The sequence below is a fragment of the Aquila chrysaetos genome, chromosome 1 (genome assembly GCF_900496995.4).
Source record: "Aquila chrysaetos chrysaetos chromosome 1, bAquChr1.4, whole genome shotgun sequence".
NCBI classification, from domain to species: domain Eukaryota; kingdom Metazoa; phylum Chordata; class Aves; order Accipitriformes; family Accipitridae; genus Aquila; species Aquila chrysaetos.
The window spans coordinates 25,036,970-25,181,148 of NC_044004.1; the positions used below are offsets into that span (position 1 = coordinate 25,036,970).

At 37.3% G+C, this 144,179-nt stretch overlaps 1 long non-coding RNA gene across 1 annotated transcript; it reads right to left on the reverse strand.

Moving 5' to 3' along the window:
• Positions 1–1,372: 1,372 nt before the first annotated feature.
• LOC115342726 lies at positions 1,373–97,952 on the reverse strand. Its single transcript, XR_003923873.1, has 3 exons — positions 97,847–97,952; positions 86,718–86,764; positions 1,373–1,545 (listed from the first exon to the last, which is right to left on the reverse strand). It is a non-coding gene; the product is annotated as an uncharacterized LOC115342726 (long non-coding RNA).
• Positions 97,953–144,179: the final 46,227 nt, after the last annotated feature.

Genomic DNA, 144,179 nt, shown 5'->3' on the forward strand with positions numbered 1-144,179 from the left:
GTCTGGATTTTTATTTTGGAGGTCGTGCAACATTTCCAAATCACTACCATAACTGAGAAAATTGCATTGCAAAAGAAAAGATAAATAGCAATAGTATTCATTAGTTTGATTCATCTAGTCAGTAATGTCTCACCCTGTAGGATTATCAGTTTTTAATTGTAAAACAGAATATATGAGGAATTTAACCCCTTCACTGTGACATAACCATCTTTTCCTTTCTTAACTTCTTCTACAAAGATGTTTTTTAAATGTAAACTGGCTTCTTTATCACACTTTTCTCAGTGCCCTAACACATTTTGGCATCAGATCTTTTGCCATCAGTGCCTTCTCTTTAGGAATGAATAATCTGCTGCAAAATCAGCAGATATTGTCAGAATATACGTATATTATGATTATGCTTCAATGTCTGATGGTACTACAAATAATACTGGAAATATTGCAACAAATTGGACTTCATTTTTCCATCTATTAATAAAAGTATTTTAATACCACTACCAACATTCTGCCACAAGATGGCCTCTGTGTCTAACAAAACCATAACGCATGTACTTCACATGCTGAAAAATATGTGAATAAAACACTGCTAAAAACTAAAAGCCATCCATAAAGACCTGGATACTCCACTGTACAGTATCATTAACATTAGTGCAAAGCAGCGAGAATTGAGGGCATTTCAGTAGCAACTATACAACGGGAGCAACTGCATTCAGCCTCCTCTTTATAGGAATTTGAGATTATTTTTTAAGTTAATTGAATGGTAAAATTATATTAAAATTGCTCATGTTAAAAGCTCATTTTTATTAGTAGCAAACACTAATCAAGTGACTAAATAAACCATATCTTTTATTAAAGATTGCAAAAAGATTAATAAGGTAGATTAAAAAATTAACAACAATTTTTAATATAACAATTCATGTTCTCCTTTGAGGAGGTAACATTTAGGCCTGCTAGTTACTTTTCTCTTCTTATAGTAACTCTCACTTAGAGTGTGAAACTTGTAACCAGTCTTGCTGTGGCCCAGGAAAGCTGAGCTGGCTGGTGATATGCAGCGACTGAATTAAGCGCTCAAGCTCTCTGTGCAAGATTCCCTTCATTTCACAAAAGAATCCAACTCATATATGTTTCAACAAAGATCTAGAAAGAACTAACGGCATACAGCCAATACTACTAACACAGGAGCGCATATCTGGCCCAGCTGGGATGTTTGCCAGTCCTCAGAACAGTTAAAGATAAAAACATTCCATAGACATACTCGTGACTGTCTTCAGCCACATCTTCCCAGGCCTACACAAGGCCACCCTCCAACCTGACCTTGTAAAACTAGTTCTTCAAGGCTTGGCAAACATGCAGCACAACAAATTCTAACGGTCACTCTTGAAAACAAATGCCAGGTGTTCCGAGCTGCTCCCACAGTGATGTGCTTTTCCTCTGTTCCTCTTCCTCCTCATCTCTCCCACCAGTTCTGCCTTGTGCTGGGGCTTTCCCTGCTAGCTGCTCCAGGTAACCATCACAGCTTTTGTTCCCACTTTTTTGTTATTTCATCTCCTGGAAGAGCATGGGTAGCATTGAGCACACACTTTCTCAGCTCACAAAATTATTTTAACAGAAAAGCATATTTAAAATGCACACTTTAACAAAAAAATATATAAACAACACACGCAAAACAAACATGCTTATGCCTGCCCACTTTGTTTCTTTGCTTTACCAGAGCTTCTGTCCACAGAAGAACCCTCCTTGTCTAGATCTCCCTGAACCCAGGGACTCCTGGCAGGAGGAGGGAATATGGGGGGTTTCACTTCATGTTAGGTCTCAACCAATGGGTTTATATACAATTTTTATTCCAATTTTTTTGTCAGAGAAGAGATTCTCCCCCTCTAAAGTTTGTAGGCTGTAAACAAAACCTCCAAACAAAACAGGTTTCAGACCAAAATGTGGCCTTCTGTGCAACAGAACAATGACATCAGCAGCAATGAGACCCCAAAATGTAGCTCTTTATGGCTAAAGTAAATTAAAATCAAGCTGTAGCAGAATCCAAAGAGACCTTGTCAAAAAGGGAGGAGCAGTGGGACGTCAACTGAGGTGGCTGTAAGCCTTACGGAAGGAAGAATATCTGACTACTCTGCTTCTTTCCAAATAGCAAATGCCAGTCAGAGGCCGATATGACTGAACTATTGCTGTGGAAAATCCAATTTCTTATCTAGCATCAAACCTGTCATTTGCTTTCCATTCAATCAAATATTGTCTCCTAAGTTAAAGGGTTCCCTCAGTGAGATTTAGACTTATTGAACTGCAATCAGGATGTAGGAAAGAATGTGGTCTACATGGGACAAACCTGCTTCTGTGCTATGTGGTTTTATTGGCTGTAAAAAATACGCAAGACTGAGCAAAATCTGACCTTTTTTGCTTAGAATGGGTATGTTTTCTACCCGTAAATAAAAGGTGATGCTGCACACTTCTGCTAAACAGTGAAGGCAACTGAACAGAAAAGGAACTAAAATAGGAAGCTAGTTGCTCATAAAGAAATCACCTAGACAACTATAATTTGGCTGACTGAATACAGAAGCTAATTAGGTAAATACTGAACAGTTAAGCAGAAAAGAAAGCAAGAAACATGTGTATTCCTTTTGCAGCATTGTTACAGGATGGATTGCCAACTGTATCTGAGTGATGAAGTGCAAAGGTATAAAGCAGACTTTGCATATTCACATTTAAAATACAAATTCTCTTTACTTAGTGAAACAGGCTCAATAAGCAGGATCAGTAAGCTGTTGAATACAACAGATGGGTTTAATTTTAAAAAGTTAAGATGGCATATAATCAATATCCCATCCAAGCCCCTTGCAAAAATGACTTACTTTGTCCTTTCAATAATCCTGGGAGAAGTACAGTTTTCATAGAAATAACTACCTGTAGCAAAGTCATCTTCAAGCATGAGAGTCTTAGCTTAAAACCTGCTCCCAAGTGAAGTGGGAGGGAGCTCACATGCAGAGCTCTTTGGCAGGGGAGCCTCAGTAAAGGCTCCTTCCATCTCCCCTCAATAACTCATTTCAGTGAGCTGGTCTTAAGTGCAGTGAGCTAAAGCCCTGAAAGGGCAGGGGCACTCAGGAACCTGGCACAAAATAGCCCAGTTGAAACCACTCCTTTATTTCCATATAATCTTTACTCTAAGACACAACAAAAAGTCCTTGAGCATCTCTGATGCATCTCAGAAATATTGTCAACCAAAGAAACACAATATCTGATTCTAAGCAGTAGAGGAGCTTGAACATATGTCTGAATACTGAATACCAGGTACCAGCCTGTTCCGAGACTCCTTCAAAGTCTCCTTTTTCATGAATATTCTAGAATATTTTCTGTAATGACTCTGCCTATCCATTAATTATGCAATCATTATTAATATATCAGTAAAAACAAGGTCTTTGCATGAGGCTCTGAAAATATACTTAGGAGGTCTCCTAATAATTCTAGATAGCATAGACATTTGGAAAAGCACAAACACACCTATTTCAGCTGATCTGAAATTGAGTTGAATCATATTGTACACAATGAATGTTATGGAGCTGAAAGAATTTAATGGTAAATTTTCTTGTGAATAGACATACTTTTTTCTTCAGAAAAAAAGAATCATTAATATGATTGCTAGATAAATTCTAAACAGAAAGTGCAACTTTAAGGTTGATTCCTCATATTGTATTTCACAATCAACAGTCTTTCTCGGTCGTCACAACACATAATGCACAGAAAAAAAAAATTCCCAAACACCCCCCCCCCAAATACCCAACTCAGTTTTTGCAACAGCCTGCATCATTACAAGATTCTGATAAACTGAAAAACATTGCCTTAGTACTTCTATTACTTTATTAATGTCTTATTTTAATAAAATTCACTTATAATCTGGCAATTTGAAGAGCTCCCATTGTTAATACAGACTTATATGAAAACAATTTTCTCATATACTATTAGAGGTTAACAAAAGGCTTGTTATGAATTAGTAATCTACTATAATATTGTCATAAATCATAGTAAAGCTCTCAAGAATAGAAAAGCAGACTCCATGTTTCATCCTTTTGCCCTGAACAATGAAAGTAACATAAATATAAGAAAAAATATTCTATAATACAATATGCAAGAGTAAGACTTTGTCTTTATCTAAGTGAAAGACAACCCTTTGTCATTACTATTGTAACCCTATTCTTAGTCTATTAAAAAAAAAATCATATGCTTTTGAACTCACGATTACATATATAAATTCTTTATGTCACAGGGGGTAGGTATCCTCGACATAAGATTTTCCCGAGCCATATATGGGGTCTTACATGGCTAGATCTCACTGACCTTTTTTGTCCATTGAGCACCTACCTCATCAGTGTTCCCATTAAGACCTTTTGTGCTGTAGCTTCCCAAATGAAAAAAATAGTGGCTTCTCAACTTGTTATAATACTCTATACGTAATCTTTATCATCATTGCACTCTATTTAGGAGTCCAATTTTGATAGTATGACTTCCAGAAATGTTATCACCCGTTTTAATTTTGGCCTTTGGTCAGATTATGGCCAAAGCTGACTAATTACATATCAGAAACTGAAAGAGTTTAGTAGAACTGGAAGGATTCCAGCCGGGATTATGACGATTACAGGTCAGTTTAAAACTTCAATTGCCAATGTAACCAGCAGATGTCGGAGAAGAGCTTCTACAAAGTCACTATTACTACTATTTTCGAACCTGAGATCAACACGTAAAAAGTCACTTCAGTAAGATAATGGAAGAAAAATTCCTGAAAGACTGTGCATTATTCACTTGTCTCTCAATGAGTTACCCCCTTTTAGAGTCTTTTGAGATGAAGGGATGCAAATCATTTCAGATGCAGGTATTATGCAAATAGAAAGAGGAATGCTTTCTTTCTAAGTGTTAACAGTAATACTTTGTTAAGATCCATGTCCATGCCTGAGGCATTAAGGAAAGGAATAAGAAAAGATTTAAGTGGTATAGAATCAAATGTGTAAAAATATTTTGGAGTCTTTTATTCCTAAAAACAAGGAGGAAATTATTTTGTACTGAAGAAACTCAGTATCAGAAGAGTTTACTGTTTCATATACTTCCAAACATTTCAAAAACCTAGCAAACTTTTGGGGGTAAATCAGTAATTACCAAGGGAGATAGCCAATTTATGTCCTCTGGTTTTTTTTATTATGAAGTTTTGATGCAATGTCATTCCTTGGAGAAAACAAGATGCTACACAAATCTGGAAGTTTTTCTGAGAACATCTGTGAAGCATTAAATTAAGCTGATACAATAACAGATTTTACGGTACTTATAAAAGCAAATCCAAATGGTTTCAAGAATACTTTAGGTCATCTCTCTGTTTACGCACACAGAAACTCCTAAAAGTCTTAAGATTTTTGTTAGTCTGCAAGTAAAACAGTGACAGCCTTCCGCTATTTTTTTTAACTATTTGGACATTTTCTGAAATCTTCCAGAAACAAATGCTACCAAGAGCTGTGCATAGAGCTGAATGGTTTAGAACAAAACAAGGAGAGACACAAGGTAAAACTACATTGACTCAGCATGCAAAGTCAGCAAAGCTACTGTGGGTTTACTGAACCATTTCTGCTCAATTTATTCTGCCCTTAGGCTTTCGTTGGGAGTCTTTTTGATTCATTCATTACATACTGTATAAGTACTGTGAGTTTTACTCAAGAGCTTCACATTTTTCTCATCATTACCATGCCAAATGTAAATATAATCCCAGTATATACTGCGAAAATCTTTCTAAGAGGGGCAGCAATCTGTCAATGCCAGTTTAGAAGAGGTTGAGGAAACCTCCTCTGCAGCATGATGCACAGTTCTGCTCACGTATGTTCAAAAGGAATGAACTTAAAGTGCTGAATCTCTTTGCTGAGCCCTTCTGAAGAAAAGGAATAGTTAAAAGATGATGGAAAAGGAGAAGGTATCTTGAAAGGAAACTAAAAAAGGCTTGTCTAGCCAGAAAAAAGGAAAACTTGAAAAATTATTTTCAGTTAGGTAAACACAGTACTGGTTCCCGAATATAAACATAAATATAGATTGGGAATTAGAAGTACTTTCCTAACCATCACAACCTTCCAGCAGGATTAATAGGAGAAAATACCCGAAGTATTTTAAAATGCAGTTTATAAAGTTCATGAAAGGTTTTATAACAAGTCTTCAACAGTGGAGAACTGAAGTCACAAAGAGAGGAATTCTCTGTCTCTTTTTGTGTTCCTAGATTATACAGATAGATACAGACTGGGCAAGAATTATCAACATATCCTTTATAGCAGTTGCTCAATCCACCTTATCTTGCAAGTGGGCTCCTGCCACTCCTTGTCACATTACACACTGTGTACACACACAGATACACATATACACCTAAACCTGACAGGCAACTAATAGCCTCAGTTCATGTCTAAAAAGGTATAAAATTAATCTGATTTATGGTTTCCTGGCTAACAATAACCTGCTGTCAAGCCTTTGTCTCCTTTTTTTTTTTCAGTGACTGGTAACCATGGTTACAAAATGTAATAAAGTTAGGTGATCCACAGTGCACACCACAGATACAGGGTGTGTTTATTGTAACTGATTTTGTTATGAAATCCCAAGAAGATAAAACTAGTAATTCAGGGTGAAATGGAAATTAGCTGCTAGTTAAAATTTTGCTTTGTATTTTAATAAAAAATGCATGCTTTGTTGAATGGCATGATTTCTTTTCCTGAATAATTTATAACAGCAGGTCTGTCCTGTTGAAATATTCATATTAATTTTAATGAGCTTGTCAAAGCGATTCTAGCCATTTTATGTTTAATAGATTTAGCTGGGGTAATACTTTAACCCCTTGCTTCTTTTAACCGACATAGAAATTTGTTTTATACAAAATCGCTTCTTCATTTTTTAATTTATAGATTAGCATCTGTACTTCATTCAAATAGTAGTAACATCTACTAATATACTACAGTTTGTATTTCCATATAAATTTAAAGTTTACCTCTGCAGGAAAAATGAATAGAAAATGGGAAAAAATGTAGACTTGTAGTTAATTGCCTGGGGCGGGGCGGGAGGGGCGGCACTGAGAGGGGAAGTCAAGTTTTTGGAGAAAGCATTTGCATTTACATTAATGTTTTTTCCCATAGTTTAAATTCAAGGTAGATAAACATTTTCACTTTATTCTGAACAACCTGGGACACATGTGATGTGCATATTTTTGTTCTGTTTCCCATTGTGTAGCTGTTCATGCTTCCATCCAATAATTCTCTACTTTCAATTGCTTTTCATCACTAAAATTAATTTGATCAACAAGCAGTATAGAAACTGATGGTATAGATACCAATTTCACCTTTTGCTTGAATGCCTTCTTCACTGCATTCATGCTGGGCCTCTTGGAACATCAGTATTTACCTGCAAACCTTTTGTTATCTCTACTTACCTGGGTCAGGGCCAGGACCAAACTCTGGTGTAAAGATATGAAAACTCTGATTAAGAACTAATCATACCAGTTTTGTGTAGAAATGTAAGGAGCAGAAAAGAAAAATATTATCGCTGGTACATCCAAAGGGACAGGAACATGCATCCTCTGGCTGAAACATGATCCAGTTTGGATTAGATGAGTCAGGTTTTTTCCATGAGAATTGATCCATTTCTGTCAACTATTTCTGAACTCCAGAAATAGTCAGGGAGAATAGAGATTACATGTAACAGATGGAAATGCCTTAAGAACATGCTTTCATGAGATGCTTCAAATATGCATATGTTGTTATAATGATTTTAAAATAAAAAAAGAATGATAGCATGCAAGTGGATGGGAAGTATTTATTTTCTTCTTCTTTGCCATGATACTATTACACTGCAATAAGGAGTCTAAAAATCTTGTGCCTCCACAGGCGTCTAAATCCATCCCTGAGCTACAGGAGGGTTTCTTATTATAAAATGAAGCACAAGAGGAAAAAGCATAGATGTACAATAAGTTGCCATAAAAGTCTGTATTATATGAGAGAAGGTGAATTTATCTTCCACAAGAACTTTAAACTTTGAATCAAGAAAAAAATAAATCAATTAAAGCATGCAGTTCTCCCCTTTTCTCTGAAAAATTCAATTTACATCTAAGAATGTAACCTCTAAGACAAAAAAGTTCAAGTGAAGTCTTTCAAATGAGCTTGTAAATCAAAGCAGAAGGCTTATTCTGGCAATTTTTAGACTTCCAATATTTTTTGTAGTCTGCCAAATTATAATCCTGACTTATTTTTTGTGCTCATAATTGGTGCTGTTGGGACTTCAAAATCTATTGCAGTCTTCCTTCTTTTACTATACTCAAAACTATGATGGAATTGCAGCCAACTTTATTTTCTGCAGTGGGTTTCTCTGTCAGCTACATTTGCAATTTAACCACCAGCATTTGATGGATCTCAAATACTACAAAACCTCTGGGCCCCTCACTACAGGAAAGACATTGAGGTGCTGGAGCGTGTCCAGAGAAGGGCAACGGAGCTGGTGAGGGGCCTGGAGCACAAGTCTTATGAGGAGCAGCTGAGGGAGCTGGGGCTGTTTAGTCTGGAGAAGAGGAGGCTGAGGGGAGACCTTATCGCTCTCTACAACTACCTGAAGGGGGGTTGTAGCAAGGTGGGTGCTGGTCTCTTCTGTCAGGTGGCTGGAGGTAAGACAAGAGGAAATGGCCTCAAGTTGCGGCAAGGGAGATTTAGGTTGGGTATTAGGAAAAATTTTTTTTACTGAGAGGGTTGTCAGACATTGGAATAGGCTGCCCAGGGAAGTGGTGAGTCACCATCCCTGGAGGTATTCAAAAAGCAAGTGGACAGGTTACTTCAGGACATGGTTTAGTGGGCACGGTTGATGGTTGGACTCAATGATCTTGAAGGTCTTTTCCAACCTAAATGATTCTATGATTCTTTTTAAGTCTTACTAGAAAGCCAGAATTACAGCAACTCCAAAGCTGTAAAGCAAGAGAGCGGTTTTGTGACTTGCCTTAAAAACAAAACAAAACAAAACAAAACAACCCCAAATACACTATCATCTGAGAAAATTGAGATTTAGAGATTCTTGAATTTGATTTTCCAATGCACTGAAGACACTTGGTACTTGGAGACCAAGTGCTGATTTCTGGTCTCTGTCCATCCAAGCCTCATGTTCACAGAAGAGTGGTAATACTGTGGAGCATGTATACAGATCTCAATCTGTAACAGTAACTGGGAGCCTGGGCAAACTTCATGTGCCTGTGCAAGTTGGAATCATATTTGTTTGCACTCCCATGATGTTGCTTGAAAAATTTAGTGTCTGCAAGAAGTAAACCAGCATTTTTATTTCTTTTAAGTACTCATGACACTAGAGATAGTAAGAAGGGAGCATATTAGGACAGATATTTTTTGTTAAGGGGAAGATGGGAAAAAAACCCCAAACCAAACCCTAAACTATAATTGCCATACTAAGACTCTGCTAGAGACAACAGTGAAGGTCTACAGGCCTAAGATGTCCACATGAATAAGAACATCATCCAGAGTTACTTTAGGGTAAAATCAAATAGCCTAGAACATAGCTAGGCCATGCTTCAGAGCACAAACTGTACCACTAACAGCTTTGCATTAGGAAAATATGTCATCACAGCATGCCATAGCAATTCTTTCCCGGAGCAACAGATTATGGCCATTGTCAAATTAGACCAGAGGGACATTGGTCCTATGTTGCATGTCTGACATTCCTGAGTTCCAAAAAAATCTTAGTGAACGTGTAGGTTCAAACACTCTAAAAACAAAGCTGAACTACACTGTATTTTGTACATCCTCTTACACAGCCAGGCAAATACTATCATTCAATTCAATATTTCCCTCAGGAAAGTGGGATACTACTCATGGAATAAACTGATGTATAGTATCTGCCGTGCCATCAGATCTGTCCTTTAGCACTTGGTCCATAACATCTGCACTGAACTTTTTTTTTTCCTGAATATTTTGCCTGCATTGCACTTCAAAGAACCAGTATAAAAACAAGAGTATGGTTTTGCACATCAGGATTGCATAATACTGGATATGTTTTAAAACAACAGAGTAAAGGCTGACAGTAAAACCTTAGCTTTGTCATCTCCTGGCTTGAAAGCTTGTCACAAAATGCTAAATATACCATATAAAAAAATAACTGTAATTAAAGAAAGTGGAGCAAGAAGCATCCACTGTAAGGTGTTAATGTAAAGCTAGCCAGTCAGTAAATGTTTAGGAGGGCTTAGAAAAAGAGGAGAGTCCCCAGGAGAAAAGGAACTGTCTAAGGGGTAATAATCGACACGGAAAAAATCCCTAAGGCAAGAAGGAAACTAAAGAGGCATAAATACCAATGAAGATGACAAAACAAATGGATTGTGACAGGGAGCAAGAAGAGAAAACACTCAAGGATCAAATTCTACTAAACACTTTCATTGATGCTGTAAAATACATAATAAAGGATACACTCTAAAAATAGTACGACACCAAGACAGGAAAGGTTATAAGCACAGCAACAGAATGAAAAAAATTACCTTAGAAAAAGTATGATGGAATTCAATGCACAAGTGTTAGATTTGGGAAAAAGAAATAAAATGCAAAACTTTAAGAATGGGGTAATAGCTGATTAGGAGTAAGAATTTAATTTTTTTTTATTGCTATTTTAATTTTTGAATGTTGAAAGGAAGCCTTTCAAATTTCAAATCTTATCTAGGGCAAGCAATTCTATTGCATTTTCATCCTGAACAACTCAAAAAAGTCTTCTCTTTTGAGAGAAATGAACAAAGCACTTAGGGTAATAAGTTTCCTTGTTCATGCAGAAGAGAACCTGCTTTATGGAAAATTCCATGAACAAGGTTAATTCTGCCTCTTTCTGATGGTAACAATGACTTCAGTCTTATTTTACATATCTTCAAATTGTCTTGTTCAAGCCAGACCTGGGAACTAGCTGAAAGCTCCATTTAAACATACATGTTTATATGGTGGACAATTGTAAGCATGTCATCATATGACACTGCTGTAGATTACAAATGTTGTGCCTCTGAAACAAATTCCTTCTTCCTGGAATGTTCTCTTTGAAAACTCAGCATCTTTGCTGAAAACTGCAGTGAAAAAGGCTTCTCCAGATGGCAGTCCCATCCATGTACAATGTCTCTTCCTACAGTGTTGCTTTTAACTTCCTACTGCTGATATTTAAGGGTATAAACTAAACCTTGTGTCTAGAGAACTGATTACCCACTGTTCTGCAGTATAAACACAGAATATTTCCATTTTGAACACTCCTAATCTCCCCGCACTGTCCCAATTACCCTGGATGCCAAGATTCGCATTGGAAAATATCCACTGAGCAGCTCATCCTTCTGCTACTTCCTAAGAGTAAGTGATATGCCTTAGAAGCACCTACTTCTATACAGAGGAAAGTTTAACATCATCATTGACATACAGGTATTTTTCCTTGGCATGAGGCTGTCACTTGGCCAGTCCAACTCACTTTATGCTCTGGTTGAATTTAGTAAGATGCATGAACCACTATGACTCAGCAGCAGTTGCCTTGCATCTTTATACAGTGTTCAAACACTTGGTAAGGGAATGAATCCTCCCTGTACACCAAATTCTGCCACCCTACTAAAAGGATGTTCAAGGTACATACGAAAGATGATTCAAGATGCTTCACGGGTTATTCAATGACATACAGTTCAGCTTGAACTGAAGTATTGGATTTTAACAGCCATTTCAAAAGTTCAGTAAATATTTTCTTTCTTTCTACTAGTCATTTTCCCTTTAGAAGTTTTGCAGGGAAAAAAATAAGAAAAATAATGTGTTAACCACTACATAGCAATTTTTCCATACAAAACACTCTAGCAGGCATAGACTTTTTTATTTTCCCTTTTGGAAACATCCCAGATAGATGTGCTACTCTGGATTTGGAATTTAGAAAGATTAACACCCCTCCCCACCATCTTCTGAAAACAATTATATGAAAAATAAAAGCTTTCCAAATAATATTTAAGAGAATATAAAACCACTCAGTTATCAGATTTATAAATAGGGGTTTTTATCTAGGACCATGTCCCTACCTGTTATTAATCACTGTGCTCCACTAGTAGCTAAGGATCTAACCCACAGCTCTTTTTCTTTTTAATATGCTCTACATTTTGCTTCCTACATATAATTGTAGCTCTTTTGCATCTACAACCAGACAGGAGTTCTGCCTTTGCATGTGAGAAACTTAGCTATCAACTTAATTTCCTATGACACCAAACCACTAAAGATCAAGGAAGATTAACCATTAAAACATGAATACATGTCATTCTCAGTTCAAAATCATTAACCACCATTATCTTAGAGCACTCACATATTTGCCACGCCAAGCTCCTGTTCACATGTATCTCTCAAAGATTTCACTGAAATACAGAATGCTAAAAAAAGTTCTTTCTCAGTGAATACAAAGGTGATATAAAATATTACATTTATATCTTACAGATAAAAATCCAGCAAATCATGCCCCAGATAGCAGTACCAAAACCCCACTTATTTTCTTCATTTGAGAAAATCATTATCATTGAAAGAGTAGCAGCTTGGCCAGTGATAACCATAAGACAGAAGTATGGATGTCCTTCATTTCTTTAATCACATACTTAAGACCTACCTCAGAAAAAACATCAGTTTTCAAGAGAATCTTCCAAAGGAAAGAAACTACTTAGAAAAGGATATTAAATATTCACTGAACTTTAAACAAAAGACTTTAAACAAAGTTTTTGTTCAGAAAAAGAAACAAGTATTCCAGAAACAGCAGCAAAGTTCCTGATAAACTGATACACATTCAAGTAAATTCAGATACTCTTTTCAAAACTCAGGGGAGATCAATCTATAGGCTCAGTGTTAAGTGTTTTACATTTATTTTGGCCTTTCAGATCTTATAAATCATGTATAAAATCCAGTATCACTTCGGGAAAGAGATGTATTCTATTCAATCTTCTAATTAGAGCCTCTGAACTTTGCAAAGACTTTCATTTATCCTATAGATGCTGATTTTCCACTGTGTTCAAAGGCTTCTTACTATTAAATATGCTATGATTTCATTAATTAAAATTAATGAAGCAATGTGATAAACAAAGCAAAATTGATCATATTGTATTATTAAAATAAAATCATAGCAAAACCAAATCAGAAGGAGAAGTATAAATTCACTTGAATATCAGTTCTTCAGTTATCTGAGGACCTAGGCTATTGCAAACTGTTTTACTAATTGGAAACAAAACAATACAATTGTTGGACCAAATTAATCCCAGTAAGTACATGAAGGATAAAAATGTCCAGACTTTGTTCTTTAATTTATGAATTCGTTCTTCATTGTGTTATTTACACAGGTGTGCCTTTGGTCTTTTGAATGCCAGAAATGGATGTCTGCTTACAAAAAGATACAGAAAAATATTTTCGGTTTACTGTAGTTGTGAAAATATAGATAATTCTTGATTTTAAATGTATAGTTGATGCAGCTATGTTCACTGAACTGTATTTTGTAGGCAAAACATACCTGGGACCTGACACGTTTTAGACAAACAAAATGAAATTTTCAAAGTACGTTCTAGCTACTGAATGCATGAAGATATTAAACTATGTATGAAGTCCAATAGTGAAAGTATAATAAACCTTAAATTCTTAGGAAAAAAGATAGAAGGAGATGATAGGTAACTAAGATTCCCTCTATCCCCCATCCTTCCCTTACCACCCTGCTTTAAGGCCAATTGCTTTTTCTGGGAGGTGCATCTGAAAAACATTCATGACGGATCAGTTTGAATTGTAGTCCTTGCAGTAAGTGGGGCTCTTTTGTTTCTTATGTAACATATGCTTGCGTAAAAGCTACGTAAAATGTAGTCATCGACTCTTTCAAATTGTAACTTCCAATACAACAATGCAAGAATCCTCAGGAATAAAGAATAAGGCCTGGAATGTATTCCTTTGTTAGGAAAAAAATGTTAATGTACTGAAATCTTGTAAAAAGATTTTTGAATATGAAAAGCCCCAAGTTTCCAGGGAAGCGACAACTCAGACTGAAGCAATCCTGAACCTTCTGGTCAAATATTTCACCAAATAAAACATGAAACAGGGTATTATTCATTATTATGTTCGCACTATCGCACTATCATAACATTTTAGTGAACGGGATAAATAGATATTTAAGCATCTATCTGGCATATTTAGAGAAAAAAACCCACCTTGCATTATCATGGGGAAGATAACCTAAGTGTCATCAGTGAAAGGTCTCATGCTGGCAGTATTAAGAGATTGTTGTAATTATGTAAAGCCTGATACGGGATTCAAGTAATAAGCAACTAAAGGAGGATAATATAATTACTGCTAATCAACACGGGTACATGGAAAATAGATCTTGTCAAATTAAGTTGGTATCATTTTTATGAAATTATAAATTCAGTTGATAAAAATCTTCAAGGCATATACTAATGGGATTAACAGCTGAGTAACAAATAGATCTCAACATGCAATGTAAACAGGGAATATCACCAAGTGGCTATTTTTCTTTCATCATACTTTTCTGGTACTGATTTTATATTTCTTTATGTTTTTACAGAGCTGAGGACAAAAATAATTCAGTCAATGCTGATAAATTTAGTTGTTGACTCAATGAGTGATCAAGGAAGGCAGGTTCAATCAATGAAGGAAAAATTCAATATGGTAATATGTGCATTCAGGAGCAGAGGATGGGGGCCATTCTTACAGTATGAAAGACAGAGTTTGAGGTTCCCCAGGCAGGACTCAGGCAAAGGAGGCACAACTCAGTCTCTTCTCCTTTGCTATCAGCCTGAACATCTGAATAATTCCCCAGAGATCTCGACACATCGTGCACGAAAGCAGTTCACAGAAACACACCTGGACCCTAGTCCCAATGATCATAACAGAAGGGGGTGCAAAGGTGACTGCCATGGAAAAGAGGTGACCCACCAGTGCTGTGGGGCAGTTCCATGGGGCTGAGAGGCTGGAAACATGCAATTGTAATGCTCCCATATCCCGTGGGAGAAGCTGCTATAGTACTAAGCTGAGCTCAAAGCCCTGATTCTAAGGAAATTACAGTTATAAGGATGACGGATGAATGAAGCACTAAAAGAATTACTCATAGCAGTAGAAGACATAAAATTTGTTATAGAAAAAAAACCCTCAAGAATCTCTGTCAGTTTATCTTAAAGGATGGAGACAAGTTGAGCGGCTAGAAGAGTGCTTATACAGCTCTTCAGTTTAATTCACTACAGATGAACACAGAGAAATTCAGAGCGAAAAAACAAATGTCTTTGCAAGTGAGAATGGTTAACCACTGGAACAACTACTGGGAGAACACTGCAGGGGAGTATCATAGTGGGTTCTGAATGTTGCATATACACAGAAAACTCTGATTTAACTTCAAGTTAACTACTTTACCTGAAGGAATATGTTCTGGAATCCTAATTCCAACATTACATAGAAAGTCACGAAGCCACAGTCTCTTCTGACTAGAAGCCCTTTTGAGCCAAAAAAGCCTTTTCGTCAGCCGAAGAAATACCCTTGCTCTATATGCATTTTTAGGTATATTTGTCATATTCTAGATCAGAAAATATCTTATCCTCTCCATTCTATCCCAGATCATTTATGTGAGGTGATTCCATCCTAAATTGTCAGAACCTACTTTAACCTTCAGGCATGAGAATTAATAGAATAATACTTGTGTCCACAAAACCAACCATTTCATTGCAAGTCACTGCAACACAATCTGAATGTATTGTGTTAGACTACATAAAATGTGTTTGCTTCAGCGTATAATATAGCCTCAACATGATTCCAGACTTTCCAAGTTCTTGGGAATAGTCAGCTATAGAAAGATTTTTTGTCTTATTTTTCTATGTATATTGTAGAGCTACTTGTGACAGAAATAACAAACAACTCGGAGAAACTTACAGGTAGAGTATTTCCAGATTACAAAGTAATGCCAGATCCTAGGAGGCAAATGTCTCGCTATTAATTAAAAATGGAGTTTTAAAAGAACTTTTTCAATATTTCATTTTCAGTTTTATATAGTTATCTTCCCTTGACTTTAAAAGGGAGTAAAATTTCCTGAAGAAAATAGGACTGGAAGGGACCTTCTGAAAGTGTGACGTGCATCCTGTTGCTTGCAAGCACTCCTAAAGGGCTGAAACATCTCAGTAGAAAAGAGATAGTTTGCAGTTCTACACCCACATCCGTATTTTTGAGGAATTGGAGATGGAAACATATGGTAGAAATTCACTTCTTCAAGAAAGGTAGTATTAATTTTCTTTTGTAGAAGAGACAGTTTTAAAATTCTGTGTGCAACTACTGTTCCCTTTTTTAAAAGGAAACAATAGTTTCATAGATAATTTTCTCTGTATGACTGAATTTTACCTCCCCTTTCTGTTTCACCACAGCTCAGTCCCTAGAACAGAGCAGAGCTAACAGTTTATTTTTCTCTGTAATGGCACTTCCCAGATATTCCTCCTCCTGTGGGAGATGTCCTTGAGGATGTCCACAAGCTGTACCCACGAATACAATCTGGATCTATTTTTAAGGGGAAGTAGGCAAATACACTCTTTTATACAAACACTTTGGTTTTTCTTAAACCATTAGAATTATTATCTGTGAATTAGGAGACATAATCACAGTACAAGGCAACATGTGGAGTGGAAGACAACAACATTGAAAGATGAACGTACTAGCATAAGATCTGTGGAATTTTCCAGCCATATGAATACTACAGAAACAACTTTATCAAGAGCATGGAAATGTGCTAGGAAGTGAACCTATCACCAGGCTGAGGTTGAGCCATGAGCTGATAAAACTGAAGTTGTATAGCTTTGGGAGAGGTTCGGCAATATATCCCAACAATAATTTTGCAGCAGTGAGTTAATCTGTTATTATTATTGAAATTGATGTAATAGAAATACCTAAAGGAAATGGAGCAAAAACTTATTTTTCAAGGGTGCTTGGAAAGCACAGCTTGCTTAGTATGAAATACCATAATGTGATTTCAGAACTGTGAAGAAAAATAGGAACTGCAAAGGGTTTTATAATCACTGAGATTTTGGGTGTCCACAGTATTAAAGGCTTTTCTGGAAAACGACAAACACCCCTCTCACCCCACACTTTCCCCCGAAGATGCACGCACATACACGGAGCAGCACTGACAGGGCAGGGTCTTGCCAGCCAGGGCCTGTCCCACCGCCCCCCCGTGAGGGAGCAGGGCTGGGGCAGCCAGCCCACAGCCCCCGTCATCAGGGATGCTTGTGGTGACAGAGCAGGGCCAAGCTCCAGCTGGGACATCAAGTCAGTGGGTCAGGATCTGGATCAACAGGGCACAGGCGCAACATGGCTGGAGCATAGCTCAGGCAGGGATCAACCACAAGAACCTCAGCAGCCCCAAGCAAAGGAAAAGGGAGCCCCAGCTCAGTCTTCCTAGCAGAGCTGCTTGGAGCAAGCCTCCAAGGATGCATCTGCTTGCTCTTTCTTTCAAGGCCCTCAGCTGTACTGTTTCTAAGTTGGGCCTGAGCTCAGGCAGCGGAACCCCCAGGAAGGTCAGGTGAAAAATCACTCACGGCCCTGACACTGATCTCCTAAAGTGACTCATGACTCAGCACAAATGTTGTCTAAGGCTTTACAAGGGGTGAGCAGCTATACTGCCATTTTACAAGCTTTACCTTAGGCAGCTTGCCCGAGTAAGGATTCTGTGGGAATAGCAGCATGCAGGTGTACCTGTCTCCTGTGAAGGATTTTCATTAATTTTCTTAACTCCTACCTTTTTATCTTATTTTCTGGGCAATAGTATTTTTCTGAGGTCATGAGACTGATGACAGCCATAAGATAATGAAAGTTTAGGGCCACACACAGGAGGCTGAGTTCATTTATCAGCTGTCATTTGCTTGTCATCAAAGGGCTTAGTTTAGAAAGTGTTTCCATTAGCAGGTGGGATCTGAATATTAGAGGTAACATTGAATAGTTACAGTTTGGACTGATAATGCTGTTTGTCATTAAGATTCTCCTAGGTCTCTTCTTTGTAAGAGCTCATCTTCTCAGTTGCCAAGTTTCAAGTATCAGTGTGAGCTGGCATTTTGCTTGTTAGATTTCTGCTACTGACTAGTACTATTTGAACGTATTCTATTTTGTCTGGCCAAGTTACTCGAGAGGGTTTTTTGTTATTGCAAAAATAACTGTAATTCTGAAGAATTTAGAGAATAAAACAAATTGTGATGACCTTTTCTTTGAAGTCTGGAATTACTATGCTTTGGATAAGAGAACTCAAATGTTTGGAGTTCTGTCTTGGACACAAAAAAAGTAAATTTCTGTTCCAACAAAAACGGTAATGTGGTATGAAAATGCATCCGATATAAAATGTGTGAGAAATGAAATCACAAAGGGAAATGCATGTAGTTAACTGGCAACTGGAATCAATGTTTAAAGCTGTGGGGAGCCCAAGAGCAGGTCCAAATTACCCAGTTTAGCTGAGTGTGCTTCGCTGTGAGGAAGACACTGTCTACTGTTGCTTAGTGGTTCTTAGCTGATATAGTAATGTCACATTAAAACTTAGAGTGGAATTGTGAACATCAACCCAGTGAGAGAAGTTGTAGAAGTTGTTTGGGAGAAGGAATAGGCTGCAGCCTAGACTAGAGCTTTTCTGGCAATGAAGTAAATTTTTTTTTTTGCAGTATTAGGTATAGGGGAACCCCTATAAGGTGGGAGTTTGCTGGAAAAGAACAATAAACCCATTGGTTAAAATGTTTTACTGGCAGTTTTGGAATCTGTTTGCATCTGAGAGTGGTTCTCACATGATACTAGGCAGTTTATTTACACTAGACTGCTCTAGGTTGTGTTCATTCTATGTTGCCTGAGTAACACCCATAGTTCAGTTTGCAGGATTGCTCAAAAGCCAGAAATCCACCTGAAGCCAAAGAGATTTCCATTTCGGACTCACAGAATACACATACTCTGAAAAAAAAAATTACATCCTAGACATCTCAAGTTACATATTCCTTCACCAAGTAAATTTGACAATAATACCTTTGTGTCTTTGATCCAGAGCCATAAAATACCTTCTTCCTTTACCACGGTATGTGATCATTCAAGAAATACACATTTTCTAGTGAAGTCATTCATAGAAAAGGAAGCTAACAATAGCCATGTTAGAGGCAGATGTTGAATAATGTATGATAAATAACACAGGCTGTAGAATGAATAAGCTGAACTGTAGAATAGTTGCTTGTTAAGAGACAACTGAACTATGAACAAGGACACTGCAAAAATAGCAAGCATTATTTTAAAACAATATTGTAACGCACACTTTCAATGTTGGCTTGTGCTAAGGCCTTAATGCTGGAACTTGCCAATTTTGGCAGGGCTTTACTTTGCAACCTCCTCTTCTAACAGCTATTTGAACAAGATGCAGCACACTTACAGCTTTATTCTAGCTGTTTTGATTATTTTAATTAAGTTAATACACTTGGGGAGGAGGAAATGAAGCAATCAGTGGATTTTGATCACGTTTCTGTTTGTTTTGACAGACAGCTCAGCTGATGACAGCTCTGTTGACTCGGGCTCAATAGTCCAATGTTACTTAAGGCAGCAGGTCTCACTATTGAGCCAGGTGAATGCCAAACAGGGTATGCTCAAGTACAATAATTAGGAAATTACAAGGAACTAAAAGATTAAGATACAGAGAAGTTACTACCAAGCACAATACAAATTCCTTCTCTGTTTAGCTGGATATTACCAGTGATTTATAGCTGGATTTTGAGTTTCACAGTACTCTTTCCTCCTCCCTACCCCATTTTACAGGGATTAAAATTAAACTACCCACACATGCGCATTTACCAAGATTTTTTTTTTTTAAAGGCCTTTATGATACTCTTGTCTAAAAATCAGATTTGAAAAAGAATTGTTTATAAATGCTCTGAACAGCACCCTGGGGAAGAACTTTTACAGCAGTGTGCATGCTGTTTTATATAGCAGCCAAAACCTCCAAGAGCAAAAGCACAAAGAAGTAGAAAGTGGCTTGCAACAAAAGAAGTTAAATAAATACATTTAATCGAAACTTTCCGATGTTCTTTTCTCTCAAGCGACTAACCATGTTCTTTTGAATTTGCTGGAAATCATGCAGGAGATGAACCCCAGACTGATCTACTGGTATCTTGAGCTTCAAACCTACATGTATACCAGCTGCATGAACCACATACATAGATAGAGAATTTTTCCCAGGAGCAAGTACAAATGTGATATTTAAAGACTATTTCTAACTCTAATCTTGTAGCAGAACATATAACAGCACACCTCTAAGGGTCTAAACAAGCATCTGCTATGCTCTATGAACAAACAGTACACAAAATGCTGGAAATCACCTGGGAGGCATGATTCGTAGTTGATAAACTAAAATAGAAATCAGCCCATAGAGAAAAATAGAAAAGTGTGCTTTTTTCCAGAGAAACCTCTTAGAAACTACAGTGAAAACAGTTTTTCTTCTGAGCCCCAAAGAGCACTGATGCCTAACTCAAGATTATCAGTTTCTTTAAGATGGAATATCTAGTTACTTCTGTTCAAGAAGAGAAAATACAGTTTCTCTGACAAACTGTTAAAGGACTTCCAAAGCCACATTTGTTACCTGAACTAGAAAATAACCGAGAGATACTTGATTCAGTTGTCTAGTAAACCTGTTAGCCTAACACAAAAAGTAGCTAGATTGCCATAACTTGTACCTGAGAAGTAACATGGATCTGTTACCTATAGAATTCTTAAAGCTTATAAATTTTGGCTATTTTGTTGTTTTTGAACAGCTAGAATCCAAACACCATCCCTCTTTCTTCTATCCAACTACAACCACACTCACTTTAAAAAGAGGACATGACTTCTCCAGTCTTTGATACATTTTCCAAACTGCAAAGATTCTCATGGATATCCTCTAACTGCATTAAAAGCACTTCATCCATTCTCTAAGCATCCTGCAGTAAATTTTATCAGGCCTAGACTATTTAAAATTGTCTGACTTTAATTAGATTTTTCCTGGCACTGCTAAATACTTCACCTGTTTGAAATATCTAAGCTTTCTTTTTTGCAGCTGCATCTCAGCAGTAGTCACTCCATGACTAATTAGTGCACAGAGATGCTTCCGGCTGCTGTGCTTAGCTGGGAGGTTTTGATGGCAAGGCTGCTCCTCACTGATCTGCCAGTACACCACCTTGTACTTTGAAACTCTATACTAATTTCCACAATTGTATTATTTCTGTCCTCTCCAGTTCTTCTTGACAGTGTTGTTTTATTAGTGGTATTTGTCATTAGTCCACTTCTAATTTTTCTGTTCTATTCTGGAGCCATCAGTAGAAATGTTAAGATCATTATTCAGAAGAGATACTGGTGACTGCTCTTGTGATGGTGACAGAATAGTGTAAGAAGTGCCTGCATTCTCAGGAATTCACATTTGTTTGATTTGTGTCTGTGTGTGTATGTATGTGTCTCTGTGTTAGCCTTTGCTATTATCCACAGCACAACCTGTCTATTCAGTTTCCCACCTGCCAGGTGCACAGCTGGCCAGGCTTGATGTGAGATAGTCGTTGAATCAGTCAAATGCTTAAAGTCAATACAAAATATGCCCTAAGACCTACCTTATGACAGTGCTATATCACTATTTACTTAGTGACCTTCAAAGAGGTCCAGATTTGATGCTGCTTTGCTTCTTTGCTCCCATGGCAGCATCCGCTACAGGTTCTTGTAAATTATGCCATTTACTCGATTTCTTTGTTGTCCTGAAGATCAGAGAAGTCTTTCTGAAATGGACTGGGAGTTCAGATAAGCAAAGGTCAGTAGCAGGTGTGCAGACTATTTCTTTTGTGGATGTGCTGGCTCTCCTATAAATGTGTAGCTGGATTTTTTTCTTTGAAAAATTGATTTGAGGCACTAAGTCTCTTCACTGGAGAAAGAGAAGATGGTAACAGCCTTGAACCGTATCCTCTATGCCAGATTTTACAACTTCACAATGAGGTTGATGGTCTACTATCCCCAGCTGTTAGGAAGTTGACTTGACTTATTTGGTTTTGTCCTACACAACACCTGCCAGTTTTGACACTCCTTGGGTAGCAAGAATAGGACTCTTGGTACTGGCTGTGAACATCTTATATTTATTTTAATATAAAATAGAAAAGCCTTTTTTACTTTATGTTAGTATCTTGGCAGGATGTAATTCTCCTTGAATCTTGGAAATTTTCATATTACCCATACATATGACTTCTGAGAGTTAATATTTTTTCTCTGTTCACATGATTTTTCTGTTCCATGTAGGTTATCAGCTTGTTTGGCACTTCACAGAAGATAATTCATCAGGTTAGACCGCAATTGTATGTGTTCTCTCCACACCACTTTTGCTTGAGATGCTGACTATTCATAGTTTTATCAATTTTTATAATCTAGTACAGCTTCTTTAACTAGTTGATTCTACTAATTGGTTCCCTCTATGAATGAAAGGTTGCCTTTTGAAATTAAAACCTCATGGAATGGATATACAAATAAGTATAAATTATGCACTGAAATCTAGCATGTCAGCTGCTCCACAGTAACCACCTGTACTAACCTCATGACTGCCTAATCCCTCACTGAAAGAAGAGCTGATCTGACTTGAAAGTGTGACCATACATACAATTGACTACTTAGCAAGTTTTCCCTTCATTGCACCATAATTTGTATGTCACATTTAAAGATCTTCTTTCATTTACTGTTTCACTGTAATTTGTATCAACTCATAATCATATTCATATCATCCTGTGACATCTGCTTATTGAATTAAGTGATATTTAATGTTGAATTTTGCTAGAACAGTCATCAGTATGTATACCTCCTGTCATGGTTTAACCCCAGCCAGTAACTAAGCACCACGCAGCCGCTCACTCACTCCCCCCCCCCGCCAATGGCATGGGGGAGGGAATCGGGGAAAAAAAAGGTAAAACTCATGGGTTGAGATAAGAACAGTTTAATGGAACAGAAAGGAAGAAACTAATGATAATAATAACAAAAATAAAATTACAATACTAATAAAAGGATCGGAATACACAAAACAAGTGATGCACAATGCAATTGCTCACCACTTGCCGACTGATGCCCAGTTTGCTCCTGAGCAGCAATCCACTCCCCAGGCCAACTCCCCCCAGTTTATATACTGGGCATGAGGTCACATGGTTTTGGAATACCCCTTTGGCCAGTTTGGGTTAGCTGCCCTGGCTTTGTCCCCTCCCAACTTCTTGTGCCTCTCCAGCCTTCTTGCTGGCTGGGCATGAGAAGCTGAAAAATCCTTGACTTACTTAGTCTAAACACTACTTGGCAACAACTGAAAACATCAGTGTGTTATCAACATTATTCTCATACTGAACGTAAAACATAACACTACACCAGCTACTAGAAAGAAAATGAGAAACCAGGACACCTACTAAGGCGTTACTAATTCTACTATCTATGCAATGCTGCAACATAAAAATGCCTGATAATATTTCTCAAATAGAACTACAGAATCATTTATTATAACCAAATGTGGCACTGGAATACCACAAAAAATCCTCAGGTTTAAGTAAAATTTTTGTCTATCCTTTCCTAAAATTATATTAACCTTAAAAGATCTTTCTTTACCCCTTTCTGTCTTGTTTCTGCAGTAGGCTGTTACAGTGTTCTTAACTCAACATCACCTTTATTTTTCATCTTTCCTCCCAGTGGAACAAAGGCTTTAAAAGTAAGAATGACAATTATCATTCCATCACATTTTAGTTACTCCTTTCATAAATTTCTTGATGTCATGCAATATTTTAAATTCTTCCGTGTTGTTTCCCAGGTGAGCCATTTCATTAAGATGGAATCCATTTAACTAGTGCTGTCACTAATATTCATATGGTTTTGGCTGATATCTGGCCACCTACTCCAGGAAATTCATCCATTTGTTAAATTTTTTTTACCAACTTTTTTTCTCATACTAGCCCTCAACTTCTTTAATCTCTGAGCCTAATGAGGAGAAGGCAGTTGGAATATGCTGTTTCATTCATACCTCTTATAATTTATGCAGGACAGTGAATATACATCCAATGGTAAATATTATCTCAACATATCATTTAAGCACACTGCTAAGATTGAAGGGAATAAGAAAAACTTTACTTCAAACTTACATGGTCACTCCTGCCAACATGCAATGTTAATGGAATAGCTGGGGTTTGGCAGAGGCTATTCTAATTGCAGGGCTCTGCAAGACCAGGAGGGGTAGGCTGTGACCTGCTGCCAAGTGAGGGGATGATGGTTTATGTATAGGTTTATCTGTAGTAAGCATCAGTATTGCTAAAGCTGGACTGAAAGCTAGGATGAGAAGAAGGCTGAAGAATTAGATTTCTTACTAAATAAAGTTACTAAATAAGTTATGACCATGTTTTGTAGGAGAAGAAGGAGCTGACTCATATCAGGATTAGAGACCTCATCAGTTCAGGCTCAGCACTGTTGCAGCTATAATGATCAAGCTGTGATCACTTGCTAGGAGAGCATCTTTAAACATTCAATAGTTTGGCTACCCGGCTACCCCTTTTCCCAACATCATTTAAGACTACTGAACTATCCTTTTAGCCGCTGCAATGACTGTGCATAGACAAAAAAGGGAAGGTGGCACACACATAGATATCACTGTATAGCCCCTGGGTGTATGGCAGATGTAGTTACATGATCTGTGCTCTGTATTGCCTTTCAGGGGCATATTTGTGCACATGGTATCTATATAGGGAAGATGTAATTAATCTGATTCTCAGGTTTTCTGTGCTTTCTGTGTTCATCTAAATCAGGAGCAGGTGTAACATTCAGCTGAACCTGAGGAGCAGTTTTTAAGTCCACTTAGTACTGTAAAGATGTAAAATGATTACAAAAGCACCAGAGCAAGGTTAAAAAAAGGAAAAAAAAAAAAAGTCAAAGTGAAGACTGTTTAATTTTTTTTAAATTAAGACACTTTGAATCCAAAATAGTATTAATATGATGCATAATGAGTATCTTTCAGAGTGAAAGATTACTGGCCAAATCTGTGATTCAATTATAACATTATTCTATTTGTATACATAGAAAAGGCAGTTTAAAACATCCTTTCGGCGGTTAACGAATACTGGAGCAATATTCTTTATTACCACAAGGTGTCACCTTTATAACTCTTGGATGAACAGCAAATTTAACAGTAAGTTTAAAAGGAAACTATTAGATAGCATCATTCCCTACTTTTTCCTGAACTTTCTACGTTAATTTCTCTGGTTAATTTATTTACTTTGGTATGAAAATTGAATTAGCTACATATTAGATCTGAGCAGACATCTCATAAAGAATAATCTATTTAGTTTAGCTGCTGTTTCTGCTTTAGAAATTTTAGGAGCAAACTACAACTTCCTTCAATTTGCTAGTTATTTACATTTATACAACATTTCTCATATAAACATTATGAATAATTACAATTACTCCAAATCTAAATATTGCACACTGGATACTGGCTAGGTAATACTGCTAATATTTCTGCTCTTTGGCTAAGCACTTGTGCATTTATAGAAACATAACTCAGAATATTTTTAGACATAGCTTTGAATATTGTTCTTTTTAATAAAAATTTCAGCAGTAATCTTTTTTTCAGTACACTTACTATACAAATTCACAGACCCACATGCTCAGACTCACTGTGAGCTGGACCAGGGAACACAGAGCTACAGCAGGCTCACCCCTGTAAGGCTACAGAATTCGGCAACCCCTAACAATTACAATACCACAAAAACTTTGCTAACTGAAGTCCTAAGCCAGTGCAGGTCAGTATTCCTATGAGCTTCAGTAGACTTTAACTAAACATACCTGAAGTACTAAATAATTTAATTTTATTTAAGATCATGGAAGATCCTAAGTAATTTCTTAAGAAAACCTACCTAAATGGATGCACACTTTAAAAGTTGAAATTTTAGTCTAAACCATAAAGATAAGTATAAGTAATCATTATTGTTGGTTTTGTTACAAAATTGTTAAAGGAAATGTGAAATATGCAGAATCATTTTCGGGGAAGGACTTGATCTTAAATGGTCCTGTTACTACAACTTTAGTGAAAAAAATCAGTTTAATTTTAAGTTCTTCCCTGTGATTTCTCACTCAAAAAAATGCAAGCAAGAAATGTTTTGAAGAATTTAAATGTTCCTGGTTTTACTATAAGCATAACTTGTTAATTTTCTCACTGCATACTTTGTAAAATTATCAGCTACAGTGATACTTTTAACAGATTGCGTATAGGTATAACATTTCTCATCAATTTTAATAAGCTGGTGTGATTTTATAATTACCTTGTAATCACTGATGTGGTAAATATCACTGCTGCAGTGCATTTCTTCCTGGTAAATGAAGTTCAATTACTTATGAAAACATTTACTGAGACTTCCTCTTTTCTAAACCAGAAAGGATTGTCCTTTCACATATATAGAAGTAAAACCAGTTCATTACAATAGAATGTTTTACTTTACAAAATCCCATCATCATTTGTCTCAGAAGGTGTCACTTCATAAAAATTTGCCCCCAAATTTGACTGAAGTCTCTGGGGGAAAATGCAGACCAAACAGCACCTATCATAAAATAGTTATGCATTAATAGTGCATATTGTTCAGTAAAACAAGTCAAGGAACAACTCTCAAACAAAAAGAGGCAACAGGGACTGTGAAAGAGAAAACTAGTCAAGTTTGTTTTGTTAATCACGTCTTCAATACATTTTAGCATATTTTTAAACAACTACTTCAAATCACTCAATTACAAGCTCTTCTTAATTATTCGTGTACCTTGGGTAACACTCCAGGGTGACTGAGATTCTTAAATGCACTGACAAAGACTTTGGGGAAATTAAATGAAACTGACAGTTTTCCTTAAGTGGTAATCTAAATTTAACCACAAAGGTCATTTAGCAATATGCATATTTGCATAGTGATACATAGCCTCAGACAACAGGCAGCTAATTCATAGATTAGTACCTGGATTCAAAATTTGGCTGAAAAAGTAACTATTTCTAATTGATAAAGCTATGCCTTCTAGAAGAAAAATAACTGCTCTTATTCTGATATTGTTATTTCTCTGCTGTTTAATAGAAGAGTTAAAAACTCAGTGCACAGGAAGACCCTTTTTTTAAAGCATGATGATTTGTGTGGTGGTACTGCTGGTGAGAAACTGCTAGTAAGTCTTAGACTACACTGTGTGAAACTCTGTCTTTGAAAGGACACAACCTTTTAATTTTTCCCCAATACATATGCACTGTGTTCCTATAGGCTTCAATGTACACTTTTAATACGTTATCAATCAATGCAAAAGAGCAAATAGGTGGATTAAAACAGCGTGTGCTGAAGTTCCTCACATTTGTATTTTACATATTTCACAGGGTTATTTTGGAATAGATACAGTCTGGTTCTTGGACCAAATGTCTTTACCACAGTCATGGTTTGGAAATTTCAGAAGCCACAGACCTTGATTTTGTGACTGCAGGCCACTGGAGCTGGACATTCCCTGCCCTTTTCTCCATATCACACATTATTGTCCACATCTGTGCATCCCCCATGACTCATATGAAGCCTCACAGGTGAAAACTGTCATACAGTGATTTCGATTCCAATAGCTGATACATTTTAACCATAGGTCAACACATCACACTGATGTCTCTTTGGGGCTTAAAATCTCAATTATCCTCCCCTCCCTGTCCTCACAACCGAGCATGGGACTCAGTTGCAAACCAGAGAGTAAGATCTTTTATGGATTAACTAAGGGAAGATGTAAATAAAAGTTTCCTATTTAGCAAAATTTCTTTGAATTAATAGAAAATGTTATTTTTTTCACATCACACATTGACTGAAACGGTAGAAAAGTTTTGTTGGGCTTTTTCATTACATTGTGAATGATTAACATGGATTTAGACTACAAGTAATGGCAGTAGCAACTGATGAACTCACATTTTTAGTCAGACAAAATATTTCTGCCAACATATACAGTACTTGTTGGGTTAGGGGAGTTGGTTTTTTTAATCCTAAGCTTTGTATTAGAGAGCTAACAGATAGAGCAATCAGAGGAATGACTCTGTCACTGAGATATTCATTTGGGAATCTTTTATCTTTTCAAATCTTCTGTAACATGCATCTACATTCAGCAAAGTGCTTACATACATGTGTAAGTGTATTCTCAAATCCCACTATAGTCAATGAGATTTCAGTGTGCAATTGCAAATGCCTACTTGATAAGGGCTACCAGGTTCATTGTCCCCTTGAAAGACATAGAAGTCTCTGTACTGATGTCAATTAGACTTTGTCAACATCTGCTCCTGCTAGCAACATTTTTATTTATATTTCACAGAGATATGAGCATAAACTTGTTGCTGTTTGTGAGGAATTCATATAAAATGGTGATAAACACATCATAAGAGCCTCTGGAAAAAGAATTCCTATTTAAAGAGAAAAAGTATGGTCACCTTATGGTAGTTATATCTAATCTACCATGAGATAGTGATAGATAAAAATGGATTTTGGAATGCTATGCTCTCATGAGTCTACTACGCATGTGGATACTCAACTCTAGTAGTGTGTGCTTTCTGTTGCCTATGCGTTATTGACTGCAATGAGCACCTTTGCTCTGAAAAAGTGTGTGCGTGTTTGCATTTATTTTGTTCTACTCCATCGGGCTTTCCTTCTGCAAAAAAAAGATTTTCTTCTCCATGGGGGTAGGGAAGGGAGAGGGATGGGAGGAGAGACAGAAGGACTGAGTTAAACGGCTGTGGTCACACCATATCTGTAAACATTTTTTTTATTTTGTAAATTGTTTCATTGTATAATTTCTTCTAATCTCAGTGATACTGTTAAAATAGATTTTTGTACCAATTTGGTCATCTGACTGCAGGAGATTCCTCTTGTTAGGCTGAGGATGAGATTAATCTCTCAGAATTAAACTCTGGATATTCTAAAATCGATGGAAAGAGCCAGGCACACTCAGGAGATTTACGACAATTACGCTGGCCATTGGAAGATGGTTAGTTGTTCTTTGGGACCACTGAGTTCTGTCCACTGACTACAGAAGGAGCTTCATCTAGATATCTAATATACCTATTTAAAAGATAGGTGAAATTAAACTGATTGGATAAAAGCTTCTTCATTTTCCTTTAATTATCTGATCTTTGAAAAAATATTATGGAAATAACACAGACAAAATAAGTAGATTTTTCATGCAGTATATGTTCACTGTTAAGTAAGGTATATTTTTCTTTTCACATGCTGGCAAAATCAGGTCCTCTTACCTTCAAAGATGACACATAATGTCATAATTCTAGAACTATGAAGCCACTAGGCATTAAGGTACCAAGCACTGATGAAATTATCACAAATTGTCTTAGCTTATTAAAATTTGGAAAATTTGCTGGTTGTATCTTAGCTTTGATGAAGCTTACTGGAGAAATATAGGACATATGCATTAAAATTCAAGCATGCCTGTCAACTTATCACAGGCTGAAACTGTTCATATCCTTGGTTGTAATTCAGACCCATTTACATAATCAATAACGGACAGTTGTCAGGCAAGGAAGAGATAACTGAACACTCTCATGTAAAATATTTGTATATTAAATTTTCCAAATGAAATTTTTTTATTGTGTTCTACATTTGTGAATAGAACTGTCCAATGAAGCTTTTTTTCTTTTAAATGAAAGAAAAAAAAAAAAGCAACAACCTCCTCTCTCAATGGGTAGCAGTGGAAATTGCTATTGTATAAAAAAAATTTCATGAAAGACTTTGGATTCATTTGTTTCTGTATGGTTTACTAAGTGCCAGCATGAATAGGACTATATAATTCAGATTGTCATTTTTAAATTTTGATAGCAAACAAAATAAAATCAGAACATCTTGGAAGGATATTGGATCACAAAATACATACCAACTTCTTTCTAATCTGAAGAAAGGAGAGCCTATATTTGAACACTGAAGTTTTCCATAGCTTTACATCAAATGTGTATGTGTGGGAAAAAGTGGGCAGGGCATCTCACTAACTCTAAATTGTGGAGGCAATTCAGGAAAAAGAGGAAAACCATTAAAGGGCTGGAAGCTTTGATTTGGATATTTAAGAACAAACAATAAGCATGTGTGTCTTTGCTTAACAATTACAGGGGATGAGATAGGAAAGACTGCATTTAATATCTTCAAAGCTCAGGACCTAAAGAAGTTTTATTATTACTTTCAGTATATCACCAGGTTTAGATATAATAGCTCTAAACTTCACAGCTAAGTTTTGATTTACTAGATATGTAAAAATAATCTGTCAATAAAATATCCAATAAATAACTTTTTAGGCCCAAGTATCCACTCAGCTGGAAGACTGGCAGCTAAGACTTGCTTATATTTCCCAGTGAACACCATATCCATTATCCGAGACATTTTTAAACCATTGTTTGCTCCTGACACTGGGAGCTATACTTTAGGGCAGTCTTTTGCCCTTCGAAGGATGAACTCATGCCAGCCCTCTTTAGCACTTACTTTTAATATTTGTTAAGCCTATCCTTTTTCCTTTCTTAGGATAAGCTCTATCCATGCTATTGCCAGCAAAGATTAAAAGGAGTCCATAGTGGTGTGTTACATTCTTAAGCAAATGTGCCCATCCAATAAAGCTCTCTGCATCTGTACTCCTGTCGAACAGTGGAATTAGATAGAAGCCAAGTACAGGCTGATGGTTCACACCTACTCCTCTACTACTTTGTCTAAATAGCAACCCAATACTACCGTCCACTGCTTCTCTTCCTCCCTGCATGCACAGAAATCACTCAGGCTTTGCTGTCCTTCAGGGACAAAGGACAGAGTAAATTTTTTTTTTTTTTCACTGTAATACCTATAAATTAAAATAGTCTCCTTAAAATCTATTCATGAATTTAGCTCCATTTGTTCTTAAATAATTCTTGAAACTGGGGTTACAACTCCAATGTATCCATGTTAGCATGCCAGGGTTTCTAACGTACAGAACAGTCACTCATGTACAGCTCCCCACTGTAAAGGTAAGGTTCTTTTACATTCAGACACACAAGCTATACAGACCCTACGCAGGGAAGCATACAGAAGGAGGCACAACGTTTAAATCTGTATCAAGATGATTTAGCCACTATGGCTTCAGGTTACCTTTTTCCCTTCAAATGTAAACTTAGATCCTCTCCCATAATTTGTTTCTTGCAACAAGCATCAAATAGATTTTACAAGAGTGTCGCGAATACAAAATATTATCCACTAAACCACAATGATTGCTCATCTGTAGGACATAAACACTTCCAGCTAAATGATGAATTCAGCCTCAAGATCTTTCCTTGCTCATCCAACAAATGATTTACACAGGGTTTTACACACTAGTCTGGGGCTTTATTGGCACTGCTGAAAAAATGTGCTTCTAAAAGTTGTTATACTGGCATGTAAACACTGCAAACAGGGATCTGCTGATTGAAAAATGCATAAATTAGAAAGACCTGAGAGCATTTTTTCATGAGTCTTTTCTTTTCTCAGTAATTCTTATTTTAGAATAGGTTCTAATAAGATGAACACTTTTCTTGAAATTAGGATAGTAGCAGGTGCTTTCCTTTCAGGCTTGTTGAGTCCCACAGCGTAGAGACAGATTCCTGCTTTTAAGCAAACTGGGACATCTGAACTTGAGCAAGAGAAACACTTTTATGTAACAAATCTCTTGATTCCATCAAATGTAGAAATAATTTTAGTGGACACTAAAAATAAAATGACAAAATCTAAATGCTGATTTTACTCCATTAAATTCTAGAAAGCCAGACCTATATGCATTTAATCTTATGTAGGCAGAATGAAAAAATAAACATGAGCTTTAAAAGGAAAGATAAGGCTTTCACAGTTAGTTAATCTCTTAAAGCATTTTAAAGGCATCCAGGTATTTGTATTGCAAAAAGCCTTTAATTTCACAAGATAAGAAAATGCTCTTTTGAAATACAATAAAAAGCTATTATAAGAATATAGTATATGAATATGCAGGCAGGAAACTCTACCTTGAAAAATATAGGTCAAAATATGTATTATGGGGTAAATTATATCTATTTAATCCTAAAAAGCAAGCAAAAGATTTTTCCAGCCTCCTACCTTATTTTTTAAAAACAATTTAGGCAAAACTATTTTATATCATCCCAACATTCTTTTGTATGTTTGAATACAGAAAACATTTCATCGTAGTATTATGAGACTAAATTCACTGATGATGTATTCATAATGTAAAATATGCACTTATATTGTGTAACGTGGCATTCAGTGATAAGTGAATGCAATAGCAGCAATGGGAAGAACGCAGAGTATAATGCCACTTGTTCCACTTCAAATGCCATTAAGTGTGCATTGCATTCACTGAAGTCAACAGCAACACTCAGATATTTATTTGTAACTCATAGTATCTCTGAATTTGACTGTTATCTTGCTTCCTTGTGTTGTGATTCTGCCATCAGCTAAATTAAACTTGTGAAGTTTTCATGTTTTCATGATAAATATTTCTGTTCATCTTCTGCTTCACTCTTGAAGGTAACATTTCCATCTGCCTCTTTCTAGAGGCAACAGAAAAAAAACACTTTTTCCACAGATGGTCAAGAAGTAAAGCAATTTGTATCTTAAATCCTACAATTCTGCATCTTCATAACTTTGTATTGTCTTCAAATCCCTCATTAGCTTAGAAAGGTGCAGTTTCCTCCCCCATTATTTAATTTCCAGCTGAGCATCCTATCACCAGTGGTGCCGCTACTTCAAGGCTCCTGTCCAGCTTAGAACATGGGTTTGGTCTCCCAATCTTGTTGAGACCATGGATATTTTTGAGCTTTGGTCCATCTGATAAACTAATTGCACTCAACAATTTTTCATCTAGTACCCTTTTTGGCCAGCTGATCATCTGAATCATCTTGTTCACAGGTATTCAAACCATGTTATTGAACTCAGAGGAGCTTTTAGATCCCCAATAGCAAGACCGAATTAACTCTTTTCTTGTAGCTTTAGCATCTGTTTCATTCTAAAATAACCATGGCTGATTTATAATAGCTGAAGATTTGTCCTGTAGCATCTATTAAAAGCTGTGCAGAAATTCAGACTCCTTACAGTCTGCTGTTTTTATGACTATTGAATTCATAGACTTTGATGTCTTACATTTCACATTCAAGTCTCAGATACCAACTGATTACTGGAATTACATCCCCCAGCATTCACACCCAAACCCCCAAAATCCCAGACTCACAGAAATTATTACACTTTGGTATTTGGTCTTTTAGGTCTTAGATTTTCTGGACTCTTTGCAAAGAAGAAAATCTTTACAAACTGATGACCAATTATTTCAAGTGAATAATATGAGTAACTGCAAGATAGGTAACAGAGTTATTTATGCTATTTACAGTAAGCAATATTTAGATAAGATGTAGAAACAGTCCCTGGAAGACGGATTTCAGATCATACACTTGAAGTTAGAAGTGACCTATCCATTAGGCTACCAGCTGGAGCTCCGTTGTTCAAGCTCTCATTTGGGCCCCATTTCTTTGCTGCACCATGTTATATTGACTGCCACAAGCCTGTCACCACTGTACTTCAAGTGAGAAACAAGTCCGCTATTTGCAATTCCAACAGAGACAGAATATTTAACAAAAGAAAGTGTAAAAGTATACCTTGTCCTCCATCTCCAGCTGGAGCCTCCACCATCCTTTTTCCATACTGATGTTTCCCTAAATTTTAGACATTTTGGGGAGAGGGCGGGGGGGGCGGTAAGAAAACGGTAAAACCACATGTGTTTCCCATAGACAGACTGTTCCCACTTTCAAAGGATGAATGAATAGTAAAATGAACAAATAAAAAAAAAAAACATAAGCCAGAGCTCCTACAAATAGTTTTGCATTTCTCTTTTACAGTAACTTCAGTTACATGTCTTTCATGTTTAATTTAATAGTGTAGACATTTTTGGTTTAATCCTCTACAGACAGAATTCTTACTGGGTATTTAGAACATATCACTTTGCATTTAAGCCAATGTTCTCTTCTGTCTCTGACTCTACAAAAGACTTAGAATTTGTCAATTTTTTTTTAATCTCTTCCATCACTCTATCTGTTATCACTGTTTCTTCAATTCATTTTCTTCCTGCTCATTTAGCTGTATTTTACAGCAGGGAACTTATGTTAGTTATTTTAAACTGAAATTATTTACTGTGGCTGGGGTAGGATGTCAACCACTTCCACACTTTGTGGTTGTGATTCTGGATCCATTGAACTTCCAACCCTCTGTAAGTGCAACAGGAATGAACGTGTCTGAAGTCAAATTACGGGACCTATAATTCTTTCATTTTTTGCTCAGATATATAAACTGAAACATTCTGGATGAAAAGTAGACAATGTGTAGTGAATATGTGGAATTTGAGGCAGGGGAGAAAGAGGAACTTGAAAATGTGTGCGAAAAAGCAGCAAAATGACAGGGAGAAGAGAAATCAAGAAAAAGTCTTCTGGAGAGAAGGAAAATTTAAATGTTTCCTATGTATCAATCAGTGTAGATGTTTCTGATCCCTCACTGAAAGACTGCTGGCAAATAGTTCAAAGAAGTTAGAACATCTTTTTCTGTGTGGAGTCCTCAGTAAGTATTGAAAAGAAGACTCAAAACCCCAGCTATGAAGCAAAACCAAAATTGCTCACAACACTGAGAACCATGTAGATGCAGAGAAAAAGCCTTAGAGAAAGGGACAGTAGATTATGCTGGTTTACATTGCTTTCACAAATAACTTAAGTTCACATAATCAAAAATGAAAGTTGTATTGGAAGATGTTATTTGTTGATTAAAAGCCATTTTGTTTGTAAGTATATTGAGATTATTTGTGACAAGATTGATTAAGAGAACAGTTCAACGTAGTTGCTTATGGAAGATTAGATGGGACCATTATGATAATCTAATCTCATTTTATGTAAAATAAGACAGGGAATGTCTACCTATTAGTGAGTATATTAATGATTAGTCAGATAGCTTTTGACCAAGAAGAATTAATTACTGTTATGGTTGGAGAACTTTTTCCATTGACCAGTTTATTAAGTAACTTCCACTTTTTATCTGTTCAAATTACTGAAAGGGAAACTCACTTCTGAAGTTGATATCTTGCAATCAGCCCTGGAAACCTAGTTTACCATTATTTCAGACTATGTTAATGCTTGTTTATGAACTGTAACACCAACTTTAACAAATTCTGTGCTAATACCCTCTGCAGGTAGAACTGGACATGAACACAGTGATTCCTCCAGCCTTAGACTGGGAAAGATTCCAAAAGCAGGAGGAAAGGGAAAGTACTGCCTAAATGTGCAAGAAACTTTGAAATGCATTATACATTTCATGTCACAATCTGCTTCTATCAGTGTAAATTTATTAATGACAGTAGACTTATGCTGTATTGAAACAGAACTGGAGTTTCAGCAATGTCTCTCATTTGAAGAGATAACATACTTGGAAATAAACTGTGTCATCTATTCTACTGAAAACACTGAAGAAGTACCAGTATTAGTGATTAAATACAACCTCACATATGAGATGCTTAAAACCTCCAATAGAGACCAGAAACTGTGTGTTTCAGATGTGTGGGGCATCTGAAAATTATTCCAATGCTGCATTTCCCGAGCCCAATTGAAGTCAATGGCAAAATGTGACATTTCTGGATATTCCCAGAGCTACTTTTAGAAGTTTTTCAGTACTTTTTTTCTTGTAGAAAACATTAGCACCTAACAGAAGAAACACTTCCCCAAACCTTACCACATGTTTCACATCTAATTAGTGGTGGGTGGCCAAACATCTTTGATGGGTGCCACTGATGGACACACCTTGTATTCTTACTCCTTTTTTTCTTTGTTGGGCCTGCTTGTCATCAAATCAAATGTACCCAATATAAAGCTGTTAAATACCACAAATGTATTCTATTAAACTTATAATTCCTATTGTGTTACTGGCTCTCTAGAGATACTACACACAGGCTGTATTGCTCATAAAGATATGAGGCTCTGAAATTTTCTATGCCTACATCTGAAATAAGATGCTGAACCAATCTAATAGCTTGCTGCTAACCAAAAGGACATTGTACTCCTTCCTCTTTGCCAGGTACCCTGCTGGTGCTCATCCAGCCCCAAGCTGATGTGATGCTGTTACCTACCAGTTTATCTAGGTGTCTGAAAACTGCCCCCAACACAAAGAAATAGGTCCAGGCAGTTGACAGAGGGACAGGAGTTGATTAGTGAGCTTGCTCGTTTGGTGTCAGTGGACTCTTAGATCACCTCAGCCAATCTTAACTACTGACAACAAGACAATAAGTTTCTTTTTCAGCTTCTTCCTGGCTCTTGTATTTCAATCTGTGCCCATTGCCTCTTGTCCTGTCACTGGGCACCACTGAGAATTTACATCTTCCCATTAGGCATTTATACACATTATAGGATCCGGTCTGTTGATTACAAGGTCTGTCTTGCCCGCATCATCCTGCACACTTTTCTTGCCAACCCAGTCCACCTCTGTTTCTTTTTACTCTTATATTTTAATTCTCAGAAGTCTTACCCCTAAAAATCACTATTTCATTTTACTCTGAAAAAAATTATAATGGCTTTGTATTCTTGCTTCTTAAATGCTTGTTCATAATGGGTATCAATAAAAGGCTTGTGCCTTTTGGGACTAAATAACACTGTTGTCAAAGGTATAGGCCATTTGAGTTTGATAGAAATACCTTACAAGTTTGAATAAAACAAATTCTCTTTTGCATACTTGATTTGACACCTTCTTTACAGGTTATTCTCCCATGTGTTCCCATTATAGACAGCTGTTTATCAAAACTTTCTATAACTTTGTTTTGTCCTATGACTGCTTTTCTAGTATGAAGTATTTTATTTTCATAACAATTGAATTTGATCAGAAGATGGTTTTGGTTATACCACATTTTGTCTGAACTATGTATGCGACTGCATCTGTACTTCATGAGATGTTCGCTCTGTACAAGAGGCCATATGCTTATTTTCCTACTATACATTGAAGATAGACTAAACACAGACAGAAAGACAGACAAATACACAATTTGACAACTGTATGAATGCTGCTTATATACTACACCATTCTGTAACAGAACAGAAAATGAAAAGGTCTTCAGAATAACTATGAAAACCTGTTGAAGGGACAGTTTTAGGCTGAGAAGAATTGGGGCAGATGCCAGACATGAAAATAGTGCTATAAATTACACAGAGGCATGGAGTTTTCAGCTGCCTGGATCTCACACTCAAAAGAGATGAGTCCCCTACACCAATTCAGCTTCTCCTATATGTATTTACAATGGAAAATTGAAGTTTTTGCACATCTGCATCAGCAAAAAAAAAAAAAGACTGTAATAACAGCACTTGGTCAGCTTAACCACATAGACACTGAGCAATTTGTTTTGTTTACTGTGTATCTTTGATCATTGCTCTTCACTGGCACAGCTCCGTAGAAAAACGTTTGATCTTCAGATGACACTCTGAATTCCAAAGCCATGAACTGACAGAAACTGTAGCAGTAATAGAAGGCAGTGATAACATAGCAAAGGGTTAGATAATAATGGAAAATAATCTAAGGTACCATCTAATTGTAATTCCTTCTCCTAGGAGTCACAGAAGCAATGTATTAGCTGGAAAGGCAGTATCAAGTATTTGCATACAAAAGGATAAGAGCAAAATAATTTATAAATTAATGCAATCTATGAACCTAACCCCTAAAAGGATTAGTGGTCATATATGATCTTAGATTCTTGTGATTTTAATTACCCATATAAGTGATGATCTAATTTTGGTCGAGTAGAGGGAGATTCAAGTTCATTCACTCTTCCTTCCTCTTTCTTCTTAACGTACACTTTGGTTTACAGTTTCAAGCCATCACCTTTCTTCTCCTCTTACAATAACACATCTGCCACCCAAGACAAAGGGTATTTGTATGGAATACATAAAAGAAACACTGTCTCAACCTGTTGGTTGAGATAATGAATATGAATGCACAACTAGCAATGATTATATTAATTAAAAAAATCTAATACAACCCACACCTTGCACTTTTCATATTACCCCAGTGATATCAGGAATTAAAATATTTTGTACTTCTTATCAGCAAAGATATTAAGAACAAATAGAAGCATATTCTTTTATCCAGTGACATTTATGTCCCAAAGATATCCTAGTTTTAGATTTTAATTAGCGGAATTTCTTCTCATAGCTGTAGTTTTCCCAAGCTCAACCTAAAATATTATTTTCATTTTACCCATTCTATGCAAGTGTAGCCAAAATTTTTCCTTCTAGGAGGGAAAACAAGGTGTGGAAGCCAGCTTCTTTGCAAAGCAGTATAAATACCAATGTTTGAACCCAAAGATCTGTTTTCTAGGCTTTTTCCAGACAATGCAGTGGCACTAGTATGTAATGTATCAAGAATACCTTATATTTTTAGCTATGTGCAAAGTTGTGCTCTTCGTGCAAACATACATACACAACTTTTGCAAAGGAATAATAAACCTCTTCACCTAGAATGCTCAAACATCTGAGCAACTTTGCATTTCAGGATCTTTACTGAATTAATGAAATTCATATACACACTATCGACTGTTCAGTTTCTAATAAATCTTACTGTGGCTTGCAGAACTGGTTAGAAAGCCACCCACAGATGTGACAGACACATATATGCCACCCAATATGCTAAAGTAAAGAGAAGATATCAAATAACCTTGGGAGTCCTAGTGCATAATAACGCAATTACAATTTAAGACAGGCCAGACAGAAGCTTTGTTAGCTGTGATCATAGTGAGAAACCATTTGGGCAGGGTTCCCCCTTCTGCTGCCTTGTTCTCTGCCAAGTGGTTGCAGAGACCCCACTTATATACTGGTTCAAAGAAAGGAAAGAGGTGAGGAATGTCATTCTAATGTTCACAAAGCCAGGTGTGCATTCATGGGAAGAATGGACTCCAGACAATTGTATGTTAACAAGGCCAAGTACCCATGCCTGGGGGGTGTGGACTCCTTAGGGACCTTGTTAACCACCACAATTGACAGGATGGAGAGATGGCTCTTGGTGGAGCCTGTGGGAGTGGCACATCCAGCACTATCTTAGCTCAGAATTGGGGGTTGGAAACCACCACAGACTGATAGTTTTCAGACGAAAGGAATTTTCCTTTTGTTAGGATAAACTTAGCCAGATCTCTCAAAAAAATATTAATAATTTTTCACCGCACCTGTAAAGTTACTTTTTATTGGAAGATTCCTGACAAATTGCGAGAATGATTTTATCATGAGAAAGAGATAGATGTAAGGAGAAAGATATGTAATTACATTTAAAAAGGTTTACAAAGTTTGAATCCACTGGTCTTATTAGCTCTTCCTGAACAGCATATCAAGTGAAAATTAATTTTTAAAAGTCTTGTGTATTTTATCTTATTTGAAAAAAAGTATTTAAATGTGAAATGAATTTCGTTGTGAGTATTGAAGCTTGGAAATTTTTGTATTTGGTTTTTGTATTATGCTGACTGTAGAATAAATCTTGATACTGCAATAACTAATATTCATATCAACTGATCCTGAGAGATCAACTGCAGCTTCCATTTCATGAATGATGTCAATCTTCATTAGCAGATTGTTTCATTTTTAAACACAGTTCCTTGCTCTCTCTACAGTTGTTTTACGTAATTAGAATGAAGAGATGAAAAAGTGAAGCATTTAAAACAATCCCCTAGGATAATTCTGTCATTGAATGTGCATACAAGGAGGCAGAATTAAGTCTCTTTTAACTTTACTTCTAAACAATCCAAGCAGTTGTGCTAACAATTTTACATATGTTTGCTCTAACGGGAACATATATGAAGAGTTCATTGGCATATTTGTGCACTAAGCTTTATAGGACTGCATCTGAGAAGTAAGCATGGCATGATGGTGATTTTTTTTTTTTTTTCATTAGTGACAGAATAACTGCTTATAACTGTGTTTTGTAAAACCAGGCTCAGGGCTATTAGTAGAATATATATGTGTATACAAACATCTGCCCTTTAAGCCTTTTATTATTGTTATTTGGTCTATTGGAACATGTATTAATAATACTTTAAAAAATTTATTTATTGAGACAGATATCAACCTGTATGAACAATCTGGTGGCTTTTTGCTTAAAAATGAACAGATTTAGTTTGTTCTGCATTATGGTACTAGAATAGATCCCATTTGAAAACCAGTGTGGCACTCTGCCCAGGCTGAGGTAGAATTGGTTGGAGTTTAGAGATTACTCAGTCAGAACATTTTATTTAAAGTTTAGAGATAAATTTACTAGTGTAATTTTCTGCATAGTTTCACATACACATTTTGACTGTTTCAAACACAAGATTTGGACTACTTTGAAACCCCAAGTGCAAGCTGATGAATGCTTAGTAACTGTTATACCCCAGTCAATATTCCAAGACATACAGACTGAAATATATGAATATACTTTTCAGTTCCTTTCTGTGAGTGTGACAAGAACTGTTTCATAAATTCCTATGAAATACCATTTTCCTACCTCATTATCCTCATGAAAGCGTTCACAAAATGGTCTCACAGTTGAGGGGGAATCATTGTCTGCAAATGACATATTTTGGATTTTGGAGGTCTTCTTCCCTGCCTCACTTCCAGCCTTTATTATGATTGTAAGAGTTATGAGGCTTTTCATTTTTATTTTACCAGGTTGGAGCCTACAGATCTATTGATTTTCCTGTGTTCAAAACAAGCAGCTGCAGTGATTTTTATTCCTTATTCATTATAGTCTTCTCCAAAGAAGTTTCACCTGTGACACAGAGCTATAAAGCAACTACAACTTCTGTCCTGCACAAGATTTTTACTTATATCATAATGACTTAATTAAGGGGGTGAAGAGAGAGAAAAGCAGTATCTGGGAAAATGGAAAAATTCCTTAGAATTTCCTTAGAAAAATTCCTTTCAAAATTGACATTAAAAAGATTTGGAAAAGGAATCTGTTGCCAGAACAAGGTTGGGAATTTGATTGAGAGGGACTCTTGGGAGCTATCACAGATGACCGGTCTGACTGGTCCGAGAGAACCAAATACCCTGAATCAGGTCTTCTTATTAGGCGGTGGAATTTATACTATCTGATTTCTGTGAGAACACAGAAAAAACCTCCTGTATTCAGATATGATTCTCCTGCAAGAGGCTAAGGGTGCAATTGCATTAGTGTTTTAGTTTGCATCAGCAGTGGACTTCTGAATGTACTAACCACCCCCACTTACCATGTTTCAAGGTTACATTGTGGAGCGGTCTTGGAGCAAATAAATCCTTCTCTTTCAGTTGAAACTGGAGAAGATATGATCCAGGAGCTTACTTACTGCAGTCCAGAATAAACCATTTTAATCTGAATATGAGGCCCTCAGCACCAACAGTTTCACTCTGCAAATCTCCTCTTGTAGGCAGAATTATTGTTAATATAGACATAACTAAGGTGCAAAAGGTCAGCTCAACTTTGCAACAAATTCTCCAAAAAGCTTTGTTAGTCCCATGTACTTTTGGAAAAAAGCAATTCCAAATCTAATGGCCTTTTAAAATTGTTATTGAATCTGAGATGGGCAGTTAATAATATTCTATTTTACACGTTTGGAAACTGGAGCTCAGTTAATTCAGTAAGTTAACTGGCTCATTATCATCGTATAGGCATTTCTGTGGCTGAGCTGAGAATTAACCTACTTCTTCCAATCCCACTTCTATAGACAAGGAAAAAGTTGTAGGTGGCTTTACCACAACATTAGAGAATTGAATCTCTGGTATGCAAAACTTACTGTTTTGGATTAGTAAGGCAAACACATTTCTGCTCCACATACAAAAGGCAGAAAGATATAATAGATGTTCTGCCTTAATACGCATAGAGACCTCAAAAAATTAGAAAAAAAAGACCATTAGGTATCATGATATAGTCATTTTTGAACACTCCAGGAAGGGAGCAAGCCACAAGTGGCGCTTTTACTTTTGCAGCCTCAGGGACATTTGGCTTCTGCTAAGGAGTCTGATTCAGATTGGTTTAATATAGATCCAAAATATTAGCTTCTGTCCCAAGTAGTGAAGAAGTATGGAAGGGAGAAGGAATGAGAAAAGCATTATAGCCTTAAAAGATCCACAAAGCCAGTCAAAATAGTCCACCTGGACAGATTTTAACCTGTTAGAAATCATCTCTTTACAGACTGAATATTTAAATGTACTGTATTCTATGCAATAGAATTGTCAGCAGCTTTCAGTTCCTGAAAATAAGCATAAATGAGAGCAGCAACTGCTACGCTACAATTAAAAAATCTTTGATTCACCTGTAACACCAAAGTTGATGTTATTATAACTTTAGCTAGGAGGGTATCAAGTGAAGAAGGATTTGCTCTGAGAAAGACTGCAGTGATCATACATACCTGAATGTATCCTTCAGTCAGTGAACAGGTGTTTTAACACTTCAACTAATGTTGAAAATTCCTATTCACAACACAGGCTAATAGTTTACCTAGAAATAATGACCCATTATAAAAAGGCCCATGATAAATGTTCTTAAAGATTAAGTCATTTCCCCCGCCTAAAAATGCATAGAATGCCCATTTCATAAATTGTACCATAAAGTACTGACTAAATATAGGAGGGCAGCATGAACAGTCAGCAATACTCAAAGCAAGATAAGCTACAATATTTGTGTTTGTAACCTAGAGATATATAATAGACAATCATATCTGGAAATAATTAGATCTAGTGACACTGTGGACAGTGACAGAAAGAGTCATTTGTTAAGGAGGATGATTTTTCAGGGAGCATCTGTCCTAGAGACCATGTACTGCACAGTTGTAGGACATTCACACCTTGGACATTTCCTTGTTTTTGTGCTGTTAAGCCCCCGAAAAATGTAATTAATGCTGTGTACATCTTCCCTGTATTCTGTCTGTAGCGTATTTGCAATAGGTCCAACATGTCTGATAAGAAAGGGCTGCCACAACCTGAAAAATACCAAGGACACAGAGAAATTCCTCAGTCTACACATATAAGATTTGAGAAAAAACGCAAGCACACAAATTGCTCAAGTTCTACCCAAGTAAGACTGTCTACCCAAGATTTGAGACTGAATAAAGGTGATATACAAGGAGAAAAACAAATGTCACTACAGGAATTACTATATAGGAAAGTCCCATACCAGGTTCTTTAAGCAATCTTCAGAGTTCCCTTTGGCTCACCTGGTTGTCTAAAAAATTCAGAGTGGCAAAAATAGCAAACAGAAAGTCAGTAGCTACATATGAAAATAATTTCACAGCAGAGACAAAGACAGACTCCAGTTCTGTGGGCAACTCATAGCCTTCTTCATTCTGACATGCTTCTTCCTCTTTGTCTGTACCTTTCCAAGTTTTATAAATATCTTTCAGGATCTATAGTTAGTAAAGCAATAGGAAGAACCTCCCCCATTACCACTCCCCAGGACCATTTCTTCCTGCATTTAAACCTGCTTTGAGCAGCAGACAGTAAGTGAGGATTAGGGACTTACGCTAACAGCGTAGTAAATCAGAAGGCTGAAAAGCATCTCAGTGAGAGAGCACCATCTGTCCCATACATTGAAAAAAGGGATCCTGTCAAAGAAAAGTTACGATATCGTATAACAATGGATCCATATATCCGTATGATGGGAGCTCAGACCACACAACAGAGAAAAAAACTGTTGCATCCCCTCCTCACTGAGAGTATTAAGGAACAGGTATGTCCACAGAGAGCACTCAGAAGGGAGTAGCAATCTAGAAGATGAGGGAAAACTTCTTGAAAACGGTCTGTAAGAAAGGAAAGGAGAAGCGTCAGGAATCTGGGAGAGTGAACATGATTTTCTCACTATCAGAGGTTGTAGGAGCAAGCCTGGTATCTGGGGTAAATGTAATCGAGGCTCAGCACACCTGAAGGAGTACTTGGATCCTTTCCACCCATATTCATAGAAGCTGCTGCTTCTACACCAGCTTACTGGCTAAAAGCAAGAGTCAGGTATTCCCTTGTAATTTACTGCATTGCAGCACAACTGATACTTGATCACAAAGGATTAAATGAAGGTCATATCATCCTTATGATATGACTTTGAATTCATACTAACATTCTTTTTAAAAACAGGAAAAAAATTCATTCATTTTCTTTTTCCAAGCATTCTGTATTTAAGTATGTGGAACTTGATTTTAGCTATTCATTCTATGGCATTCAAATAGTTTATAGTTATTTCAGTGCACTGCAGAAGTTCCTGATTTTTCCTGTTCAGGTCTCCCATTCAAAGAAACAGAGGAATCTATCTGGTAGGCATCCACTCCATTTCCATACTCCCAGCCACTTTTGTATTTGTATTAATGTTATAAAGAAAACAAAATTGAATTCCTGAGATTGCATTTGAAACTACTTTCTAATAACTCTTTTTTACATACACTTAACCAAATACTGTGATGTTCAGCCTTGAGTCCAACCCTAAAATTAATTTCACAAGTATCTGATGAAGACCTTCAGTGTACTACCAACCCTCCTCTCTGCTCTTCAATTTAATGCCAGGTTAACAGACTGCTTAATGAGTACAAGGGGTCCGCACAATTAGTTATGGCTGAGTCATCTATGTGGAGGAGGGAAGAGATAAGTGACTTGTGAGTTTTTCAACCAGCCTTCGTTTGTTAAAAAGAAAGGTGATTTTCCTTGTCTTTTGCTACATAGCCAGCACTTTACTCTCAATTTTATATAAAGGTCATTTCAAGTTTAAGGAGATTGCTTTTTTAGTGCTTTTATAGACATTTGAAAGTGTGTGAGAAGATGGACAAGTACTGGAAGATTGGAAACTCTTTGTTACCCTGTAAATGAGTTTGGTAGGAAATAGGAGACAATTCACAGCAAAAATAGCTAGAAACTATCTGAGAACAAAAGCACCTAGATTAAATAGCCCTTGGACTAGCTTGTTCATCATCATTTGTGTTGCTGCAGGACCCATCTGAGTTTGGATGGGTTGGTGGTTTTCAGGGCTTATATTGAGAGATGCTCAAGCTTAGGCTTCAGTTGTAAGATGTGAAAAGCAATAGCTTAAAGCTTGAACACAGGTTCAGTCTGAGGTTTGACATGCAAATATAAACCCTAATTCTTTTTACAGTGTTTAGTCAATTCAGCACCTCCTGTTTAAATTGTTGATTTTACTTGCTTCATTTAGTATCCTGGTCTCTGCTGCTAGCTCTTATATTCTAGAACATCTTTTATCTCTGATGTTTTCCAGAAGTGTTACGTATTTCTTGCTAGTTATAACTTCAACAGCCAAATACCACTGAAATATATTTTAGCACACAGATCAAGTTCCAATATATACTGCTTTTAGTTAACATGCAACAGTTATCAGAGAGGAGAAATACAAGAATGCAGGAAAATCTTTTCTTCTCCTTCTAAATCCTGACCTTTCATTTTTTGTTCTCCCTCAGCACCTAACAAGTAAGTACAATGTAAAAAGCAGATGCAGTCACTAACTTTCCAGAAGACCTCATCCTAGCAATTAAAGCGCCACCTTGTAATGCCTAAATTCTAGCCAAGCCTTTCCTTCAGGATTTTCAGGAATCAGACCAGTTGCATTTTCAGCTCTACTTTATGTGTTGAAATGATGACAAAAGGAATTCAAATAGCAACTACCCACTGGGAATTTATTCTCTTTTGGTATAATACAGAAAAACTGACATTATGGCTTCACATGTAAACAAGAAGTTTGTTTCACTTACGACTGATGTCAGAGATGAAATAAAAATTACCCAAGGCAATGATGTACTACAATTTACTGACTTATTATCTCCACTAGCATTCAGAAGCCATGACAGTCTTTTCATAAAATATAACATTTTTCTTCTGTACTAAAAGATTGTTTATATAAATGTCTATTCACTAGTTTACAGACTTATTTGAAGGTGCTGCATTATAAGATCTGCTAGTATGATGTTGGGGTATCAATATTTCATATGAGTCACTTCTTCACATTTCTTTCAGAAATTATTAGAAAAAAAAACCTGAGTGGTTAAAATTCCCTAGTATTTCCAACGAGTCACAGAATATAAGATCTTCAACAGCACAAAATGAAGTTCAGAAGTAGAGAAAAGAGACTTCAATTTCTGTGAATCTATGAATATGATTTTCATCATTATAATTAAGGTAAACTAGATATATATTCTCTAGCTTAGCACACTGACATTGGTATAATGAGGCCAGACGAGATGATATTAGAAAAGAAAGTGATCTTTTTCATATTGGAACAAAGAGGAATAAAATCTCAACAGCAGCTCTAGGTACAGTATAGCACAGATGTTAGAGACACGTATTTTATACAGCACAGGAACCTCACTTCACAGTTTTTGAACTTAATTCATTTACAATTTTGGTTTAGAACTTGCTTTTTAGATAGTGTCAAACAGATGTAATGAATGAAATGACCTCTCTGAAGTACATCTGGTTTGCACTAAGATCAGGTCTACTCGATTCTACTTTTAAAATTTCCTTTAGAGTTACAACTTAGGTCATTAACTGTTTAAAATAAAGAATATAACATAAGTCTACTCCACTTACATCATCTACTGTGCCAAAACACCAGTGCTCTGCACTCCTCATCTTCATACCATAATATCTAACATATGAAAATACTCCATTAGAAATATATATGTGCTAAAAAAACCCCAAATTAAATCTTATTTACAATGTCAAGTTATATATAAAATCAATCAGCCACAAACAGCTTAAGTATAAATTTGTAGCTACCTGAAAAGATTAATTTGTGTATACCTACTGTGCCATGTAGTTGTGTACACTTATGTGTCTATACTCATATTATTACATGCAGTACCAGGGCAATTCAGGCATAATTGAGTGCTATTATCCACAGATTTTTCTACTTGTCAGATACTATCTAAATAAGCACATACAAATCTTCTATATTTTTTTAGAACATATTTTGAACAGCATTTAACTATAGAATCATAGAGGATAGGGCTAGAAAGGACCTTAGGCAATCGTAAAGTGTGCCCCGAAGAGAAATAACTATACACAGACTCTTAAAAATCACCAGTAATATTCTCTAACTCATCTCATTCCCTGTAATTATTGTAGCAGCTATCAACTTGATTTTGAATTTTAATGTATGTATATGAGAAGAGTGTAAACATGCATATGTGCCTGTGCACAGCTGGTGGGGAAAGATTTTTAGGGAAATGCTCTTGATTTAATAAAGAGTTCCCAGTTTCTCTATCTATTGGAGAGAGAATCCTCTTTCCCAGTCCATGGGATGATGGCTTGAGTTCCCTGTGAGGATTCTGTCAGGATTCATTCATATGAAATTTATTGCAAACACAGACACATCCTATCATACCTCACTTGTCCTATTTGCTTCTTTCAGGTGTTACTCAGTTATATCAGTCAAATCTGGAAACAAGTGACCAGGATTTAAAAATTAAGGAAACCTCTTTTTGTATGTGTGTGCTTTAATACGTTTCTCCAAACAAAATCAAAAGGATGAAAACTAGCTACATTGATCAGCTATATAAGCTGTTATGTAATTTTTGCATAGCTCACTTGAGAGTCATAAGCAGGCAGTTACTTGTCAGCAGGACTGAAGACAATTCAGGTTGTTTTGGTATTTAACACTTTGTCATTTCATAAAAGAATCCCAACACCCTAAGAGGTACTTGGTACCCTTCAGGACTGAAATCCAGCATTTCTGTATTCGGTGACCTAGACAGAATACCCAAGCAAAAGAACTGTTTTGTTTTATTTTGTTTTATTTTATTTTATTTTATTTTTAACATTAAAGTTCACCAGGAGTCCAAAGTTATATTTCTGTACCTCCCCAGGTCTACCTCAGTCATCACAGGCATTTACAGAATCATAGAACATTTAGATGCACAAAGCTCTCTTAGGCCAATCTAACACGTTCTCTGAACATGAACCCTACAAAAATAGCACCAGTTTTTTTTTTTTTAATTAAGTGGTGATATTGCAGCTCCCTTTATGTGATAGTCACTAACAAGATTTTAATAAGCTAAATACTATTTCCTTCCTGCCCAGAGGTATACCAACCCACAATTCTCACATCTCAAAAAAGTGCAAGCGTAATGGTCTGGTACTCTTCTGTACTTGACAGAAAAGGCATTGAAAAATCTGACCATTTATTTTTGGTGCCTAAATAACAGACCTGTTTTAATAGCTTGACTGAGCTCATTTTAACCTGCTTTTATAAATTTGGTTTTAGATCCACAAGTCTAGAGAAAGAATTGTGCATTTAAGTTTTAGGGTTTAGTCAGTATAGGCATTTCATCCCCCAGGAGAAATTCCACATTCCCTGGAAGAAACCTTCCTGAGTGAATGTACATTATTTCAGCACTACGTAATACTTCATGGCAGGATTTCATGGAATTGTCTCTGAAAGTTATGTTTCATCCTCAAAACTCATTGTTTACACAGAAATCTTATGAAAAATATTTCATTCATAGTAGCTCAGCTAATGATTTTTAAAGCATGAGGAAGTTCTAAACAACTACATCCTGAAGCAATTCCTTATCATTGTTAAATTTTGCTTAACAACAACTGCAAAAAATAATTTTGCCTATTAAAAAAAATAGAATTATTGAGTAATTTGTATAGGATTTTCTACAAAGAGACAGGCTTGTAGTCTCAAACGATTAAAATGTATCTGAGTTAAAAGCATAATCATTAACGTCTTCCAGTGTGTTAATGGAAAGAGAGAAGCGTTTCTGGGTCACCTTCATTTGGTGATCCAGAATTTATGGAACCTAAAGTGTTTGTGCTTTTAACTTTGAATCCTAATTTAGTGAAGCGAGTTTGGCCTCTGGCTCCTCAAGTGCACTCCATAACCCTAAGTGCCCTATGCATATACCTTAAAATACATCATATATCAGCTGAGGCAGGCAATATCGATGCTGAGGACATATGTCTTAAATCTTGCCATTTTCTGGGCATGTCTTCATTATGTCTCTCTCTATGCAGGTCTTAAAGCCCTTCTTCCCAGCTAAATAAAAAGCAACAGCCAGATTTTTCAGAATAGAGTCTCACAGAAATCAACATCAGTGTGGCTAGAGCATTCACCTAAGATGAAGATCATCCAACTTCAACTCCTTACAAGAAATTGTTTCAGAGAATGAAACATATTTCCAGCCTTCCTGTAAGGTTTTCTAAGTATCTTGGTTCAATCTCAATAGCAAACTGCAGATTTTGGGGGTGAAGCAGGAGGAAGGTTTAAACACAATCTGCATAAACAGCAGCTGACACAAAAAGGAAAATCCAGCCTCTCAGCCCAAGATCTGGGGCAGCTCTTACCTTGGGGCCAACACAACAGAACTGTTCAAACCTCACTGACATTATTGTCATTTTGTGCTATTAGTGTCATGAACAACACAGCAGAGGTAACTTGTAATATGACTGTAAGAAGTAGAAGTGGGAGCAAAGTGCTATATGTAGTGAATTACCACATGTAACAGGTTTCCATACCCTTCTTTCCATTAATGCTCACATTAATACAGCTTTCACTAATGCATTACAGAGCTCCTGTGCAGAGTAAATCTTAGTGGGAATTTCCCTGGCAATACAGGCTAAACAAAAAAAGGCAAGAGGACATTTTGGAAAAAATTTACAAGGACTTTCAGTTTTCCAAAGTATAGCAAGATTTTTTTGATTACTTAGTACTGTCTTGATAGCAAATACCCTAAACTGTTCATGTTTTCTATTATATTGTTATCCTAAATCTCCAGTGCATTATATGCAGACATGCATAAACACCAGCTTACTGCGAAGTCCTCCATGGAGAAGCTCAGAAACTAAGCAGTATTAGAGCTGCTACTGATTTAGTCCCTGGAGGGAGCAGGGAATTTAATCAATGGCTCAGCCTACAGTTAGGTGGTGAAAGAAAGAAAAAATCCCCAGCTGCAGATGTAAAATACCCAGAGAGGGGCTGTGAGACGCAAATGAAGTACACAAGAACGACTCTTCTCTGTGAGGAAGTGAGGAAGACAAAGGGTGTCTTGTCTAAGTCTCATCTTAGGGTTGAGAGAAAGGGAAAGCCCAGAGCTACAAAGGAAATAATGAGAGGGAGGAGCTGTCAAAGGAAATTGGGGATTTTTAAATAACTAGCATTTTGTTTCTGGATCAATCAAAGGGCCCCGGCTCCCTATGGCTCAGCCTAGGGTGAGGTTAAGATTAAAGAGAGGGAATGCTTGGAGCTACATACATGGCTGGGGACTGGAAAGAATTATGTACAAACAGCCATGGGCTGATGCTAAAACTCTCCAGTGCAGTATATTTGGTTCCTGGAGGGAGAAGGATTCCCTGGGGTATGATAAACTACATATGGTTAGAGATGGGGTTCAGAGCAAGAGCGAGCACACAGCTACAGCTAAAGGGACTCTGGAAAGGGACTGCCAGAGAAGACAGAAAGCTGCCAGAAGAAATATTCCTAAGGAATTTTTAGCCTTAGGAAGGGCAAAGGTACCTTGCCAAAGGTTCAGCATACCTTTTGGGTTGAGGGAAAGAATAAGCCCAGAGCTACATTTGCAGGGGGGTGGTAGAGTACCTTTCAATGTAAACTAAGGGTTGATTCTCATATTCTTGTGTGACTATATCTTCTCTAGACAACATATCAAGGACATACTGATGCTGTGTTACTGGGGCAAGGGAACTGCCACGAATGTCTGAGAACTTTCATAATAGCAGATGATGTGTGTCCTACTGAGATCAGAGTTGAAATTGAGGAGGCAGATTTTGCATTTAATAACTTCAGAAGAATGCTATTCCAGTTGAAAGTAGAGTTAACATTAACAGAAAAAAATCATATATATAATTGCTGCTTCTTTCCTGGTTAAACTGTTGGACTGTCAAGTCTCCAGCAGATGTTTCAGGTCCTTCAAATTCTGCTTCTATAGAAATACAGTAAGATTGGGAAGGAAGAAAACAAAGCAACAAAATAATGTCAGTAACTGAAGAACACCTTGTTAATATAGTGGCCTGAAAGAAAGAGCCATTTTGTAGTCATATCATGGCAGGATCCTACATGCTTATTCTGCTACCCCTGGCAGTAAGATAGTTGCAGACATATTTAAAGGAAGGAGAAATGACACGGGCTTCGTCCATGGTAGAATGGGAGTGGTGAAAATAGCACAGTGGATTTGACCGTCACCTGATTAATCTACAACCATTCCTGAGAAATGAGAAACTGTTTAGGTAACCATACGTTTTGTCAATGAAGAGACTATTTTACCTTAACTAAATAGTACGCTGTGTCTGGGGTTGATCCAATTTAAGATTTTTCTTGAACCATAGTATTATTTGTAACACTACAGATGGACCAACATTTTCAATCCTTTCTCCGTAGTGATTTTAGATAAAACACATGAAAATTGCAGGTGTTTTCCCCACTAGTAACATAACTTCTTCCTATATATTGCATTATTTCAAAGAGCTTTGCTATTGTCATCTGAACATCACTGGATTTCTAATTAATATTCTTCTGTCTTTTAAAAGTGTTTTGCTACATAAAGACAGTGATAAATTTTAGACCATGATTGCTAGGATTTTAGGAAATTACTTTATTGGTAGCAACTTGGCAGCCCCAATCCCTGAATCAATAGCAAAGTGACTCATGCGTCTCAACTTCCTCTTTGAAAAGGCAGTGCAGACTATAAATTCGTTGGTGCTGCAGGTTGTGGGCACTCATGCATATGGAAAGGACACTCAGGTACACATGAGCAGATTATAGTCCTTCTGAAAGCATAACACTTTAGCTTTATTCAGAGCATAGAAATGATCTGAATTAAATTTAGCACATAAAAACATCTATATATTCTTTTAATAGTAAATAAGCCAATAAATGAGTAGGAAGGACTAGTCTTTCTGTACCTGAATTAAAAAGGCTACAAAATGCATTAAGTTTGTGCATTGTTTTGACTTCCAGTTCAACTGAAAAATGGAAATTTATGAGAAAAAGTTTTAAGCATTTTTCTGTTTCTTACCAGAAGTACCAGCTGAGTATTAGTATTCAGAAATGGGCAGAGGAAAAATGTAATCCTTTGTATTCTCAAAATGGCTACAGCTTAACTTTTCCTACAATTTAAGAAGTAATTACCATTATCTTTTGGATTTTACTTCAGTGGTTTGGGGATAAAAATGCAATGTTTTATTATATGCATTTTTGATACACTTTGACTACTAGAAGCAGTTGCGTATCTCCAATTCTGGAAGGCTCCAACAGATGTAGGTAAATAAAATTACATAAATCAAATACATGAATCTTAACATCTATTACACTCATCTACTTATAATGATCTACACTTTCAACAATTTTAATGAAAATGGGGCAGCTTCTGAAATTTTACCATTGAAGTCAAAGCAGATTCAAGCAGATACAGGAAATTCTGCTTCAGGATCAAGCTATGTACTAGAAAAATACTAAATGAGACTATAGATTCTTAGGTGAATTAGATCATTCACCACTCTGGAATTTATTTTTTCAATTTTGATAATATGGAAGACCTACAATTGATATTTTCTAAAGGGACGAAGATCTGTCTGTAATTCAATGAAAGAACTCCTTTCAGACTGAAGAGTGAGAATAGAGAAACAAACTAATCTGTTCTCATTCATTACATTTTTACTTTTCTCCTAGAATAATATTTCTAAAAGCTTTTAAATCTGCATCTTTTGGTTTCAAACTGAATTTTCTTTGGGTCATGAATGTGAAGGTTGGTAGAACTTTGTTACGTATTTTGTTAATACTTGTACACCTTCCAATTTGATGAAAGTGCAGAAAATCTTTGGTTAGAATAATCTACAGATAGCAGGTATTTTTCAAACACAATCAAAGTGACAGTGCAAGACCAAGTAGGGAAAAATTGATCTAAGTAAAAAAAAAAAAATACCTGATAACTTTAGTTGGATGATTAATCGGGCATCAGAGAACTTGAACAACAGACATTTATTAATGATGAGAGAAATGGAAATGCCAAAGAGAAAAGTGAAAGGAATACTAACTCTTGAAAGTAGAGCTGTGCCAGGAGACAGGGGGGACATAAGGGAGCTCTGCCAGGAGAGAGGAAGGACATATGGAAGCTGCTGAAGTAGTGGCGCATCTGCCATAAATGTTAGAGGACATTTGGAGTTATGGGTAAGGAGAGATTAATGTTCAGAACAGAAAAAGTTGTTGGACTAATGTAAGACATGGCAATCTGGGAGCTGTGTATTCAGAGGAGTTTGGCCCATGGAACTATAACAAAAACACATTCAAAGACAGAAATGCCCTTGGGCTGGATCCTGCATTTCATCTCTCAATCAGTAAGGTCTAAGGTAATCCACTTAGAGATGCTCTAAGTAGGGCCAAACTTAAGTTAGGCAAAGGCTGAGAGCAAGAACAGTCTTCCCTCATTTTTTGGACTTGAAGAGCTGTTCTCTCCATAGTGTTTTCCTCCCTTGTTGCAACTCATCTTAATCACTGATTGGAAGGAATAAATAAGGTTCACTAAAAGATACAAACCTATAAAACTGCAAGATTCACTCAGATTGCACCCTGGTTCCTGGCAGCACAGGGCAGAACTGCAGGATTCTGAGAGGAAAGCTGTGTCCAAAAGGCTCATCCACACAGCTCCAAAATTCTCCCTTGGGTGGCTGAAAGCTGGGATTGACACAGGACTTAGTACCATAGCTTTCCAGGCATAGCATGTATCCAGCGCAGCCCTGAGGCTGAACAGACACATCACCCAAGGCCACTAAACACCGACTCCCTACAACTTCTAAATCTTCTATCAGTGTTCAGTATCCTCAAGTTTGATGGCAAAACTATTATAAAAAAGTTCTGCTAGGCAGGAAGTAACACTCATTGTATGTATAGCTTTCATAAAATTTTAGGGACTTTTTGCATGTTGTGTCCTTCACGTTTGGGACGTCCTGTGTGAAGTCAGTGGGTTGACTTTGTTGGTTAAGTAATTGGTTTGTGTAGACCATTGCCCTTTCTTCATGGTTCATAAGGAAAGTACTGCAGTCCCATCCCTGGAGACAACTTGAACTACTACTACCAATTGAAAACAGGCTGATATCTATGCAACCAAGACTAACAGATTCTGCTGGCTCACCATACACTAAGTCCCATATTAAATTTTGGCCTTCATGTCACTGTTTCTTTGTTTTTGTGAAAGACTTCTTTTCCCCCCTCACAATTTTGTGATTTGTTTAAACCTGAAATTACACAGGAGATCAGCAAGAACCTATGCCTCTCCAGTTCCAGTTATCTACTAATGTATTAATAGCTTAGATAATGTAGTCATCTAACAGACTGTCTTGGCACACCTGCATGCAGAAATGAGATAAATCTGTATTCACCTGCTTATCAAAGTACAAGGCAGAAGCCTTGGTCAACTTATTCACCAGAGACACTTAAGTCAATCCACTTCAGACCTCAGTCACCTTAGCTGCAATTGTCATTCATTTCAGGCAGTCTCTTCTGTGACGGAAAAAAACCCAGAATGCCATTCTTTGGAGTGCTGGAATTCATATAAAAGTACCTTTTGTGTACACAACAATTCTAGACTTCAGATGGTTTGAACCCTCTCGATATTTGTAAGAATAAAGCAATCATTTAATTCTTGATAATTATTAGTGTTCTTTTACCAAAATTGGAATGGATAATTCATGATTATATATTAAATATAAAAAAATTATTGATGACTTAAACTGCTTCAAAAAAAAGGAGCAACAGACTAATATTCTTTAGCATTGCTTCACAGAGTTTTAATCTAAGCAGGTAAAATATACACAGGTGAGGGATGACCACACAAGAATTTTTCAGATATAATGGAGGCATATGCGATGTTAATTTCACAGGGCAAAAAGAAAAGAAAATACAGTATAACTTTGCCAAAAAAAAAAAAATTAGTATGTGAACTGAAAAACTATAACAAAAGATATTGGAATAACTTATGAGATGTAGCTGAAATTCTGCTTATAGATGACATTTGGGTTCATAACCCAACACTTGTGTAAGAGCTTGATTTGGAACAGACGGAACTGAAAAGTCTCCTTCTAAGAAGGGTCAGTTTACAGAATTTTGTCCAATAATCTGATGAACAATCTGATATCAATTTCTGACTTTTAAGATTAAAGTTCAAGGTGATTTGCTTTGTATTAGAACATAAATGAACTGTTCTTGCTCCCTCAACAGTTCTTTCTTCAGGTCTCTCATACTGATTACCCTGAGGAAAGGTTTGTGCCTTTTGTATGTGTCTGACTCCTAGAATAATTTTGATTGATTAACAAACACACAAATAATCAAAAGAAAAGGGAAACTACTATTTGGACTAGTAATTATGATGCAAAGGATGTGTCAAATGACTCTCAGTACAGAATAGAAAATTTAAGAAAAAGGAATAAATAAACTACTGATGTGAGCTGGAAGGTGAGAGCTTTGTCTGCAGGATGTTTTGGTTACTAGAGCTAAATAATCCTACATCTAAAGAACAGGCCCAAATGGGAACAATGGCACCTGGAAGCATGCTGTGATGGCCAGAGGCAGACACTAACCAGCTGCTTCTTAGATCCAACTGCCTTGGAAGCACCTTGGGTCCAGGATTCAGGTTTCATTCCAAAAATCATGTGGGCAATAACATAAAGAACAGGTCTGGAAGAGCTCTTCTAAAAAAGCTGACGTACCAAAATGCTGTGCAGTATCGTTGGGTCATTACAGTGGTTCAAATCCACCTATTAGAACTATGAAATCCCATATGGTTGAACATCAAGGTTTCTCTGCGTTTTTTCCCCCTTCTTAAGAGTAAAAGTTATTAAAATGTTTTTATTTACTGAGCATCCCAACAGATGAGTTTATTTGAGTAATAGCACATAATGAGACCTTGAGCTGAAGGTTTCTGTTTGACCTCTCTCATTAGGGAATTTATAACTTGTTTTCTAGCACGGATGTTGCTGTAGTCTTCACTGATATATATAATTGTAATGAGCTTTGGGGAGCTTTTTAATCCTGACAGAAGCTGGAGCTGGGTATACTAAAGCTCACTGCAGCTGCAAATATCAAAGAGGATAAAAAGATCCTTAAAAATTACTAAAATGTTAGAATTTTCTTACGTGTCATCATCAATATGTAAGTCCATAGTAAATTCTCTAAGAGCTAAATCGTATCAGCTAAGATCTGCTAGTGTTTTTATAATACATTGCAAATTTAACATTTACATTTCCAGCAATCTGTGTGTACAGTATTTTGTGCACTAATGTTAGATCAATGCTGCAGTCCTTCTATCAGAGGTGCTGTGTGAATCCTTGGTGTAGGAGATGGTTTTCCTGAGTGAAACCAACTATACTAACAGATGTATGGATGTGTTCACTGTAGGAGTTCTTTGCTGATATTATTTTGTGAAAATGCTAGCAGCAAGAAAGTGCTCTTAATAGATACACACATGAAGGCTTCAGGGATAGTAATTCTGTTGTAATCACAATTCAAATACTTTACTATTCAATTAGAAAATAGTAAGAAAAATTGTCCCAGTGTAATTGTTTTTCCTTCAGGAGAGAACTACTGATGACATTTTTTTTTTTTTTTCTTGGTGACTCTTTAGTACAAATACTGACATTTCAGTGTTCTTGGCATTTCAAACTACAGCTCATATCACTTGCACTGATTAAAGATCCCATTACCCTTTCATAACAGAACATTTTTTTGCTTAAGAGACTGCTTGCCAATGATAAAGTCTTTCCAGGTCTCATATATAAGCTTGGGTATGATCCAAGGCCAGCTGAAGCTGACCAAATATTTTCTTTTCTCAATGGATTTTAATTTGGATCCTACGTTTCTCAGTGTCTCAGTTCTGCTTTTGCATAATAAAGTTAATCATACTACCATATCTCAATGGTATTGTGAAGTTAAATCCATTAATGTCCAGTGAAGCACTCAGATGTTACAAAGCAGTAGGAACAAATGAAGCATATGACTGAAAGGCCCTAGCTAAAACTTAAAGTGAATAATTGCACTTTATTTATCTGAAAAAAATCACACTGGAATTTGCATTTGATGCAATACACTACAGTATCTACCTCAAACATATTGGCAGAGTTACTCTACGTGGATAAGCATCCTATTTCACTATAAAGAAGCTACATATCAATGGAGTGAAAGTGTATGATTTGTAAAGTAGTTAGCAAATTTTCTAGATGGAGAGAACTGGAGTCATGACAGATTCTGCTCTTTTTCTTTCTGATTAATGTTTTAATTGTGGACACAAATAAAACAAGTATATATAACAAGAAAAGGACAGTCAATTGTTTTACATTGTTATTACCCAATTTTTCAAAGTAAAGGCCAGTATCTTTACAAAGAGTTTGTAGGGGGAGTTTTGTTGGCTTCCTATCACTCCATTTTCCACATTATTTCTATGGATTATATGTCATAATCACAACTAATGATACTAATGCCTATTAGGCTGTAAATAAAGGAAGAGAATAATGTAAATTCAGTGAGTTTTTTGGTATGAATGTGAGAACATATAATACCGAATATTTTGTCAAGTTTCTTTCTCAAGGATACACCTGTGCCATTATGTAGTGCCAGTCATGTTTATAGAGATAGCCTCCCAGACCCTTTGACTTACTTTTTCTTTGACTAGGAAACAGTCTTACTATGCAATATGAAGAAAAGTAGCAGTATGACACCAGAAACACCTTGTTAATGAGAAATGCACTACCTGTCAGGTTCACAGTTGCAGAAACAAAGAGTTCGAACAATTAATTCAGAAGACCATGATGGCCAGAAGAAAAAGAAAGGAAATCTCCTGCTTCATTCAGGAGACTAGGCAGGTTTGAATATGAGGTTTGACAGGCTCATGCAAATGTGGTGATTTTATGCAGGCTAATATAATACCATACTGAAACAGAGTTTGCCTTTAATTAGAGCTGGCAAGCTGGAAGGAAAGCCCATTAAGCCTGCAAGCTTGTAAGGTTCATGGTATATTAGACCACCCCAGAGAGAATTAAATTTTCAAAGGCTTTCTACTCTTCTAGGAGCATTCCCACATCAAGAACAAAATTGCTCAATTATCAACTATTTAGAATCTAATTGAAAAAAAAAAATTCACTTTGTATCATAATTGATTAATCCTCCGGAAAAGAGCATAATCTTTCATTGTCATTCATTGTCCCTGGCCATCCACAGCAAAAAAGTGTGCCCCACAGAGCTCTGTTTAAGTTACCCATCAGTAGCCTTCAGGTCTGCGGGAATGAATATCAAATCAGACCATAAAGGTAATCAGCAACAATTTAGAAAGGAATAGCACAAACTTATAGACAGGCTGCTCCTTCACAGCAGAACTACACAAATGCAAGTGAATCACATCTGAAAGTCATTCCTGGGAAGACTGAGAATTTGAAGGCAAATCTTAGAAATCTGTGCTTAACTCCTTTATACTAAGTATTGAAAATGAAAAAACTGTGAAAAATAAATGGAACAGATGGTTAAAGAGCAGATAGCATATCTCTCCAAAGATAAGGGGATAGATAGTGTTTCCATTAAGCTTAGCAGTTTTCAATTCAGAAACTGGAAAAGGAAGGAGGAATATAGACGCTCTCTGTAGCCTAGCTAGACTATTTTGCTGTTCAGCAAACAGAAGGAAGACTATCCTAACAGTCAAACCTCAGCTGTCCAGCAAAGCACAGCCCTCCAGCAATGCTAGAAACTGTATGCAATTTATGTGTTTGAGAAGAACTTAGACATCCCCAAGCATCCATAGGTGACTCATGTAAATAGCCACAGATTTTCTGTCATGGCATCACTTTAAAAATGACCTTGGTTTGCTCCACATGGAAAACAAACTGAAATGTGGTAAGTCATTTTTCTGGCAGGACTGCTGCTTTATGTGGCTTTGTGTCAATAACAAATTGATTATGGATGTGGTTTACTGAGAGACTTCTCTGATTCTCCTTCCCCCCATGCCTGCCTGAAGTCACAGGCTCTGGACGTCACACGGACCCCCTCTCCTACACCCCAAGGTTATACTGCAGCCATTGTTCAAGCACACTGGTACACCTCTCAGTCCATAGACAGGGATGGGACTGGTAGACTGAATAAAGAGCTGGAAGTCCAGCAGGGGAAATGATAGCTTCAACTTAGCGCCAGCAGAGAGGAACAAGACAAGGACTGGTGAGTAGGCACAGGGCAGGCTCCATGGGGACCGTTAGCAGATCAGCCATGTTCAGATGTCAGGGATCACATTACCAGCATCTCCCACAGCTGCTTAGTACTTCAAGCTCCTACTCTAGAAGCAAAGCCATTCCAGTTGGGAGCTGTAAGCAAATGTCGTTGTTTTGGCTTGTGTGTTAGGGTTTTTTGGTAGCAGGGGAAGGACTGCAGGGACTGCTCCTATAAGAAGCTGCTAGAAGCTTTCCTGGCTCCAAGTCAGACCCACCTCTGGCCCAGGCCGAGCCCATCAGAGACGGTGGTAGCGCCTCTGGGGGAACACATTTAAGAGGGGGAACCTGCAGTGAGTCAGGGGAGTGGAATGTGAGAGGAACCCCTCTGCAGACACCGAGGTCAGTGAGGAAGGCGGGGGAGGAGGTGGGCCGGAGGAGGGGATGCCCCTGCAGCCCGTGGTGAGACGGCAGCCCATGGAGGGGAGCGGGGGAGTGGAGGCCCACCTGCAGCCCGGGGAGAGAGGAGCCCACACCGGAGCAGGGGGATGGATGCCCCCCAAGATGGCCGTGACTCCATGGGAAAGCCCGCGCTGGAGCAGCATGTGACTGAAGATCGGCCCGCAGAAAGGACCCACGCCAGGGAAGTTTGGGAAGAACTGAAGCCTGTGGAAAGGACCCATGCCAGGGAAGTTCAGGAAGGACTGTCTCCTGTGGGAGGGACCCCACAGTGCAGCAGGGGAGGGGTGAGGAGTCCTCCCCCTGAGGAAGGAGCGGCAGAGACAGCGTGTGGAGAACTGACCCCAACCCCCATCCCCCTGCGCCGCCGGGGGGAGGAGGGAGAGAGAACCGGGAGTGGAGTTGAGCTGGGAAGGAGGGAGGGTTGGGGGGAAGGTGTTCTAAGGTTTGGGTTTATTTCTCAGTATCCTTGTTTTGATTTAATTTGTAGTAAATTAAATTGATTTTGTTTCTTCCCCAAGTTGAGCCTGTCTTTTGCCTGTGACTATAAGTGGTGAGTGATCCCTCCCTGTCCTTGTCTCGACCCATGAGCTTTTTTTTGTATTTTCTCCTCCCCATCCCACCAGGACTCGGGGGAAGGAGTGAGCAAGTGGCTTCCTGGTGCTTTGTTACTGGCTGGGCTGAAACCACGACAGTCCTGTACAAAAGGCACTCTGGGCAGTCCTGGAGATGTCAAAGCGACAGTCTGTATTCACCATTATACACCTACAGTCCATGATGTAAGTCTACCCTTGGGCCTGACCAGCCAAGAGCATGGCCTAAGGTAGTTGTACTGCAAAAATAGCTAGCATAGACTCAATGATTATTCCCCTTTTCCTGAAACACCCAGAGTCTCTAAATCCACTTGCAACTTACAGGACACTGATAGAAAGACCAGGCCAGCTCCACTGCTCTCTCCCCCTGTACATCCTTCTGTAGTCTGATGTACAAAATTCAGAAGTGCACAAACCACTACAGCCCAACTCAGAGCCTTCATATGCTTCCCTAAACTTCTGAAGAGTTCCCATTACCAGCCAGTCAATTTTCCTCAGGCAATGCTTCCGAGATACTGTCTATTAAAGAATTACCCTGGCCTCGTTATCTATACTCAAGGTTATTGTTTAGGACTCAGGAGTCTCAGTATGATAAAAGAAGAAAAGACTTGAAGAGGTATGTGACTAGAAGCTCCACTGGTTCTTGGGGGACTCATGTTGGCAACAGATAAAGTGAAGAACTGAGTCTCACTGTTTTACTTAATATCTTGTTTCTGTCCTTCATATCCTCATGACAATTTTATTCCTCTCATGTTCACTTTCTACTGACACTATTTGGCATAGCCAGGTTTCATAAGATGTTGGCTGTTTCTTGCCTTGGGGATGTGATTCCTTGAAGGAGGTGTGTTGCCCTATACGCTTGAGTCCAACCCATCCTACATGTATATAACCCATTTTGCTATGAGGATGTGGAGAGAGCAGGAACAAGCAGCCTTGCTCACCAGAAAGTATGTGCTTTTCCCTTGGGGCAGATCAGGCAACAATACATTTTGTTTAGCTACTGGAAGTTGAAAATTGCCTGTAGCAGGCCTCCTGGTCACAGATCTCATCTCAATCACTGACAACAGCAACAGCAGCAACAGGCAGCACAAATGGTGTGCACACTCAGAATGGAGATTGTGAGTGAAGGCTGTCCCTTTTATAGAAGTCAGTGGGTGCATAAGGCACTCTTCCCCTTTTCATAAAAAAAGGCTTGATTTGCTGAGGTGAAAAAATACCTGATATAGTATAAGGCACCAAATACATTCTGGATATAACTGTTGCACTTGCTTCATGGAGAATCTGAACCTGAGCACACCACCTGGGTAGGAGTTCAGCCAGCACCAGGACCTGGCACCACAGACATTCCCTACTGGTACATCTTCAGATCAGCCAGTCCCTCTGTTATCTCTTGAACAGGTAAATGCATATTCACATATGCAAATGTCAACCAGTTATTAATCAATTCTAATGAATCACAAAGCATTCAAAAACAATATCATAGCATCAATCAACTACAGAATTTACATTTAAATATACGTTTGGGGAGATAATTTCCCATGCACCTTGAGAAATTAAACCAGCAACCAAACATTTTCCTATTCAAAGAAAGGCAATATCAAATAACATAATTGCACTGTAAAAAGTAACTGTTTTCTTCAATGACCCACACATCAATATCACTGTGTCATTATTTTCATCCAAAGTTAATTAACACTTTCAATTTTATGCCTTGCACCACCATACACGGTTTCAGGGCATCATAGGAGATGCAGAGAAGATATCTATGACACTATACATTTATATTATATATATATATTTATACAGATATATGTGTATTTATGCACAACACAGTATATTATACATATACTCCAGCTACCAAAAGAAATAAAATAAAATCACTTATATGAAATATTAGAGGAACAATTGTGAAACCGTGAAAATAGAATCTAGTGTCAGATTACTTATTGGGTAGAAAAAAATTCAAAGTAAAACTTTAGTGAAAACTAGCATGAAAATATAAATGTAGAAACATTTGCAGGGAATATCATGTGTCCAAAGTCATTGCAAGGCTTATTACCTGGTTCATGGCAGAGTGTGTTCATCAATGCCTGAAAAAAACCTAAATCCCTGGGAATTTATGCTCTTATGTGAACATCAAGAAATTCACTATTTGAAAATTATGGCAATTAAATGCGGGGGGGGGGCGGGAAATCAGCCATAATTTTTGCTTGAGAAAAAAGGCAAATTTAATCCCTCTCCATCATATGGCTGGCTAAATGTTTAGATTTAAAGAATGTAACCCCTCATCTAGTTAATATAAGGCCCCACAAAAAGTTTCGGTTAATAGGAGAAAATATTCAAAAACTGAATTTACAGAAAATTAAAATTGGTAAATAGCTTTCTTATCTGAGTGAGTTACCTTGTAAGTCCCAGAATGCATAATTTCAGAGAGAGCTTTCTGTACTAATCTCAGACTACAAAATGCTAATTTGTTAGGAAAGGAAAACGTAAAGAATTTATTTAAGTCAAGAAATGCTTAAAATATTTAAATGGATTCTGGTTTAGACAGAATTATTTTTTAATCCATCTGGCTGGCCTTCCTCATGTTAAGGTCTTACTAAATGGAAATTGTTACTAATTTCGTATGTGAAAATTTGCAGGCATATGGCCCTCTGCCAACAATAATTTTGGTTAAATAGACTGGATCATATAACAGAGAGATGGCTAGTATTCCTTATGGTTTTATTTATGAAAAGGGTACAAAATGCTTATTAAAACATAAAAAAAAATTTCTCATTTAGGCCTGAAGAAACTTAGTAATTCACATCACGTTCATGGAGAATATGATTAGTTTATAGCTAAGGTACTAAGTAATTAATATGCTCCAGAACATTTACCTAAATTAGATTAACCAGAGTCAATTACACAAAGTAACTAATGGACAATTTACATGTGAGAAACCAGTAACTGCCAAAACAGAAGCTGGGAAGGTTGGGACTCAGAAGTTCTACAGACATTTAGAAGAGAACAAATCTGGGCTTTCACCTTCTCTTTCAAAAACTAGCTTAACCTGTCTGTTTGGGTTCAATTCTTCTGTGGCTGGGATCCCTAGAAAACTAATATCCCTAAGTCACTTTGAAAATATTCCTTAAGAACACTGTGGTGGTTGGATTACATTTGGTTGTTTTCAGTGTATCATAAGCTGCATGCTTTGTTTAAAAAGGCGTAGGTGAGGTTCTTTGTCCTGCCTGTTTTGCCCTGGGTCAGGTGAGACTCTCTAGAAGAAGGGTTTCTCCTCCTGGAAGAAAGTATGCATGCTTGTTGGGAGCAGCTTCAATAATACAATAAATTGGGACAGGACGGAGAAAAGTTGGGTAGGGAGAAAAATATAGTCTGATTAGACAGGCGAAAAAGTAATAATAATAAGGAGTAACCTAGAGGAGAGCAGGTTGCAACGGTGGGAAGCTCATTTACGGCAAGGTGCAGATCCAAACCCAGGCCTCAGAAGTGATGGAAAAGATGACTATCAAATGGATCCCAGTAAGACCATGTGGAGTTTGTGCAGCTAGGAAAGCCTTTTAAAATTTGACTTGAAAGAAACAGATGAAGAAGATGCTGCCCTAGAAAAGACAGAGGTGGCAAGTGGAACAATAAGTTTTCAGGCCTTTTTTTACTGTTTGCCTTTCTCACCTTTTTGTCCCATTAGAATGAGTGCAACATTAGGCCCTGAACCACCTGATCTAATTTTGTAGTTGGTCCTGCCTTGGAGCAAGGACTAGAGGATCTCTAAAGGTCCCTTCCAGCCTAACTTATTCTACAGTCCTATGACCTTTGAGGGAAGGGTTTGTATTTTTGTTGATAGCATGAATGTAGCACAACAAATTGTAGTGGAAATAAACAAATAAGCACTATGAATTTGATATGTGGAAGCTTTTTAATGGATACAAAGAGCACAGTACTCTGCTTGTCGGCCCATGGCTGATGCCTACCATCTCCTACCACTTGCCTCTATCAGCATGGATCTTGTAACACCTACAAATGTAGGTTACATTCTCTATCACTGAATGGACAAACAGACTCAATCTTCTTCACAGAATAATGTTGGAAAAAATCCCACTCAAACCTTTAAAAACTGTATTATATTGGTATACTACAACCTTTTGTGCGAACACTTTGTGTCCACAGATGCACAGATGAAATCTTTCTTTTAAAGTCATTGGAACAAAAAAAGGAAAGCAAGAATCTGTCAGACAGATTTCCCCAATTAATTTCATTAAAAATGCCTGTGAAATTTTGCATACTGAATATATGCTTCTATTATCAGAAATATAATTGAGACATTCAAGGCTCTCTATTTTTAATCTGCAAAACAGTCATGCCCTGAAATCTATTACAGAAAAGTTTCTCAGAAAACCATTAGGTCAACAGGAAGAACAGATAAATTAAGGAAAATTGTTACACAAACTGTCAATGCAGTGACGGAATGTTTTGCCTAGTATCATTTTAAGTGACTGAAGATACAGAGATTTTTTTGCTTTCCATTAAAAGACTATTCTAACCTGCTTGATCTGACTGTAGGGACTTTTTTCCTGGTGCCAAGTTAAATTCAGATAGTTTCTTCCCATGTCAGAAGTTACATCATTGAAATAATCAGGTAGAAGTATTGGAATAGCAAGCAGTGAAACATTTACTTCTCAAGGAAGCATAGGTGTTTTGACAAAAATGAGAAAGGAAAGCTTGTGAAGCTTTAATAATATGCATGTGAAATAAGTATAGCTTTGTTCGAGGTTTACTTCTTTATATTTTTCCCCAGAGGAGAACAATCTTACCAACTAGCTCTCAGGAACATACTCAAAGGGTAGGTTGAGGTCCATTTCGAGGACCAATTATTTCCAGAGTCAGTCTATGGTCTTGGTAAATGCTCACCTGTAGGGAGCTGAGAAGTCCCACTGAAATGTCTACACATAGAAGCAATATCTTACATGAAAAGTAAAGCGTTTAAAACAAGCCCACCAACTGTGGACTGTGAGCTGTACTCATAAAACTCAGTGACACTGACAGTGTTGAGTACATATTGCCTGAGCTCCTAGATGTCTGGCCTCCACAGTAAATTCCAGATCTCTGGGCCAAGTACATTGGCTCCCTACTTTGTTTATGTAGCTAAGAGTCTCAGAGAGGGAAACATAACAAGTATGTTCAGTGACGACTTGCCAAGATTCAGACATAGAACAGAAAAACAATCTGAGCAGGAGTATGATATCTTAAGTCTGCCTTATTGTAAAGCTTTCTGACTTAGTGATTCAGAATAAAAATAAGCATAAGTTTATTGTATTGAGCAACACTTGTAGCACTGGGCCAGGGAATTCTGCAGAGTAAGTGTTTAAAGCCTCTTTCTGTCCTCAGTTTTTCACTGATCAATGTCCCCTGTCCTTCAAACACAAACAGGAACATAGAATTCCCCCAAACACTCAATAAAGTCAGGATTTTTTTCATTTCCCCACGCTGCTGAAGAGTTGAAGTACTTCAAAAGGGAGGCATTGAGAGTAAGTACTGTTTAAGAGTAGTGTATGATCTGGAAGTTACAGCATCATCTAGGGAGGTAGAGGTGTGGGTTTGAAGCTTTTCGGGGCAAACAGTATTCTACCCAGGTCTCCTGCAAGATAAGGGGCTATTTGGAGTAAAAGGATAACAGTCTGCAATCTCCACATTTTTTAAGAAGGGAAATGCCTATGTAGACTTACTGAGTTTGCTTGCTTTTCTTAGTTAGCTTTTGCAGATATCTGAAAGGTGTACAAATAGGCAAGAGGCACTTTGTCCACCTGGACTTGAAGTCAGACGCCTGCAGTGTACCATAAGCCCAGGTCAGAGATTGTAGAATAGCTATTTTCAGAGCATGTTTGCTTGTGTGAGTCTTTCAGGAAAGAGAGATCGAGAACTACTCAGTTTTTAAATTCAGATTTGTCTTCAAGGAGGCAAAACGATATTCAGTCATGTCGAGTCTGACAACGTTGTCACAGCATTTATGTTCCTCACATAGTTGTGCACTATCTGAGAAGCAAGGTAAACTGCCTGCACAAAATCCCTTATCTCCAACTACTTTGCCAGTGGTGATTTAGATGAGCTTTAACTCACAGCTTGCTCATGTATCTCTCTACCACACTGCAGTTACTTGTATGCCTGTGCTGTTGATGCCTGTACAGCTGCGTAGCTTTGCAGCCCATGCAGATGAGGATCTTACAGTTCTTCAGAAACTCTCCTGTGTGATCCTCAGGAACACTATGGTGTTTACACGTCTGCAGGATTTGGCAGCTATTAATCAGGATTTTCAGGCTCTTCACTTGGGATTGAGAGATCTCGATTCCGTTATCTAACCTTTAACAAAGTCCTTTTTGGGGATCTGGCTCTGTGTAATACTCAAGTTGCATAAATGTCAGATATTCTCAGTAACTCATAGAATAATAGAAATTTTTAATAATAGAGTTGAAAGGGAATGGGAAAGATCATACAGTCCATCCCATTCTTTCAAACCAGGACCAAGTCTAAATACATCATTCCAAACATCTGTCACATGCGAGTTTAAAGTACATCTGTTGCTGAAATCCACAACATTTCTATGCAGTCCTAATTCAGTGCTTGGCTGTTCTCACCATAAGAAAATGTTCATTATGCTAAACGTAAATCCTTAATGCCACTAAAGACCACACCAGATAAATTATATAATTCATATACTTTTTCATGCAGATAACTGTTTTTTCAGAATAAGCTTTGTTTCTTTAAAAAATCTTCAATTACTTTAATTTTTGTGTGTTTCTTTCATAAAGGCTTTTTTGATGTGATCCAGATTATTTCTTCCAGAAAGTTGCTTTAAAGATTTATTTTCTACTACATCATTTTGTCACTGAAATGTTCTCAATAAAAATTACTATTTTATGCCAGTCTATTCTCATAATGCCCAGTGTGGGTTTGCATGAGAAAAATAACAACCCTTGTCCTAAAATAGATAGACAAATGCTTAGCAGGGGTCTCAAGAATGTTTTGGTGTATTGCTGAAAGCCTGATATAAAATTTCCATTTCTTTTAGGATTAGCTGTTATCTAATAGCTGTCACATGGGATCAAAACTCATCGTGCCATTGTGCCATCTCTTACAGGAGCAGGTGAAAACCATATTTTTCCTATATCATTAATGGCATTACATGTGTGTATGACTTTCACTCCCATCATCTCACTTTCAAGTTGACGGAACCTAGACCTGTAATCTCTCTGTATGAAAACTGCTTAAGTTTGGACAGACACTTCTAGTTTCTTATTTCCCAGGTAGTCCAACAACTGTAATGACAGGTCCAAACATTCCCATGTCTTGTGTATGAAGGAAGACAATAGTGAATAATTGCGAGTATATGAAATAGGAAAAATACAGAAAGAATTTTTCACCTCTGTGTCCTTCCAGGTTCCAGAAATAAGACTATGGCTGTGCCTGGCCTGCCCTAATTAATTAATTTGCTTAATCCCTCTCCTATTCCTATTTATTCTTTTAACCACCACAGCTTTACAAACAAGTTCCACAATATAAGTATACATTTTGCAAAAACAGTTTCTATTGTTTACTTAAAGTCTTCTGCCTGGCATTATCCTTGATCACAACTACCTCTTCCATTTTAAGAAGCAATAAATAAATATTCTGTGTAAACCCTTCTCTATAACAGTTTTTTATTTCAGAGTCCTTTATTATATCTCCTCTCAATCATCTCTTTCCAAGCTGAAGTGCCTTAGTCCTTGTATTACAACAATTACTAATTAGAAGACCTAATTAGCAGAATGCCTGGATGGATAATTTCACTTTGGGCATGTATCTTACTTATCATCTTTTTATTGTAGTGTCCTTTTTGTAGTGTCTCGGTTCGTCAAAGTGAATTCATACTTGCTTCTTCTAGTTTTGTTTTGTTGGGGGGTTTTTTAGGTCTTTTTTTTTTTCAGTTGGGAATCAAAATAAGTAAAGGGATAAATAATTTCTGCTGTTGCTGTGCTAATGAAAATTTTGTAAATGAAAGTATTTGGCAATGTTTCTAGTTTTTTGCCATTTTAAAAAATGCTATTGCAATAACTGATTGAAAACTGTAAATGTGAAAACTGATCCTGTAGCAAAAGGATAATATGCATACTGTGGCTGGTATTTGCATTAGCTGAACTACGAAGTTATTTCCTTGAAAAAAAGAATTGCATGGCTTGGCAAAATAACAAGTTTCAACAAAGACATCGGGTTTTAGTCATTTGAAAAACATCTATTTCCCTATTATCTATAACTTTTTTAATAGTTATAACTGTAACTATAACTTACCTATTAGCTATAACTACATTTAAAATGTTACCCACATTGAATAAACTCAGTTTCCCACAGAGTCAAGAAAATTTGAAAATGCCCGTCTCCTGTACTGAATCCTAAGGAGAATGGATTTGGTATTCTCATGAGTTTGTTTTAAAAGTGTATGCTTAACTTCCTTTGAAAAAGCTTGTGGCAGTGCATGGTTAATCCAATGGACCTACGTCCAATCAAGTGTATATTGGTTTGTGTGTGTGAATATATGCAAGTGAGATATACTTTCAGGCAGAAGCTCCAATGAATTCATAGATCATTCCAATTCTGAGCATATGAGGACACATTAACTGGGCACCAGAGAAAACCTCACACCAGAGAGAGTACCAATGCCTCTGACTCCAGCAGCGTCCACTTTTCACAGTTTTGGAGAAGGGCAAGAAACACTGAACCATAAAGGGCACTTCTTTTTTCAGGAAAGGTTATTCCTGAGTTAACAAAAATCACTTTTACAGTATTTGTTATTACACAGTATGTCCTTCCCAGCTACTTTCTTTCATATGAGAGTGTGGTACAGGCCTTCAGAGGACTTTCTAAGCTCTTGGGGTAATTTAGATAACCAGATTAGATGCCTACATTTAAATGGCTAAATTTAGCAGAAACAAATCTGGGCCATTTGGATGCAATACAGCAACAAGAAAAATAAGTCGGTCGCTGATCACTTTATACAGAATAAAATCTAGTTGATGGTTAGTAAGTTCCTGCGAGAGAAACCAAGATGCTCAGTCCATTTTATCTAGAATACTGATGGTTTGTTGCCTAATGTAAAGCTGAAACTTGGCTTCAGAAATCCTCCAACAGCCTCCAGATTTTGTTTCTCTCATTCCTCTCATTTCACTCTTCACTTGGCTTCAATCCAGATATACAGGAAATCTTGTACAATCAGAGTTTATAGTATTTGTGTCTTAAATGGCGCAGGAAACTAATTCAGAACAGTGTATCTCTTCCAAAGAAACCTTTCTCACTATTTATATATCAAAAAGACAAGTGTCTGTCTCAGTGGGGGTGTAGTTTGTCTAGTCAGGTCTTGCAGCAAATTTGGAAGACTGGGTATAAATTAACTCCACAGAATTATTTTTGTAAGTGCCAGGATATGTATTTAATGTTAGGAGATCTGCTAGTGTATAATAAATTCAGATACTGGTCCATTTTAATCTTGATTTATAATGGAATGTTTATGTATAGGGATCTATGTTTAAAAAATAATGCTTCAGAGGATATGATAATCTGTTGAAGGCTTAATTTTAACAATCTTAAAAAGGAAAAGGTTTTTTTCTAAGACTACACAAGTAGAAAAATGTGAATTCTGCGTTTTTTATATCAATAAATCTTTTTCCTAAATCTAACTCAAAATACAGGATGCATTAGACATGTTCAAAGAAAACAACTCTCTAAAGGCAGCAGATAATGAGGGGATTCCATCTACATTTTCTACTGTTCACAGTTTGTTGAATATGCTGAAAAAATTCTCTCATCAAATTTTGGGCGGTGTATTAGATTTTAGTGGCCTCTTTTTAGAACAGTCATGAAATAATAGACACTTTTCTTTCTAAATATTTGCAAAATGGACTAAATCACCAGAGTACCTCTGGTCAATTATTTTGCATTCTGCTACCCACAAAACAGTAAGTCATTTTAAGGAATAGCGTATATATTAAAGTTTTCATGGGAAATTGATAAAAAGTATTTTTAGAATTTTTTCCTAGGCTAATTAATCTGGTTTCAGCAATCTACTTACGTAAGTAGGAGGCAGCTAATCATCCTTCTAAAGCAGAAAGTGCAAGTTTGGTTATAGGCATCCACTTGTCAAAAGCAACCACTTACCTTTGAAACAGGGCCTTATTTTTAAAGCTGACAAGGTGGAGAGCCCTGAGCCCTCTAAGTGAAATACATGAAATTGAAAATAAATCCAAACATAGTTTACCTAAATAAAGTGTCCAAATCTCTGGAACCACACTCTCATCACTTTCTACATCTCTACTACTCTGAAAACTTCCAATTTAAGGAGAGCAAACCAGAAATATTTGCTGTGTTAGTAAGGAATGGAAATGTTTGTAGCTTATTGCCTAATTTACCATGTAACAGGATTAATGTATCTTTTTGTACTGCATAATGTTGACATAGACAAAAAATAGTACATAGATGTGTTTATTAGGATTTGAGGGAAATCTCTGAAAATACCAATGGCATCTGCCTTCAAGGGGTGGGTGGATTATATTCCCCAAAATTACATATGTTCAAGTAAATAAATAAAAATCAGGTTCACATAACCTTCTGACTTAAAAGTTTTGGTTTTTTAGCTTTCCTGCATTTCTGTACAAAATCCTATTATCACTATGAAAAGAAACACTGACACTATCTTTATTCAGAAGGTTTCATGTCTCCTGTGTAATGATGGTGAATGCATACATGCCTCCAACAAGGCATTTAAGATAATGTGCAATTGGCCAAAGAGATATAAAAAGTAGTATGAATTTTAGAATCTGAAAAGCAGGAAGAAATGCTCAGCTACCATACACTTTTAAATGCAATCTCCTATATTACAGTTATAATTTATTGTTTATCAAATAATTTATCCATAACTACAGCTGAAATGTAAGAAAGATTAGGGTATTGAAGTTTTGAGAAGGAATATTAAAACATGAACCCATGTATCTGACCTCTCAGCTACCTACAACTTACACTGCAGTACATCTTGCAAATTTAAAGTAATAGAAAAGAGTAATTACTCAAAACCCAAGTGTGGGGGTAAAGACAGTGTCTGCCATCTTACACAGATTAAATGACAGAGAAGAAAGAAGATTGAAAATACTGACTAGAACAGCTGATTCACAATCCTATTAGAGTTTTGCAAATACTGAATAATGAAGATTATTTCTATAGTGACAACATGGCACGTTTCCTATCCATTTTTAGAACAATTTCAGGGGTACTGTATACCACAATCCCTGCAGCCACACAGTGCTAAACAATAGCAAGAGAGATTTTTATCTAAACAGATGACTTACGCTGTTTTCCTTAGTGGCCATATCTGATGACTCCACTGGTATATGTCTTAATCTACTTAATTTCAGTCGTCTTAACACCATAGAATTGTTCAGGCACTAAAGAGCGATATTCAAAACATGAGGCAAGCTTAGTCATACAATTACTAATAAACTATTTGTCCTTGATTTTATTGGTTTTATTCTTCTTTGGTTTTGACATGGTTTGTGTATAAATCATTTTTACACTGTCACAAAACACCTCATTTTCTTTAAACTGGATTTTCTTCTGTGAATTTCAACAAGTTATGCATACCAATCTTAAACTTCAATCTTCTTTGTTACGATGATTGCAGATTAAATTTTGAGGTTTTGGGGATGAGTAGCAAATAATTAACTAGTATAAGTATTGTATTTGGATGCACTGCAAAGCAATATCTGTCAATGACAGGCTTTGATTTGTTGGTCCCGTGATAGCATATTTTGCATTAATAAAACTTTCAGCAAAATAAAGTCCCAACATGTTCCAGAAATACAATTTAGTGAGAATATATATTTTCAAAATGAATCGATCCTCATAAATTCATTTCTTCAACAAATGTTGAATGCCTAAAATTTCTCTGCCCTGTGATATCACTGTATGATGTTTATGCCTTTGTTGTTTTTTTAATTTAGTAATGCTGGAGGCCTCTTTATTATAAAAATAATAAATTATTGAACTTTGAGAACTAGCAAAATCTGATCAATATTGCACTGTAGAAAGGCAATCATGCTGACACAAATGCAGGTGGGATATAGTGAAATGATATGGAAAAAGGGGCAAGAGAGCTCAAACATCAGAAGAATATTTCAGACAACTCTGAGTCTCTCATAATGGGTTTTTTTAGTTAAATAATGCAGGATTAAATAACAATCTGTTTAAAGATTTCTGTTCCTAAGTTATGGAAAAAAAATCACCTAAAACAAAATCTAAAAATTTCTTCCCTCTTTCTTCTAAACATGAGTAAAGACACTTTCCTAAAACTATAAAGAAATATATACTTGAATGAAGAACAATGAAATTCTGATAGGTTCCGCACTTGAGTCATAGCTGTCTGTGACTAAAATATCAGTAAGAATTTTTCCCAAAGGGGAGGTATGGGTTAATTTTATGAAATTTGCATTTGTCCCCCCAAAAAAACAGAATCTCTATCAGGAGAAAAAAATAAAATCCTTTTGGAAGAATTAAAGGCAATCTGATATGACTTGTTAATGCAAACCAAAGAACTTTTTCATGCAATACAACTTTTACCTCTGTGTTCTGCCAGGGTGAGTTTCATTCCCAAGTGCTGCAACACAGCCTGGAAATCCTATTACCATATAGACTGTACTGGATGCTTAATGCTGGAGGAGGTACAACACCCAGAGATACCATGTACAACACCCAGTGACATAATTTTCTTCTGCCCCTTTCCCAGCAGAAAGGATAGTGCTCACTTCTCTTGTAGCTGTTTTTATTTATCAGAAATGGCTGCTTATGCAATTACATTTTCCCAGTGTATTTTTCCTAGAAGCAGCACGAGATATGATCTATGTAAGCAATCAGCCATTATATTAACTAATCATAGCAGCTAGGACATTTTTCCTTACTGCAACGTAAACAATCCAGACTGAAGTTTCATTAACCTCGAAATGCCACCAAGCTAAGCTACAATGTTTTTGTGTGCTGTTTCCATAAGGCAAGTTCTATCCCACTGTCTTCTAAATAAGCAGGGATACATGGCCCGCAGAGATGTTCAAGTTATTATTGCCTATTTCTAGTGTCTTCATTCTAGCACACTGTTGACCAATGTCATGTCATTTCCCCACCATATATGGCAAAAGTTTTCAGTTTTTCCACTGACAGAAATTGTTAGGTAGTTCATTTTATAGATTGATAGGAAAGATATTTGATTACTTAGGCTTAGTTGTGAACAAAAATATTTCACTGATATCATGAAACGGGATAATAATCAGAATAAACCACAGTAGAATTTTAGGGGAGAAATGTCTACACAGGCAGAGAAGTAAGCATGATTAATCTTTTTTCAATTTATGAGATCAGTGCATGACATGATATTGAAAGAAGAATAAATAGTTATTCCTTATTACAGACAATCAAACAGCAGATTAGAGACTAAGTGCAGACTCTCACAATTGCCTTCTTCAACAGCTAATAGTAATGGCTAAAGTAAAAATTTAAAAGAACCTGATAGAAATCAGTCGTCTTTATGTTTTATTTTCAAACAAGAAGTTTAATCAATACAACCTATGTATCAAGGTTGCACTATGGTTTTACTAACATAAGGAAGACTGAAACAGTTTTTCTTCTGTCTCAATCAATGGACAGTAGTGTCAAAACCAAGTTATTTAAGCATCAGAAAGTACTAATAAACTAAATGCAACGTATAGCAAAGAGATCAAATGTATGTTAATGTCCAGCTGTCCCGTTTTCTCTCCTTGTCTAGTTACTGAACAAAGAGAAAACTTTCTATTGCATCTATCTACACTAATGAAATAGGGACACTAGCAAGGAAGTTGGATGGTCATAGTCCAAAGAAAAGGTCTTTTCTTTTCAACATACTAAAAAGTAAGCATCTATGATGCTTTGCAACTTACAAAGGCAAACTTACCTAAGAAATAAATCTTGTGTTTTCATGCAAAAGCTCCATGACCTTCCCTACGTAGAAAGGTACTAAACTGGAAAGTCTCACCTGTCTATTGAAGCTAATTCCAGACCATTGGCTTAATTTTTTGTTTCCCAAAAGCTGTTCTTCAAACACTGCTGTAAAGCAAAACAAGGTATATAAAAGATTATTAGATAACCAAGTGGTCTAACTTTAAAAAATAGTATTTTCTGAAGTAAAAGCACATTGACCAATTATGCAGTTTAATGAATCTGCCACCTTGCATCAGCAGTATTTAATAAATGAAGTCATATTCAGTATAAAAGCCTTATTATTATTCAGAACACTTCTCAGCTACAGCTGTAAGATTTGATTAAATCAGTATGTGCCTACTAGGAACAGATTGTTGAAGGAAAGCAGTGTGAAAATACATGCAATGTTCACAGTGCAAGAGGAACAAAATGCCAGGCTAAATACCACTGATAAAGTCAGAGTATGTATTAAACTCTACCTTTCTAAGACTTTGCCTCTATTACAGCAAAGTTTTTCATGACTATAAACTGCTAAAGCTAGAAAAAATAATCTAAATGTTTGACATTACTGTGCATATAGTCCTGCAATAGTCTATGGCTGGTTTTGCTTCTTACATACCAAAGCATGTAAGGTGATACAAAATTAAAACAACATGATACGCAACAAATCAGAGGTCATAGAATCACAGAACGGTTGAGGTCGGAAGATAGCTCTGGAGGTCATCTTGCCCAAAACCTCTGCTCAGGCAGGGCCATTTGGAACAGGTTGCCCAGGACCACATCCAGACAGCTCTTGAATACCTCCATGGATGGGAGACTCCACAACCTGGCTGGGCAACCTCTGCCAGTGCTTAGTCACCCTCACAGTGAAAAAGCATTTCCTGATGTTCAGAGGCAACCTCCTGTGTTTCAGTTTGTGCCCATTGCCTCTTGCCCTGTCACTGGGCACCACTGAAAAGAGCCTGGCTCTGTCCTCTTTACACCCTCCCTTCAGATATTTGTACATATTGATGAGACTCGCCCCAGGCCTTCTCCAGGGTAAACAGTCCCAGCTCTCTCAGCCTTTCCTCCTATGAGAGATGCTCCAGGCCATTCATCATCTTAGTGGCCCTTTGCTGGATTCTCTCCAGTATGTCCATGTCTCTTTTGTACTGGAGAGCCCAGAACTGGACACAGCACTGCAGGTGTGGCCTCACCAGTGCTGAGTAGAGAGGAAGGATCACCTTCCTCGACTTACTAGCAACACTTCTCCTAATGCAGCCCAGGATACCATTAGCCTTCCCTGTCACAAGGGCAGATTGGTGACTCAGATTCAACTTGGCAACCACCAGGACACCCAGGTCCTTTTCTGCAAAGCTGCTTCCCAGCTGGTGGGCCCCCAGCATGTACTGGTGCATGGGGTTGTTCTTCCCCAGGTGCAGAACTTTGCACTTCCCCTTGTTGAACTTCATGAGGTCCCTGACAGCTCATTTCTCCAGCCTGTCAAGGTCCTTCTGGATGGCAGCATGTCCCTCTAGTCTATCAGACACTCCACCCTATTTTGTGTCATCTGCAAAAGGTCAGTGCTCATTCATGACAGTAAAAGGACACAAAATGAGCATGAATTTAGTATGAAGAGGCAACAGTTTCAATAAGCACTGTTAGAATTTTATTCTGATCTGCAGAATTTTTCTTATTTATGTCACTCATGTTGGGAAGGCACAGTTTTTGACATTTACTGTACAAAATAGACTTTCAGGAACAGCCACTAGTAATGAAAAATACCTATTACTAGGTGCAGGTCAACAGGAACTACAAAATGTATTCCTAAAAGATTAGCATCCACAAAATGGAAGAGTTATGATTTTGCTAAGAATGGCTTATCGAAGCACTATACTAATATGCCTTAGAATCTCTTCCAAAATGGGTATGTATTTTTCCAATCATTATGTAGGTGTTGTTATGAAACTGAAGTATATTCTCTTCATTTTCAGTATGCAGGATCCAAAGTTTTGTATACCACTTTGGTGACTCCCCTATTTTACTGCTAAGTTGCCTTACCCACTAGAAATTAGTCAAACACAAAAGAAATGTGGGATGGACATTACAAATGTCAGATGATAAAGCACCATCAGATTAGCTACAACGTTGAAAGAAACGCCATATATGTAGATAAGTATGTATCTGGAAAAATATTTTTGTGCAGATTGAAAGATTAAAGAAAAAAAGAAATATAAAGGAAACTGGCATGATTTGATACTAACATAAGTTATACATCAGATCATCACTTTTTGCTTAGTATTTCCGAAGACCCTGTGAAATCCAAGAGGGATCACAACAAATGGTTTATAGCGTTTCTAATGAGCAGAGGTTGCTGAGCTCTAGGAAGTTACCCACATTAACAGTACAAGTATTAATGAGACAGATGCTTTTCGCTTTCCTGCCCCAGCACTAGAGCAAGAGGGTTCTGCCTGAGGAAAAGGAGGTCTTTGGAAATCAGTTCATGACGCAGAATGACACTTTGGCGTGGCCTGCTGATACAATGGGAGGAGCAGAGCTGCTCAGATGCACTACATATACTGTTTTACGTCATGGTTCTATAAAAGCTTCAACCTGTTCCTCGGGACATATTATCTGGAGCATTATAAATTCAATAAAGTCAATTAATGTGAACTATTTCTAGGTAGACTGCTCTTAAAAATCATGGATTTAAGCCTCACATGAACTAATGTCTACTTTTCCAGATCATGATCTCTTTTGCATCAGAGATAAATAGCAGAATCTGACGCAAACCAGGGAGTTAGTATTCTATTTTTAAATTCAAGTCTAATTTAAAAAATATAACCACCAGCAACTCTACTGTCACTACAATCAATGAAAGTGATAGCCTTGGAACTGCAAACCATTTCCTCAGTCACATCTGCTACTGCAATATTTATGAATTGCTTTCCTGATCATAATAATTTAACTGCTACTGTTATTACAGAGACAATAGGGCAAGAGCATGTCTAATACCAGTTATCATAACTAATACATGAATTGTTAATCAAATCCACTGTACACATATGAAAACTATAGTGATCATAAGTAATCAGTCTCCAAAAAAACCAGCTATTATCAAAACATTTTAGTTGCTCTTGAATTATAAAACATATGGGCTATTTTTAAAGTATAGTACCACAATGGATTAAACACACACACATACATGCACGTATACAATGCTAACACATATATATATTTCTTCTATCAGCTAAAGGTCCATGCCATTTTCAAGCTAAAAACCCTCCACAGTCCTCTAATTATGGAGGATATGTGCAATGCTGTCTCCCCGTTTTACATGTTAGAACAGATGAGAAGGAAAGCAATGCTCCGTGACATAAACACAACATTTGTATTAACTCCACAACACCATCCAGCAGTTAGGGCTGCCTTCCAGGAAGGACTCAATTGCCTCCAAGCCCAGGGATGCAAATCCTAAATGCTTCATGTCTGGTCCTTGGAGAGTGTTTCAAAGCCTGAACAAAGCCTCCCTCTAAAATGCACAAACAGGCCACAAGGACTGGGACCCACCTACATCTGGCCAGCAGGAAACACACAGGGCTGCTCCCAGACTTTGTGCTTGCATACATGCCTGACGAGCTGTAAACTAAAGATATGACCAGAAGACATTCTGAGCTCAGAATCCACTCCTGGGATAAGCACTTGAAAGCTCAGATGTTTTGCAGCATAGTTTTGAGCCTAGTCATCTAAGTTCTATCTAGGTTTAATCTTGGATATATCCCTTGTTATTTCTTGAATCTGTCCACCATTTATTTGCAGGTCCCAGAAAAATCTGGCAGAAATCCCACACTGATCTCAGAGCCATTCATGATTTCCAGTGAGTATAATTTGCATTATTTATAAGCCATTTGTGGAAGTATTTACATGCAGTCAGCTGAATAAGAAATTCACCAGAGCTGCCTCCTGCATCTGCTTGTTGGATGTTATTATTTAAACTTACATAAGCAAAACAAAGACTGATCTATAGCTTAGGCTTCAATGGAGTAATAAATCATGATTAATTCTCAGTGTCATTGCAGTTGTCGGATATCTCAGAAAGAACAGACAAAGAATGGGGATTGCAGCTCTCCTGTGATTGATTTCACCTTTGTCAGACTTTTGTAAAATATTACATCGGGATCCTATACCTGGATTGGACATAGTTATAAGTTCTCTCAAGATAGTACAGGCTTCAGGCATCATTTTTTTCCTTTTTTAATTTACTCTAATTTCTTTGGAATTGCTTATAGCTACACAGACAGCTTGACTGAAATCCAAAAGGGTCAGTCAAATGGCTTGGATCCATACATAAATGTTTATGGCTCTCTAAAAATCTGATTCCAGTGCTTTAGCACTAGCCTAACACAAGCAATAGTGTTGTGTGAATTCAAACAACAGCCAGGATGTGACTCCAAAACTGGAGTGCCATCCGAATTATGCTGTTCACATGAAAATCATATAGGCAGAGAAACAAGGCTCCCTGTCAGACTGGCTGCTGCACCTGAAGTTTAAATTTGAAAGCCTACATTTAAGTAGGCTGCAACAGTTCCACTCTTCCTTTTGGGGCTAAGCATATTTAGACACTGATGACTGTCCCTTTGAGAGCAGCCCCTGAAGTACCAGTCTTTTTTCATTTGCCCTAAGTAATATGATATGTAGTATGATACATAAATACTACCCTGGTATAATCATTTAGTTATTAAAGTTGATTTGTATTATCTGCCTGTACGTAAGCAAGATCTCTCTGCCCAAACTTCATATGCTCTTGCTTATTTTCAATAGATGTTGAAAAGATGGCAACTTTAAAATCTTATTAGTGCACTATTGATGGAGCCTGAAGGAAGCTCTCTGACAGATTGACCAGATCATTTCCCTCCCAAGACCTTGTTGAACACAGGAGAAAAGCAGTCCAGTTTTTGAAACTATACAACTTACAGTTCAACCAACACGGTAGCTCCTACTTTGCTTTTATAAACTAGAGAATATTATCTAGCCTAGTCTTGCTTCATAAAAAATCATAGGCAGTTATAAGCAGTAAACTATCTCCTTGCTTTCTTGAAGTAGGGAATACCAGCTTACAGTTATTACAAAAATTAAGTTATGAAATCAGAATGATCTATTTTATCAACAACATCAAGTGCACAAGGAATTATCTCATATAATTGTAACTTTAACATGGACTTGTAAGTTATTTTGTCTAGTCTTTGGGAACAATAAAAGGAAGTTGGTATGTTTTAAAATTTGCTTCTGGAAAATTATTTACTGCTTTTTGAAAGAAATGGGAAAAGCATTAAATGTTATTGCTGGAGAACAACTACTTCTCTATGTAACATAGCATTCAAGACATAGGCTGGGATTTTTAAAAAAAACTAGGGGAGTTAACTGCACAAATTCCCTTGGAGCTTGTATTGCCATGAATTTTCTACAGCTTAAATGCTTAACACATTTCATATTAATCAGTGTTTCCCATCTGAGACATTTAGATCTTTATCAGAAAATACATTTTTCCCTACATTTCATTTGTTATTGACTTTAAAGGTAGTAACAGAAAGGTCCTCTGACTGATCTATGTTCTTTCCAGAATCCTATGATTAGTGAGAATGTGGTTTAAAGTCAAATTTATATAAATAAGCCTGGACACGATCAAAATCCTGCTGTAGTTTAAAGACCTCTCTCGATTTCTTTATGCCAGCTGCAACAATCTGATCTCTACCTGATATTCTACTTGCTGGTTTGGAATGGCAGGATTCTGTGAAATTTTCTACAATATTTCAATTTCACATTTTCTTATGTTCCTCTATTTCAAGAATATTTGTATGGTACCTGCACAAAGTGATCAAAATTGATCATTTAACTGCTGGAAGAAAAGTATACATTTTAAGTGCTTAGTGCTGTAAAGCCAACACTGACGTTTCACTACCAAGTACTTACTTATACTAGTCATTATAGTGATGGCAGTATTTATGAGAAGATATAATTTTCTAATTTCTAAAGAGAGGTAAGCTTCCTGGAAAGCTTTGGAAATCTGCTCTTCCTATACTGTGTAGTCATACCACACTGCAGAGAGAACAAAGAAAAAGAACCCATTTCTCCTCACTTCTGCTTCAGTGCTCCACAAGTCTATTTGCTGTAGACTTATAACAACAACCTTTTGTTCAACTCATTTGACAGAACATTTGTTATCGCTGTTGTTAAGTTTCAGCCCTTGAAGAAAGTGGTGCCCTAAGTCTATTTTGAAAAAAAACCCAAAGAAACGTTAAGTATAATTTGGGGGAAGAAAACTAACAATTGTTATAAACAGAAACATCATTGACAGTATCACTTATGTATCCAACCTTTAAACACTTTTATTATCAGAATTTCCAGTGAAGTAACTAGCTGTTCTGCCCAAGACTGAACTAGTTATTTGTTCCTTTGATATTTCATGATTATGTTAATCAATTGTGCTTAATGAAAAGGGGGTTTGTTTACATACCTGCCATTTTGCATGTGCTCAGTTTGATTATGATTTGGCAAAGCACTTCAGCACTTGCTTGTGAACATATCTTTATAGTTCAATATGATCTCTGGCATTGCATCAAATATCTCTTATTTTTAATCATATTCTGGAAAACAGTTATGAAGTGACACTTGACAGAGTGGCTATTCTAACTAATTGTAAATTTTTTTGGTAGTAATAGTAAGCTAATATTAATTTCCTACATACTTTCAAAAAGGTTAAATTCAGAGTTCTTGTATTTCTAGCTCTCAGCTGTTTTGTCCATCTTGAAGTATAAATGTTTCATAAGACCCAAAACCATAAGTGACCATGCTAGATTTACTAATGGAATTCCCATACTGCTAAATATGGTATAATAAAGCCAGTAAAATGCAATGGGTCATCTAAAATTCATGTTGAAACTAGAAAATAAATCACCCAATGAAAAGACCTCAAGATTTTACTTTCTGTCATGAATGCCTCAAAGGGGGGGGGAAATTGTTTTACAAAAGAAAGCAGTTATTTGTGTTACACAAAGATAGAAAAATACCTGAAATGACCAGTGTGGGACTCAAGGAAAAAAAATAAAATTTAGTTCCATTTCTATTTTCTGTTTCATTACTTTTACAGTTCTTACATTCAATTGTTTTTCCTCAGTGTGCAGGTATCTAACACCACTGCTGTCTTGGAGAACAGTTTGACATGCTGTTCTTAGTGTTGTCTTCTCAGTATCGCAGCCCGCTGAAAGAAGCAATTCTGACAATTTTGGTAGCTTCAGAAAAAGAAATATAATTTTTTGTATGCATAGGTAAAAGCAAAAAGTTTTTTTACTTCATTCTTACTCTTTCCTGTTTGTTATGTACAAATACATAGACACTTGCAAGGAAACAAAACAGAAATATGGAAGAATGAAATATATGCCTTCTTGCTTTTATTGTGCAGCTTCTCTCTCTTTGCAATGTGGAATATCATATACATGTGCACGTACACTCATGTAAAAGAAGGAACAAAGAATTACAGTGAAATCAGGAAGTTTCAGTTCTGCCAAGGAGAGACAAGATATTCTGTGGCACTAGAGGATTTCTGAACCTACATCCTTCAACTCTTTTGTAACAGTATTCCCAGAAAATTTACTGCTAGAAAAGTTAACACAATACAGACTTAGGGTTGAATCCAAAGATACTTTTCCTTCTTTCTATGTTTATAGGGCACCTAACAAATCACAGATACGTTAGGGTCCACCAGATGCTGCCATAATATTAAACAGAAACAACTGTTTGTACTGTACAATGCAACACCTACTAACAGACAATCTGTGAAACAATTTAGAAAATTATCCAGTGCTATTCCCACCTGACATTTACTTTTTTTAAAGGAAACTTAAGAAAACCCTGACATTTTCTAATAATCTTTATCTAGCCATAATTTTGAGTTCCCTTTGTATAGCAAATGTTAAAATGGGAATGCTAAATTTTCAGCTTTAGGCTATTCCATCTGACTTCAAATACAGATATATACATGCCTGAAAAAACTGAGTCATTGTGCTAAATTTGTCTATGTGATTTCCCCCTGGGTTCAGAGTTCCCAAAACTTGAGAGCGCTCCCTCTCAGCAATAGCTAAATTTAAATTAATTTAATTCTAAGAGAGATGAAAATTATGAAACATGGAGGTTATTCTTAGGTTTTCAGCCTTTTAAATTTTTTCCTTACTGTGAAAGACTAGTTTGAATGTCCATTATAGAATTTACAGTGATAAAAGATGATCTCAGTCTTGGAAAAGCTGTGGTCATTTTGCCTTCCTCATTGTCCTACTTTCTGCCAAAACTTGTTGGCAGTAACATGTGGGATACTTTCTGGATCTACCAGAATTAACCTTTATAGTCAGTACACTGAACTTGCATCATACGTCCTTCAATTGTGAGATGCCTTTTCCACCAATGTAAAAGCTTGCATATACCATCAGCAGATTAAGACTTGTTTACCTACCAAGCATAAGACAATTTTCAGTCCCACTTCATGTACCAGTACTTACATATTCAGTACCACCTGTCATAACAAGACACAGATATATGAATGGGATACCTGTGAGTTACAGCTTTTTGCACAAATAAATATATCTTTTTCTGCTTTCCATGTCAGACTGCTTAAAGAAGTATCAAAATTTATTCCTGGTAAATAAATGAGTGAAGTCAATAGACAACAGTAATAAAATGTAATAGAACACAGGAAAAGACACCTTCTTTAGCATAAGGACATCTAATTGGAAATCACACAGTAAAATAGAGGTGTCAAGTCAATTATGATTGTAATAATTTGAAAATTATTATTACCTATCAATTCTTGACTGACAATAAGTACAGAATAGAAAAATCAGTATCTAGCATATTATTTAAAACATATATCACACATTATTGTGTGGATTCTTAATGAACTTTAATAAAAATTTTCATCACTTTTCATGAAAATTTATGATTCTTCAGTGCAATTAATACTAAAAATGAAATCACTTATATTTATTTACTTTTTGTACTCTAATTAAAAAACATAAACATGTGAAAATATTTCCTTCCTGAATTATGGCATATAAAATATGTATTAGCCTGGTAAGAACCCTATTTGGACAGTTCACTAACTGTGTTTGAAATAAAACCAGGATGTGTTGGTTACCAAAGAAGTTAGACTTTAAATTGTGGTTTGGCTATTCAAATGCCAAAATTACATTACTTTTTGAAAGGTATAGGGGAAAAATTAATCAGTCATGGTAGGTAGACAATTAATCTCAGCAGCAGATTCTTCTTCAGTTACTAAATTCCGTCATAAATCACTGGAAAGAATTTCCCTTTCTTCCCAGAAAATTGAGAAACTATGACTACGTCTAAGACTTAGGGTATGCTTGTCTTTTCAGAAAACTATCAAACTGCTTTATTTGCCTTACAATCTGAAGTGAAGCAGGACGGACTTGTATCTTTTCCTAGCTATAAAACGTTTCTACGTACTACTTTGCCACAGGCTTTGCCACAGGGGAAATAAACAAAAACATCAAAGAAATCCCGGCGATGAAACACCTGCTTAACCAAATAAATCACTGAATGCTTTTTTAACCTTTAACAGCATTACATAACTTTTACAAAGACTACTCCTGAGTAGCCCGGATCCATCATTTAGCCTCCAGTGGGTGATAGGAACAGAAATGATAGAGTTTAGCTAAACAAATGTGGAGTTAATTGGTAATGGAGATAGGTGGTTAGATCGATTTATGAGAAGATGGAAAGTTTAAGGCACCACAAAAAGAAATTTTTTCTGCAAGAAATCTCCAAGAGGCTTACAGAACTGTGAATACTGGGGGGTTTATTCCTACTGTATCATACAATGGACTTTACAGGCATTTTAGTTGAAATAGGGAATGTATGGAGCTGGAGCAGAATCCAGTAAAGAAGGATGCTTTGGAAATGGCCCATATGAGGGTTTTTAAAGCTCCTTTCCTTGTTTTCATATCTACACCGTTAATTAAAACATTAAAAATTATCTGTTCAAAACTATACCTTCAGGAAAACTATACAACCACTTCCCCTATCTCAACAGTTCCTTTATCTATTGCCATCTATTCTTTATTCAGCTCCTTAATCATTTAATCATTTTTCAGCTAGTTCCCACTTTCTCCAGCTTCAGAGTAATTTCCTCCTATGTCATTACAGTATATATTTTACTACTCAGAAATAGTACTACATACCACATAAACTCTGCCTAGCTGTCCTTATCAAAGAAAGACATTATATATTCTATCATATCCCATTTTCCAGTTCCCCATTTCTTTAAGTATTTTTCTCCCAAAGTTAGTTATATCACCTGTCAAGCTGGCCTTTCAACCTCTCGAACAAATACTTGGGAATAGCTCCTTCCAACACAACAAGATCAATGAACTACAGCAAGAAGTGATTTGTTTTAAAACCCACCCTTGTGTTTTCTTCATTTTCCTGCATTCCCAGTTAATGGCTACAGCAACTGTAGAGCTGGGACACTGCTAAGTAAGTAGAATTATGCTGTGGTTCTTGACTATCCTAACAGAGCAGACTGTCCACTGTACCTCTACCTTTGGCCACTGTACAATTCCTATTTCTGACCTAGCCTTGAAGGACTTCACTGGAAACAAATGGAGAGGGAATATAATAAAAACTAAGCAAAGGTAGTATAAAGGCAAAAATAAAAATCTAACACAAATGTTTCCTTGCATATCAAATTCTTATTTTACCTAGCCTAGCTGAAATACAATTTCATGTATAAATTTGAGGTGTGAAAATATGTTCTTATAACCCTTGCCTGTAGTTATGCAGTTAGTTTTTTGGAAGGGTTTTTTTCTCCTTATTTTATGTCTGAGGGTTTGATGTATCTCCTTTTACCTGTTTGACATTATTTTGGTTGGCTGTGTGAAGTTAAATGAGAGCGAGCTGCTAGCCATAACAAGCAGAAAACAAAGTAATGTCATCATTAGGATCTCTTCAGTCAGAACACTAGAGTTCCTCGGGGGGAAATAATTGGTGAACCAGTCAGTAAGAAATATCTTTCACCAGCCCATTTCTCAAGGTTAGAAAGACCACTGAACTGTTAAGGACCTTGGCCTGGAGGAAAATAGAGGGGAATGTGCAGCTGAAAGAGTCACAGTATTCGGGAGGAGGAAAGTCTGTCTCTGCCAAGTTAGACAGAAGCTGTTGCAATGCTGTGGTATGGAGCTAAGGTCATTTCCCGAGACTTCAGATCTCAACTCAGTGTTGCAATAGGTAAGCCCGAGGCTGTATGCATCCTATATACTTTTGCATGAATAAACAGTACATCAATTTAAAACACATTATTCTGTGTCTCTGTAATTAGTCACATGCCCAGGGCTCCTGAAGAACAGTGTCTTCTTACATTAACTGCATTGCATTCTCTTGCAGTCATACCATTTCAAACACATGAAAGAGCTCCATATTGAGACTGAGAGATTTGTGAGGATCCACAGAAAGATTTGAATATAGTAAGGACTGATATCTATAGATTGATACTTCTCTTAACAAACCACAAAGAAGGAGTACAAAGCCCTTTTCACCCCTAATCAGTCTGTGAGGACAAGCAGTGTTATCACCAAGTCATCTACCTGTGTTAGAAAGCTAACCCAAGTAAAAGAACCCACAGGACGGAGTCTAGGAGGGAGGTCACAAGTGCAATTTACCCATAAGCAGTCAAAAGCAAAAAGAGTGAAAAATGAATGATTTGACATGACAACACTGAAATGAAATAAAAAGGTAAAACAATTTATTTTGACACATTCCTGTCAAGAACAGCGTTAGAAATGATGCGGTCCCACAAGATGGTTCAGCTTTCTTTGGAAAAATGCAGTTTTGTCAAAATTGTTCAGTGTGATACTTTTCAACCAGATTTACAGCTGTGGCAGTAACTCCCTCTTGTTATTAATATCATTCTTCCATAGCATCTATCAATCTCAAGATGCTTCACTACGATAGTGAATATTATCACTAAATATCATCATTGCCCTTGTTTTACAGATGGAAAAAAGAGATACATAAGTGGGGACACAGGATATCTTACACCAGGGTGCTTCATCAGTGGAAACAGGTACAGAAACATAAGGTATGTGTCATACCTGGAGGACTAGACCATGGAGGACTACCACAGCTGTGCCATGGGCAAGCCACCTACACCACAGAGGCTGTTTACTTTGCATGCACCTGTGCATGCATACCTCTGCATACTACTGCGGCTTCCATACTCACCAGGAACTTAAGGACCTTTGGGTACAAACCTTGTTGCACCAGCCAGCTATGCCCTCGCCCCTTAGGTGAGGGTACAAATGTAAACTATTAGTAAGTTTTGTTTTACAAAATAAACAACTGTTTTCACAATGAGGAAAAGGAGGGAGACATCCTTACCAATAACAGCAGTGGTGATCTGGAGCCATATATCATTCCCCTTGGTCCTGTAAATTAAACACAGCGAGGAAGTATTGTTGGGATACATAAAACACAGCATCTCCTACTAGCCATCTTCCCATCCATCCAACCCTACAATACCTCAAAGGTCAAAGCTCCCAGTTACACTTGAGGAGTCCATGCAAGTGCTGGTGGTCAGAGGCTGGGACCACGCTAAGGCCAGGACCACGTTAAATTTTTAACAATTTAACTCTGTGGAAAGCCATATAGCAGACCCAGGTGACATCTCCTGGCACTATTTGCTAGTACAGAGTACAAGCAGCATGAGTTTATTTCCATACTTATTTTTTTTACAGAAACTCTCCAAAGTCCTTACTTTTCTAAAACAGTTTATTTGTGGACATGCCTCAGCTTTCCATGCTGAAATCCCAAGATGGGCATAATATATCTGCTTTTATCTCACATTTTTCTATTTAGACTGAGCCATGATATGCACTTATATGGTGCATTGAGCCATGCAACCCTACCTTCAGCAAAGCCAACAGACTTACTTATAATACTATTAGCTATTACTTTGATGATATTGTGTCTTAATTGACTATATTAAATGAGAGATTTCATTTTTTCTATTAAAAAAATATTTTTGTGAGCTTTCTCCCAAGGCCCAAGAGATACCTTTATCTATTTCACAAAATTTTATGTGTACCAGCCAAACTAGATCAAGATAATGCCTTTAGCAACTCCAAATTTGTTTTCCTCATGATACCATTGTTTGGTTGACCTGTAAATAAATGTTCTAGCACAGCTCTTCTCTTTGGAAGAAAACAAGCTAAAGTTTAAACCATATCAGAAGTTTAAAAATTTAAAATTAAGAGTATCACATTACAGTAGCTGAGAGTTCTGTTAAAATCAAGAACATGTTACAAATTGTTCTAGAATACACAATTTTATAATTTCACTTCTCACTGAGAAAAGGCTGATATGCCATTACTGGAGACAGCGGGAAGTACCAGATACTGCATAGTAAAAAATGTGAAACAGCAAATAGCGAGCCTTCAAATAGCACAGGGCAAACATGTATAGAAGTGTCAAATGAAACCCCAGGGAACACTATATTGAATTCTGAGTTCTTTAATAGCATTATAAGACAACATAAATAAACATGGGAAACTTAGACAAGCTAAAACCTTCTGGGAGTAACGGAATAAGAAAGATCAGCCACTAAGATATGTTTGACTACTCTTTTCATCTTCTTGATAATACTCATATCTGACAGCCTTGTAATTCTTTTTGGTTTATGCAATCATAAATAAAATCTGTTGCAGTAATCATCTTCAGTGAGGACTCTGAATCATTGTCTTTTTGGATGGTGCCATTAGTGTTGGTCTCACTTGTGTCTAGAAATGTTTTGGTTGCTAAGGAATACAATGCATTAATTAGAAATTCCACTCCAATTACAATGGAAAAGATCTGGTCTCTACTACAATAATTCACAAAACAACTTGGGGGAAAAAAAAAACCAAACCAACCAGAAAGCAATTAAAAATGAAGAACAATCCGGCATTTCTCAAATTGCAGTTCCTTAAGATCTGCTTTACTAAGTTGACTGATTTATTTTGAAAGGCCTTTCTAGAAGGGCTCAATGACACATACAGGAGGGACGTGGTGCCAGTTCGGTCAGCATGCCATTGTCAGCTTCTTCCTTGCCTGGGTCTGCTACAGGCAGGGCAGAAAATGCACAAAAGCCAACCTTTGCATCAGGGGTACTGGAAGGTCACCCATCACATCTAGGTATCTAAAAAGAGGTTTAGCTGCTTGAAGCGCAGTTTCAGCAGAAGGCTCTTAAACAGAAGGTGTGATCTGAAAGCCCCCGTTCATGAATGTCACCAATGCTTAGCATGCTGTCATAGCAGAGATCAGACACCGTTTCCCTCGTGTGACCTCAGTCAGAGAAGGCACTGAATATTCATCTTCCACACCTTGTGGCAATTATGAGGCTAAAAGCAAAAGGTGAGCTCTGGTCAGTTATTTGAAAAATTAGTAAAGGCCTCAATCTGCAACCCTGAGTAGTGTATCTGAGAACAAAAGCAAGATCTGGGACCCATCAAAATAGTCAGCCTGTCTCACTGGCTACTCATGTCTACTGGCTACTCACCTGTCCTGGTTTCGGCTGGGATAGAATTAATTTTCTTAGTAGCTGGTACAGTGCTGTGTTTTGGATTTAGTGTGAGGATAATGTTGAAAACACACTGATGTTTTAGTTGTTGCTAAGTAGCGCTTATCCTAGGTTAAGGACTGTTCAGCTTCCCATGCTCTGCCAGCAAGCAGATGTGCAAGAAGCTGGGAGGGAGCATGGCCAGGACAGCTGACCCAAACTAGGCAAAGGGATATTCCATACCATAGAATGTCATGCTCAGTGTATAAACTGGGGGGAGTTGGCCAGGAGGGGCAGATCGCTGCTCGGGCATCAGTCAGCGGGTGGTGAGCAATTGCATTGTGCATCACTTGGTTTTTTATTTTGTTTGTTTTATTTTTTATTTTATTATATTCATTTTCATTACAATTATTGTTATTATTATTATTATTATATTGTATCATTATTACCATTAGGGTTACATTTATTTTACTTTAGTTATTAAATCGTTCTTATCTCAACCCACAAGTTTTACTTTTTCTCTGATTCTCCTCCCCATCCCACTGCGGGGGAGGGGGAGTGAGCGAATGGCTGCATGGCGCCTAGTTGCTGGCTGGGCTTAAACCACACCACCATCCTAGTGCTAACTCCACCAGGTCCTCTTCTGAAAAGCCTCAGAATCTGCCTACATGGGTGGATGAAAGGGAGCTTTGGCTGCACCCTGAGCTCCGCAGACATTGCTCAATTCATTAAAGCTGCATTATTCCAGTGCTGTGGTGTGTTTACATTACTAAGGCTGAACCAGGACCCAGATCAATCACTGAAAGGTTTCAGCAGAGCTGGACTCAAAGCTAGTGTGTCCTTTCTTCAGCTCTTACCATTGTGTGTAAACTCAAGGCACAATCAGACCATCTAGTGGTAGACACATTAGAGGATGTTACCTTTCCATTTAATTAAAGAAATGGAGGGATATATTGCGGTCAGGCTTACTAATCAGTCACTGTAAAAATATCCTGGCCAAAGTCCCATTCCTTAACAATGGTAATTGCCTTGCTTTCTACACAGCTTCTAGGTTAATTGACAAAGCAAATCTAATAATTTTATTAAAGAAAAAGAATAATACTTTGTTGAAAGTAGTAACTAAAGAGTTATCATGGCTGCCATTTCACAAATAACTGAAATATTTTTTTTTACCATCTTCTTAAGGAAGCAAGGTTTCTATTTCATCCCTGTGCATATGCACAAGCAAGTGGGAATATTTATCTGTTTGTTGTTCCCCTCATGAACTCTTTCAAACCTGTTGGAAATCTTAACCAAACTTAGCAGACTGAACAGGCAGGCATTGGAATTTTTCAATCAGCAACACAGTGGAAGAGAGTGAGCCTTGGGGGGATCAGCACAGCATGAAATCACCTTCTCTTACATCACATAACATCTGTACAGGGGGAGACTTTCTGAATGTCCTAAACACAAGGAGAGCTTTGATCGACTGTAACAGACTGCTAGAATTCTGACCGCAAGACACACATCTGCCAAACTACACCTTTTTTGTTCCATTGCTGATGAAGGCACAGGCAGACATGAAGACATAGACTGCCTTCTCACAGAATACTTACAACTGCTCAAAATGGACTATGAAACATCCCCAGTGTTAACTGAGAAATAATTGCCATTTCAAAGTTAACCACCGATGTTGTAACTAGCAACTGTAGAACATAAACAAAAAAGCAGTCTTTCAAAGACCATTTATGGTCAAGTATAAGATTATCCTTACCTAAGAAAAATCCTAAAAGATGAAAGTGACTTCACACTCACATCTGCATTATATAGCTTGAGGGTATCTGATCAATTTTTCCAGCAGGGCGACTACTTCTGTCATCTCATCTATTAGACCTGAATGTCCTCCGTGTTCTTAATGGAACTCTTTGTCTTCAGTAGGTAGATATTTGATGTCATCCCATTTGCACAAATCTTTCTCTGAAATTTGTGGGGATTTGGCTACAGTTTCACCAAAATAATAACTAGGCAAAACAAAGTTTAACCATTCCGTTATTCCCTTCCTGCTCTCACTTGGATGTTTTCTCCCAGTCTAACCCATTTCTCTGCACATTCTGCATCATTGATTCCTGTGCAAATTTTTTTAATAAACTTGCTCGGGGTCACATCCAACTCTGTCTGCATCTTAATAATACCCTGGACATCTCCCTCTTTGGCTGCTGTTCAAAACCAAATGTCATTAATGGTTTTAGCTCTATTAGGTACAGGCCTGAGCTGCATATTTTATAGCAGGAAGTTCTGCACAGTTTGGTCCAGGAAGGTAGTAGCTCTCTGTATTTGAGGATTAGTTAATTTTTATTATCTTACACTCCAGGAAGAATCTCTAAATTAATAAGTCCCTCTCAGCAGCAATGATATACTCCTCCAAGGCATCTTCTAAACATGTTTCTTTCATTTCCTATGTGCTAAGAGGTAGCTGGGCTTATTAGAGATGACATGAGACGTTTCAGTTTAGCTGAGGTAACAGCCTGCTGCCTCTGAAAGAGGAGGTACTGCTGCTCTCCTTTCAGCCTCCTCACGTACTCTTGCTTCCAGATCAGTTTCAGGAAAACGGTAGAAAACTGAGAAGCTAACCTGGCAGTTAAAAACAGAAATGGAATAGCTTAGCTGATTTACCATACAATCAGCACAAGAGAAGCAGGGGAATCTGTTCCTGGAAGTGGGAGGGGAAGAGGAGACAGGAAGGGAAAGAAGACTGACAATTCCCTTGAGCTGTTAACTCAGCCTATGCCATGAAGTTACGTTGTGCAACTTTGTCCTAAAACAGCAAAAGTTATTTTACTTGGACCATACTGAACAAGGTACAGTGGGCAGTTGCTGCTCTTTTTCCTGAAATTCTGAATTAGTCTGTCCTAGCTTTCATATCATTCCATTTAGAAGGGCAGTAGAGAAGACCATAGAATGGCATGAACTCACAATCTGATCAACTTACAGGTCCCTTGTATCAGAAAAAGAACTCTAGCAAAAGCCACAAAAACTTCATAAACATGTAACTTCTTCCTTCCATTTCACTTTAAATTTTCAAAAATTATTTGCAGTGATCAAGGCAATGTATATTGCAAAATATAGCTGCATTTTCACAATTCTAAATCAAATTGAGTGAACCTTGAAATAGCAGAATCCTTTTATGATCTCTCAAAGAATCAAAAAAAAAAAACCCAAATTCACCAGTGACACTGTTACTGTTCTCTGATATTTCCTGAGATTGATTTTCAGAATAATAAATGTTTATCTGGAATTTATTTCTGCTTGTAAACAATGCTCTGTCAGAAAGCCTGCACAGTAAAAAATGCACAAGCAGCAAAGACTCATGAATTAAACAACACATTTTAATTTCTAAAGTCTGAGAAAAGCGTGTTATATTGCACACTTTCTCAGTCTGAAAACTCTACGTCATTTTCCTGTAACCTGGATGTTAAGTGTATCAGCATATATATGAAAGAAAAGGATAGATTGATGGTACCATGGCTAAAAAGCAGAATAATGCATGACAGAGAAAAGACTTGGAAACTCCTATGCACCAAATCACATCCACTGAATGCAGTAAAATATGGATATCGAGCTTTAGCAAAACACTGCTGTGCATTTGGAATAACTGGTCTCCTTTAATTAACACCTGTGTTTACCTTTGTTGCTTTCACAAGCAACGTACACCTTAGTAGTTTCCATGGGCTGCTTAGATGCAAGAACAGAACACTCTGGTTTTGAAGGCAAAACTTGACTAAAAAGGACAGTAGAACCAGTTAAAATGTCAGCAATGTATTGTTTCACTCCACATCCAAATTATACTTCAGTTGAATTTCAGCAAAGATGCCACTTGTTGCCGTGACAACAGCTGAGGCAAGATGTATCGACAAAGGAGAATTCTGCATTCCACATAAAGGACAAGTTATGTGTTAGCACAGACAAAAGAGTAGTAAATGGCCTCTCTCTTCTGAGCTTCATGAATACAAACACCTCAGAACCAGACTAGAAAGGATAGTTCTTCTGTTCAGAAAAGAGAACAATATGACAAGTCTTTGACATTGCAGATCTCCTGTTCTTGAATAGCTCACCCCTCACATTGGATCTATAAACACCATCTGTGTACACTGAAGAAACATTTCCAGAAAAAAATGAGTCATATACCAGATCTCTTGTCAGTAACACAGCAGACAGATTTGTAGCAAATGATAAATAAACCAACAATAAGCTAATATCCTAGAATTTAACGCAAGAATTATAAAGTAATTGCTTACATAAAATGCATAAGACACATTACAAGTTTATCTCCATGCTGACAAACAGTACATCTAGGTCTTTAATACGCCCTTCTTGTTTCTTACTTTACTACTGACCATGGTTAAATTGACAATTTTCAGCATACGCCATTCTTGGATTTCACTCAAAGTCTCATCATTTGAATATATATTAGACGACTTGAAAGTTACTTATTAATAAATGATCTGGCATGGCTTTCAAACTGAACAGAGGAAGGAGAAGCAGGACAGGGAACACCCACTAAACCACAGAAATTAAGAGATTTTTCTAGTTTGCATAGGTGTTGTGGTTTCAGCCCAGACGGTGACAATACACCACGCAGATGCCTCCCCCCCGGCCACAGTGGGATGAGGAGAAAATATAAAGGCAGGCTCGTGGGTCGAGATAAGGACAAGAATGGATCACTCACCACTTATGGTCACGGGCAAGAGACAGGCTCAACTTGGGGAAGAAACAAAATCAATTTAATTTACTACCAATCAAATCAAAACAAGGATACCAAGAAGTAAACCCAAACCTCAGAACGCCTTCCCCCCACCCCTCCCTCCTTCCCGGCTCAGCTCCACTCCCGGTTCTCTCTCCCTCCTCCCCCCGGCGGCGCAGGGGAACAGGGGATGGGGGTTGGGGTCAGCTCCACACACCTTGTCTCTGCCGCTCCTTCCTCCTCAGGGGGAGGAGGACTCCTCACACTCCTCCCCTGCTCCAGCGTGGGGTCCCTCCCACGGGAGACAGTCCTCCATGAACTTCTCCAACGTGAGTCCTTTCTGTGGGCTGCAGCTCTTCCTGAACTTCTCTGGCATGGGTCCTTTCCACGGGCCTATCTTCAGTCACACGCTGCTCCAGCGTGGGCTTTCCCATGGAGTCACGGCCATCTTGGGGGGCCTCTGCTCCCCCGCTCCCCTCCATGGGCTGGGGGGGACAGCCTGCCGTCTCACCACGGGCTGCAGGGGCATCCCCTCCTCCGGCCCACCTCCTCCCCCGCCTTCCTCACTGACCTCGGTGTCTGCAGAGGGGTTCCTCTCCCATTCCAATCCCCCCAACTCACTGCAGGTTCCCCCTCTTAAATCTGTTCTCCCAGAGGCACTACCGCCATTGCTGATGGGCTCGGCCTGGGCCATAGGTGGGTCCGACTTGGAGCCGGGGAAGCTTCTGGCAGCTTCTCACAGGAGCCATCCCTGCAGCCCCCTCCCCCGCTACCAAAAAAACCACGCCACACAAACCTATAACAATAGGTCAAGAGGTTTCAGGATCTAGCAAACGTGAGTGACTTGCATGAGTACATTTAGTTCTTACAGCTCATGGTATCTCCTATGACAAAATCACAGCTAAGATAGAAACAGCATTGGCAAAGCCCTGCACACGCACATACTACAGGACAAACTCTGTCCAAAAGACCTTACAAAGGCATAAACAAGACAGATAAAAGGTGGCATGACAAAGAGACCCAGAGGAGTAATTTGCCTGACTGAACCCATCATTCCTTAAACAGGTCAATCACTTCCTAGCCTCTAAGTAAATGATCAAATGCTCAAAGGACCTTTCTGCAGGGAAGCAGTTAGGAGCCCTGTGTCCTGGCTAAATCTCAGATGACGCATTCTTTCACACCCTGAATTTGCTGAGCTGAGGTCAGTTGAAATCTGAGCTTAATATATTTATATTGTTTTGCTCATTTCCTTTAATTGTTTTGTTTGCATAAGTTGTTTTTTTTTTCTAACAAATATTTCCATGAATAACTGACATGCAAGGAATTACTTATCATGAATAAAATGCTGCTTGCCATGGGACAGAGTGTAATGGCTATTGAAGACTATGCTACACGTTTAGAGTGTACTTTCCAAATATTAAAGTAAGGCCAGCTTCTGTCTCTAAACAGCATGTATCCTGAATAAGAGAGCTGGAGAAAAGAGTGCAAGTTGATCAAAGAGTACAAGAGTTGATCTCTATTTCTGAGACTTATAGATGTGTTGTAAAATTCCTGAATAGGGAGTGGCCTTATGAATCAACTCAGAAAAAGGTTTTGAAACATGGAGACAGAAGAATGCATGGAGATGACGGTATCAGGAACAAAGCATGAATTGATGAGGAAGACATCTTTTGCAAATGATGTACAGTAACAATATGAAGAAAAAGAGCTAGGTAGAAAATTAGAGGTGCAAAGTTATGCAAGACTGTTGGGAAGAAAGATTAACAAAGGATGCAGTATGAGAAAGGGGAAGGGAAGGTACGGGGAAAAAAAAAAATATATATATATAGTCAATCAGGTGACATGGGGAGATGATCCATGAATCTTTGTGTGAATAAATGCCAATCAACATGAATACAATCTGCAAAAACAACTGTCCTTCACATGAAGGATTCAACCCACCTTTCACTCCCAAGGACAATGTCCTACTTTCCAGCTTAAAGGCTATTCTAGGATGAGTAAAAGTGGGGAGAGAACTGAGATTCTGTTTGCTTTATTAGCAGAACTGACCTGGGATCAGAAAGTTTTGACTTTGGGATGTGAAGGGAAGTGAAGTCAGAGAGAGAGAACTGAATTCAGGAAGAAAAAACCATTGGCAATAATCATCATGGCAAGAGCAAAGTGATCAGCAGAAGCAAGTAAAACAAATTTAGACGTGGATTGAACAGCACAGAAGTAGAGAAGATAGACATCTGGAATGTAAGTGACAGAGTCAAGTGAATGAGAAAGGCTTCTTATGTTGCCTATTCTGAAATAAGTCATGATAAAGGGTTCAAGAAGGAAATAGGGAATTCCATTTTATAAAGATAAGATTTTATAAATCATTTTATAAAGGTTTATAGGGTGTGAGGTAAGAATATTACCTGACAAACCATGAGCAGAACTAAATAAATGACCCAAGAGTGAAAATACGTTCCTCCACAAGATACAAAAAACCCCTTGGCAATCACTAGCTACTTTTAAAGACCAGACTTCAGTATCCAAGTCAAACACTGCCCTCATCAAATTCAAAAGCTTATCTTCATCAAACAGAAAGTACTATATGCAGAAAGTACAACATCAGAGTGAGAAACAGTATTCTGTAACTTTACAATATAAAGTTTCATTAATGCAATCTCTTTCACTCTGTTCATAATTACATCTTTCATTAGCTTGTATGATGTTGAGCTTTTAGACCCTGCTTTTACTATTTTTAGCTTTGATCTAGAATTATTATTTTCTGTGTTTCAATTTTATTTTTGTCATTTTTATTACCAGCCTATTGAAATGGAGTGTTCACATTGTTCTGACTGAGCACTTAAAAGGAAACCCATTAGCAAGATGTTGAATTTGTATTTATTCTTCCTGTGGAAAACAGAGATCTAAAATATTACCCTTGTCTTCCAGTTTTATCCTTTAGCAACAACAACCCTTCTACTTTTGAAAGTTCAACAACTGAAAATGGGAAAAAATGGGAAAAAACTAAGTTTTCAAATTATAATACACAATTTTCTTGATATGGAAGACTCTTTAAGGCTAGTATTTTCTCTCTCAAATGATCACTTAACACTTTAATTTCTTACTCGGTCCTCTCCTAGTATCCTTCATCCTTTTTTATCTCCATTTATTTTTATATCACTGGAAAGCTTAATTTGACTTCTGCAAGACTGTGAAATATATAGCACCATTAGAAGCTGTTATAGAGACCACATGTGAATGAATGTTTTGTGGTGCCTATAACGTTTGTGGAAATAATCATAATTCTCTTCCCACTTTCTGGATTCAAACATGTCTCATCTTGATAGGACTGGTCTAATCAACAAGCCTGAGGCTAGTCTAAGGGGGCTTGTCAAACTGTTTTATTTAAAAATGGAAAAAAAAATTAATGAGTCACAATTGTTAGTCCCTCTTCATATAATTGTTTATATTTTAATTAATGGCTTGCTAATATCAATTACAAAAAATACATAAATTATGAAAATATCTTGCAAGGTCTGAAGCCTAAGCTTTGTTTAATCAGGTGGATATTCTCAGCACTTTGCCTTACTCTTTCTCCTCAGCATGATAAATGTTTCAGCATTTAACAGTAAATGTCACCCTGAAGGTGAAAGATATGGGTCTGAGTCCCCCCTCAGGGAAAGGGATTTAGTCTTCTATACCTCCCTCTGAAATTCTTGATAAGAAATAAGATAACCTCCCTCCTATAGTTGTGTTTTGTGGGACTCTGCTCTACTGGGTCCTATGCAGAAAATATTTTGGTTTGGATCCCAAGATAGGTTAGGTGTGAAGCAGGTGTTTAACCCTGTCAAAATGGAGTTGTTTCTTGACACGTCCAGAAAAACAATCCACTTCATTTACTAAGGAACTCTACACTGAAACTGAGCACCTGCAGACTAGGTAGTAACTAACTGGTAAGGGTGATCCTGAGGGTCACAGTTTTGGATACAGACACGAGAATGATCATTGATGGAGGAGCCACTTGAAACCACTTACCACACCAGAAACATAATCTGGTTTTAAAAACAGCTGTAAAGTATATATGTATTGCAATTAAAGGTATATATGTATTGCATTTAAAAGTATATATATTTATGGCTATGAAAACTATGACTTACAAGTCTGCATTTTCTCATTTGTTTCTTAATTCAGCATATGTAGAATAGACAAAAACAATCCTGAGTGACTGTACAGCATTGCTACTCTTTGTCTAGCCAAAAGGAAACTGGTTTGGCTCACCTCATAGAAATGCTGCCTAGGAGTCATAGGGATCCTCGTTCAATTCCTGATTAGTAATGTTCAGCCTGTGCACACACACCAAAGTTAAATCTCCAGATGGGAAGGCTTTACTAATTAGTTAAGTCTGCTCTCGTATCAGTCCATCACATGGCAGATATACAATGCTCTGCTCTAAGCTATTCTGTAGTTTCACAGCTCCTGCAGAATTTACTGATTCTGCAGTTGGCTATTTCCCAGATATGCTTCATTATCTTTACCTGGTGGATCCAGGGACATTTTCAGGCTCTATTCTCTGAGGCAATCATCACACAGATTAATTACATTGATCAGTCACCTCAGATCTGGAGAATTTAAGCTGACCCTAAATCAAAAAAGTATCTTGTAATTCATGTAACAAATATCAATTACATAAACCTCATTATTGCATATATCAAAGTAATTTAATCCCCTGCTATTGCAGCCAATCAGTTCACCTTCAGATCAAGACACTTATATTATCACTATCCTTCACCTAGACAAAAAAAATTGCAGCTTTATTCTGTCAAAAATGAAGCAATCATTTCTTTCTTTAGTTCAACAGAAGCATTTTGTTTGTTTGGTAGTAGTGCTGTTAAGTAAAGTCAGGATTTAAGTCTCATATATGCAGCTATCTGTAATTATGTTTAGATTTTTCTAGCTGTTTTTTAATATCTGTAGTAAACATTTACTCAACCAGCAAGTGAGATTGCCATCACAGCACTTGAGTCTTTTCATGGTCAAAAGAGGAACAAACTGTCAGTCTTTATGCTATCCTGTCCTTATACGTTTTAAGAAAGTTCAAAGTGCTTATCTGAAAAAGAAGTAAAACAATAAAAATAAAAATGCTATTTTATGTTTTCCTCTTTGGATTTGTCCATTGATAAAAAAAGCCTTTTAGAATCTGAACCTCTAGCATCACATAAACAGTTACGCTAACCTTATCAGACACTATTCCGTAGAGTATGAATTTCTATATTGCATAATCCTCTTGTTCACATGATAAAATACATTTTTTAAGCTTAGAAAACAGTAGTGCCTGGAAACACTAAGACTTGTGCTGTAATTAGAGCATGACTGGATGCAGCAATAGCCCTTACAGCTAGTATCAGCTCTTGCCATAAATTATAGCACACAACAGTATATGAGATACTGCAGCTTCCCCTGTATAAACCAAAAAGTGTGAGATGTTGAGTGCCACTCTTAGCAGGCCTTGGAAAATGTTTACTTTCATTGCTCTGAGTGCACTATTAAATACAAACACACTCTGGCTCTGAATCTTCTGCTAAAATATTCTCAGACACTGGATTCTAAAGGATACCATCCTGATTACACAAATCCCCATCCATTTACAATAGAATTATTTACCTCCATTATGTCTTCCTCAGGTTTTTATAAAAGCAGAAATGAATGTTGATTAAGAAGAATTTCAGCAGTTAAGTTCAGTCCTCAATAAACAACCATAATTTCTACGAAATGAACCTATTCAAGTGTTCTACAGAACTGTATATATTTTTTTATTTCACTGTTATTTCATTACTTTGTTTTACTTCAGATTTTTTTTTTTCAGTCTTGTCTACTCTTCAGTTACAATAGGGTTCATAGCTACAACAGGGTAAAGCACCACTGGTGACAGATGGTTGATTAAAATCATGGACACAGATTAAGTAAGAAAAAAGTTGGAGGGCTGAAAAGAGGCAATTAAAATGGCAGCTTGCTCAAGAAAGCAAAAGAGAGGTCATTTTTGCCCTTAAGAAATGTATTAAGCTATGCTACAGTAATCAAGATTACCAACTGCTCAATGGTTAGTGACAGAAAATCCACTCTGTATGTGAATATTTTTCATCAAAATCAGTTCTCAAATTTGATTCCAGATATGCACTGTTCTTTTTTCCAAACTTAGATCAGCTCAGTCAGCTCTTCCAGAAATAGCATACAAGTCCTAGAGTGCTTGTTGCAGCTGCGGTGATCCACTTTAAGTACAGGGAGCATCACCAAACTTTGCCATCTTAAGCATTCACAGGACACTGTGGTGATCCTGTTTTCTATTTTATATAGAGCAAAACAACAACTTGATGAGCATCTTCAGAAGCAGCCTTGGATGGCTTCTAATGACAACGTGTTGGGAATATACCAACAAAATGTCTTTGACTGTAACTTTATTTTGCCTTCTAGAAACATGAGCAATTTGAAGTCTCCACCAGAAACCAAAACATAATATATTTCGCTTGCTTACAGAAATTAGGAAAAAAAATTAGCAAGAGAAGAGCTAGGGCCAATCTAGGTACATTGCTGCTGATAGATATTCTGTCTCATTTCTTTTACTATGACATTAATTTTTACAATTATTTTCACAGAATCACAGAATTGCAGAATGGTTGAGGGTTGGAAGGCACCCCTGGAGGTCTTCTGGTCCAATGCTCCTGCTCAAGCAGGGCCACCTAGAGCTGGTTGCTCAGGACCATGCCCAGACATCTCTTGAATGTCTCCAAGGATGGAGACTCCACAACCTCCCTGGGCAACCTGTCCAGTGATCAGTCACCATCACAGTGAGAAAGTGTTTCCTGATGTTCAGAGGGAACCTCCTGTGTTTCACTTTGTCCCTGGTCTCATCACTGGGCACCACCGGAAAGAGCCTGGCTCTGTCCTCTTTGCACCTTCCCTTCAGATATTTGTAGATATTGATGAGATCTCCCCAGAGCCTTCTCTTTTCTAGGCTCTCTTCTCTCAGCCTTTCCTCCTATGAGAGATGCTCCAGTCTCTTCAACATTTTAGTGGCCCATTGCTGGACACTCTCTCCAGTATGTCCATGTCTCTCTTGTACTGGGGAGCCCAGAACTGGATGCAGTACTCCAGGTGTGGCCTTACCAGTGCTAAGCAGAGGAGAAGGGTCATCTCCCTTGATCTGCTGGCAACTCCCCTCCTAATGCAGCCCAAGGTGCCTTCCTTGCTATAAGGGCACATTGATGGCTCATGTTCAACTTCTAGGACCTCCATGTCCTTTTTTGCAAAGCTGCTTTCCAGCCACTTGACCCCCTCGCATGTTCTTGTGCCTGGGAGTTGTTCCTCCACAGGTGCAGGACTTCACACTTCCCTTAAATAAGAATCCCTTAAATAAAATACACTTCCCTTAAAGTTTAAATAATTACTTTTTGTTCAGTTATAAACATAGTATTTCTTTATTGTTCATATAGTAGGTGGCAGAGGAGTTTGTGAAACCATATAGTTTTAACTGGAAAGGTAAAGACATATATGGATTTAACCATCCACTTAAGTTGGATTCCACCATGAGCATGTATTTCCTGAACTTAGGTGATTTGCTTACACCTTTTCTTGGCTTATCACTTCCTAAGTTTTACAGTGCAAGAGGAAAACCAACAGCTCATTTACACTTGAAGAAGATGCAAAGTAGGATAATGGTGGGTAGAGCTGAAATCTGAATTTTACTTTTACTGTTTTACTTAATACACAGTAAAGTCCCACGTATTAAAAAAAAAACCAACCCCAAACCAACCAACCAAACAAACAAAAAAAACCACAAAAAAACCCGCAACAAAAAAACAACAAAAAACCATTGAAACCTGCATGGTGCTGCCAGATTGATTCAGTTAGAGTGAAGCAAAATGATAATGAGTCATTTGGGGTTAAGTATTTTTGTGGTTTAACCCCAGCCAGCAACTAAGTACCATGCAGCTGCTCACTCACTCCTCCCCGCTCCGTGTGGGATGGGGAGGAGAATCGGGGAAAAAAAAGTAAAACTCATGGGTTGAGATAAGAACAGTTTAATAACTAAACCAAAATAAAATATAATAATAACAATAATAAAATATAATAATAAAAATTGTAATGAAAAGGAATATAACAAAAAGAGAGAGAAATTAGACCCAAGAAAAGACAAGTGATGCACAATGCAATTGCTCACCACTTGCTGACTGATGCCCGAGCAGTGATCTGCCCCTCCCAGCCAACTCCGCTCAGTTTATACACTGAGCATGATGTTCTATTGTATAGAATATCCCTTTGGCTAGTTTGGGGTCAGCTGTCCTGGCCATGGTCCTTCCCAGCTTCTTGTAGACCTGCTTGCTGGAATAGCATGGGAAACTGAAAAATCCTAAACTTGGGATAAGCGCTACTTAGCAACAACTAAAAACATCAGTGTGTTATCAACATTATTCTCTCACTAAATCCAAAACACAGCACTGTACCAGCTACTAAGAAGAAAATTAACTCTATCCCAGCTGAAACCAGGACAACTATCTTCCAGAAATCTCATTCAAAAAAGTGATTTTAAATTGCATTTGGGTTAACTCAAGAAACCAGTGACTCACTTAGACCCCATCCAGTAAACTCTTCTCATCCCAGACACCTGGTTATTTCACTATTCAATGTCCCTTGTCATTCATGTATGAAATTCTTTCCTTTCCCAGATTCTACCTCAGGACTTAAATTTAAGTCTGTGTTGGATCTTCCCGAGTGCAATAAATATTCTAGCAGTACTCACATCTACAGAAAAGACGTTTTGTAAACTGTGAAAAGAAACAACAGACCTGCTTTCAGGGACCAATTTCCACGCCACCAAAATCATTATTTCCAGTTTTAAGATAGGGTGTCCTTTATTTCATGGGTCTTTTTAACTTAAATATTTCACCTTTTTAACTATGTTTGTTGCACTGTGCCTGGGCTCAGGTGGAGCAAATTGACATGACCCAGTTCAAATGTGTTTCTAGTTAGAGTACAAAAATGAAATGGCTCTCCAGTGTGCATTTCGATCAATCTTTATCCCAAATATTGATTGGATAAAAGATTGCTGAAAGGCATGTGTGAACACACAGAGAAGTTCAGATGTGGTAGAAAAAAGAGTCTTCTCTACCACAAAAAAATAAGGAATAGGGAGGATAGGAAGGCTGTGAAAAACATATCAAATTCAGCCTCCTAAGCAGAAAGCTGAGATGGTATTAATCACCAATTTATTTGACAAAACTCAACAAACATTTAAACAAGCATAACACCTCACCTACAATTCATCAGTGTAAAGTGCCTTTCCCTAACAACACTCTGTGCTACACTGTGGTAGCATAGCAATAGGTACTTCAGTGCAAAATGCTTTCACTCACCCTTTTAACACCAGAAAAAAATCAAGACAGATATGGTGGAGTTCAAATAGGATGGACCTACCTATACTCTTATCATTTGTTGCTGAGGGTTTATGTAAAGCTCTGTCTTAGGAGGAATTCAAGATAAAATTGGGGCACTCCTCAAAACAGATTAAGGACAATAGAAGCTGATTATATCTGAAGTCAAGCACGTAAAGCTAGTGTGCATTCTCAGAGCTAATACAGATAGGGATCAAACTAACAGATTTGGAGACAGAAACAGCACCAACTCAAGTGACGTCATTTATTGGCAGGATCTGTTGCCATTCTTACAACACCTCATTATTAATATGCTGCCATTTGAAATTAAGTATGGGAAAAAAGCAGCCCTGTACTTCAGAAGTGAAAACATACAGCCTGTGTGAAACACCAGCTAGATGTTATAATTAGAGACGCTGCCAGGTGTCACCTAGCAATCTGTGCACAACGTAGGCTAGCTGTCAAGATACACACAACACCAGGGTTTGAATTGATCCCCGGTATCAACAGAAAGACTGAATCCCCAGACATATGAAAATTTTAAGTTAGAATTTTTTTGTAGCCTGAAACACCGTAATTGTAGAGAGTGCATGAAAAAGCAGGTTCAACACTACTTGCTTAGGATCCCCCTGCCCAGAATTGATGCTGATAAAACACATCACCCCAAAGCAGCACATGTGGGTAGGCAGGTGAAAGGCAGTGGACCCCCCTCTCTTTTTAGACGTGAGGGGCAGTGCTGTGTGTGTGCCCTCTGGGCCTTTCATACAGCAGGAGAAACATCACAGTTTGAAACATTTCTGAAGTGTTCAACCTTCCTCTATTGCCTCTTGCTCCCTGGAATAAACCAAAGAGTGAGCAGATGCCACTACATCATGTCTGCATCTTTCACCTCTCTGCATCTTTACTGTATGTTTTAGAGCACTTCCAATAAAATCCAATGGATTTTAGAGCACTTAAAATTATTGCCTTTTAAGCAATAAGCAGTATTCAATCACCATGGCAACACAGCTGCTGACGTGCTGTGAGATAGGGATGGAGAGCCTATCCGAAGTGTTCATAAGAGTGACTTTGAGGAAGGCAGGCACTGTGTCTTTAACTCAGGTCTAAGAAAGGCCCTTTTAAATAAGTATGTTCATGCAAAAAAAATTCCTTTAAAACTTTTGTTTTTACTTGCACAGCTACCCCTCCTCCAGGTGTTACAGAAAAAACAAATTACTCAATAATTTCACTTCATGTAAACAGCAAGATATTTGCTTGGTGATGACCGAAAAATAAACAGTCTGGTCACATGAATAACAAACTACATTCTGGAGTATGCTTTACACTTACTTGTATCTTTTTGTGCACATATTTGTATTAAAAACAATATTTTTAAGTAGAAATGCATAGAAATTATTTAGCTCTGACCAATTTAAGACTGATGAAGGGAACAAGTGATAACTGTGAAAACAGAGAGAAGTGGCTCATACAAAAATTGCAAAAGCTAGGAAAGCAAATAGAATGATACAGTTACAAAGGGTGACAAACAAAATTCTTCAAAAATCTAATATCCATTAAGTTGATTTTGATCTAATTTCAAAATTCCTCTTTGGAAACATTCATGTTATCAGAAATAAGATAGTATTAAAAAGATCACATTTTAGAGACCCTAAACTTTAGTTTCTATCTTTTGCAAATCTTGCTTTTCTGAGGCAGGATACAGCACAGACATTGTCTCGTAAGGATTTTCAGCAGAGAATTGCTGAATTTAAATTATCCAATGTAATGGCTTCCTTATTTGTTCCAAGTTAAAGGTTGATATGACATTTCTTAACTTTTTAGCATCTTTATCACACACAGATTGCTCTCTGTCAATGATTCATTCATTTGCAACTGCTGTGCTGCACCACCCATTTGTATTTCATGCTAGCACTTTTCTTCTCTTTTTTCTGTGGTTAAGTTTAATGGATAATTTGTTTAGAATGGCTAAGATTTTTTCTTCAATATCTATGAAGAGGACTCACGTAATTAATAACTTTTAAAATATCTGCTTTAAAGTTTTTTTCTCTATGCCAATTTTTGAAAAGTTATGAATGTGCTATGTGTACATTTTTGAGTTTAAATTAACTAGCTTTTTTTTTCATTAGTTTTGGTATTTTTTACTACTAAAGTTTATTAGTCTTTTTTCTCTCTCTAGCCATATGATAGTTCTAAATTCTGCAAATTGCTGAGCAATTTCTGGGAAATAAATTATGTTTAACTTCTTTTTTATTTATGGAGTATGGAATATCCATTAGGTCATTCAACGTTTTGTTCAAATTAAGTTAAAGTAAGTAGAGATCAAGTTTTTAAAGCGATGTCCAAGCTTCTGACTTCCATTACAGTTATTACTTTGGCAAACACATTGAAGGCTGCGTTCATAAAATGTGTGCTCTATCTTGCAATTAATTTTCAGTAGTGCCCCAAATGCATGAATTGGTATCCTGTAGACAGCTCCAAAGTGTGATTGATTAAGCAGTATGATAGATGGTTTTAATGCATTTTGCTTTAATACTTGGTTTTAAATGATTGCAAAGGCATCAGAGTGATCAGTTTAGGTGTGCCAGCTTCTAATAAATACACTCAGAATAATGGATTGTCTGCATGACTCAGCTAATTCAGGAACTGATTATAAGATGCTAAAACAGAAACGCAAGGATTTTTAAAAGGAATTACTTATTCTGTTTCCTTTGTGACGTTCAACAGATTTTTCTTAATGTACTACGTCCCCTGCTTGGCTGGGACCCGTAATGCAGATCAGCTCAGTGACTGGAAGGCAGAAACTGATTCTGCCATTTTGCCCATACTGGGATCATACCACCTCCCAAGCAATCACTCTGCCGTCAGCTGTGAAGACTAGCATCAGACAACACGTTTGGGTTACTCACCGAACAACAAAAGAATGATACTGTACTTTGTTTAGAAACACAAGGTGAGAAAAAATTTTCAGTGCCTTTCCTGCACTCCCCTGCAAAAAGCCAGCTATAGAACAGACTATAAAATCCCTGAAGCAGAAGCCCTGTTTCACAGACCGTGAAGCAGCTAGCACATTTTTTGTCAGTATATCAAGAATAGATAAGAATTGTGGCCTAACTCATGGTCAAAGTTACTGTAAGTTGTGCTGTGTGCTGGGAATAGGTTTGGGAAAATGAGGAAATGGCTGATCCTGGAATAAACTGTGTGGTCAGAACAGAAGCATGGTACAAGAAACCCGTTTTCCATCTGATAAGAAATGCTTCAGACATCTCACTCAGCACCACCCAGAAGATATCTCTTGCTACACACCTGACATACTTTATTGGCAAGTCTTTCCCAACAAGACCTAATTAACCAAGGTCACCACTGAAAAATAAATTCATCCCATTTTCAGGTTGTCTAGTGTCTCTGGCAAATACCTTCATGCTTGAAATTCAGTCCCTTTTCTATACTGTACTCACCAGTGATACTGAAATACATTACAGCATGCTTAGAAATTGTTGAGCGTGCCCAAGGTGGCCCCAGGGTTGCTGTCTAGGCTATGCAAACATAACAAGCTTAAAGGACTGGTTAGGGGCTCTCACCTCATTACATCACAAGGATTATGTCCATCTTCATTTTATTCACAGTTAGAAAATGAAAGGGGAAACCAGACACTGGAATAGTTAATTTACCAATGTTTTGGTTCTAGAAGAGTACAAGTGTTGGAAAAGAATGTTGCTAGGCAGTGAGGTAAACTAAAATCTTAAGGCCAGGGCAAGGTCCAACCTAGGTGCCTCCACAGGAAACTTCCCTTAATTACAGACATTACTCTTTGTAAACATCTGCTACTTACTCTGTGGTTCCTCAAGGAAAAGAAAGACCAGGATTTGTCCACAGGAAAAAAAAAAAAAAAAGAAAGAATATTTCACAAAAGCCTGAAATAACACAATAGCCCAATCAGCTTTTCTTTTTTTTTTTTTTTTATGGGCATAAGAATGTCATACATACTCAATTGATTCCAAATTGAAAATAAGTAACAGCAATCATGTCAGATATTTTGCAGGTAAAATTTAAATAGCTGCATTTTAGTGATGAGCCATAAGCTAAAGCTTGTGGCATTCTGGCTACTCAGTGGTGGCATTCAACATTAGATCCTAACACATTGCAATGGACAGAACATTAAATGAGACCAAACAAATTGAGACAAAGTTTGAGCTGGAACAGTTAATGCAATTCAAAGTGCAAAGTACAGTATTGAAATGGTATTGAAAATCAGTGAAGAGTTTAATATTATATAAGGTATGAATCTAGTTTAAGTCAGACTTTCAGAAAATCCTACTTATATCTGACTTGAGTCTATTTACATCAGATCTGAATTTTTAAAATCCCTTTGTTTGCCACACAAGCAGAAGCAGCTCTAGGACAAAGACAGGAAAGGATCTTAACTGTGTGAAAGTAGCCACTAGGACTTTCAGACAGTGTAATTATTGAACTCTTATAACACCAATTTAAAGTGTTTCACTGTTTATTTTGGTATGAAAAGTACCTGCCCATGTTTTCATTACCTAAACTTCCTTGCCCAAAACAAAAGCATGGAGGAGTGTTCTTACGTTAGGTCAGGATAGCAGCCCTGAAATTGTGGGCTGTCTTGCCACAGCATTGAAACATGGTGGGACCACCTGCAAATGGTTAATATGATTGTTAGCATCCACCAGTGCAGACATGTTGATGTGCACAGCACTGTGGTACAGGAAAGGATGGGGTTCCATACAATGCCAATGTAATGAACAGACTTAAATAAACAGAAAATTTCAGCAATGGGGATGCAAAAGAAAATGTTAGATTCAGAAAGTAGATTTTAAAGCTTTTTTTAAAAGCTTTATATTGAATGCTCTTTCTTTGTAAACCTTTTCCTGCCTTTCAAGAGGAAGTACAGAAGAGAACCAAGAAAGGAGATCCATGCCTAAGGAAAACAATGCATGTGAGTTCTGAGATGGATACAGGGAAAAGAAATCCCCTTGGATGCATGTAAAGAAGGGTTTGGGAAGAAAGATAATGGCAGAGCTGAGAAACAGGTGAGGGGTGCTTGCTAAAGCAAGCAAGAGAAAAAAATATTTATTTAGGAGTCCATTTAAGATGGAGCTTTATACATCACTAGCATTTTTCCAACAGAATTTGGCAAGGGACCAAAGAAAGAACAGGGAACTACCATAGCAAAAGTGATAGTACAAGCCACACAACTAAGCTAGAAACCAGTTTTTGAGAAAAAAAAAATAAACATGAATATATTATATATTATTTTGTATAACATATAAGATATTCTAGAATAATAATTATTATTCTAACTATTGTTAATATTACTCTAATTATAATATTCTAATTCTAATATAGAATATTATATTCTATTTGATTCTAATAGGATGTTAACTCATATCCTTTTCTGAATAATCATTTATCCCTTTAAATTAATTTTAAAGCATTTAGAATAATTATTAGGTTGGATGAAAATTCTTTCTGATGTTTTCTTTGTTCAGACTTAGACCACTTTTCACTTATGATGCACCTGTTTCTTTTTGGTCCTCAAAGTCTGTATGGCATCTTTGGATTTCAGTGAAGAGATTTAAATTTACTTCAGTAAGGAATTAGTGAATAGAAAGATTTATAAAAGAATGAAAGTGGTTTTCCTTCTTCCTACAATTTTGAATCTCCTGAGAAAGTGCACTGTGCTATAAAAATAAATGAATAAATAAGGACACCTAATATTTCCTAACTATTTTCAGTACTTGACAATAAAAGATAAAATTGTCTATAGAGAAATTCATAAAAACTGTGTGGAGCTTCAGACTTGTAAATGTGTTTACCTGGTAAACTTCAGTTTGTTATTTTATTACTGGGAGTAGAAAGTGTTCCTGGTTTATAGCTCTATTGAAGGTTCAGAAATTTAAACAAATTGTATTTTTTCCCCTCTACAACCATATAATTTATCAAGTCAGGGCTTTGCTCCGTTTATTACGTTATTTTTCCATGCATGAAAATCCATTTGCTGCTCTGCTTCTTATTGAAAATGGTAATTTCCTGGGTGGATGCACATCTGTTATCATATTGGAGTCCAGTATGATGAGCCTGAGCGCAAAACAGTAACACACCCACCTCCTTTCAATGACACCAGAGCAACGGTAATACTCTCATTATTTGCTTCTAGTTTAATGAAACAAAACCAAGAAAATAATAAAAAAAATAATAAAACCTTTCAACACTGAATGACATTGAGAATCATTTCCACTCTTTTCATGTCCTTAATTTTCTTTTCTAAGTCATAGAATCATAGAATCATTTAGGTTGGAAAGGACCTTTAAGATAGAGTCCAATCATAAATAAACCTAACACTGCCAAGTCCACCACTAAGTCATATCCCTAAGTGCCACATCTACACTTCCACTACTCAATCACTTCCCTAGGCAGCCCATTACAATGCTTGACAATGCTTTTGGTGAAGAAACTTCTCCTAATCTCCAATCTACACCTCCCCTGGCACAACTTGAGGCCATTTCCTCTCGTCCTGTCACTAGTTTCTTGATAGAAGAGACCAGTACCCACCTCAAGACAACCTCCTTTCAGGTAGTTGTAGACAGCGATAATGTCTCCCCTGAGCCTATAGTCCTATAGATTTCAAAAGTTATTCCTACGACTATATAGGAAAATACCTGATAAAATGTTGTTAACATAGTACAAACACTGTGGGGAATAGATTCTGCTTGGCTAATAGAATCACAGAGTAATTTATGTTGGAAAGGACCTCTGGAGATCATCCTGTTTAACCTCCTGCTCAAAGAGAACCAATTCCAGCAGGCTGCCCAGGGCCTTCTCCTGTTGAGTTTTGAACATCTCCAAGAACAGAGATTTCACAATCTCTCTTGGCAACCTTTTGCCGTGTCTAACAAAATCATTAAACAAAACCCATAATGCACTTAAGAAGAAAGTCCTAAATATCTAAAGAAAATAAAAATGGCAACACTTAGAGAAAGTTTCATTTCTCCTAAGTGAGAACCAACCATCTAAAAGAAACTGAGTGTACTCTGATAATTGTCTAGACTACCTTAATAGCAAAGGAAGGGAAAGGAGAGTGGTATTGAGTAGATATTTCATCCTGCCTACATTCTAACTGGATTCAAGGACACTATGGCATAAAGAGTGTTTCTGTCCATATTCCTTACAATGATTCCTATCACCTCGCTTACCAGGTAAAAGTAGAAGATTGCCCTTCTTTCTCTCTGCCATCATAACACACTGTCACAATACTGTTTCAGATTCATCACAGATCCTTTAACAGGGAGGACTCTATGAACAGGAATCTAGTATCTCAAACATGGAAAAAAGAAATTAATGAGTCAGATATATACACGCTACATAGCAGGGTAATACACCAACAGAATAACAGAAGCTCAATCATAATTTTGCTGTTGACCTCATGGGCAGAAATTCCCTAGCACCAGGGAGAACATGAAAAATAAAATGGAGCTCTTTTTATATTAAAAATTTGTGTCTGCACATATGTGTTGGGTGGACAAGATCAAAAAGAAATTTTTAAAAATTTTGCCTTTAATGAAACATTTGAGTGGGCACCTTTAAGAGCAGAAATATAATAAAAAATGTTTATTCTTTCTGAAGTCAAGAGATCTTCCAGATTATTGCAAATAAATGCATTTGTAGTTGTAGCACCGCATGAAGTGTTAATCCGATTTAAAGTTTACTTGCACAAACTTTATTATTTAGTAAGAAACAATACACTCAAAAGCAAAGTCACCTTCAGTAACTTCCAGGGAATTTTTTTAAAGGAGAACATTGACACCAAAAAGCATTTTCCTTCTGTTGCATTTCCTTCCATTCCTTCAGAAAGTCAGAATGACAGGAGAGCCACTTCAAGATGTTTCTGTACAAAGCCATATTTTGTACAGAACATGGAGCTCACAAGTATGTAAGAAGTCAGGGGAATGTATGAAAATGTCTAGAAAACAGAAGGTTAAACATGTCAGCTCACAATTTTGAAGCCCTGCAGTTGCTTTCAGCAACCTACCAATTAGTCTTAATAAGACAGAAAGCATCCCATGGGGAAATACAGACAAGAATAATTGACAGCATGCACCTGCTTCCATAGGGAAGAGCACAAGGAGAACATTAGAAAGCGTGCAAGCTGAAATACTGTGTCCCCAGAGCCCATATGTGGGCTTTTGCAGTTTTTGTACTGTTTTTCCGTACTACCTTTAATGGATCTTTTCTGCAAATGAACATCTTTCATTTTCTGTTTGATACTGGGTAGCAGTAATTTCCTGTGTGAATGTAAATACATTTTTAATTACTGCAAACATTGTTCACACAAGGCTACAAAACATTAGCTTGCTAACAAGTACATTTTTGTCAATAGTTTTGAACCTAGCATATATTCTAATCCTAATCTCTTAAAACACTCAGTTTTATTCAGATTAAAATAAATTCATTCTATGTGATAATACTGTTTTTCCTCCTACAGCAGAAGTGTAGGGAATCCATAAAGAGCTTGGAAAAGTTTATTTTAGACTATATTAGGAAACTATGAATAATCTTTTCCAAAGTGTGTGAATTTGCAAACCAAGTGCTCCATAGGAAACCAAGAAACATCAAGTTGTTCTGGGGATTGTAATGCTAACGAGATGCAGAACATCCTCTGTGAAGTATACTGCTTCTGGTTTGATCAAGGTTAGTATCTGAAAAGTTACTTCCAATACATATTCTGTGTCCTTTTTGTGAGGTGGACTCATGTTCTTGGACAAGATTCTTCATAAGAAATAACCCTACCAAGAGAACCACAATACCTCTTACATCCTGTGACAATGATGTCAGTTATGCTAGAAAATTAAATTCTTCAACATAGTGTTTCCAAGTAAAGACAGAATATCATCTACTATTCAATAATTGGAAACACACAGCTTTGTTCTTTCTTTATTCTGACAGACTGAGGGGTCTTTAGCATTAGGCTGAAGAAGTGTGAAGTAAAACTCACAGCAAAAAAGTATTGTGACAGTATGCTTGAAAAGGTTTTAAACTGTGTAAGTAGCCAGGGCAATACTCTTTCTTCTTCTTTTATTGGTGTGTATTTTCTCAATACCCTTGCAATTCACTTTCGTTTCACTGCCTGTAAATATACTCCTGCAAATCCTTAGACCTTTCTATTAAAACACATGAATTCAGGTCATTTTTATGATATTTTTATTGGTCTAATTGTAGCTAGAGAAGCACAGAACTTAGCACAGCTTCTTTTATCCTGTTTTTCAACACTTTGTCCTCTTCGTCAAGCAAAGTGCAGATGACAGTAGTATCTGAAGACTTTATTGAAAGATTAATGGGCCCATCTGTCAGTACATTTGTCCCTAGTCACATGTTAGCTTAAGTATTGGTATCTTCAAAGCATTTCAATACATTGAAGTTTATCTCCACTGTACATCTGTGTACAGAGATGCCAGAGAAAATGAGGCAGGCTGGGGCTCCTAAAATTGCAGAGGTGTAAGGAAGGGGATTCTGCCATCATTCAACCAATACATATATTTAAAAAGTTAATTGCCAGCATTGTTTATTAAATCCAGAAGAAAATAGTAGAAGAAATCTCAGTAAATTAAAACACTGTTAAGACGTTCTCCTTCAGGAGTGTTTGGATTGCAGAAATGGAGTTTCAGGAAGAGAGGGAGGAAACTAGAAAAGCTAATGCAGTGACCTCTCTGATGCATAGATACAGCTGAGGTTGTATGACTGCACAGCCCCTCACACCCTGCCCCGTGTACAGAGGAGGTCGGCTGAGACCTGCTCCATCCCACTCATCAGGGGCCAGAGGCAGCAGGAAGACAGCATTTTAGAAATCGGCATCTTCAAACAAACCTGAGGCTACAAACAGTGAAGTATTTTCTCTGCTGCCACGTGACTGTTCTTCAGTGATTTCCCTGCAGATCCTCTGAAAGTCAGTGGGAACTGGGAACTTAATTCCCTCTTTTGCCCTCCAAAAGCTCCCTGTCTTGGGCCATACTGTGTGATTATTACACAAAAAAATCAATTTCAGGTCTTTTGCTACAAAGAGGACAGACTAAAAAATCAGAGAAAAGTTCGGTCTTTTTTTTGCTACTAGAAATAGAAAAGAATTTTATTATGCTCTATTATACCATATTTCGGTGACTTCCTACCACACCTAATAATGAAGCCAGACAGTTTTGCACATATTACTTGAATTTTCTTTATGGTAGGAAATATTCTAAGAAGAACCCCTTAAACAGGATTAGTCAAAAAGAGTTATAATTAAAACGTAAATATCTGTACAGAGAAAACAGAAAGCTTTTAGCACAGGAAAAACAAACTAAAAAACTGCATTACCTGTGGTTAATACTGCTTCAGAATTTGCTGAAAAGTAAATTTTTGAGGGTCTGACCTTTCACTTTGAAAAAGCGACAGCTATAATCCCCAGTTACATATGGCCTTCCATTGCTCTTAAGCCAAGCTTTTCAGATGTGACTGGATTTAGATATCTATTTTGATTTCCTTTGTTAAATCCAATATTAAGTGTTCATGATCTAAAATGCATATGCTTTAATACCTGATGCTAGATATTTAAATATCTAGCTGCATTTCTTAAAATCACAGGGCTAAAGAAAATACCAAGAGGTCAAAGTCCATTCCTCACTAGGTGGCAGGATCACAACACTCACATGAACCTACCTTAACCAACGCTTTTCTAATTTTATCTTAAAGATAAGACTATCCCAAGATTCCTGTCTCTTGAGTCAGTCTTTTCCAGTTTTTCATCAACTGGAAAAGGTGGCAGGGTGAGAAACCCTTGGAGATTTGCAAAATCTGTCTGGACAGCAACTTGAACAACTGTAATTAAACTAATCAAAGATATCCCTGTAGCTATGTAAATCATTTCAGGATAAAAGGCTATATATTTTTGTAATTATGTTCAGGCATGTGTATCATGCTAATCATCTGAATGCTTCATGAGATTCAAGATGATTTTTAAATTTTTTTTATTTAGAAGATAAACACTTTTTCTTATGAAAAATTCTTTTAGTGATATCTTTGTGCAGGAAAGGAAAAAATTTTTAGGAAGTCCATATGAGCAGAAGACAAGAGAAATCAAGGAATTTTAACTTCTTTAACTGGTGCAGCATCCTGAAAAGGTAATTAACAACACTCCAATACTTAAATTCCACATAATTTCAAGACAAAAATAGTGAGAAAATAATATAGAATTATTATCAACAAGTTGTTTCTACCATTGGAGATCTCTGAAGACTGATTCTGCCTTTCCAAAGTCTGATTCCATCTCATTTCTAATAGAAATATCCAGAAATTTTTATCTTTCAACATAAGATTATGATATATTAAATATTGAGTTAAAGCTGGGAAAGCATGGATACCACAATTATGTCAAAGCAAGTTTCATAAGTCAAGGAAATATTGAACTCTTTCAGTGTACTATCACAATGATAATAATAAATGTGAAGGTGCAAAGAACTTGAGTGTGTAAACACTGTAGTCTAATCCTGCGTGATTGTTTTAGGGTTGTTTCGAGGATTCCTGAGAAGGCAAACACACACACACACTGACTATAAGGGAAAAAGCAAGCCTTTATGAACTACAGAGATGCGTTATGCTAAGGGTATCTTGTAAAGCAGATTAACATACCAACCCGAGGACCGTGAGGAAGATGGACCATCTGTACATTCTTGTGCCGTCTTGTGCCGCGAGCTCAGCCCAGCAATTGGTAGGTGCCAGCTTTACGTGGGTGTCCCCATGGAGGCCGCGGTGGCCTTCCTGTACACCAGCCCGATGCTTTTCGGGAAATCCCGGTATTTATACATTTGTGGAGGAACAGGTTTCAGCACATGTGGCCAGTGGGTGCCAAAACACGCCTTGACTGTAACATAGGGAGCCTATGACGCATGCACTCGTTGGCCAGGCGCACTGCACGAGCCATAGCCATCCTGTCTATTGGTTCATGGGCTTTGTGCACGTGGCATATTGTCATAATCCAGCAGTCACGCACCGACCGTGCTTACAGCTGTACTGTGTAACAGCCTGCTGCCCGTCCTCCCCCAGTATTGCTCAGCTCTCTTATCTCTGTGGTCAGCATTCCAAGCAACTGGCAAAAACCCATCCATTTTCTGTGCTGACTGCATTTTTCTCAGCTATCTACTTCTCCCCCAGTCTTCATCCACGGACCAAAATTCCTTCTATTAACCCCTCCGTATACAGTGATATTGGTGTTACAAATGCGTAGACTTATATGTATACGTGATTTACAAGGTATACATTTTATCATGCAAGCTCTGATTAGAAGAAATTATTCTTAAAAGCATTTCAGTAAGGGAAAATAAAGAGTTATTTTACATTTTCTCTTATAATACACATGCTACCCCTTGAATGTAATACCTTTAATCTCCAGTCCCTCTTCAGGCCAAGTCTTTTATGATTAAAAAGACCAGACAGAGCTCTTGCTGAATCAGCAGGTCCATTGCCCAACTCCTGACACACCAGTCTGGTCAGTTCCTCTTGATCAAACAATTGCATGCAAACTGGCTACTGAGAAAGATCAATGGCTGACTGAATTACCTGTTATGGCACAAAAAGTCTCCAGTAAATAGTATACAACACAGTTGAGACAAGGAGAAAGGTACCTATCATCCCAGTGTTCGATTTGGGCTATTAATTTAGATACTCTGTTTCCCTAACTCTTCATTTATTGTCAGTGGAAAGCAGCAGGGTTCCCCAGAGACATATTCAGGGCTTGTAAGTCTGGCTGCTGCTCCAACGTGCTGCCTCGAGAAGCCTCTCTCTCTTCATTGACAGCAGGGGGAAATGAGGCAACCTAACCTCCAAGCTTAGGTGCCTACAGTAGGTACTGAAAAAACCTCCTCAAACCCATAAAAATGAACAATTAAGCTACTTTGGTCTCTCCTATCTGTAGATATATTTCACTCTTACTACCAGTGAACTCTCTCCCCCTTTGAACTGACTTCCTTCCAAAGTTCTACTGTCATAATTTTTTAATTTCTTTTTCCATAAAATGTCCTGCCCAGAGGAAGTTGTTTACAGGAACATTGCCAGCAGAAGTACCTTTACAATTTGGCTAGTAGCAGAGCATCTACTGGAAAACTATGCAGGAAAATTCCTTCATATCCACAGACATATATACATAAAATTATCTGGGTGTAATATCTAAAGTTCTGAAATGTAGGCAGACTGATTACTTTTGTTTAGGCAGCTACAAATTGTTTAACATCTTTGCATATTCTGCGTTATAATTCTTAGCTAATTCCAGATACCTGGATAAAAACTATGTTAACAAGAAGCAACAGGCCCCCATACATTAGTTTAATTACCACCATACTTCCTTGATACAACCTATGCATGAGAAATAAATGAGTTTTTATTCACTTTTCAGATTTACAACAAATAACTGCCCGGCAGCTTATCATCAAGTGAAATCCAGAAGCCTTGAGCTAGCCACTTAGCTCCCCAGAGATCATGAGAGCAACAGCAGCTAAACAGATGCTCACAAGCTGATCACTTCACATGAGAAAGAGATGAAATATCAAAGAGAGACTGAGAAAGGATTGGAGCTTAAGCACCTAATCCTGGTGTGCCTGTCTGACAAAGCAGCTACACACTTCTCACTGTTCAAGACCCTCTCCTTGAGCAATATTTATTTCTTATTTAGGAATCTTAATTTGGGAGTCCCTTTGGCTGGGGTCTCACGGACTCCAAAACAAGTAGTGGGAACTGAAACCAGGGTTTTCTGAGCTTCTGCAAGGCAACTTAACAGAAATACCTAAAAGACTTAGACAGCTCAAAGTTTTTGCCAACAGAGGAACACTGGGTTTAGAGTATTAATAGTGTTTAACTGATGCAGACACCAGAATGCTTCTGAGCAGTGCTCTCCACAATAGAGCTTGTTCTACTCTGAGACAAGGATATTTCCTTGGAATGGGGATATGGAAACTTCTCTTTTCAGTGTCTGAATAAGCAATTCAGTATATCTGGTAAGTCACATACCAACATTAGCTTTGTCATGCAGTAACAAAATGAAAAGAAGCAACACAGCTGTGGACCCTATGACAGCAGCTGTACCCAGAACCCAGATTTTAAGTAAGATTTATGTTTTTCTAACAGTAGTTCCAGAATCTAAGTAAAGTTGGTGTCTGTCATTGAAAGAAAATGGCAGTCATGAGCAGATCTATTGTGGCTCTTGGCTCAACCAAGATGGTACAGAAAGAACAAAAATAACCCTCATGAAGTATATCTGTAAAATCTCTGAAAAGTCATTCTAGAATCAAAAAGTAAGTTCATTGTATCATTCACATGTAACTATTGTGGTGAATTTTTTTTTTTTTTTTTGAGGGCAAAACTCAGCATTACTGTGGAATGATAAATGCCACTTAATGTACTTTAGAAAATGTTAATTAAGGGTATTCTATCAGAGAAGTAAATTTATAAAATAGCCAATTTTGAAAGAAAAGCATGTTCACGGTGTGTCTCTAACATGACATTGTTAATCCCAAAACAGTGCAAGTTATAAACCAAAAATAACTAATTAACATAGTTCTTGTCAGGGGAAGTTACATTAAGCTATTGGACAGCTTGCAAACACCAGACCACACTAATCATGCCTTCAGCTAAAGAAGAGAAAAAGAGAAGCAGCACATACAGAGCTGCTGGAAGAGCTGCTGCACATATATACAAGAGATGTTAATAATATCACTAGTAATTAGTTCATACAGAAAAAGTCCAAGTGGTATTTAGGTGAGGGTCACTTATCTTGTTACTCTGATAAGTGTGTCAGATAAAACATAACATGCCTTCATTTACCACTTTATGACAGTTGTGATATCTATGCAGCTAGTTTTCAACTTACAAATTTATGAACTGTAAAAAACCCAAGGCTCCAAAAAGGTTATTTTTTCATCATCATGCTTATTATACAAGCTTAAATTTCAAAGGCATATCATCACAAGCATTTAATTTTGATCATGTACTCTTGAGTGTGGTTTTCTCTTTCACTCAATTGTTCAGCTTCAAAAACACAGTGGCTCTGCTAGCTGAGAATCTAATGCCAGTGAGATTTATGTAAGGCATATGTATAGAAATTAGTCCTATCAAACTATTTGCAGTTTAGACAATGAACAATTTTCAGTGAAGTACTTTGTCTTTAAAGAAATTGAATTGCTTGAAATACAACTGATGTTATGCATTACTTTCCAGATTCTCAACTTTTTCTGGAATGTTTCAGTAGATTCAAGAAAGTTCATCATTTAAAAGATTTGTCATTGCTAGTTTGGACCTTTTAATTTAATTTTGGGACTATGTGCTCTGGGATCCTGCATGGCATAATGCCTTTGGGTATTTATTAAGGCTGTGTTCAAGACTGTCCAAGAGACTGAAGGAATTCACAGGAGTGTTATTTTCATACTGCCAGCACTTATCATTTGTCACAGAACTAGTACAGTAGTCCACCTCCAAAAGTAGCACTCTCCTAAGTTTCACAGAAATCAAACATTTTTTCAGTATCTTACATTAAAATTTCATCAAGGATACCATAAAACCAGTTTGGAGTTTTCCAGTCAAAATGTTATGAAACCCCAGAACAGAAAGTTTGCTAATTATGTGGTATATTACTATGAAAGAAGTGAGAATTGTTGAGAATAAATTGGATCACATTTTGTTTCTCTGCTCTGTTGGAATTCTCTTGGGGTTCATTAGTAGATAGTTACAGAAAACAGACATCCCAGAGAATGTACTGGAGAACATAATTTTCCTTAATTATTCCCTTACTAGCCTGCACAGGTTGATCTTGAGGTGAAGGCAGTAGACGTCCACAGACTGATATTTAAGAAGTTATTTTACTTGCTTGCAGTTGTACTTATGTCCTGCTGGAACTAATAAATAAAGTGTATTACTTATAAAATGCATTTACATTTTGTAATAGCAGGCAACAGGCCCTTTCAGGCCATTCTGACATGGTCTGGAATTTAAAAATATTCCCTTTAAGCTCTGTTCATTTGCATTTTCAGGAAGAAGCAAGTAATAACTTGAGAAAATTACAAAAGAAATAAGGGAGGACCTCAAACCTGCCTATCTGTTCTTCTGAGAAAGATTTTGGCCCAGCCATTATGAAAGAGCCTGAGTGTTCACATATCAAATCAACAGCAATAACAACTTTCCTAGGGGAGTACAAGGAATCCATGATAGCTCTTCAAACTAGTAAAATATGTCAGTATAAGCTTTTAAGCTTACAGTTCAGCACTTGAAAAAAATTGTAAAAAGAAAACAAAACAAGATCAAAATAATTTTTATGACTGAACTTTTTTTTTTTTTAATGAGGCAATTTATCACATAGGAAATGTTCTGAATATCAAAATCTGTTGAGCAAGGAAGGACCTTAGCGGTCAACAGGTGGCTCCTATGAAACGCAAAAGTTATTTAAGACTTATAAATTAAATATGGAACTGCTTTTGTTTTCACTGATGATGCTGTTCTTTTCAGTGATTATGAATGAAGCTGAAACAAGAGACCATTCTTTTGCTGCAACAACAACATCTAATTCCATAATGTCCATTATGCCAAACCAAGGGCAGCAGTATCCACTTATGCATTCAACATATGTCAAGGAACATGTTGCAAACAGTTTTTACACAGGCAACAGATGGAGAACACCTTTATTTCCTCATGGATCATCTGCCTCCTCTTTTTGACTATGAACTTACAGTTTTGAATCCATTAGCTGATAGTATAGCCCTTTAAAATTCATCTATTTGGCACTGTTGGTAAAAGTCTGAGAAAATTTTCATTTGGATGCAGTTCAGTATCTACCATAGGAAAATAATTTTACTTACCCTGGTGTTACCATGAACATAATTTTCTTAGTGTTTAGATCTTATATGGCAGCATTTTAATAGTGTGACCATAGAATTACAATTTAATAGCAAGTTCCAGTAGAAGATGGAGCTCTGTGATAGGCAGTCTCAATTCAACATGCACTACACAAGCCCTCTCCATCAGCTCTGGGTGCTGTATCCAGGTGGGGATATGTGCCATGCTGCTGACTCGTGGTCAGCTGGTTCCATGGGAAGCCATCCTGCATCTCGAAGTGAAGTAATGCATGTCAGGTATAATCCTGCACTAATTCAAAGTGGTTAAGGCAAAGTCACCTCCAGAGCCCCTGCGCTACTACTCTGAACTCCAGGGAACACAGTGACCAGTACAGGGCCAATTCAGTGTGGCTGGCACACAGTTAGACATACCAAACCCAGCCAAAACTAAGTTCACCTCTAATGAAAAGCACTCAGTGGCCTGAGGAATAGAAAGAGCTACTAAAGACGATTATTCTTGACCATCCTGAATCAAATCCTCTCTTTTTCAAAGCTCCTCTGATAGGTTCGACTCCATACAAGTTACCTCAATCTTAAAGAAATGCATTTCCAAAGTACACTTAGTCAAAATCACATGTGAAATAGAAAGGATCAGTTCAGAGAACAGCTGCATAATTGACTCATCTGGATGTTTACAAAACATTGGCACAAACGTTTAAAGCAGAGCCTGTAAGGCAGGCTCTTGCTGGAAGAGGGAGGGCTGCTGTGGTGGAATGTGAAATTGCAATCCAGACTACACACAACTGTTTTTTGCATGTCCTGCAGCACAAGAAATAGCACTAGTACTCTTCCTTCAGCAGACCTTGTGCAAGGGTGGGCTACTCTGAGTATCCTGTTGCAGCAGAATTAAATGTATTGCAGAAGGATTGCCCAGAGTACCCTGGCTATTATACAGCTGCCATAGGACCGGCACAGGAGCCTGTCCTCATACAAGTCAACAGTGGAGAGTCCAACATTTAGCATTTAATCTGGCAATTTCACAGACAAAAACTATTGAGCTTACATGAGTGTCCTGGAGCTGCAAAGCGTCACATTGTGGTGCAGAGGCTAATCCGCCCCTGCTCAGAGCATTCAAAATGATACAAAATTTATTCCAAACTACAGGGAAAGTAAGTGGCTGGGAACATCTGAAAAATTGAGAGAGACACAGAGTAACTCTGCAAGGGAAGGGATCCCTGTAGTCTCCTCAGCATTGCCTCCCTGCTTTTCCTCACCAGTCTCAAGTCTATTCAAAACACAAAGGTGGAATAGCAGCACTGAAAAAGGCTTACACAGATGAAACTATAAACAAGAACTAAAATAGTTTTATGCTTTGTGCATAACTATTAAGCAAATTGCTTTTCATAATTTTGTTCAAAAGATCAGAAGGCTATGTGCCAAAATACCAGCGCTGTTATATTATGTTTAAAGCTCAACATTTTAGCTTTCACACATTTGTACACACAATAGTTGAAGACAAAGATGAAAGACCATATTATGTGCCTGACAATTATATTGCCTTACTCATGTCAAGTTACAATGATCTATTTAAATTAACATTTAGTTAAAAAGCCCATCTATGACAGAAAAATCAGTTTCTTGCACACAGATTTTCAAAGCTTCCTCCTCTCTGAAACCTCCCATTCAGGATCAGTCAGCCAAGCTCCTCGCTTCCCTGGGCCTGCGTGGCAGCACCCTCTTCTGCCATTATGCATGAGAAAGACACTAATTAGGACATGTCCATTTTGGTGTGCAGAGATTACTTTGTTTTCTGATCTGTCTCTGTAAATGGTGACATACCTGGATGGTTACATGGATACCGGAAATAACTGATTCATCTATTGATCAGTGTTTACTTTAAAAGCAGGCAAAGAACATCTGAAGCATTAGCTGTGAAATCTTTTATTGTGAGTTAACAAAACATCTAATCACTCTGAGAACAGTAATTTTGGCATGAAGTATGATCTAATGGGCAAAACAAAACTAATAACAAATAATGAGGCTCACTTCTAACGATTTAATCAATTATCCGAATGCCCTCAGAAGAAGACCACAAACAAAACATCTGGAAGAGAAAAGATAAAATGGTTTTGGTAGCAAGTAAGTATTTACCCTCATTAAACAAACAAACAAACAAACAACCCAACAAAAAAAACAGAGCTGTTTTTATTTATTTAAAGAAAAAGTATGCCAGCAGAACATAAACTGGAGAACTTCTGAAAAGGATCAACAGCATTTCTCAGGAGCTATGCTGTTCAGATATTACCATACCTCTTTCCACAATGTACAATGTGGACACTCTCAGTGCTGACTGTGTCCATCCTAAATAGTCCCTTCCCAGATCTCAGACAAGAATGCCATGGATGTTGCTCTCCTTAGAGGTGCCAGTACTTTTTCATTTCCTCTTCCACTGCCTTGCTATGTCCCCTGCCCCAGCCAGTCATTCCTGCATCACTCCCTCAGTAAAGGCAGAGCTGCTTTATTACCACCAACAAGCAAGACACAACAGATCCAGAATTAAAATAACCACACAAAACCAGACTGAACAAATTCAAAACTGCCACCAAAAAGAATATCCAGAAAACCTCAACTTTAGGTCTCCAGCAGCCCACTCTCTCTTTATCCATTTCTGTTGTCTTTCAGTCTAGCTGTCCTCCATCAACAGGCCTTGTCTCGAAGATCATAATACAAATAAAACGAGAAGACATTCTAATGTTGAGAGCCATCTCACTGTGTGCATGAAGTCTGCAAGGTTTTCTTCCCGTGCCCACTGTGAGGTAAAATGTATCACAATCTGCAGAGGAGTCTTGTCTCTAACACAAGCAGACAAGGTCTTCAGGGCAGGAGTGTTCTCTTACCCATTTTGCCACCTCTAACCTCCGGAATCAGATAGCACCGGGTTTGAAAACCCCACAAGCTGAGCATCTGCCTGGCAGACAGGGGACAATAGCAAAGAACAGCACAGACATAATGCTATGATTTTCTTTATTCTCTGAGTAACCCAAACAAAGCACCTGCCTGCTTCACAGAGCACTTCATGGGTGAGCCTTACTCCTTTTAGGATAGTCATCAGCTCTATTTGCATTTTTTTTTTCTGTAAGGATATTGAAATATTATTAAGGAGCTTATTACCAGTTACTACTATTCTAAAGTGGGCTCCATTTGAGGCAATATTCTATCTTTCATGAGGACTACTTGTCGTACGGAAAGTATGCTTGAATATGCTCATTAGGATTAAAGTTACCACATTCATCAACTGGAAACAATACCCAAAGTCCCAGTGTTGGTATTACTAAGCCATGATTTGGGGTAGATAAGGATATAAAAAATGTGCTCCTTGATTAATTCATGAATGAAGATGGATAACAGAAGAGAAGTTGACATTAAACAAAGCAATCTTCAAGGAACATCCTGAGCTCTTGTCTGCTCCACTGGGAAATACTCTGCAGGACTCAAAAAAGCTTGTTTATCAAGGTAAATATGTCAAGAAGGAGTTATTCAGACATAGCCTGAAAACAATATGGCTTTTAAAAACAACCCACTTAGGGTATTGTGAGGACCCTTCCCCAGAGAAAACTATTCAGGATGGGATACAAACAACAAATAGAAGTAATCAAGTTGTAAAATGATAGAAAAACAAACCAAGAAAAAAAAAGACAAGGACAGATACATGACTGTTTAGAAACAAAAACGTCAGTAAAGAATGGGTCCAGCTGGCCTACCCTTGGACTTTCCTACCTCCTTTCTGCCTTGGCAATTCCATCCCTACCCCTACCACCATGTTGCACCTCCAGCCTCTCCCTCTTCCCCTCCCCACACATGATGGGTCTTTCTTTTCCTTGCACTAGTCTTACACCTCCTCCTATACTGTAGCTGCTGTCATCCGAGGGAGGAGGGAGAGGAGGAGCAACCCGAGAATAGAAATAGTCTAGAAAGCCAGGGAGGGATCTGGAAGGCTTTGGAAAGTGATGTTTAATTCTGCCAGGCTAGAGGCTGGTGGGGGTGAGAGAGCTGATGCTGGCAGCAATCACAGTCCCACTTATTCCTCCATGGCAGGAGCACTTAACCTTGCCTACCCATGTGCCTACTATCTGATAGGTAGCAAGGGCTCTCAGACACTGACTCAGCCAGCCTAAAACAGAGGCAACAGTCAACCATTTCCAGCAACATCTCTTAGACTCTGAGCAGTGGCCTACTTCACCTAATAGCTAAAGCTACATGCTTTATCTGGATGTTGTAAATGCCTGGATGAAGTTCAACACCCACAGTCTCACATTTGTTACCTTACCAGGAAATCACAACATAGAAGATACTATTTCTTTTTCAATTAGAAGATACCACTTTAAATTTTATGTCAACAGCTGTACAAAGTTGACAACACAATGAACTGTCAAGACTGAATAGGCACAATGTACAAGCACATGCAGAGATCCTTGCATCTGATTTGATATGCAGCAAGTCTAGAAAATGAAAACACTAGCATTTGATTCAGCACTGAGAGTAAAAAAAAAAATGCTTTCAGTTCAATATTAATTTCCCCAGTTTTGATATAATACAAACTGAAACAAACATAGGTCATGCCAGAACCTTAAATTGAAACTAACAGGCTTTTACTCAAACTTATGTTAATTGTCACATTACTTTCCTTAGTCAAACCAGCAGCTACAGGTTTCCCAAAGCAGATTTTTGGCAAGTCAGAGCTGAGTGTTTTTTAAATACCTGCTTCTTAATACTTTCATCTTCTTCACTTTAGATAGTCCTATTAGGCCAGCTCAGAAGTTTTAGATATGTAATGCAGAGTAATAAGACACAATGTATATAAAGCAAACACTTCTACCAGTGATTGCCTTCATCAGTCAAATGGTGATAAAAGCTTTGAACCCAGCCCCTCAGAAATCATCACTTTCAATTCCAACAATCAGAGAGAGAGCATGCCGTGCACATCCCTAAATTTAGTACTATGATAGTATTATCCTCCAGGAAAATCTTTGCACAAAAATTATTGGCATAGAAAACACTCTATAGAAAGTTTGAGAACTAATTGATTGTAACCAGGATAATGCTATATGCCCCACTACTTTCTCAGAGAATGGACAGGAATCGGGACAACTTGGAGTAGAATCTGAATCAGAATGGCTGTGAATCTCAAAGCTACCCAGAGCACATGCATCTGTGGTTCATTAAACCTTTTTACAGTGATAAGAAAAAGGCTTTGGATTTGGCTAGAAGGGAGTGTGGGAGCCTTTTTAATACAAGGCTCCTCCAACTCATCCTCTCAAAGGATCATTAGGGCTACACAAAGACAAATCTGATTTTTAAGCTGCAGAATAATTCTTACTTCTGCTACATGAGCTATAATATGGGTATGAAGATGGCTTCCTTTCTTCATCACTTCTGTAGTTCAGATTTAGACTTGTAAGAGTGATCTTCAGGGGTGTTTCTTTGCCTTTGAGTTCTTCCCTTCTTCCTCTCAGACATCACATTTTAGAAGCAGTCTCATCTTCTCAAATCCAATCTATCCAAACGTGACCTTTTCTAGCTTAACAATTCCTCTCTTCTGTTTACCTTTTCTAAAGCATTTAACAACTCCACTGCCCTTTCTGTCCCTCAAGATTTCCCATAAAAATAAGCAAGTAAAAACTATACTAAAAATTCTGAAGAAAACTGCTTGGAAACATGACAAAACAGAATTCTTTTGTTTTTCCACCATTATCAGAACAACATCAGAAAATATGTCACACACTACTGCAGCTCCTTATGTCCCTCAGAGTGACATATTCTGGAATTCTGAAAGGTTTACACCAAGAAACTAATATTAAAGCATCCTCATTAGCACTTACCCTAATTTAGCAAGCCAAACAGATCAGGTCATTCTCCTGACAAAAAAAAAAATAATGCAAAACTCATTTTCCTACTTTAAAAGTATCTAGCTGTTGTTTCTCATTCACAATATTTTCAACTGAGAAGAAATTGTTTCTTCTTCATCAGGACTTAAGGGAGTATCTAGCCCCCACCCACGAATATAGAACAGTAATAGCTACTGAAAAAAAATCTGTATTTTACTGTTACTATGGAGATTTCCACAACTTGCAGCTACCAGTGGAATCAAATGGATAGATATGATTGCTATTACACTAGAAAGTAAGATATCGGACTTTGCTTCATTGGTCACTTAGTTTTTTGCGGTTTGTTTCGGTTATTTTTCCTCCAATTCCTAGCTTCTAAATAAAATTGGCAGTTTATGATAATACTGGTTTCTATCAAGTTACCTTCTCTTCCACCTCATCTTCTTCCTTGTCTCTGGGATTTGTTTTATAAATAAGGTTTATTCCCCATATAAGCTAGTTTCTTTTTTAAACAGCATGGCTTTCCCTTTCGATTATGGAATTGGAACTTTGGGGGCATCTAATTAAATGTTCTTAAACTGCTCCCAATTAATATCACCCTATTTTAGTTTAAATTGTCTTCCACCTGAATGGGCTTATAATTGCTTTCTAATTGCTAAGTTGGTCCTTTCAAAATACAGAGTAGATATCCATTAATGATCTGAACTACAGTGTTTGTAACTCAAGTTAAAACATTGCCTTCATAACTTCAGTTTTGCATGTTTCATACATTATATAGAGCTGATTAATTAATTTTTTAGTTTGCCTGTTTTGCTGCAGAAATCAGCTTCCACACTCCATTCACTGTACTATAGTTCTTATAATTCTGATCAATGAACATTAATGTAAATAAACACAGCGAGTGTTATTTTCCTACTTATTTTAAATGCTCATGAAACTGTGGGTTGAATAGCAATATAGTCTGTGCTAATAAGAAAGGAGAAATTATAGTTGTTACCAGTTTGTTTTCCAGCAGCTTTAGAAGGAGAAAGGGAATTTAATAGCACATTGTGACACAGGAAGAGCACTATTTTAGGACCATTCAATCTCTGTTTTAATATTTTCATTTCAGAATAGGTGCTGCCTCTTCAAATCCTGACTTTCTTAATATTCTTTATGTAAGTGACTTTGAAATTGAATGACGTACAAAACGACATCATGTATTTTTATCTATGTGCAGGTGAGTGACATAACTAGAATGCTTACTGCCCAGAATGATTTTGGTCACTTTTTTTCTGCAGAAGAGGACTGCATTTGAAGCTCTCTTTAGAATCAACAGCAAGAAGTCATCCTGTACTTTCCACAGTTTTCACTGATGATGTAGAGACACGATCTAATTTCTTTCTGTGCTTCCATGAACAAACTTTAATGGAGAGGTATGAAGAATTAGTTCAGAAGGATTCTTCAGCCCTTCTCCAGGTTAAGAAGCTTAGTAAGAGTTCAAATTATTTAATACAGTCTTACTAGTAATTCTTGACACTGAAATCTTTCATAATTTGGACTAATATTAGAAATGGCACACTTCAAAGGAATAGAAGATCAGTTCAGATAAGCACACAAAATCTGAAAGCTCAAGTAGCCATCTTAGTGCTGGAAAACCCTCAAATATGCTGCCTGACACTAAAAAACAGGTGTTACAGTGATATTGAAAAGCCTTAGCCGGACAAAGCATCTCTGTTGAAGAGACCACAGCCTGTGGCAAAGGACAGTCCTGGTCCCCAGATGCCTAAGATCTAAAATAGATGGGAAATCTCAAGAAAAAAATATCAAAGAAGGAGTTAAAGGAAGAAAAAGCAAAAGCTAAAATGCAAGTTAACAACCCAAGCTGAGCTCAGTACTGCTATGGCTAGCTTCCTTTCAATACCACAGCTAACTCAGGTATTTCATTGTACAACATACATATATCCACTGATTTATTTGTATTACAGTCTTAGCAGGCCAGTAGCAATAAACTGTCAACAGCTGAGCTTTTACCTAGTAGCATCATGGGCCCAATTTGATCATGAAGGAGCGTACCTGTACGCATACAGTGAAAAACATACAAGTTCAAGATATGGAGCTACTGGAGAGGGTCCAGCGAAGGGCCGCTGCAATGATGAAGGCACTGGAGTATCTGTTATATGAAGAATGACTGAGAGAGCTGGGACTGTTTAGCATGGGGAAAAGAAGAGTTGGCAGAATCTTAGCAGTGTATATAAATACCTGAAGGGAGGGTGCAAAGAGGACAGAGCCAGGCTCTTTCCAGTGGTGCCCAGGGACAGGGCAAGAGGCAACGGGCATGAAATTAAACACAGGAGTTTCCTTCTGAACATCAGGAAACACTTTCTCACTGTGACGGTGACTGAGCACCGGCAAAATTTGCCCAGGGAGGTCGTGGAGTCTCCCTCCTTGGAGATATTCAAGAGCTGTCTGGGCATGATCCTGGGCAACCGGCTCTCGGTGGCCCTGCTTGAGCAGAGGGGGGTTGGACCAGATGACCTCCAGAGGTCCTTCCAATCCTCAACCATTCTGTGGTTCAGTAATATCATCTAAATCCACAGCAGGGAGTAAGGAAGTTAGGTGAGAGGGAAGGTTAGGGATAAGTGGTGGTACACAAGTAAATTTCAAATCCAAAGCATAGCTTCTGCCATTTTAATATTGGGCTGTTTGAAAAACTGAGAGCGCTCTTATGACTGCATGGTTACTTCAAGTTTTCTAAAATGCATCCTTTATACTCCATTCATGTACACTTCATCATATGAAAAGAAAAATCTATAATTCAAGAGAATATTAAACTTCTTGTTCATTACATAAGCTATTAGCAGTTCCTAATTTAATATAGTAATGCTCTCAGTGGAGGAGATACATTTACAAAAAGTGTTAAAAGCTCATAATTTTCTTTTAAAAAAACCCAACCAAACAAAAAACCCTCTCAAAATTAAGTTTCTTAGTCCAGACTTGTAATCCAAAGAGGTAGTTTTATTTTCAGCAATAAGATCTGCATGTCTAACACTAAGCATGTTCCTATGTGCTTTGCAGAACTACATGGTTTCTGTATTATTAGCACATAAGCTTCCATTACCTGTGATACGGAATTTCAGTTTGCAACTCTTTTCTGATAACTGTGCTAATTTCCTGAAGCACCAAGAAATTCCTTATGCTCTCAGCATTTGAAAATGCATCTGTCAGCACTGAAGTTAGCTGCAGAATTGATATTAAAGGTGTACATTGGATGCTGTTGAGCAAGACCACATAAATCTAACCTGGCATTTCACAATTTCTTTAACCTTCTCTCTGACAAGACAGACATAAAAAGAATGATTATCATAGCTAAGAGATGAAAGCAGAATTGCACTCCAAAGTTTAGCAGAAATTTAGGTAGTTATTCACTTCTGTGGAAAGTATTATCCCAAGACTGATCTACTGAGGAACGTTTCTGTAGTCACATTCACTTCACATAGTACAGCAGCCCATTTTACTCCTTGCTCAAGAAATCTTTCTCCCATTAAGCACAAGAACATAAGTCCTGTTTAAATTGAAGTGTGTCCTAAGGCCTCTCTTTTGGATTTACTTGTATTTCAGCATATTACTAATATTTCTTCTGTTTGTTTGGGGGTTTTTAGGTTTTCCAGTCACAAGCTTTCCTTCACCCAAATGCTATTAGCTTGCGAGCTATGTCCTTCTAACAATGTTTCAGATAAATTATTGCATGAGGAAACAAAAATGGTTAAGTCCTAATAAACAATGCTTACATATTCACGTTTATTTCCAATTTTATTTAAGAAAGGTGTGTATATCTGAACACCAATAGGATTTTCCAGTAACTAACTGGCACTTCTAGAAGCTTTGGCACTTATCAACAAATTCTTCTTACTATAGAAATACTTCAGACTAATTCCTACAGAATGATTTCTTTTACATTTTTATTTCAGTCTTCATTTTTCCAAACACTGTACACTGCTATACCTGTGTGTCTGCTACAGTTCGGAAAGACCTTCAGCCTTTCTAGCTATGCAGCATTCACTAAAAATATTATTCGGGATTCTCTTAACTTGTACACTCTGATATTTAATTATCATTTCTACCTGAAAATTGGATGAAGTCATGGACACATTTGCAGTCAACAGTTCAAAAAATCTAATTCAGTTAGAAGTAGTGAAACATAAACATAAGCTAATACACGTAAATTTTACTTGCCAATTAGTTAATTCATTTTTCCATATGGGAACAATTTTAGAGAAATCTTGGAATTAGAAATAACTAATAACATTTTTATTCATAATGGTATTCCTCTGGAGACTTGACAGAAAGACATATCCTTTAAATACAATAGAAAAAAAAAATATCTGTGTGTTAGAAAAGCTCTAAATCTGTTCATTTGAAATCTAAATTCTGACCTGGATTCAAGAAATGTAAATTTTCCCTGTTATGCACTGGTTTCAACAAAATTGTGATAGGAAAAAATTGCAAATTTTGAGTGTATCTTAATCAGCTTTATTTCCAATCTGTTTAATGATAATATGCACTTTTTCATGCTGGTTCATTTTCATTATTCACTATTTTTAATAAGAAATTTTAAATACAAAAAAACCCCAAACCAAACAAACAGAACCCTCTCTCAAGCCTTAAAACATCACACTTACATGTAATGGAACAGAGTAAATGTATTCCAACTATTTTTCTCTCTTCATCTTTAGAATCTGACTTTCTTCAAATATTGAAACTATGTGATTTTTACATGTGCACAAACACACCTACATGATGGAGTGTATCACCTAGCTAGCCAGTTAGCTACACCAAGCCTTTGCTGAGGAAACTTTTCTAAAACATTTGTAAAACAACTGAGAATATGAATAACAATTCACTGGTGTGATTGGGGGCTGTACACTAAAGCACCAGTAAGGACCTTCTCTTGATTCAGAGAATATGTGGTTCCAGGGAATGAGAACTGACATGAATAGAATCGAATAGAATCAAATAGAATAAAATAGGTAAGCCATCTCTATTATTTCTAGCATTTTCTCTCAGAGATCAACTTTATTCCTCGGGGATCAAGAGGCAGGCAAAAAAGGGATAGCTGGAGATTTTTTTTCCATCCTCCTTTGTTACGGGTTTGTTTGCAGTTCTTTTGTATCACTAGACGGTAGAAGGCAGCAGAGGTTTCTGTTGGCCACATGCGGCAGGTTGCAGGTGGAGTCTCGGAGAGGAAGGTGCAGGCAAGAACACCTTGGGGTTCCCACCTCCATCTCCTTGCTCTCTACTGCTATCCTGAAGACTGAAACTCTCCCCCAAGAGTAAGCAGGAGAGGTTAAGTCCTTGCTCTGCTCCACTGACATTACTCCCAAAAGCAAAATATGCCAGTCAGTCTAACTGGACTCATATATACCTAATTTCTGAGGAGGAAAGGAGAAAGAGACAAGTGCTATATTGCTGACTCAGGATGGCAAGGAATAGCTCCTTCCAGTAAAGGAAGCTATTTGAGTCAAGAAGATTGCAATGGTGGACTCAAAAGCAGGATTTCTCCAGCACGTTTCCTTTCTCGTTACTCACAAAAACCAAATTGACAGTCACCCACTTCACATTCAATTGCAGTGAATATTCAACAAATAGGCTTTGAATGTTAAGAAACTTTGGTGTAAAAAATTCTCCCAGGAAGAAGAGAGAAACCGATGCACTGACTGGTGAGTCCATCCCAACAGCTAAGTTTTCACATAGCGGATATGAACAACAAGTTTTTTACATATAATTTGTATCCTGAAATGGTTGACAGGATGATTTAGGGAACAACTTGAGACAGCCAATCTATTTGAAAACAAAACAAAACAAAACAGTCACCTCACAGACAAATAAAATAACAAGATAAATAAGGAAGAATTTTATGTTCAGATCCTTCAAGGACATGCCTAGGCCATTAACTGGTTCACTTTCAGTGCTAATAAATGCTACTTTTACTTTGAAAGTAAGTACTCATTTTTCACAGGCAGAAATTAAGCATATACTTAAATATAAACATTACATTTCCAGCTACAGAGCAAAGCTTGAATTACCTTAACCTTCATCTGTCAAAATCCATGGTGCCAAAATATAATGCTAGAATTGAATGTAAGAATTGATCAGAAAAAGATTTAAACCCTTGCAGACCAGTACAGAATATACTCTACAGTAACATGCAAACATTACTTAATGTTATAAATGTTAAAAGATTTTAAAAGTTACATTCAATTTGAATGTATTTTTCAATGAAACTTCAAATTTGAAATTTTGGAGTTTCATTGAAAACCCTAAACCAAAGTTTTCCAATGGAAAACTGAAGTTCCCAAACTAAAAATACAGGTGTGCAGAATCACCTTAATAATTCTAGCTTTACAAATTGTAGTTACTACATGAACTATGCTTTTCTCACTAAAATTTTGCAATCTCCTCTTCAGGAAGAACAAAGCCAAAATGTTGTGTGGGAACAAAAACTACATTTCTAGTCAAAATATTTTTGGTTTACAGATAAAATATTTGAGTCAAACAACCTGTTGAAAGAAACAGAAAACAAAAAAACCCCCCAGTTCACACACCTTTACAACAACAACATCCCCACCTCACTAAAGATGGAAAAACCAGTTTCCACAGAAAATCTGTGCCACTCCTGAATGATATACATTGTACGTAATTATTTTACACAACTTGCACTCTTGATGGGTAGCTGAAGGGACATTTGAGCATTCCAAAAAATTGAAGTTAAGGAGAACTGGTCCATAAATTACTCCAAATCACACTCTGCCAGCTCGTGTTGATAGCACAGGAGGCAACACTAGTCATTGTAATAGGGTGCATTATGGAAGCTAAAATGGGAAGTAACTTCACTCAATTTTCATGAAATTTATCTTTCATACATTTTTCCATAATGACATTGTCTTTGAAAAAAGCACACAACTGGTTTTATTGTGGGATTCTGCAAAATTTTAGCATTTCCTATAAACTATATGAGAAGAGTTACTGCATAGTTTCGCATCTTATTACATATTGGCTCATATCTTCCAAGGAACAATATCCATATACACTTGATATATAAACATATGAAGTACATTTAGTATCAGAAGGAACAATTGTGCCTTTAAAGAAGGATCCATTAGAATACCTAATGACTATTTAATTAGACATACTGTTATGTATTAACTATGACACAGCCACAATAACACAAAATTATGGGAAGGCAAATTAATCACGTGCTCAGGGCACTTGATAATTAAACATTTAATAACAATTTGCAAAGATTCCAGCAGCAGCACACCAAATTTGTCAACTCTAGCTATTAATTATAAATTGCACCTTAACCTGCAAGATGCTGAGACCCATCTGTGTGGGATTGTTTAAGTCATACTTGTGAGATCCCAAGCCCGATAGCCTCAGGTTTGAGCCTCAGTATGAAGCTGGAGCTCTGGGATGGAAGTGGTCTGGTTTTATTGAGGGCCTCCTCTAACTATTTGATGATATTGACACACCTTGCATTTTGATGAAAATCTATTCTTTGTGATATACAGAATATTCATCCCCACTGTTTTAAAATGCATTGAAGTTATGCAGATTTACTTAGGGGGAAAATTAATTAACATGTTTCATGTCCACTTCACCAAAGCAATATATTAACATATTTTAAAGATATCAAACATTTTTATTCAGGTCTATGCAATAATTTCAAAAACAGATGAAAAACATTCCAAAGAGATTTCTAGCAACCACTTTTATCTGTGGATGGTGAACAATGAGAGAAAATAAACACTAAACCAGAACTTCAACATTTTCTGTATACAGAGAATTATGACCTTTATCTACTATAAAGTAGACAGTTATGAAGTAGACCAAATTTATGTTAATATCAAGGTTTCAACATCTCTCTGGCATTTCTGACAAGCATATGTGCAGGATCATGAATGCTGGGGTCTTTTTTTCCAAAGAAGTAACAATTTTCCTTTGCACATATTTGTTTCAAATATGTATACACACATACTCACAAAATGAAAGAACTCTAAGAATCATAAGGCTAGTTTTAGTGCATTTGTCCCTATCGAAGGATAAATAGAAAACCTCAAACAATGCCACAAACTAGGAGATGAGTAACTGCAATATTTGCAAATAGTGAGACTGGTATTTATTCCTTACTTTTTGTCAACAGCCTAGACTGACAAGTAAATTAATTCCACGGTAAACTCCAATCCTTGCTGATGACCACCTGACATAATATTAAAAAAAATTTTAGAAGTAGGGTGGATCTCAAAGCCTGCCTGCTTGCTCTTCAGATAAACACTTTGGATAAACTTTGGTCTTGGAATCCACAGTATGATAAGAAATTTCATTGCATGGACACATTTCAAAATTTCCTATGCTGTCTGCAGCAGGTGAAACTGTATTTTTAACTGATGCATGGAACACAATAGACATGAACGTAGCATGATACATCCTGCTAAGGCACACTTCAATAATCAAAATATATTTGGTATGGATGAATGGAGGCAATAATCCTTGCCTCCTGACAAAGGGCATTGTGTAAAACCTTGAACCTCCATATTCCATCTACAACCAGTGATGCTTAGTGGGTGTTTCTGAGGGCCTTCACATGGAGACCCAAGCAAGAGGTACTTCCCTCCCTCTCTTTTGGCCTCTAGCAGCACTAAATTATCCATCGTATTCCTCTTTCTTTGAGGAAATAAAGTAGGTATTTTCACCACATGGAAAATATTGATCTTTTGCCTGATCATTTAACGGACAAAAAACTTCCACTCCAGTAATGAAAACACAAGGTCCAGTGTGAAACCTGCCAGAAGAATGACTGAAGTCACAAGTGCCACATATCAGGTAAGGCCAACAGGTGGAACACTTTTCCTGAAATCAGACTGGAGTGCTGCCAGATAGAGTCTTGAGATCAAATGGAAAGTAAGCAAGAACAAACCCATTGTACAGGCTAGAGCACACAGGAAGCATAACTGATTTCAGATCTAGCTTTGAGCATGCTTAATCACATTACAGGAGACTCTACTAGCACTGAAAGGCAAAAAAGGTATTGTCTAAAAATTTTCATTGGAAGACATTTGAATTTTTACTATCCCTGTGTTAGATGCTGGGTTTCAGAATCTTACTAAGCTCCGGAATAGGCTTACTTTCATTCATTTTTCTGAGGAATTGATTTCTCCTGTTTGTTTTTTTTTGAGACACTATAAATAACCTTGGTTATTTGAGAGACTATGAGTTTGGGCTTTCTTGATCTAATATTTCTGCTGCCATTTCTCAAGCTATCGAGGCTAAAAGTGTGTGCTACTTGTGCGCTCATGTCAGGTGAGCTTTTCACACAAATCTGATTTATATCAGACACGTAACTATTTGTGGTCTTTGTCACAACACATCCAGAGCTGAAGTTAAACATTTCTATTTAACTGAGTGCTCCTCAATGTTATATGAATGTTATTTTTTGTTTCTTTCGCTCTCCCTCGCCACAATCACTTTGCATAATGAGATGTGGCACTATTACAAGTTCAAACCCCAGCTTACGGACTGCATGAAAGAAACTATCACTTGTAATCATTATCAGTAAGGGGGTGCTTTTTCTGTGTTATGTGTAGTGATAGCATTTTATTTGCCTGCTTCTATAATTCGCAGAGCTGGTAACTTAAGGTTGTGATAGTGCAATTCATGATAATGCCTAGAGACATTTAGAGAATTCCATTCAAGGAAAACTCCATGATTATTTATTTGTCACTAATTCACTTACGTACAGAGGCAAAGAGCATGCTCAAGGAGAAAAAAAATAATTGCCCTTTCCCTTTTTTTTTTCCACAGGGTTGTAATAAGTCTTTTAGAACAAATAATATCCTCATAACCATCTAACTTAGTCTTTATATTGCTAACTAAATTATAACTTGAGATCATTAGAATATTGAGGGTATAATAAAAAGAGAAATATACAGCTTTCAGCTCATCATGAAGTTTCTCAATATCCTGGCTTTGTTTAGGACAATTGCTTGAATATGCATTTAGGACTAGCAGTAAGCCAACTATTTGTCCCTTAAGCTGAATAGGCACTTTGGCAAACTCTGCCCCTCAGAGCAAATGAGTTTTCAGAAATAGTTGTTCTCTTCTGAGCAGACTAACTGGAATAGTGGTAAACTTGATACATCCTGAAAGAGGCTGAGAGAGAGAGAGGAAAAAAGTGCAGAGAGGAGAAAACCAGCAAGAAAGCTATATAAAAAGGAAGCAAGCATTAAAAAACAAAATCTTCAGAGAAAGTCAGAAGATAATATGCCAGATAAAGAATACAGCAAGACAGAAGAATAATGTAGTGTAGTGTAGCACAAAAAATGCTCAGTTTATATGTTGTCTATCAGGTAGAGTGCCTGCACCACAATGCCTACTACTTCCACTCTGAAATTGGGTTTGCAGTTTCCTATACCTCTGGCAACTTTTTACTCTTTGGACTGAAATACTCCACTTTGAACTCTTCTTTTTTGAGTCTGTATCCACACTTTCACTAGGCCTCTTTCTTCTATCCTGTTGACTATCAGAAAAATAGTAGGAAGACAATATAACAGTATGAGCCTTATTACATTCAGAAACTGGGTTAAAATTAGGCTCCAAATAAAATAAGCTTCTAACTTTTTTGCTATGAAGATTTTAGCCTTCTACAAGGTGGACAAAAAGCCAGACATTTTGCAAGTAGGGAATGGAGATGTATTTGTGCATTTATCCCTCCTAATAAGACATCAGCAACTTACAAACAACCTATAAGAAGGTTTACACTCACACGTGCACAGCACACACTTTTTAAAATTAAGAGACCTCTGATTTTATTCCTACAGAGTATGCTGAACTCCTCTGCATGTTACTAGAATATGCCCATTCCATCCTATGAATGTTCCGGCCCAGGCTTGTGGAGACAAAAGAGGCCCTTGTCAATGGCCTGCCTTGGCTCCATGGAGACCCTTGTCAATGTTCTCTCTCTGCTGATGCCAGGTGCTGAGCTCTAGCACTAGACATCAGAAAAAGGATGCACCTTCCATAGTTCCCTTCACGATGCTCAGGCTGCAGACAAGAGGAGTCTGTCTATAAAGGGTGAGATGGAAGAACATAGAAGGATTAAGAGTTGCAGGAGTTAAAGAACAAGGGCTATAGAGAGAGCAACTAGTGAACTCAGAAGGAAAAGAGAAAATGAGGCGAGTACAAAAGAATGGAAGGAAAATGAGAGAAAGGGTGCGCAATAGTAAAACTGTCTCTAGCTACATACTCAGTCCCAACTTCTAACAGTTTGCATTCAAAATTCCTGAGAAAGTCTGTTTGTGAACTGATAGTAAACAGCTGAAGAATATGCTACATATCCTCTAGGGGCTTGCTCCATTTCTTTTTTTTTTTTCTTCTCTAAATGAAAGTAACACCTATGTGCCATGGACCTAAATATCTGAATTTGTTGTGCATTATATTGTTCCATGGAAATATTTCTCCTTTTAACTGTCCCTACTCTTTTCTACCACCTCATACATTATTTTTAAAGCAGCCTAAAGGTGAAATCCTAAAACCTATGTCTAGCCAGAAAAATACTGCATCATTTAGTAGCTTTTGCAAAGCTGTTGCAATGAATCTTATCTGGCCCATCTTAGCAACTAGACCAAAAGAAGTTTGCATAAACAAATTTTCTCCTGTCATTTTCCAAAGTTTGGCTGCTTAGGTTTTTGATCTTAACAATTTGCATATGTCATTTCTTAGACTATGAAGGTGAACTGAGTGATTTGGCTACAGATTCCTGTTCAACTTTCTGTTTAGTGTCCACAAAGCACAATGTCTTTGGCTCACAGTCAAACAGGCAGTCTGGAAATTGCATTAAATTGTCAGCTTTCTAAAATCTGGGTTCATCCAAATTCAATTTCTGAAAACTAATATGGCCTTGTCTCCCAGTTTCTTTAAAAAAAACCCTAATGAAACCTTACATAGAAGCAGTAGAGTGCTGCAGAATGAAGTCATTACAATATTCAGAGTAAGATGCAGATTAAAAAGATTCATTTAGAATGCAGATTAAATCCCTACCTCATTTTTACACTACACTTAGAGATTATTACACAAAAAATATAATATATTAACTGCTGTTTTTTCTTATTTTTTTTTCTCTGAGAGCATAGAGGAAGTGGAGCTGTACTTGGTGCCCAATCCTGTACATTTTTGCTGTTCAGTGGATCATTATTCCTACTCTGCTTTCATACTCTCCTTTCTTCCTTCACTAGCAAAACAGATCTTAAAAAGTTGGCCAATACATATGCAAATTATTTGGTGTAGAAGGAAGGAAGCATGAAAAAGCCACCTACTAATTCACATTGCTGGAATAATGAAGCAGCGTTACCAATCTCAGAAGGAAGGTGGTAGCAGAAAGGAAGTAGGGTGGTCTTGATCACTGCTGGTCCATGGTAGGGTAGACACTAGGTACACTCCACTGTGCTGCAGCAAAATCAGACCCAGCCCTGGGAGACATCTGTTGCAGAATGAGGAATGAAAATGCACATTTCCCAAGTGAAAGAGAGAATGGAGGGTGAAGCTGATGGCCATGTCCTTTCCTTTCCACAGGTCTATACTGACACCTCAGCATTTTCCCTCTGATAAAACACACCAAATCCTCAGAGAACTATGGTGGGTATTACACACATGATCAAAGGTCTTATGGATGGCCCTCTAAATTAGTGAAAGGTAGGGAAGAATCCCTGTGGATGACTGAAACAGATAATTATTTAAGTTAAGCACAGCACTGAGGCTAATCAGGAAGAAAATTCAAAGTGATAGAAGGTCAGTGAAGCTTGATAGACCGATGGGGTTTTTTATTGGTTTACATCTCTCAACCACAATCTTATGGTTTCTAGGCAGCAAAATATGGTCACATGTAATAGCCATTTCCCTAGCATCTAGTCAGCCAGAAAAGATAGGTAACAGGTATAGGCAGAGATTTGCTTATGAGAGATAATTTCAGCTGCAGTACAGAGCTGGTATAGTTTATAGTTTTAAATCTGTGTCTGTTCAGGCTGGTGATCTCTTTGCTATTTTTTCATACAGTATCCCTTATTTTGTTCCATTACTGCTATAACATTCTTCAAAATGCTTTAAACAATAATTTAACAACCAGGTATATTTATTGGCCTACCAGCTTACCTGCAGAGCATCCCCCAAAGCTATTTGTAGATGAATTTCATGTTACTGAATTGTCTGAATAACTGGTAATAACAAGCCAAGCTACAACATAGCCAGAAAGAAACCACTAGAATTACATGTTCTAAATATACTCTCTAATAAAAAAAGTGGAAAGTCAGAGAGCTAAAGACATAAAAACAGACTAAGATGTGACTGGCAGCTCAGTTCAAATATTAGAGGATATGCTGCAAAATAAAACAAAATTAAAAGAAAAAAATACTGTAATAGCAAAAAAAGAAATCATTATCATAATAAAATTGGCATGTATATACAATTCACATTCAAACTGAACATAAGAATATTAAATTCCTTGTAGAATATCACACTATAGGTGCACTTCAGGCTCCATGCTCTTTCTCATACCATGGGGCAAACATCTCCACAGTTCGTAGCTGTAATCAGGGGCAAATCAGGAGAACAAAGCTGTTTTGCTTTCAGGTAGTAACAAGGTTTACTAAACATGCTTGGCTAATTCTAATCTAAAACATGCCATTCCTCAGAGTTCCAGAGAAAAGTACAGAATTTAACAATGATGACTCCAAGACAGAGACAGTAGTGGTGCTTGTTCAGGTATAGGGATTGCAGAGAGCCCTGCTAGTGCCAGTGGACATGCTCCACTTTTAGAAAACAACAACAAATGCATCAGCAGCAACTGAGGCACTCAGCAAGCGATGAAACCATTTAAGAGACTAACTCTGCTGCAAAGTGTTGTGGGTAAAGTCTGAATTCAGTGGTCAATATCTTTTGCCCTGCAGAAAGCTAAATGCAGAAGCAGTGAGAGGGCTTAAGCTGCAACTTCATTTTTCATTAAGATCAGCATTTGGTGGTTGTTATTCCCGCTGTTTTGTCATTTGTGTTCGTGTATTCAGAGTTCTTTCCCCAGAAAAAGGAAACAAGTTTCTTCACCTACTGAAGAGAGCCCTGGCTGTTAGTAATGTTCCAGAGCAGAATGAAGTGCAGCTCAGGACTAATGCTACTCCTCAACAGAGTAACAGAGCAGCATCCAGTCTATCGCTTCACCTTCAGCGTAAAGTGAATTTAGCTATTCCCTTTGCATAGTGACAGGTCTCCATCATACCTCAAAACCATCAAAATGTTTCTCAAATTCAGCCCATAAATAGAATAGCTAATGCAGATTCAGATTTTAATTCTGTAATTCCCTAATAAAGGCCAGTATCTTGTTTAGAACTATCCAGCATACCAAGCACTGTAGCCTAAAAACTAAACTAGATTGGCACAATATGATAGGGTATAATCCACAAAACATCATACTGCTGAAGTGAACTCACCTCCCAGTGCTCTTCGCAACACATGCCATACACAACTGTCACTACTGGAGTACAGCCAGCTCACCTCAGAGAACCAACCTTCTACTAGGCATCAATACACACAAATATATAAACACCATCCACAATTAAAAATTCTGGTATGACTGCTAATCATTCAAAATGACATTGAAAAGATGCAGAATAAGCATTGGCCAAAGCTTCTATTATAAACTGCCGAATGAAATACAGATGGAGGGATTAATACCTTGGCAGCTTGCTTCTAAAAACCAACAGTGTTTTGGGAGAAGAAACTGCAGGAATATATTTCTTAATCTGAATTTCAGAGATACTAACTATACTAACTGTACGTCCAGTGACCTAACTGACAGAAGTTATTTTACAATGGCTACAATACATTGAGTATTGGGATTAATTTCTCTTCCCTTCTGTACTTAGAACTGCTACAGATCTGCACCATCGGCACCCATCACTTGCTCTGTCTATGGTCTCAGAGCATGGAGATCTAGTGTGGTGCTCTGCTATCTGAGCATTTATACGGTAAATGGCAATAAGGTCTTAATGTTGATAAGAAAGAGTCATCACTGAAGTTTTGTAATAATAAGTATGCATAACGTAGCAATGTGCATAAATAGCCTTAAAATATATTTAAAAGTATGAGAACATTTTTCCTTAAATAGTCACAAGAACAGAAATTTTAGGCAACAGATTGGATGTTTTTGTTGATGTGTCAAGAATCATCAAAGACTTTCAGAAAAACAACTTTCTTCAGAACCTATCATTCAAAAATCAGTAAATAAAGATGTTGACAGATATAAAAGGTCAAAATGTTTTTTCTGAGAACAGTTAGAAAGAAAAGATACAACTGACAAAGACACAAGGTTAAATCGCAGAGACACCCTAGTGCAAGCAGAGATCAATCCACCCTGTCAGAATATATTGCCACATTTCTGCTTTTCATGTTTGAAAGCCAAAAACCCAGCATATTTTCATTAAATTGCATTTAGCCTCAGAAAGAGAGTAAAATAAATGTAATAACGGCTCCAAAGGATCAGATTTACAGATGTGAAAATTTTCACAAGCAAGTAGACTGGCATGGGCAAGAAGTTGGAGGTGGGCACAGCCAGGACAGCTCACCTGATTTGGCCAAAAGGATATTCCATACCATGTAACATCATGCTCAACAAAAAAAAGTGGTGTAGAGGAAGAAGCGGGGGGTGGGAGGGGCAGTTTCCAAGGTGGCCATTGCTCAGAGACTGGCAGGGCATTGCTCAATTTATGGAGGAAGCAAGCGATTGCCTTTGCATCACTTGGGTTTTTTCCGCCTTTTCCTTCACTTTATTAAACTGCCTTTATCTCAACCCACAGGTTTTCTCACTTTTGCCATTCCTATTCTCTCTGCTGTCCTGCTGGGGAGGTGGAGTAGGGAGGAACGAATGGCTCTGTGGGTGCTTAGCTGCTGGCTGGGGTCAACCCACAACATAGGTGAACATAGATACACCTTGTGTCCCTACATATTTTAGTAAAGGTCATTGAAATAACTTTTTTAATACGTAGTCATGCAGGAAACACAAACATCCCAAACATCTTTTAGCATTAGCTTATGTTTTCTTCTTTTATTTGGGGGTGGGGGGTGGGTGGGTGGGTGTTGTCTTGTTTTAAGAATTCTTGCACAATCTTGTAAGGTCATTATTAAGTATACACATGATACATTTAGGTTAAAAAAAAAAAAAAAACTATGATGAAATTGCAAATGAAAAAAAAAAAAAGTTTCACCAGAAAATGCTGTTTCATTGCACCAGATGTACTTTTCAGCCATTACAGGTGAATTTTCTGTTGCATTCCCCAAGGTAGGGTCTCAGGCGATTTCTGAATCTCATCTCCACTGGGTCCAGTCATATTCTGCACCATACCCCAGCCATTAGAGTTTCCAAACTAGAGACTCACAGGCAGCTAAATCAGTTTAATTTATTTGTTTTGGTTTAATTTGTTGAAATTCAGATAAGCAACTGTGGGATTGTAGGATTTTTATTTTTGAAACAGTAAATGCTCACATTCCCCCAGCGAGACTGTCAGGGTTTTCAGTTTATGTGAGTGGGTAGGTAGAAATGACCTATGGACGAGTTTGGATTGAAACCAAGATTTCATTTAAAAACAAAACAGAAAAAATTCCCATGAACTAAAAAAATATTTCTATTCACTCATCTTTATAATTAAAATGACAAAATTAAAAATTCGGGTTGCTTTTGTGTATATAGCACAATATAACTTTTTCTTACATGTGTTTACAGCAGTCTCAAATAAGAATCAAGCTTAATTTCCCTATGAAGGATGAACAGCTTTACAGTTCCTATACCTTTTTTTGAAATCAGGATTAAAAAAATATATCTGACATTGGATCTAAGCTTGGAAGAAACTGTCTTTCCTTAGGAAGCAGCTGATGACTTATGCAGCCTTAACACCTATTTTGTGCAGTAAAGGAGGCTAACTGCTACTCTGCTGACTTCATTAGGAGCAGGGAACTGATCCTGCAAGATCAGAGCTTGTGTGAGAAATGGCCAAAAACGCAAGCCCTGGTCATCAGCCTTTTCATAGAAAAAGAAGAAACAGAAAAGCTTCCAGGAGTACAATAGCATTGTTTCAGCTTGAACCATGCTGCAAGAACTGACTTAAACACTCTTTTTATATGTGTAACCTCATTAAATTGAAAGCGTTAATTCTGCACAGTTTAGCTCGTAATACCAATCATTTCATTGGCAGGCTTCTTCATTCTCACAGAAAGTGAAGAAGTCCCCAGGTGTTAACTGTATTCATAGGTTAAAATGCAGTAATTTAAAAGGTAATCTTTTGTACCTTATCAGTGCTCCACAATAGACACTTAATAACATGCCTGATCAGAAATGGATTTTAACCTCAGAATTAGTAAGGCTCTAAAATTCTTTGGTGAATAATTTAGGATTTTCAATTCCCTTCTTACAGCATAACAGCTATTCATTAAATAGTTGCATTTTTCACAGATAGACATAGTATATAATGGGGTTAGGGACTCGGGGACAAAGCAAGAAAAACATTTGGGAGTCTAAATCTCTCTGAACTCACTCTTGAAACCAAAAGTGCAGTCCTCCACTATCTCAGTTGCTTCCTAACTCCAAAGCATCACATCCCCATAGGCATTTTATATTTAAGCATGAAATTTCCACCAGTGCTTACAAGTTTTGCTGGTGGGAAAGTCCAGAATCACCTCCATCTTGCAAGCACCAAGCAGCTTGGTACTCAGCCCTTGGCTCAGTTCTGTCAGGACCCAGGAGCACAGCGAGGGTATCACCTAGAGGGTTTTTTCAGGTGGGTGTTTCCCTCATATAACAGGCGATAAATCAGTCTACTGGTGGGAGGTGGAGAGAGATTGCCTTTGCATCACTTGAGGGCTTTTTTTTTCTTCACTTGTTGAACTGTCTTAGTCTTGACCCATGAGTATTTCTTACTTGTGCCCTTCCAATTCTCTCCCCCATCCCGTGTGGGGGAGCAGTAAGCAGGTGACTTGGTGGGGGCTTAGCTGCTGGCTGGGTTCAACCCACCACAGCAAGAGATATTTAACATTTTAAAGTTTAATACTACAATTCTCAAGTCATCAAAGCAAAAGACAGAGGACTTTATTTTGATTTCAGAACTTCTGACTGGTAGATAACAGAGTAATTTTTTTTCAGTGCTTACCCCAGTGCATATACTATAGCAGAGTGGCATTTAATAAAAAAAAAACAATTTCACCAACACTGAAGCTAGCTTCCAGCTGCCTCACATCGCAGTTATTGATCTGTCCTTGAGTTATGATTTCCAATAACACTTCTAACTGTAGCATTTGAAGCTCACAAATAATAAGGCACCTACAACAGTGCCCAGAAAAGATTCCAGACCTTAAACCAAAAAGTGCAGTC